The 144,179-nt window shown below is 41.4% G+C and overlaps 2 protein-coding genes and 1 long non-coding RNA gene across 6 annotated transcripts; 1 reads left to right on the forward strand and 2 right to left on the reverse strand.

Moving 5' to 3' along the window:
• Positions 1-13,309: 13,309 nt before the first annotated feature.
• On the reverse strand, positions 13,310-84,608 carry LOC311580253 (uncharacterized protein). Of its 4 annotated transcripts, none has more exons than XM_084751666.1 (4): positions 64,389-64,581; positions 54,347-54,441; positions 53,442-53,552; positions 13,310-13,523 (listed from the first exon to the last, which is right to left on the reverse strand). In XM_084751666.1, the coding sequence occupies exons 1-4, from the start codon at positions 64,444-64,446 to the stop codon at positions 13,437-13,439; spliced, it is 351 nt and encodes a 116-aa protein (XP_084607792.1). In that variant the 5' UTR covers positions 64,447-64,581; the 3' UTR covers positions 13,310-13,436. The 4 variants fall into 4 exon arrangements, 3 of the variants coding, with proteins under 3 accessions (XP_084607792.1, XP_084607791.1, XP_084607790.1); XR_014773406.1 differs by lacking the exons at positions 13,310-13,523; positions 64,389-64,581 and adding exons at positions 38,511-38,599; positions 84,062-84,608; XM_084751665.1 differs by lacking the exons at positions 13,310-13,523; positions 64,389-64,581 and adding exons at positions 50,014-52,366; positions 84,062-84,608.
• A 2,572-nt stretch (positions 84,609-87,180) lies between these two features.
• TPBG (trophoblast glycoprotein) lies at positions 87,181-89,220 on the reverse strand (the record flags this gene model as incomplete). The annotated part of the gene is made up of 1 exon (XM_084754419.1): positions 87,181-89,220. One exon carries the CDS (start codon positions 89,218-89,220, stop codon positions 87,940-87,942), a length of 1,281 nt encoding a protein of 426 aa, XP_084610545.1. The 3' UTR covers positions 87,181-87,939.
• Positions 89,221-89,515: 295 nt separating this feature from the next.
• LOC311581880 lies at positions 89,516-98,069 on the forward strand. The gene is made up of 3 exons (XR_014773914.1): positions 89,516-89,597; positions 93,962-94,156; positions 96,677-98,069. It is a non-coding gene; the product is annotated as an uncharacterized lncRNA (long non-coding RNA).
• The last annotated feature ends 46,110 nt before the right edge of the window (positions 98,070-144,179 follow it).

Raw genomic sequence — 144,179 nt, forward strand, 5'->3', positions numbered from 1 at the left:
ATCAAGGAGTCATTACTCACTACAAAGCAAGATACTATGCCTACATTCATACAGAGGATCTGCTACTGCTGTCTTTATTTGGAAAAGTAGAAAACACGCTCCAAATTTATAACAGACATCTCAAAATGACACAACAGCAGCTAATACATCCTGGAGATGGGGGAAGGTAGTAAAAAGAGGCCCCTTCCTCCTCATTGTCTCCAGAGAGGTGGACTTAACCTCAGATCGACTTGGAGAAGAGGCACAGGGCACAGGGTTCCATTTACCCTGGGAGAAAGTTAGGGTCTGTGGACTCTCCATTACCTCTCCTCATGGCAGCTTCTAATTTCCCCCCTGAATCTGCCTGCCTCAAATGGCTCCTCTGCTATTTATCTTCATCTGCATTTGCACCACATTTCTGAATTCATGAATTACAATGACTTTATTTGACTTCGAAGGGATTTTCTAGAATGCTAAATTTATAAAACACTAACCCAAGGCCTCTTTTCTCCTCCTCATTATTTTATATTCAGATTTTTTTCTATAGTTTAGCCAGGGTTGGAGGTACCCAAGGAGAGGCTATCTGCCAGTTATTCAATTATCTGTCCCCCATATGTCCTCCTGTAGCACATACTAAGCAGGTGCTAAAATTCAACAATGGTGGTTTAAAGGGTCCCATAACTGCAGGTGTCGAATTCATGAGATGTGAACATTTTTTTACACAAGAACATGGTAGATGTTCCAATATAGCTGGAAATTGTCATTATCTCATTTTCCTAAGCACGTATTAAATTTCCTGCTGTAGGCTAGGCACTCGAGACATGAAAACAGAGATGGCTTTTGGACCCTCAAAATTTGTACAGCCCAAGAGAGAAAAGTACATGTTTATAGAATAGCATCGTTTTGCTGTGGTAGTAAGATGGTAGCTATGGTGACGGATGCAGCACAGTAGTGAGGAGCAGGAGCTCAACGCAGTATTGATGTTACTGGGGAAGAAATAAGGAGGTGATGACTGCTGAGCATGGCATTTGTATTAATTTCTTGTGGCTACCATAGCAAAGTGCCACTTAATGTAATAGACACTTATTCTCTTACAGCTCTGGGTTAGAAATCGAGGGAATGTCCAACCAATGCCTGGTCCAACCAAAGACCCACCCCATGGAAGAAAGCCAAACCTTGACACTATTAAGGATACTCTGCTATGCTTGCAGACAGGAGCCTAGCAGAGTTGTCCTCTGAGAGGTTCCGCCCAGCAGCAATTCGAAACAGGTGCTGAGACTCACACCGAGATCTCTCAGTGAAATAATGAGATCACCCAGCTCTCGAGACCCCCAAAAAGACCACCAGGATTCGATACCGATGCAACATACACAGAGTCTTGTATTATGGGCTCAGAGCTTCGGGCCACAATCCTTCCTGATGCAGGAGGATAGGAGAGTGACCCCGAGCTTCAAGGGCAATGGGCTTATAAAGGGAAGCAGGTGTTGTGGGTCAGAGGAATGTTGACCCTTAGGCAGGTTGGGTGGAGGCTGGATCTTTAGCGAAGTTGTAGGTCACAGGAATGTCCACCTTCAGGCAGGTTGGGTGGAGGCTGAGTCTGGAGGGGAAGTCTTTTTTTTTTTTTTTTTTTTTTTTTTTTTTTTTTTTTTTATCTCAGAGGAACGTTGGGATCTAATTGTGTGTAATTGCTGCAGTTGAGTTTCTGGGGACTGCTGGCAGGTGTCATTCCCAGAACAATGCAGGGAGAAGGCTCACCTAGAAAACAAGTTCTCATACAAAGCATCATTAATTGCAGGATATGCAGTACATATAGAACATGGCATTAATTTTGCCCTTACAGGGTGAAGCATAGGGAGTCTAGCGGAAAAGTAGGGAGAAGCATAAAAGGACCTAGAGGTGACAAGAGATCCACAAGAAGACCAACAGAGCCAACTAACCAGGGCCCAAGAGGGAGGAGGCTATGACCAGGATGTAAAGTGAATAAATTTTTTTAAAAATCTAAATTTGAGATACAGGCATGGCCATTTCCCCATCGACAGCTCCCAGGAGGAATCCTTTGGGTTGCCTCATCTTTGGGGCCAAATGGTGTTGCTTGGCACCTTTTGGCTTATAATTCTATCAAGCTCATCTCTACTTTAATTGTCATTTTGTCATCTCTGTCTGTCCCCCAAATATGTGCATTCCTGCAAAGACTCCAGTCCCTGATTTAGAGCTTGTTTGAATAATCCAGTATGGCCTCATCTTAACTTGATCACATCTAGAAATATCTGGTTTCTACTGGTATATTTCTGTTGTTAAGACTATATCACAGCTTCTGTGGGGATGCAATTCAACCCCAAAAGGACTGTGGTGAGACTGGTCATTAACAAGGCAAAGATGAGGATGAACATGTCTGCGTATACAGGCTGGGAAGAGGGCAAATATGGGCTTACAGGGCATGTAACAGGGAGGGCTTCTGGGAATTTTCCCATATCAGATCCTCTGTCACTTTTTCTCCTTTGAAATCTGATCAGCTTTTGTCTTTGACATTTTCATTTCAGGGGCCTTATAGAACATAATCGGCTGAAGCCATCCTTTATTGATTAACTTCCTCTTTAAAAAAATGATAGCATCCAAAATTAGGTGCAAATAGACGAAAGTAGCTGCCCCTTGGATGCGATCTGTATCTTTTCACAGCACGTACTCGAATGTTTCACCAAACTAAATGTGTGATTGCAACTAAATAAGAGATGAGCAAGAATAATTTTGCTGAACAATTTCTACTGTTTCTTATATAATTTTCTCTGCCAATCATTTTTCCCATGCCAACACTACTTCTTGAGCCCATGAGAACTGGAGAACTATTAAAAAAAAAAAAAAAAGACGGTGCTTGTTTAGTGCATTTCCACACATGGAAAGCGAGTCTGTAGAGGGAAAAAAACGAAGGCAGAACCTCTAGATAAACAAAGATAAAAAGGACATCTGGTCTAGAGAGACAAAGATCTCTTTTTCTCAGAGGTGAACCACTTGCCTTTGAGTTTTTAGTTCCTCTCTGCTTGACTTATCTTAGTTGCACTAAGCACACTTCTGCCTCTGCTGGGGCGATCTGACTGACACTCTTCCTGCACTGCCTGGACTGTGTCCAAACCTGGATCTGGGTAGGTCTGAAGATGTGAATTTCCGTAGCTGGCCCTCTAGTGCTCCTCTTTCAGGTCTATGATTTTACCTTCTCCAAATGTTGCCTATCAATTGTCTCTCGCACAACACACCCATTTCCACCCCTGAGTGAAACAAGTAACCCACCCGAGGAGAACACTCTACCCGACATGAAACTGGGAACTCTCTGCAGAAAACTTGGACATGTTATATTGATATGGCAAGTATCATCTCTATATTTTTAATTTCTTTCAAAAAAGCAGTCCTGTTTATTGTTAAAACTGGGGGGGTGGGGGGGAAACAGCTTCCAAGGGCAAAAAGTCTTGATGCTAGAGTAAATCACCAGCCTAATTTACACTGTCCTCAAAGGAAGTTGCAAGATTAATTTATACCTTGAATTGAAATATATTCACTTAGCTTTTGGCCTTCTAGAAAAAGACATGAGTCATGTTCTACAAACTTAAATATAAAAGGATGACTATGAGGAAGTGACGAATATATAGTGTCTGAGAAAGAAGCAGTTTGTAAAAAAAAAAAGACACATAATTACTGAGGCTTCTCAACTAAGAAAAGAGCACTTTGCCAGTGTAAAGAACGAACCGAGTCGGAGTTGGCTGAGCTGGCTCACTTCTAGACCCTCAGCTGAGTACAGTGGTTAAAATAAATTACAGTTAAAGTTTATTTGGCAGAACCACCTTCTATGCTGAGACGTCTGTGTGATTAAACTGTCATCCTGTGGGGCTGAGTTCAAGTCCTAAATATCTCTTAACTGGCAACACGTTCTCTTCCTTCAGCGCCTTGCTCTTTCATCTTAAACGTCCTCCTCTGGTTTTGAAGATCTGAAGGGCTGCTTGAACTCATCACAGACTGGGTCTTTGAGAAAACCTGGCACAGATTAGACCATACCTCATTGGACCACACTCTTCTCATGCCTCATCTGCCATGTCACCTGTGTTCGGGTCTCATACAGTTTATGTGACGTTCCCCCATGGGGCTGAGAGGGGAGCTGGAGTCTGTCTCCTTCCTGAAATGGCCTGGACAGGGATTAATCTGACTATCTCCAGACTTCCCAGAGGGCTTTAGGAAGTATCTGCGTTGCCTCCAAGACCTGAAACTGGACGCTGTTCAAGATTCATTAAAATAGGAGAATTTCATGAAGTAACGATAGGTCTGATAATGCTCACTCTCTCTCTCTCTCTCTCTCTCTCTCTCTCTCTCTCTCTCTCTCTCTCTCTCTCTCTCTCTTTTTCTCTTTGCAAGAGCTAGCTTATAAGAGACTCTCAGTAGTGTTTACTAAATAAACTATAGACCTTCTTCTGACTGTACTAACACTGTACTTCTCTGAACTGTCTCCATTTCCTCCTTCCTTTCTTCCTTCTCTCCTTCCCTTCCTTCCTTCCCTCCCTCCCTCCTCCCTCCATCCTCCCTTTCTCTTTTCTTTCCTTCCCTTTCTTCTTCCTTTCTTTTTAAAAATATACTTTAATTAAAGTTTAATTACAACCCTTACATTCCCCACTTTCTTCCTTCCAGCCCCTCCCAGCTTCTCTTCCCCAAACTACTCCCATGGCCCTCTTCAGCTGACAGCTTCCTTTTCTTTGATTGTTATTGTTACATATTCACACACATATGTACGTGTGTGTGTGTGTGTGTGTGTGTGTGTGTGTGTGTGTGTGTGTGTCTGCCCTGCTTAGATACAGTCTTGCTATCACCTAGCTGGGCCTTGAATTCACTGAATGGATCCAGGTGGGCTTCAAACTCACCATCATCCTGCCCTCAGGATGCTGCATCCTGCATGCTGGTTCAATAGGAGTGCGCCCACATTCATGGCTACTCCCTGACTGTTCTTAGACACAGCCACCTTGCAGATTTTGCTCTCCGTGTGCTGAACTTGACCAGCCCCACTTGCCTTCTAGCCCTATGCATAGTCCTGATCCATCTTTTCAGCCATGCCCTCCCTGAATCTCTTGTGAGCTGAAGAGACTCCCCACAGCTGACTTTCCCAAAGTGTTTGAACTACGGCAGGCTTAATCCATCAGTAATTGGTAACTTTAGTTCAAGATAAAAAATTAGACCAGCTGCCAGGCTCAGGGGTGGGTAATCTAAGCATATGGGTATCCTACCCAGCCTATTTCACTCATCTCTGTGTTGCTCTTCCATTCTGAACTGATTAGATGGATATAGTAACCAAGAACAGAAACAAGCCATGTGATGGGGGAAACATGCAAACGAACTTCATTTTATAAGTCCTTGTTTTGAGCTGTATACATTTGGGAGAAATCATAATAGGAGCTAATGTGTAGCGTAGACTTACTATAGTAGAACTCCGTGCTAAATACATTGCTACAGCATTCTCTGTTGTAATCAACACAACACCCTCACGAGTTACATGTTATTACCGCTCTCGAGTTTTACAAAGTTGAAAGCTGAAGGATAGAGGTTAAATGACTGGCCCTTGGCTAGGGAAGCTGTTTTGTTCAGTGCCAGGAGGTAAGTGGTTCTCAGTCTATGGTAACTAATAGTAGGCTATAATCCAGGGGGTACCTTTTGCAAAGTTCCTAAAATGAATGTGTTCCTGGACTTAAACCAGGCAGCTGTCCTGTCCACCACGGCAAAGGGGGAAATCTGAAGCCAGGTTGAGTGTGCTTGACTTCAAGCACCAGGCTCATTACTGCTGAGCCTCGCTGATATAAACATTTGTGTCTTAGAAATAGGATCTGTCCTTTCACCAAGTGACTAGAAGGATAAATGGGGATATATAATATTACAGTTGCAGTTGTGTGCCTTTTTATGTATGCAACAGTTAATGCAAAGGATCCTGGGCCTTTTCACAAAGAGTCACTTCAAGGCTTCATGATGTTAAATGGAGGAAAAGTGTCCCCATTGTAAGATGGAGAGGATCAATGTCTGCCATCTATAAGTGGATCAGGCTTTTATACAGGATTTATAACAGTAATGCCTTGTTCCTCTGGGGAGGTAAATGACATCATGCATTTCAATAACTTGTGTTTATAGTAGAAATGGGAAATTTAGATGCAAAACAAGAAGCAATTTAAGCTATGATATATCTAACTAAATGGAATTGAATGTTACCACCAAATAAAGCATATGAAATACATGAGAGAAGACTAAGGAAATACATGAGTGCTTGCACACATGCGTGCACACACACAAACAATGATCGTAAGAGTTACTACATTAGAGTTTCTGATCTACTTTGCTGTCTATGCTTTTATCAATTCTGCATTGTTACTCTAGTGTTTATAGGTTTTAAAAGTAAAGGGAAAATTGTTAAAATAAATTTTGTGTAGGAGGGAAAAACAATTTAACTTTAGGCACGTGTTTAGTAGTCCAATTCCTCTCTACAAACAAGGAAAAACTCCAATTAGAGTTGTTCGTTTCATAGACTCACCCCACACTGAAGTTTTTAGCAATTGAGGCAGCATAATGGCCAACTTCTCTGAAGATCACCACATTCATGCGCACATTATAAGCCATAAATTATTGTAACTTCTAAAATGCAGAAGAGTAAGATTGTATTTCCCTTCCTAAGTATCCATTAGGAAAAATATTGGTGATTAGTTTGCATCCAATTTCTAATTTTATTTTTTAACTGCTGCTGCATTCAACATTCTTGGTTGTTTCATTAAATTGCCACTTTGAAAGTATTTTATTATAGAGTCACAACTCATACATAATATTCTAAGAAAAATTGATCCGCCAAAAAATATATCTGATATCTCAGTCCATTTGGGCTGTGATAACAAAGTACCATACAGTGCACAGCATAAAAATAACCGAGACTTTTTTTTTTCACAGTTGGAGAGGTTGTGGCGCTCAGAATCAGGGTTCTGACAGATTCCCCATCCACGGAAGGCCTGTTTCTCCTTCATAGGTGATGTGTCAGTGAGAGCTAGTTTTATGTCAACTTGACATAAGCTAAAGTCATCTGAGAAGATGAACTCTCAACTGAGAAAAATACCTCTATAAGACTGGCCTGTAAGCAAATTTGTAGTAAATTTTTTAAATTAGTGATTGATTCTGGAGGGCCCAGCCCATTGTGGGTGGTGCCACCCCATGAGCTGGTGGTCCTGGGTTCTATAAGAAAGCAGGCTGGGCTGGAGAGATGGCTCAGTCTATAAGAGCACTGTCTGCTCTTCTAGAGGTCCTGAGTTCAATTCCCAGCAACTACATGGTGGCTCACAATCATCTATAATATTATCTGATGTCCTCTTTTGGCATGTAGTTGTACATGCAGGTAGAGTACTCATACATAAAAATAAGTAAATATTTAAAAAAAAAAAAAGAAAGAAAGCAGGCTGAGCAAGCCATGGACAGCAAGCCAGTAAGCAGCACTCCTCCATGGCTTCTTCTTCGCTTCACTTTTAAAGTCTATAAACACTACAGTAACATCACAGAACTGATGAAAACAGAAGGCACGGGCCTCCTTCTGGATTCCTCCCCCTGGCTGGGTCCCCTCTCCTGCTTTTCCTTCCATGATGGAATGTGGTGTGGAAGTGGATGCAAACTAAACCTGTTCCTCCCAAAGCTGCTTATAATCATAATGCTTTGTCACAGCAACAGAAACCCTGATTCAGTCAGTCTCCTTGTATCTTTGCATGGTGAAAGGAGCAAGGCAGTTCTCTAGAGGCCCCCTTTGTAAGTGCATTAGTCCTATGAACAAGGGAAGCCCCCTCGTGACCTAATCACTTTGCACCTACCAACCTGCTAATACACTGAAAAGGGTGTGTTTGAGAAGTGCAACATTTGGATTTTGGAGAGACATGGACGTTTGGAGCAAAGCACCTCAAAAGAAAGTTCAGTATTTTTAGACTCACATCAAAAGACAGGAGAACATTTTGTCTCTTCTTTTGTGACAATTGGATTTGGCGCTGAACACTCTGAGTTTTGATCAGGAATAATTTTTTGTTGTTGTTGTTTATAAACCCAAGTCATAAAAGCACTGAGCCCAAGGCAGAATAAATTAGTCTTGTCTCTACAAGTAATAGGTCAGAATTTCTTTTCTAGTCCATTTTGGTTACTTTTCATGAAAAAAAAATATTGAGAAATGAAAGGGCTTTCTGAGGTAAAAACGGTTGTCTTCTCTTAGTATTAAAGATACAGGTTGTGGTGGGGGAAAGCAGAAAATGTTACCATCACCACAGGTTTTATTGGAGTGAATATTTCTCTGGCACGTTGGAGAGTAAACTCACCTTTATTTTGGAAGTTCAGGTACAGAATAGGACCAAAGTTAAAGGGCCTAAGTTGGGGGGGGGGGTCTCGTTGCCTGATATATTACTATGTGACAAAGAATATATTCTTAATTTTTTTTCATTCTTACAACATAGTTTTATTTCCCAAGAGAAGGTGGGGAAGTGTTTCATTAAGCACTGACTACCCTGCCCCACCCAAACATTTTTATAGTTCTCAGTAATCTGTCTCCATTCACTGATCTTGTCCAGTCACTTTTCCTAGACTTCTTATCTCAAATTCAGTCTCCACACACTCAGATTCTTGGCTGTGAATCTCCTTAGTTCTGGCATCTGGTCAAACATCCCCACTTCTGTTCCACAGCATTCATTTCACACTTGATTATTAGCCGTGCGCACACCCCCAAGATTGGTGTCGGTGTTGACCTCAACGTACTTGTCTTTCAGGTTTGGGCCTGACTTCGTGGGAACATTCTTTTCTGTTTGCAGCCACATCGGTCCTACCATGGGAGAAATGTGCGGACAATACCAAGCTAGGGAGTTTGAGAAGAGCAGGTCTGTAGAGATAGAAGATGAAAAACTATCCAGCTAAGAGCGAGCCATGTTGAGTTGGAAGTTCTTGCAAGGACACACATCGAATATAATTATGAGGCCTTTGAAGTTAGGATTATGGACTAAGACATCAGAAACCTCTTAATGAGGTCTGGAGCCGAGGATGTGGCTAATAACCCCTGGGAGAGCAATAAGAGGAGGAATAGGAGCATAAGGTAGGTGCCTCGTGGAGCAAGGAGCGTGCTTCCAGAACAGAACTTACATTTGGAAGAGCAACACTCAAGGAGAGGCAGGAGTCTATTCAGCCAGGCTGCAGGAAACAGAAGAGCTGTGCCTGTGCAGTCATTTGTCTGCTGTTATCTGTGTGTGTGTGTTTTTTTTTTTTTTTTTGTGCCATCCAGTCATAGTGGCAAGAGGGGGTGGGTGGGTGCTTCATAATTTTTACAGTAAAGAAAAGATAGTGGTGCCAGGATTCCTGGAAAGAGCCACCTGGAGACATGCAGAAAAAACGTTATTACTTGTAGTACTTGTTCCTCCTTGAGCAAACCTATTCCATACGTGGTGATTTTTCCCCTAATGTGTATTAAAAGCTTTTCTGTATTTACTTGTTTTGTTTAATACAAGGACTCAAGGCCCAGAGTGACCACTGTCTCGTCCTTCCAAAGTTGCCACTAGAATGACTGAAGTTTGTCACCATGGCTACTTCCTGGAATTCTTCATCTTGAGTTTGTTATTCATCAGAAATGGAGAAGATGCTAACTTTTTCATGGCTTTCGTAAGAACAAGGTGTGTGTGTGTGTAGGCAATGCAGGCATGGAGAGTAAATATAAATGCTGCCAGGTTGCGGCAACCTGCATGGTTTGGGTCCAGGAACCCTAACTAGGGGTAGTAAGAGAATGAATAAAGGACAGACGCACAGACATAGGGACGGGGGAGCTGTCAGGTGGGGTTAGCTACCGTTACCCACAGCAACCTGGAACCTCAGTGCGATTGATCAGGTGCAGTGCAGGAGGTTAGCTAGTTGCCACAGGCAGTCTCTGTAGGGAGGACATCTAGGCTGCAAGTATCTGGAAAGCAGTAACAGTTGCTAGTCTATGTACACACTAGTGAATCATCTCTAAACACCCATTCTGGGACTCCCGAGGAAAGCTTTGCCATTTCTCTTGGGCCTGAACCATATGGCTAACAGCTGTGCCGGTTTCCCACAGGTCTGAATTCTTGATGTCTTTGGCATGGCTGTGTCCATGTCAATACCGCACAGTCACTCGCAAGGGGGTTTTTCTCCCCCTCGCCCAGGTAGGTCTTCGTTCTCAGAGCTGAGTATTGGACCTGGGCCTTCATGTGCCATTTGGATGCACCAAGAATGCTAATGAAATGACGTTCTCAAAGAAGCAAGAAAAGCAAGGCGAAGGGAAGAGGATTGGCTCATGGACACATCTCGATGTCATGAGAGGAAGGCTAGTGCCACCGACAGTCCAATAGGAGCTGGTCTGAGGCAGCCTCTATAGGGCTGGGAGGGAAGCCGGCTGCACGTGAAACACACCCATGCAGCCAGGAGATCTGGCTTTCCTACATTCTTAAGGTGAGTCCCCCCAAGTTACCTTTCTTGGAATCCATCAAAACAGTCATGCTTATTCACAATCTTTAACAGTCCAGGTGAGCCTCCTCCGGTTGAGGCTTCGTGAAAGCTTGAAAGTAGGACTTTCTCAATGGGGTTATTGAAGAGTCCATCTTGCTTTCTATAACAAAAATATGTCTAAACACTAAAAGTGTGATGCCCCCTTTTAAAATGGAATAGTAAATGTTGCAACATTTAGGGGTTAAAAAGCATAATTACTGACATTTTTCCTTTGATATATAATGACATTCTCAGTTTGTGCAGAATGCTGCTCGGCCTATTTTGTTATACAATTTATAGTGATTTATAAGGGAACATAGAAGTTTCCAAAATAAGTTATTTGAGGGCGACATCATTAACTGGCATCCTAGCTCAAAGAACTTATATAGTTGCTCCTAGTTGTTTTTATATGTTGCTGAATGGATTTCCAGAGGTATATGAGGGAAAATGGCTCCTCAGAGAGTGTCCTGTGACATGTAGAATTCCAGACATGCAGCCATCTTGGCAGACAGATAGTGCCCAGCTCCCTCCTTGGTAGGCATCTGAGCAGTGTCCCCAGGTGTGGTCTGTGGCTTTGGGTACATCAGGCTTCCGAGGATGCCTAGATAGACTTGTGGTTTGAAGTCAGTCTCTTCTCCTATGGGCAGCACAGCTGTGTACCTCTCCCCCCCTTCTGACCCCAGCCCCAGGGAGAAACCTCCCTCTTTCCTGTCTGCTTTTAAAATAACATTTTTTTCTATAGATACAAATCTTTCTTCTTTTAAGTCCTCTCCCTTAAAAAAAATCTTTTTAGCATCAAAATCATTGCTTTAGTCAAAAGCCAGTTCTTTTATGGAGGGCAAAGACATCTTAAACTTCAACTGCTTCAAAAGAAGTTGGGAAAGAAAAAAAAACCCTAGCTCATTGTCATATGAAAGCAGCTTATTAACAGCATAAAAAAGTAGCAAAAATCTATTTTCTGTCTGTTTTCTCTGAGAGGTTAGGCTTCTGAAAGACCCAAACAAATATAATACTTCAGGGGAAAACCAGAAATTATCAAAAACATTGTTAACTTGGCTTTGTACAGCAAAGGCATTGCCTCCAGACTCGGCTCTTCTTTTTGTAGCTCCCACAAGGGCCCTGTGAAGCCTTTCTTACTTTCGTGGATTTCAGTCTCTATTTGAGTCAGTCCTGTGTTTTCCTACACCAGTATGTTAATGCAAATTTTGGATCAGTAACCCTTAGTGTATTTATTTCATTCACTGAAGAATATAATGATTTTCCATGAAGAATCAAATATTACTTAGATAAAACTATAAAGTACGAGTATTTGATAAGAGACACCCAATCTTGATATCCTCCTAGCTCTGATACTGATTCAAAAACAAATACTTGTTTTTCAAACGGCACCACATGATTTAGATAGTGGAACAGTGTGGGACCCAGTACACTCTTTGCTTGTAGCTGTCACACTTCCTGTTGGAAGTCAGTGCATACCTTCTGTTCTTAGCAGACACCAAAGGAGAAAGAAATAACACTTTTCATGGTCACTGTGTCAAGACTTCTCATCAAAAGCCTTTTCACGCTGTTGAAAAGAGGAGAAATACTCAAATAATCAAGTTTACTCCTTCTCAAGTCTCTGAGGGAATTGAAGACCAGGTAGCTTAGTTTTACAATGAGGCTTAATTGTTTAGGGGTTAAGATGTTTTTAGGTCTAGGTAGGTGTTCTAAGTTGATAATGATAATATGTGATGGAGATTGATTTAAGTTCAGAAATTCAGATGCACCAAGAACGGAAAGATGTCTTTTTCAAGGCTGTCAAATACAAATAGCCAAAACATTAAGAATGTAACATTTATATAATTTCTGATTGTGTCACAATTCTTCTTGCCATAGGTAATCTATTGTATATATGTGTAATAATATAAATATATATGTACAAAAGTAAAATAATTTTAAAATAAGAAAAGAAAAGAAAAAAGAGGAGAAATAACATTTTCCCCCAAATACAGAGAACTACATTTACTTCCTGAAAGCTTCTGATATTTGGTATTTTCTTTGCTTTGCTTTACTATCTTTTGTGGTATTAGTTATGTTTATGTTGCTCTGATAAAGAACCCTACAACAAGAAGCAACTCATTGAAGAGAGATTTTCTTTGAGGCTGATTGTTCCCAAGGGATAAGAGTCTGTTATGGTGGAGAGGCATCACAGCAATCCACAGGCATGGTAATAGGAGCAGGAAGTCTAAAGATCACATCTTAACCACAAACATGAAGCAGCGAGTGAACAGGAAGTGGTACAGGGTTCTGAGCTTTCAAAGCGTGCTCACAGTGGCATTACTTCCTCCAGCGACGTTGCAACTCCTCCTCAGATAGCATCGCCAACTGGGGACCAAGTGTTCCAATATCAGAGCCTATGGAGGACAGTCTCTTCATTCCATCCACCACCCTAACTGAGACGCTTCTTCTGTTGTGTGTGTGTGCACATCTAACTTGCATATCAAACTGTTAGTCAGGATTTCCTGGACTATTTCCAGAATTAAGTCAAGAAATAATTTAGGAAGCTTTTGAAATAGAACAGGGTGGTAGCAGCAGAGGTGGGAAGGGTAAGACTTAAGGTACTTAGGGTACATAAGTGAATGACTAGATTATAGATTCCACTTGGTGAGCGTTTGCTATGTGGTAGACTATGGTATATATCTAGTACCTCACTCGTCCTTAAGCCTAATAAGACAAATGTGTGGTATAAGTGAGAAGACAGATTTGCATAGAGATCTCATAAAATCCCATAAATCATTCTTTATCATTTGGGCAGGGATTTGGCATCTGGTGGGTTTGGTAAGGACAGGAGGAAAAAAGAGAGAGTACAAAGGTATGTTTATATGCTTTCATGTATGAGCAGATGTCTCTACATCTGTGATATTTAGTTTTATGGTCATCTTAGCAGTTGGTTGGGTGAGTTAGCACTAGGCAAACTTTTGGGGAGAGCCGATTGTCTTGCCAGATTCATCCAAAGAGCTGAAGACCTTGAACAGACCAAAAAGATCAGGCTCCTGGGGGAAAAAAAGAGAAAACTCTCAAAATAAAAACGAAAAACAAACAAACAAACAAAACTATGCTGTATTTCCTCTGCAATCTCAGTTCTTGATTCCCCAGCGTGTGCACACACTCCGTTTGGTTGTATTTCTCTGAAGAACCCAAATGCATTATCAAACAAAGCAATGTACATGAAGCTACAACTGAAAGATGATTCTGAGGCTGAGATTACAAGACACTAGCCAGGAATTATAATCACTGAAATGAATTATGGAAGAAAACAACCAATTAAAACTGTTTACCATTACTGTGAATGTTCTTTCCTCATTTCAGGTGACTGCCATTGTGGAACACAGTTCTCTATATGATAAATTAGGTACCTTATACATGTATTTTTAGGTAGCGTGCATGCATACACACACACACACACACACACACACACACACACACACACACACACACTCTTCTGACCAAGAATCACCAGATGAGTCTGTAGGGGAGAAGTAGACATGGAAACCATGCTGCCTTTTGTTCATCTAGAATGACATAAGATGAGCCTGACCGCTCAGCTGAGAGCTGGAAATTGTAAACATCCCTCTGTTGCAGGCCCCATGACTGAGAGAACATTTCCTTAATTTACGGCAAGCTTCATTTCTCTCGTAGAGGCATAGGCAGCAAGAGGGCCTCCCTCTAAGAGCCTGGGGTTTATACTGAAGGCCCAGTCTGTTAGGTACCAGAGAACATGGCCATCAGCAGCACTCGCTGCAGCTCTCCCAGCTCAAGGGGACCCAGCTCTGGGATGGTACCTCAGGGACTCAATAAAACGATATTAAAAGACTGAAAATGTCATGGTGACATTATCTTTTGGAAATACCAGACCATCAGTTAAAGTGCTGTTTCCCAATGGTACCGTTTGCAGGATTTGTAGCTGGAATTTGCGGGCTGTCGATGGCCGTTCTCAGAAGATACTTTGCTGGGAGCTGCACAGCTGAGGCTCTTCCTCCCACCCAACTCAGCGGAAATCATATGGAAGTGTGCCGCCTATGCACATCCTGGCACGGATTTTACTGTTGGTAAGTGGCCATCAGTCAGGGCCATGTGACAACTAATTGCATTTAGTTACAGAGAGATGTGTGAGAGTAAAAGCACATGTGCCTAAGGCGCCATGTTTCCTATGATGAGTGTCATTGGTTTTTTTATAGGACTACAGAGCACTTAAAGCAGAAGAGATTTTTATTTCTTCTGGTGGAGGTTTATAAGAACTCCTTCAATAGTGTAGATCCCCTAGCCACACTGAGAATGAGGAGACATGGGGATATTTTTGCTAAATGGTATAAATGCCTTCTAGCAAATGCAGCATTAAAGCTCATCCCATGTCTCTTTGGTGTCGTTTAAGAGTTGGGGGATGATTCCCCAAAGGGACAAACACTTTTAAGAATCCAAACTGCAAAGTTCAGTGAAACAATGGATAGATGTACCAATAGCATGGTGGATATATTAGGATATATTAAATATTTTGTTGGTAGATTATTGGCCCAGATTCAGACACTTAATTTTTTCTCCATTTTTAAAACTGTCTTACCTATTATTATTTATTTATTCCCTTTTTACATCTATTTGATGTGCATGTGCACATGCCACCATGTGCACATGGAGATAGGAGGACAGTTTGCTGGAGTTAGTTCTCTCCTACCATTGGGATTACAGGAATCAAATCCAGTTCTTCGGTCTTGGAAGCACACACCTTTACAAGCTAAGCCATCTTGCCAAGACCTCTTTCTTGGTTTTAGTACATTTATTACAAATCACAGATATTTCCCCAAATTACTACATTATTGTTATTATTCTCATGTTGTTTTATTAGATAAGGTTATTATTATACAAACATGGGCTAGATACTTCTAGATGGCGGAAGACTGCCTTTATGAACGTTCAGTTTGTAATAATAACACATAACTCCCAATTAATTTTGAAATCTATATAGCGCTTCTTAGATTTTAACATATTTATATATAATAAGTATAAGCTATTTCTTTGATGCTTTTGATAACAACTTTTATAGAGAGTCACTTAAATTAATATTTCCATGTCTATATATATGGTGACTGTTTACATGTATGTTTGCATGTGTGGACACACATATGTATGGAGGGCCAAGGTGGATACCTTTTTCTTTGAGGCAAAATCTCTCAATCAAAACAATAGGTGGCCTGTAAAGCTAATCTAACTGGCCATTTTGCTTTGGGATTCCTCTACCTCCCTTTTCTAAAACTTGAAGTATAGGAGGGCTATCATGACCCCTTGGCATTCACACAGGTCACGTGGGTCTGAGCTAGGGTCCTTTTGCTTGCCCAGAAAGTGCTTTCACCAGTTAGTCATGTCTCCAGGCCCAGGTTAAATGACCATTATTCTTCTAAACTTAAAGAGATTAAGTAAGTTGTACTTTCTCTTGTCTCTGCCATCCTGGATGAAGCACCTTGCTGCTTCACACCTTGTGCTCTCTTAGCTATGCTGTGCTTTATTGAACACATGCTCCTTTTTAAAAAGTAAGACCATTATCACTACCAAGAAGAGACTTGATACCCTATGAGCATATACAGGGGGAGGAGGTCCCCCTCAGTCACAGTCATAGGGGAGGGGAGTAAGGGGAAAATGGGAGGGAGGGAAGAATGGGAGGATAGAAGGGATGGGATAACCATTGAGATGTAATATGATGAACAGGACATTCTCCACTGGTGAGTGGAGAAGGAGATCTAACTTCCACACAAACTCTGGTGCCCCGTATTTGAACATGTCCCTTGGATGGAGATGCCTGGTGGCACTCAGAGGAAAGATAATAGGTCACCAAGGAGAGACTTGATACCGTATGAGCATATTCAGGGGGAGGAAGTCCCCCTCAGACACAGACATAGGGGAGGGGAGGGGAGTAGGGGGGAAGTGGGAGGAAGGGAGGAATGGGAGGATACATGGGATGGGCTAACAACTGAGATGTAATATGAATAAATTAATTAAAAAAATAAAAATTAAAAAGAGATGTAATATGAATAAATTAATAAAATATTTTTTTAAAGAGGAAGACCATGTTTTTCTTTTGGCCTATTCTGTCTGTCTAATGGAGCAAACATGTATGCGTACCATGCGTGGTGAAGACGGGCTGCGATACCTAAAATGTGGAAGTCAGAACTATCAGCTGACTGCCTGTGAGGAAAATAGTCTCGGTTTACCGGTGTTCCCTTCCAGACCACTCTGAACCCACAACTCGCCTGAGTGAGTGAGGAATCACAGGGGACACTGGTAGTGAGTATCACAACAAAGCCATGAAGGTGGCCCTCCTCAGAATGACGCCAACATGTAGCAGCACATGTTGAATAAACTAGAGAAATGAGGCCCAGAATCCTTGCTGGAAACATCTGAAATTCACTGCCCAGCTGGATATTTTTGTTTTCATGTCAGCAAATTACCCTCCTCCTTGCCACCTCCGTTCCCGGGTTTTCTCATTTGCAACTAACAGTAATGCCTGAGACAGCTCATTTGGGATATGCATAGTTAGAACTGAACGTCAGGGATTCATATCTTCTATAAAACTTAACTCAGGAAGAATAAGAGTAAAATTTTTCCTCTACATTCATTTTAAAGAAGACAGAAAAAGGCATAGAAATAAGCGTGGAACATAAAAAATGAAAGACTCAAGGCTACTTTAACAAGTGTTAGCTTCCTTAAAGGCTAGAAAGAAGATTAGATCTATAACAAGATTTTTACTCAATAGGAAGCTTTCTTGTTTTGAGCTAATATCAATCCCATAGAAAAATGAATACCGCGGTCCATTACAGCAGCCTAATCACTGTACAAATTGGTGTGCTCACAAAGTAATTGATTTCCTGCCACCTTTGGGACAATGTTCTCCACAAACTAATGAACTAATGTCCTTACACAGCATGTTTATTTTTCCAATGAAGATGGTCACTCTTATGTTAAATAAGAATTACTATTTTCCTAAAGACTATAATTACATAGAAACATTGATTGTGGATAGGAACTTGATTTAAAAAAATTCAAGAAAAAGTACGGATCACACAAATGATAAAACCCACTCTATTGCTAAGCGGGAATTTTTCTACGGAAGTAAAAAAAAATCAAAATTTAATCCCAATCTATCCGTTTTTGTCATGGTTCTCGAAAGTCACAAAACTTATCGAATGAATATACATAAAGGGAATTTATTGGAATGACTTAGAGGCTGCAGTCAACAATGGCTGGCTGTGAACGGAAAGTCCAAGAATATAGTAGTTGCTCAGCGCCACCAGGATAGTGTGTCAGCTGGTCTTCTGTATGAGCTGGGATCCTGAAGCGGTGGCCTCCGGTGGGCACGCTGGCAACGAAAGTGCAAGCCGGTGGAGAAGGAGCAAGCCCTTCCTTCTTCTATTGCCCTTTATAGGCCTCCAGCAGAAGATATGGCCCAGAAAAAAAGGTACGTCTCAAGATTTGGATTAAAGATGTGTATCAATCCCGATGAAGAGCATGAGTCACCCCACTTTGTGGGGGTTGACCTAGAGCCACCATGTATTCAGATGTTAATTGCTGCCCCAAATTCTTACTGTTCTACAAGCAAACCCTCCTTTTTCCAAAATGATACTGTGTGACCTTGCCTCCAAATTATCCCTGGCTGGCTGAATAAATGCCTACACCTGGGCAGGGCAGAAGACAGGTAGGCGGGGCCAAGGTTCTTGGTCTTGGAGGAGAGAAGGATCACGGGGAACGAGGCGGGGCTTGGGGGTAGGGATGGGACGGAGTGGGAGGGGTAGGGGTGGCATGGGGTGAGTGGGGAAAGGGGTGGGATGCGGTGGGTGGGGGTAGGGGTGGGATGCGGTGGGTGGGGGGAGGACGGGGTGGGCAGGGGTAGGGGTAGGATGGGGTGGGTGGGGGTGGGATGGGGTGGGTGGGGTGGATTGGGGTGGGCGGGGGGGGGGCGGGGAGAAGGTAGAGAGAGGATGGGAGCAGAGACCTGAGACCACCATGGGTTAGGTAAAGAAAAACCAAGTGGCCAGGAGGAGTTTACTCCGAGGTTCGGTGATAGAGAGAAAGAGCCTAGATGATAAACATGGGTTAATAAGTGGGAAGTAGCCCAGCTAGGAATTATTAAAGCAATTGACATGGGCTGTGGGGAAGGGAGGTAAAAGATAGCTTAGCGGGGTAATTTCTGCCCAGCTCCATATTAGAAGTCTAACAGGTGACTGTGTATGTCATTGATATGGTAGCGGATTAAATGTAACTACCGAAATAATCATATGTAATTAATAAATAGTTAATAATAGACCGTTTTTATATAACACCATATCAAGATCTGGATCAAAAGCTTGTGTCTACCAGATTGAATATCCCATCAAAGGCATGTTGTCTTCCTGCCTCAAGATCTGGGTCACAGGTGTGCTCTCCATTTCTGTACTGTAGTTCATTCCAGATATAGTCAAGTTGGCAAGCGAAAATAGCCATCGCACATTCCTAGTAGAGTGCAAAGCGTGGCCTGATGAGGAAATACAGCACAAACTGTTTTGAGATTGGCAGTCCTTGTCTTTGCATACTGCCTCTAAAGCAATAGTTCTCAACTTTCCTAATGCTATGACCCTTTGATATAGTTCCTCATGTGGTGGTGACCCTCAACCATAAAATTACTTTGTGGCTACTTCATAAAGGAAATGTTGCTATTGTTATGAATCGAAATGTAAATATATGATGTGCAAGATATCTTATATGTGACCCTGGGGTTGGAATCCACAGGTTGAGAATGACTGATCTCCAGGAACAATAACACATCCTTCACTCAGTACACAAAACTCTCTTTTGATCTGTCTGATCTTAAACCATAGATGTGAGAGTAAAGACAACCTCTGCAAAACAAACAAATAAATACATAGTTTCTCGACACAATATTCTTGGTGATCTCTCTGATTTTAAAAAAACACATCTTAGATTGCAAACATAAACAATAAAGAATCATTTCTGCACATTAGTGATTCTCCATCGAATATATAAGCCTACAAGGTAGACACGGGGGTGGGTGGTGGCTCACAGCTGCAATCCTAGTACTCAAGAGGCTGAAGCAGGAGGATTGCCAGGATTGCCATAAATCCTAGGCCAGCCTTGGCTCCATGTAAGGTTTCAGGCCAATTTGGGATACAGAATAAGATGCTTTTTTAAAAAACCAACAGAACAAACACCTCCCTCAAATTGGTAGTACAATTTAAACATAACATATGAAGTTATAAATTCTTAAATTACATATATCCAAAAAGAAATTGTCGAGTACAATGAAGTTCTTTTTGATTTTTAATTTAAATTGAATTGCATTACTTCCCTTCTCCCTTTCCTCAAGCCAGCCCCTTCCCTCAAAGCCCTCTCTTTCCCTACTCTCAAGTTCATAGCCTTGTTTTATTTGATTGTATTGTTACATAAATACATACATACACAAACATATGTGTGCATGCATAAATATACAAAAATACAGCATACTGAGTCCCCTTTTTATTGTAACATTTTTTTCCTAAAGATTTTAATTGTTTGGCACATACATTTATATCATTACACGTACATAAAAAATTACATACAGCAAGAAGAAACATGAAACAATCAGGGATTAGATGAATGCTACATTCATGGTGTTTTGGCTAATTGTATTTGGCAACCTTGTAGACAACATCTTTCCTATCTTGGTGATCCTGTTGTAGGCTGTTTAGGATAGTTACGTCATACAAGCTAATTGTTAGTGATCAAATCATCTCATGTCAACTACCAGCCAATTTTTATCACAAGAATATACATGCTAGGCTTAATAGATAGATGTGATCCTCTAGATAGATAATGTAAAATAGTTAGATGAGGTCTTCAAAGCCTCAGAGACCTGTAGAATAATCTAACATTTTTATTGTTTTGGCTCTCTGGAAGCTTCACAGCTTGCATTCAGATCACACTCAATTCCCAGACCTTCCATATCTGCTCCTCCCCCCAAAATAGTAAAAATAAAAATAAGAATTTTTAAAAGTCCAATCTGTCTTATCTATATACTCACTTGACCATGGGCAAACTATCAGTGGTTAAGTAAAGCTGAATTCTACCCCTCCCTCACCCCTGCCAGAGGCCATCAGCCATGGAGAACCACGCTTCAGCATCCCACAACACTTCTTAAGAGTTCTCTTTGCTGGCTTCCTGTCTAAGCTGGTAGTTTTTCTTGGAGCTGGGGGGGGGGGGAGGGAGAGGGAGTTCAGATGGGATTAGAGGTTCTTGCAGATGCCTTTCATGTCCCTCTCTCTCAACTATGGGTCTGCAGTCATCGGAATCACAGCAGAAGCAGCCTCGGTGCTCTTCACAGTCAGCAGGAACACAGACCTAGGCTGCAGCAGGGCCACAGCCCCAGACATGGCCCTCAGTGGCAGCACGGACCTGGACACCACCACAGCCTCAGTTGGTGGCGCAGGCCACTCAGATCAGTATGACCCATGGCAGCAGCATGGCCCAACATGGCTTCGGGCTACAGCACAGATCACAGACATCTGAATGGTCCTCCGTGGTAATACTGGCCACGATACAGCCCCCAGCAAGAGGCGAGCATGGCAGGTGCCTGGCCAGCCAGGTAGGGGTGAGCACAGCCCAGTTGAGTCCCAATTTTTTGTTTGGGTTAGTTTGTGTATATATGCTCTCAAGACTGACTACAGTGAATTAGACCATCAATAAAAGGGCTCATCCCAGGGAGAGGCTAGTTCTTCTTCCCTCAGTAATCAGTAGTTGGCTGTAGTTCTTTCTGTAAGGAAGGGATCCCTTGCAATTGCTCCCCTTTCATGTCAGAATAATGATATTGCTATTGTTCTAAGATTTTTAATGTGTGTGTGTGTGTGTGTGTGTGTGTGTGTGTGTGTGTGTGTGTGTAGCTGTATCTAGGAGATACTGTTTCACAGCAGACTTCCTGGCATTCTAGCTCTCATAATATTTCCACCTCCTCTTCTGCAACGTTCCTAGAGCTCTAGAAGGAATGGCTGTGATGTAATCTATTTCTTGGGGCTGGGTTCCCTAAGATGTGTTGAGCTGTGTATGGTGTCCAGTTGTAGTTTTATGTGATAATCTCTACTTTCTGTAGAGAGAGGCTTCTTTGATGGGAGCCAATAACCACCCTTAATTCTAGGTATAATGATAAGATTGAGAGTCTAGTGAGGAATTATGCTGACCTAGCAAAGCACTGGTAGTAGATTCTTTTCAAACGACCATTGCTTCACTACGCCCAGGAAGCTGGCTAGGTTTCCATCTGGCCTTAAGTCCAATTAGACAGCTATTGGTTGACACCAACATATTGTTGTTATAAGAAACAAAAATCCCTCAATAATTTGACTTTACCAATAAAGATTTAGGAGCCTGATACTGGGGTAAAAACTTGCTAGCTCAGAGAGGCAGAGAAAGCACCCAGCTGATCTTCCTACTCAGCTCACATCCCAGAAGGAAAAATCCAAAAGCCCCTCTTCTTCTCCACTCTGTTTTAAATCCACTTCTTTCAATGGCCCTCCTTTCTGTTTACTTCCTGTTAGCTGCTTTTTTGCTCAGCGCAAGCTGTTGTGCTTGCAGCGAGTCACACCATAACCACCTATTTACAATAAACAGAAAGTTCTTGGGTTAAAGGTGTGTGTTAGGAGATACTCCACAACGAGAAATAGGTTTTTACAGTTCATAGTCTTGGGGTTCACAATGGGATCAAATCTTCTGCAATATCCCCCCCTTTTGGTAGATAAAAGACTTTTTCTTCAACATCAGTAAACTATATACTATATGGTAAGAATTGCATTCACAATGTCCAGTTCTTTGGCTTTGTCAACCTTGGTTAAAATATTCTACCATCTATCCTATCTTGGTGAATCCAAAGTGCTATACCAAAATCACTTTCTATCATAACTTGCATTTATCAACCTAAAAAGACCTTTTTAGACCTTAAAATTCTTTTAAACTCTAAACAACTAAGTGAAGGAGAGATAAACCTGTTTTTTATGATCCCAAGTGTGGGATAGGAACGGTCTTGTGAGAGAACAGGTGAGGTTAATCTACTAAAAGACCAACCACCTCCTGAGGGAGTTTGATTGTTGCCAACTGAAAAGATCCTGTGAACAGACTCTGGGAGGAGATATATAAATGAGCCCAGAACTGGGGCGGGGCTTTTGGAGATAGTTTTGGCTGTTTTCTCAGAGGGGAGAGAGAGAGAGAGAGAGAGAGAGAGAGAGAGAGAGAGAGAGAGAGAGAGATAGAGAGAGAGAGAGAATATCACTCCAGAGAAGGCTTCGGGGCTCTGGGCTCCTGCTGAGGTCCTGGGTTCTGGTTACTCCAGGTTCCAGCAGAAGAAATCCTGCTGATTACACCAGGACAATCGTTCCTCAGAACTGATATCCTTACAGTTTTGTTATTGTGTTCATTAATCCTCTTTTCCTATTGTTTTGGTTAGTCAGGTTGTAAGTGACATATGCTCGGTTAATAAGTTTATAATAATAAAATATATTGGTTAAGAAAATTGAGCCTACAACTAAGTGTAATTGTAAGCCCATAACTATCTAATTTTTCAAGCTCATCAGAGACTTGAGAAGGAGAAATATTATCTCAATAAACAGGAAGTACATAGCAAGAAGCTTCCAAAACTATAGAAATGAGAGATACTTGGTTGTCCGGACAGTCACCCCAAATTTCTCTATAATGTTGGAGCATCATCTTCAGCCTTCTGGCTCAGAATATCTGACAGACTTTTCTGTGAAGCATGAATTATGAAGGACTTGCCTACTATGTCCTTGCAAGGCTCAACAGTTAATTATCCTGAGTCAAGTTTGTCACTTTGGACAGTATTCTGTCTGCAGTTGAAGCAAGGATATTTTCTTGCCAAAAATGAAGCAAATTCCAAAAGAATGTTCTTTAATGCTCATCATCTTCTTTGAAATTGTATGAGGGTTCTCCCAGGAGCTGACATGTCTCATTGTCAGAAAGGTCTTAAATTAATTAAACATGTTTAAATACCATATGCTTTAGAACTCTGAGGTTTTTGAAGACAGTCTGTCTATCTCAGTATATCTGAACAGGCAAATGCTGATCATCTTTAGCTATTTACTATCTGATTAACTTAGAAAACACCTGTGATTAACTAAACTAGCATCTAACCAAACCACAAGTTTGATTAACTGACTTAATATGCATTTCTTAACTATACTGACCAGTTTGTAATAGTAGCTTTCAAAAGGACAAGAACTTCATATTGCATAATTAAGAATTATATAGATACTATACCTTAGAAAGAATTCTACATAGCATGTTGTAACCAAAATATAACTTAATTTTATGTCAATATACAAAAATATATACCAGTATAATCAGATAAATATAATCTTAATATTGCATCAATATGCAAAGATCTGTAAGAGTAGATTCAATAATCTACCATTTTTTCCTTATTATTCCTATAACATATAAGCGCCACTTACTGCACCTCTTTGAGTACTTTGCCATAATGATATGCCAACTACCATGGCATGTAAATGTTGCATTGGGGTAGAACTGTTTAATTGCTTCCCTTCCTTGGTAGCTTGCATAGTATATTCTGGAACCATGGGAGCTAGACTGCTGGGAAGGGGGTTTCCAGTCAGATCTAGCTCTGCTCATTGTGTATCCTAAATGTGTAGTGTCTTCAGCAACAGAGTCCCACCTACGACCTTTGAAGTCAACCAAGGGCTACATCGATAATAATCTATGTTGTTTGACGAATCTCTTGGATTACCATGACCAGCCCTACAAAAGGCCTTTTGTGTCTGGTACCGGGGGTTTCATTAGTCTGTGATTCTTGTGGGGAACACTGTCAACCCAAGTGGCTTAACTTCCATTTAATATATATCTCCATAGACACACAGATATGTGTAATTTTAGGTAAATATAAAATAACTTAATTATTAAGACTTTATCAAACAACCAATTATTTGTCCCTCCTTCTCCTTCTGTATTGACCTGCCATCCTTCTCCCCAATTGGAGTTCCTTCCCCGTTATTCTGTTTCCTTTTTCATAGCAGCTGCATGGTGCCATTTGTTTCCTTAACCATCCCCACCATCTATGGTCCCTGTATGCATTACTCATTTCTGTGGTTACTCATATTATATACTTACACCTGAGGATTTGAAACTAGGAAGCACAGATAAGAATTATTTATGGCATTTCTGGGTCTGGTTTGCTCACTCAATATAAGCTTTTCTAGGGATACCAATTTATCTGCAACTTTCATTATTTCATTTTTTAACAGATGAATAATACTCCATGGTGTGTATGTACAACATTTCCTTTATTCATTCATCTTTTGAAGGACCTTTAGGTCCTTTCCATTTCCTGGCTATTGTAATAGGGCAGCAATTGTTGAGCAAGTATCTGTAAAATAGAATATTGAGTTATTTGGCCATATTTGGGCATATGGCAAAGAGTAGTGCAGCTGGGTCATGTAGTAGATTTGGGGTGGGGGGACTCCCCATTCCTGAAATTAGTATGAAAAATCCTAAAATGCAATTAAAATTTATCTATATTTAGGAAGTTGGGATTTCTTTTTGGTGAAAATGTTATGCCATTTTACATTTTTTATTGTGTGTGTGTGGGGGGTAGTGTTCATATATAGAAGCACATGCCACGGTACATGCATAAAGATTAGAGGAAAACTTGTGGAAGTTCTTATGCCCTTCTATTGTGTGCATCCTAGGGACCCAACACAAGCCACCAGCCTTAGTGGCAGCTACCTCTACCCTCTGAGCCATCTGTGGTAAAAAATTTTTGAAGATTGGTATTATTTCATGCATTTCAGGTTGACCTTTGATAATTTTTTAAATCATTGGGCCTGCTTTTTCACCTCTAAAAATGTCATTTATTAAGATTACTTTCAATGACAAGTTGCAATGTAATGGTAAAGGCATCAACAGTAAAACCCAAAATCTCAATGATTCTAGGGAATAGTGTGGTATAAAGTATAAATACTGGTCCTCATTGTAACTATAACCACACTTAGAAACTGGGTGATCACTGATGACTGTTAAGAATCAGTCCCATGATTTTCCATAGTTGGAGTTTTTGTTGAACTTGGCTCAGACCACAGAGGTAAACTACACCAAGGAGCACAATAATTTCTCCTTATTTTTCCTAAAACAGAAAGAAGAGTCCAGTACAATCCAATAGATAAATGGACAGGCAGGCTACACCCCAAATAGCTTACTTTTGGCAACACCACTGTTCTCTGGTTGACAATGAGTTTTACCCAAGTGGTGGGAGTTAAAGAAGAAAGCCCTCTAGAGAGAGAAATGCAAACATATTGGTTGGGTTCAAAGTGGTCTATTGATATCTTTGCACATTGCCATCAAATTGAAACAACACAGAGACTTCTTTCTGATAACTGGAGAATTATTTAGATTTCAGAGCAAGTAAGTGGGAACCTGACTTTGAAGAAGAAAAAAGATCAAAATCCACATCAATTTCTGCATAACTTGTTGTCCCTCTTTTAGATACAAACCCTCAATATACAACCACTCAGCAGAGGGGAAATAGTTGAATGTTTTAAAAAGCATTGTTAGTGCATTTTATATGAGTGTTTCCCTTCCAGCAATGTATTTTGTTTAAACAAAGGAAAATTGAAACTCAGGATAACTTTTCCTAGCTAAGAAAACAAACGAGAGACACCTGTCTTTGACACCAATATTATATTCTAGTTTTGGTGAAGTTAGGATAAAATGGAAAATTATTATTTGATGTGACTTAAAGTGATAATTATTATTTTATTTTCCCCTGTTACTATCTCTAAGATGTGAAGGACACCTGTGACACACAGATGCAGCCTTTTGGTTCTGCCTTGAGGAGCATTTTCACTGGTGATTAAAAAAAAAAACATGTTTCAGTCAGTCTTTCTAGGCATGCAATCATTTTTCCCCAAGAAAATTCTGTTCAGACAACACAATTTGACAGTTGAGAACTAGGATTCTGGAGCCCAGGAAAACACCAGCGTGTGGCTTTCAACACTCATTTGCCTCCTCTATATTACATTTTCTTCTCTTCAAAATGGAGCCAGCTGTAGCACTGACCTGAATCCTTGTTAAAAAGATCGAGACGATAGTACAATGTAATTGTGTTTACTTACTTCAGTATTAGTAAAGCAACCAGAGCACAGGAAGTGTGCGACAGACGATAATGATCATTGCTGAAAAAAATGTTTCTGTAGCATTAACTATCAGAAATATATACTGTAGTCTTAATATAGTTATCATCTCTGTGTGGGTTCTCATTTTTCATCTTTAATATAATAGTTTGTCCTAGACTGTTGCTAAGGAACCTTCCAGATGAGGCAGTCCATAGAGCGATTCAGTTTTAACGCCCATGATTTGCAAGCCTGTTGCACATATTTGAGCAACACACAATATAAGCTAGTAATGAGTTACTGTGAATATTGACATATGACCGAACACTAGATCAAGAAGAAAGGTGTGCGGGGACAGAAGACTTTAAGAATCATGACAACTGTTTATTCCTGAGGCAAAGTGATATAGGGCTTAAAGTGATAAAAAAGGGAGCAAGACACCACACTGTTAGTTTGACAACATCTTTACTTTAGAAATTCTAAGCCTGTCACAAAGATGCCTCCTTTACATTTTAGAAACCTAGATGGAAATGCTGCACATTTCATTCAGCTCATCAAATATCATGTGAGGGCTTATTTTTATCCACAGAAACATATGGACTGGGCCCAGAGATGAAGACCAATTTCTAGGTGAGAAGCTTTCGTAAACTCTTAAATCTCCACTCTAACTCAGTGGGAACTGTGAGTGCCTGTCTACAGTGTATCAGAGTGTTAAGAAGTTGGGCTTGAAGGTAAGCAGAGTGTTGCTGGCACCAAAGTCATTCTTCATTAGCTCCTTATTAGTATTAGAATACCATCATTGACTCCATTACACTTAAAATGGCTTCACTCTCCGTTCCAAAGTGCTCGTGCTGAACAGATTTGCCAACCTAATCTCATGGCAGACGCTGAAATGTGTTTGGCATAATGTGTTCAAGTTTTGGGTAATGGTCCATGTTTCCTCAGTTTGGCAAAGCTATGAGTTTGTACCAACTACCTTTTCTGAATCTTTGAGTATGATCAGTGTGTGTGTGTGTGTATGTGTGTGTGTGTATGTATGATTGTGAAAAGATGGAATGTTCTGGACCATGAAGTCAAAGTTATCTTTGCTTATTTTTAGCCTTGTTTAATGATCCTGTACTATCAACTCTTGCATCAGACCTAGCACTTTTCCTTTTATGACTATTGTTTAAATATCCACTAGTCTTGGTAGACTTATAGCCTGAGCCAACCCTACAGCTAAGATCATGTTAACATCTAAGTCCTGTGAAATAGTTCATCCAGTGAATGACAATTCTTGGATCCCTATGCATGTGTCTGCCTTTGCCTCAGTTTCTAAGGGACTGGAAATAAGTCCCGAGTATGCACGATGAAGTGGTGTTACATAGCCCTTACAACTGAGTATTAACTAGTACGCTTGGGGGTGACAACTAGCTAAATATCACAAGCTCAAAATGATCAATTACCACATTTATCTCATTTCTCTCGTAAGTTTTTGAGCCTATAATATAATTAAATTATTTCTTTCTTCTCTTTTCTCTGTTCAAACTCTTCCATGTACCTCACTTACCTTGCCCTTTGTCAAATTCATGTCCTCTTTTTCTTTAATTAGGTTAAGTCCCGGGTAGACATGATGAGGTGTTACTAGGTCCTTATAAATGAGTATGAAGCATTATACTTGAGGGGTGGCAACAGTAACAAATATCACAAGCCAAGGAAATCTCTTTCTGTCCCTTCCTTCTACTTGCAGTGAAAATTCCCCCAATACTGTACCTTGAGTACTGTGTTTCCCTGTTGAATCCCATCAAACTGACCACTAAATATGCGATGCAAGATTATAATGCCAATCTTCATTTCTAAGGCATGGTGGTATCTGCCTTTAATCCCACTTTAATCCTAGCACTGGGGAGGCAAAGGCAGGATAATCTCTGTGAGTTTAAAGCCAGCTTAGTCTCCATAGCAAACTCCAGGACAGACAAATCTACATAGAGATACTATTTGAGACAACAACAAAATGAACAAAACATAAGGAGATAAACCTTCCTAGTACACTGCTGTCAATTGGAAATTTCTGTGGCAATAGTCACAGCCTATACCTATGGTAATCACTAGCCACAGCTGCATACTGAGCATCTTAAATATAGATAGTGTAACACAAACATTGAAGTTACACTTTAAGAACTTTCAAAGCTATGGAAATTCATTGAGCATGTGCAGAATTATATAATAAATATTATTGTAATGGATATTTGGTCTAAGGGAAAGAAATGTGGACTACCAATATTCTGTACTTTAGGATATTTTCATAACCTTATAGTTGTACATGAGGAATCCAATGATAACCATCAGATAGTTCATAAACTTGAGGCATTTCCTATAGACAAATAAAAATATTGGTATTAAGAAGATAAGTGTTTTGATTACTATTGCTCTATAGTACAGCTTGAGATCAGGAATGGAGATTCCTTCTGAGGATCTTTTATTGTATAAGATTGTTTTAGCTATTCTGGGTTTTTTGTTATCCCATATGAAGTTGAAAATTGATCTTTCCATGTCTTTAAAAAACATTGTGTAGGTATTTTGGTAGGGATTGCATTGAATCTGTAAATTGCTTTTGGTAAGATGGCCATTTTTACTCTGTTAATTCTCCCGATCCATGAACAACAGAGATTCTTCCATCTTCTGATGCCCTCTTCAATCTCTTTCTTCAGAGATTTAAAGTTTTTCTCAAACAAGTACTTCACTTGCTTGGTTAGAGTTATTCCTAGATATTTTATATTGCTTGTGGCTATTGTGAAGAGTGTAGTTTTCTTAATTTCTTCCTCTGTTTGATTGTCATTGTATATAGGAAGGCGACTGACATTTTTAGTTAATTTTTTCTCTAGCCAATTTGCTGAAGGTGTTTATCAGCTGAAGGAGTTCTCTGGTGGAATTTTGGGGGTCACTTATGTACACTATCATATCATCTGTAAATAGGGATAATTTGGTCAAAGGCACTGGCACAGCAATACTCTGGTTCATCAATAGAATAGAATCAAACACCCAGAAATGAATCCACACACATAGAGTCACTTTATTTTTGACAAAGAAACCAAATCTATTCAATGGAAAAAGGATAACATCTTCAACAAATGGTGCTGGTCCAACTGGATGTCTACATGTAGAAAAATGCAATTAGACTCATCTTTGTCACATGCACAAAACTCAAGTCCAAGTGGATTAAAGATCTCAACATAAAACCAGAGACACTAAATTGGTTAGAAGAAAAAGTAGGGAAGAGCCTGGAACACATTGGCAGAGGAGACAACTTCCTGAACAGAACTCTAACAGCCCAGGCCTTAAGGTCAACAATTAATAAATGGCACCTCTTGAGGCTGAGAAGCTTCTGTAAGGCAGGAGACACTGTCAATAGAACAAAGTGACAGCCTACAGACTGGGAAATGATTTTCACCAACCCTTCATCTGACAAACGTCTAATATCCAAAAAATATAAAGAACTCAAGAAATTAAACACCACAAAACCAAACAAACCAATTGAGAAATGGGGCTCAGAATTAAACAGAGAATTCTTAATAGACTGCTATCAAATGGCTGAGAAACAAAGAAATGCTCAGTATCTTTAGTCATCAGAGAAATGCAAATCAAAACGACTCTGAGATTCTATCTTATACCCATCAGAATGGCTAAGACCAAAAATTCAAGCGACACCACATGCTGGTGAGGATGTGGAGAAAGAGGAACACTCCTTCATTGTTGGTGAGAATGCAAACTAGTATAGCCACTTTGGAAATCTATCTGGTGCTATCTCAGAAAACTGGGAATAAGGCTTCCTCAAGACCCAGCTATTCCACTCCTTGGAATATACCCAGAAGATACCCCTGCGCACAACAAGGACATATGCTCAACCATATTCATAGCGGCCTTATTCATAATAGCCAGAACCTGGAAACAGCCTAAATGTCCCTCAGTAGAAGAATGGAATACTACTCAGCTATTAAAAGCAAGGAATTCCTGAAATTTGTGGACAAATGGAATGAGCTAGAAATGATCATAATGAGTGAGTTAACCCAGAACCAGAAAGACTCAAATGGTGTATACTCACTTATATCTGGACACTGACCCAAGGGGCACATCCCATGAAAGTCTTCACTTATCATGAAAGTGGGATAGAGGGGAGGACATCCTACTGGGACTCTCAGTGAGAGAAGTATGGGAGAATGGGGAAATACAAGGATCCAGGATGTCCTAGAAACCTCCAAGAAGAACATTATGATGGTGGATTTGGGCCCAGGGGTTCTGCTCAATCTATGGCACCAGCATATGTGCAGTACATTTTGAACCCTGAACCAGATCTAACCAAAGGACAGGACAGTCTCCACAACTGAGTGGAGAGGGAAGAGTGGGGACTAACTTTCGTATGAACTCAGGTGTACCATATTTGACCATGTCCCCTTGATGGGGAGACCTGGTGGCCCTCAGAGGAAGGATAGCAGGCTACCAAGAAGAGACTTGATACCCTATGAGCATATACAGGGGGAGGAGGTCCCCCTCAGTCACAGCCATAGGGGAGGGGAGTAAGGAGTAAGCGGGAAGGAGGGAGGAATGCGAGGATACAAGGGATGGGCTAACAATTGAGATGTAATATGAATTAATTAATTGAAAAAAAGAAGATAAGTGTTGCTCATTTTACATATACATACAAGTAACATTATACAAACTGTACTTCTCTCTCTCTCTCTCTCTCTGTGTGTGTGTGTGTGTGTGTGTGTGTGTGTGTGCAAGCGTGCATGTGCTCATACCCAGTGCTGAGATTGAAGTGGGATTAAAGGCAGATACCACCACGCCTTGCTTTGCTCATCTTTAGAAATGAAGATTGACATTATAATCTTGCATCACATATTTAATGGTCACTTTCATGGGATTTAACAGGGAAACACAATACTCAGGGTACAGTATTGGGGGAATTTTCACTGCAAGTAGAAGGAAGGGACAGAAAGAGATTTCCTTGGCTTGTGATATTTGTTACTGTTGCCACCCCTCAAGTGTAATGCTTCATGCTCAGTTGTGAGGACCTAGTAACACATCATGTCTACCCGGGACTTAACCTAATTAAAGAAAAAGAGGACATGAATTTGACAAAGGGCAAGGTAAGTGAGGTACATGGAAGAGTTTGAACAGAGAAAAGGGAAGAAGGAAAAAAATGTAATTATAGTCTCAAAAACGTAAAAGGGAACTGAGTTAAATGTGAGAATTGGTCACTTTGAGGTAAGATGTAATTTCATGCAAAAGTTATGATTTACTGTAGACTTTGGGAGATTAGGGGTAGCTATTGTACCACCTACCTCTAATAATGACACAACCAGTAGGATCTGGAAATCCTGTTCTGAAGCTTGCTTTCCTGTAGTTCACTTTCCTATTAAACCCATATACTGAGAATATTATGATCTACTCAATAAAATAAATTATTTTGTCTGTGGCTGCCACGGGACCTAATGAGAAATGCTGCTTGATCAAAGACTCTCTGAGCTGGAAACATGGGTGATATGAAAAAAATATGACAGATGTTTAAATTTTTGTTTGTCTATCTAGCAGGTTTGACAGCTCAACAGCTGCAAACACCAGTGACACTTATTGGTCCCTTACCTGCACACTCATCCTCATATATTTAGAGGCCATTTTTGTTTTTTTCTCATTTTTTACAATACCATTTGACCACTGTGTTTAGAGTAACATCTCTGAACTAAGAAAATACTTTATTCTATAATAACTGTGAGTGGTCATGCCCCAGAAAAACAAATCCATGCTCCTCAGAGCATTTTTGTTTCTCCTGAAAGAGGTCACATGATCTCATTATAGTTATACAAAAAAGAGGCGAGCCACCAACAGATGGAGTTCAAAGCAGCAGGGAAATGTCTAAGGTAGGGTTTAGTTGTCATTTACAAGGTGAAATCTTTCTCAATATTTAGATGCTAATATAGTCTTATGTTTAGGAATGATAGAGACTGAAGATCTGTCGAAACTATGTATTCATTTTAAATTTTTAGCAAGTAGTAACAAAAGAAAAAGTGCTAGTTCAGCCAGATACAAAGGTTGATATACATGGTTATGAAAAGAGACCAAAGATAACTCAAGATAATTTTGAGTCTGTGGTGTGCAACATTCTCTCTCTCTCTCTCTACAATTACAAGGCGCCAATATCAAAGGTCAGGTCTACAGGCTTTGAGCTATGGTTGTGACGTCGTAGAAGTATCCCAGTTCACATTTCAGCAAGAGACCACTGCACACTCTTTAAGATGACTACTCTCAAGGTAAATGACTAAATATAAATAAGTGATGGTGACCGTGTGGAGAAACTGGAACATTTATGCACTGATGCTTGAAATGGTACAGCCACTGTTTTGGATCACTGTGCTGGATCTCTTCCTAAAAATCAAAAATGCTATCTCTGTATATGATGCAGGAATGCCAATTCTGAGTATTTACAAAGTGGACTGAAAATCAGGCTCCAAGACATATTTGTGTGAATGTTTTCATAAAAGCATTATTAAAAAATATGTAAGGTTTCCCAGTGTCTATGTGTGCCCAGGCAGAAACGAAAAGCACAGTGCTTTCATAGTGTATACATACAATACAATACTACTCTCTCACATGCAGACGGGTGAACCTTGAGAAACATTACGGTGAGTGAGGTAAGCCAGTCACACAAAGACAAACACAAATTCTGCCTCTATGACATTACACTTGTCAAAATCATATAGACAAATGCTAGACTCATGGTGCCAGGCAGTGCGGAGAGGGGTAAACAAGGAATTTGCTGTTTCATGAGTAGAGCATCAAGTTTCCAAGATGAAGCGTTATGTATCAGGGTGCTGGTGACAACCACAGACATTACAGACGTGTTTAGTACCCCTGAAGTGAACTCAAAGATGGGCAAGGCGGCAAGTATTATCTTAAGTACATTTTAACGCAAAGCAAAGTTGAGTAAAAATGTCAGTGGGGCATATTTAAGGTTTCTTTCATTTGGCATCATAGTTTGGGAGGTGAGGTCTCCGTTAGAATTTGAAGACTGTGTTGCTCAGCTTACACTCCGTCTTGTATTAATGCATCTTTAACCTGCTATTTATGTTGTATTATGAATCACAAAACATTTCACACAGGATGAGAGCAATTGCCTTTTTAGCTGTTGGTTTTTTTTTTTTTTCACTGACTTGTCCCCTCCACGCCTAGAACACGGTCAGACACATGGTAGGCATCCCATAAGTATTTGTTGAATAAATGAACAAATCAAAGACAGTGCCTTCTTTTAAGGCAGAGCTGGCCTCTGGTATCTTGTTGTTTCTTTGATGTTTCTGTGTTGGCAGGGAGCAAGCAAACAACCAGGCAAATGTGGGTTTGGCTGGACAACTGAAAACAGATTACTTTTCCCCATGACTCAGTTCAAACCAGGCTGTTTCTCAGGCATCTGTAGCCTGGTTGTAGTTTGCTTTAAAAAAAAAAAAAGTGTGTGTTCATTGTGTACAGAAGGATTTTTATCTGCAGCCATAAAACCTCAAATTGCATCTCCTATTTTTGTTTTAGGATTTGGAGCCAGACTATGTTAGAGGCCAGAAGAAATTAGGAGCCATTTTAACATCTGAAGGTAAAAACTTCATAATTACAGGAAATTAAAAAACAAAATAAGTCCAGAGTCACCTTTTCTCCTTACCTTCCCTACTCATTGCTGGGTGCTCTTGTCTGTTAAGAAGTAGGATTTGATCAGGATGTAGAGTGAACAAATTAAAAATAGAAATAAAAAAAAGGATTTCTCCAAGCACAACTGACAGCAATATGATTCCCACTGTGTACAGCTCACAGCAATAGGGTTATGACTGATAATTTTTCCTTCTCATTTACAAGAAGTTTTCTTAGCAGTTCTTATGATGGCATTCGTCTTCTGAGTCTGTTCACAGATGGGGTAGTAAGACGCACGACAGGCTTGGGGAGAGCTGCCAACAAGAGTTACCCACACCACATCCTCTGGGGCTGAGCATAAGCTTCTTCTGCCAGTGAAAGACCAAATCCCTGGGTGAGGGAGCCCACCAAAGAGTGCCAGGAACCACATGAGGGAAAGAAGGGAAGAAACGGTGTGAAAATGCTTCCATTCTGCCAAAGCTAAGTTTGACTCTCTTGGTCAGACTGGAGGTGCGAGCAGGTCCCCGTTTACAGCAGGATTTTAGAAGGGGTAAAAAGAAAAACAAGCCTAAAGGGCCAGCTTCCGCAGCACAGTCACTGTGCAGTTTTGAGAATTATCATTCACCTCCATCTGCGAAGACAAACATCCAAGGCTCACTAGCATGGATGCTGAAAAGAGGGAACAGCCATCAGTGGAGCCCATCCTTGCTGTAAAAATAGTCAAGAGTTCCATCAGGAACAAAAGCAGAATCTGTCCGCTATTTCTTTACTTGTGCTTCATATTTGAGATGAGGCCATTTCAGCCAACAAGCCCCAACCTTATGACATCAGGGCCAGACATTTTATTATTTATTTATTTATTTATTTATTTATTTATTTATTTATTTATAGATTGGTTGGCTTATGGCAAGCATAGCCTACAAGTTGACAAAATAATTTTTGTTTAAAATTACAGGTGTGGAATAGCAGCCAGTTAGTAAGACACACAACTCCGAAATGTAACAAAAACATATTTTATAGATGCATTATATTTGGCTCATTCTAAGTTCCATGACACTGTTCCTAGTCACTATCCCTAAAAGAAGGGATTGTTCTAATGCCTTCATGAGAGATTGATTAGCTTTGCTTATTCTTGAATTTTGTATTTAAGCACACGAACACATGGGATGTGCATTTAAGTTGGAGAACTACTGATTAGAAAGTTTTGAACAGAAAGCAAAATGAAACCTTTGATCCAAGCCCTCTAAATAAGCACATAATATGCCTATACACACACACACACACACACACACACACGTGTGTGTGTGTGCTCCTCTTTGGTGTGATGATCACAAATCAGTATTTTCAAGTTCATCATGAAACCTCTATAAGAAAATGAAATGCAGCTTCTTGTCTAAACAAATCTGGATGCTGAATGTCAGAGAGCTCAGCTGAAGCGAGGCACTCAGGAATCCCTGTTATAAACAGACTGTGAAACTTCTTGGACCACGGTATACCTTCATTTGCATGGACAAGAAAAAAAATCACACTCAAGTCATTTTTCCCTGTCAGCTGTGGTATATATTTCCCTTGCAAATGTAAAATCTGTTCTATTTACCCTCGGGCGTAAACTCTATGGTTCACTGCCCTATTTCAATAATGAATGCACGTTTATGCTCTATTAGCAGGTCGTAGGGGGTTCACTTTCTAATGATTCCAAATAAGGCTTCAGATATTAAAACGTGGTGCTCTGTATCCATTTATTATGGTTGGTTTTAGTGCCAGCGTGCCACAAGTTAGAATCACCTGAATAGGGAGCTGAACCTGAGGAGTGGTGGGACTGCCTCGACTGACGTGGGAAAGCTCGTGGACTGGACCGCGGGTGGCACCTTCAGGTTAAGCACAGCTAAGAAAGGTGTTTAAAAAAGAAAGATGACCTTCCCTTTGACTCGGCCTCTTTCTGGCCTCTGAGTTGGTTTGTCCTGTTGCTTCTGCTGCCAGTTCCTTTGCTGATAGCAGAACCAAGTATTTCCAACCCTTCAGTGTACCTAGACAGCAGGGCCTCCCCGGGGACCGTCTTGGCCTCCTGCATCAGACTGAGACTATGGAGGCGCCACACCTTATAGGATGAGTGACTCCAGGTTGTGCAGCCCAAAGGAGAGACTGCTGTTGTGGGACTGCTATAACTGCTGAGGTATCGAGGCCCAAGGCCCAAGCAGCTACTGAGTCCTCAGTGTCTTGGCTGTGACTATTGTTTTAATCTCTCTCTGTCTGTCTCTCTCTCTGTCTCTGTCTCTGTCTGTCTGTCTCTCTCTCTCTCCCTCTCCCTCTCTCTCTCTCTCTCATACACACACACACACACACACACACACACACACACACACACCTACACACATTTATTAATATATAAATATATGTATAAAATATATTTATGTAAATTTGTATTACATATATATATATATATATATATATATATATATATATATATATATATATATATATTTGTTCTCTTGGTTCTGTTCCACCCTGACCAAATCACCATTTTATGTTTTAAATTTTTAAATCTTGGCTGAATAAGAGAATGATACTTTGTTCTACTTTGTTCATCTTTCTCTATCGCTTTAGCAACATCTTGCAACGCCATATTATTCTTTTACCGTTAGTCCTTCTTTCTTTCTGGACCAACAGTAAAGATTTCTTCCCTGAATAATGTACGTATCTCTTTTCAACTACCAATGCATTGATGTCTTCCCTTCAACTACTGAGAACATTTGCACAAGTCAATATTTCTCTAGTTAAATGGAATTTTGAACAGGACTATTTCAGTCTCTTCCATCTCCCACTGTGAATTGTGATGGAGTCAAGAACACCCAGTAATAATGCTGTTTGTGATATTTGTCAGCTATAAATAAATAGGCAAGTATTTAACTATCCAGAGTCCCCATCACCAAAAAGTTTTCACAGGTATCAGTGGCCAATGTTAAGAATCCCTAAATCATTGCAAAGAAGAGTTTGCTTCCACCCCAACTGAGTCTCTCAGAGTCTTTGAGATCCACAAAACCATCATAAGTCAGGCCAGAGGACCTGTGCTGTCGCAGTGGTACAAATGCTGTCACAGTTTGCTCCAACAATGTATATGACACTCTTCCCCATCAACTCTTGTAGACTATGACTTACAAGCGATACCGGTAACTCTAAAACACATATGACGTGTGTTGGGAGCACCTACAGATCCACAAAAGTCTTGCCATCCCCTTTTGCAAAGCATAATTTACATTGTAATGTGCAAAGGTATTGTTTTGCTATCTGTATCAGAGTTGTGTGTGGTAGCATAAAACTAAGAGAGGATCACGTTAATATAAATAACTCTCCCTAAAAACTAAAGCTGACTTTGTATTGCCAAATATGAAAAGACATGTGAAGGAAAACATAGAAAAATCATAAAATGTCACCTGAGTCATTCATACCCAGCAATTAGTACCCAGTGCTACTGTGAGATGTTTCTTTTTAGGTTTTTCTTCCCTGTTTAGCTTTGACAAAGTTTTTTATCACTTGGAAAATGGATGCTCAATCATAATAAGCTCCACTTTACTAAAACACTTCATAATTTTTAATAATTATATTGTATTTTGTTAAACTTTGAGCAGTAAATCTATCTTTAAAGTTTTTAGTACTATAAATAAAACTTGGATAAATATCTTTATTCCTAAGATATTTTTATGACTATTTCCTTGAAGAGGTAGTATGAAAATTAAATGCAAGCTAAAGGTAATTACCATCCTAGGAGTATGTACTTGCACAGTTTTAGCCAAAATTTTACAACAAAGGACTCAATCTGGGCAATATATACTATGTATGCCTGGTGTTGGGTCAACCATATCATGGCTACCTTTCTAACTACTGTTAGAAAATACCTCACAGATGCATGCAGTGGTGCACACCTGTAATCCCAACATTCGTGGAGGAAGAGGCATGCGGATCTCTGTGAATTTCAGGCCAGGCTGGTCTACAAAGTGTGTTCAGGACAGCCAAGACTATACAGAGAAATCCTCTCTCAGAGAGAGAGAAAGAGGAAGAGAGAGAGAGAGAGAGAGAGAGAGAGAGAGAGAGAGAGAGAGAGAGAGAGATGGAGGGAGGGAGGGAGGGAGAGGGAGAGAGGGAGGGAGGCAAAGGAAGGAAGGAAGGAAATATCTCACAAAACTAAAGGAAGGAAGAGGGCTCCTTTGGTCACAATCCAATGGTACAATCCTTTGTGATGTGCAGGTCTTTGTGACAGGAACCTGAGGCCACATTGAGTCCATAATCTGAAAACAGAGATGTGAAGGCCAGTGGTCAGATCACAGTCTCCCTTCTATGCAGTCCAGAACCTCAGCCCCTGGAACGGCGCCATGTGCATTTAGGGTGAATTCTCCTGCCTCACTGAAGCACTCTAGACTCCTTCACAGATGTGCCCAGAGGCTTGTCTTCCTAGACCATTCCAGCTTCTGCCGTGTGGACTATACTAACCATCACAGCAGCTGGTCCTCCCCATGTAGAATTCTTATACAGGAAATCGTACCTTCCTCACATCTTGGAACTTTAATATAGACAATAGTTGGAAAAAATGTAAATGGGAGAAATTTTAAGGAGACAGGGAAGGGAGAAAAGGAAGGAGGCAGGGAACAGAGGGAAGAAGGCAGGGAAGAAAGAACAGACAACAAGAAAGGATAGAGGTTGCAAGGCAGGAAGGGTGGACTCTTTTTTTATTAATTAATTTATTCTGATTACAATTAAAATATTTTCCCATCACTTGTATCAACTCATTCCTCCCTCCCTCCCACCCCTACCCTATTCCCCTCCCCTAGGTCCATGATCAAGGGGGGTTTCCTCCCCCACTTTATGGTCACAGGCTATCAAGTCTCATCTTGGTAGCCTGCCTATTCTTTCTTTGTGTGCCACCAGGGCTCCCCACCAAGGGAAGATTGTCAAATATGGGGCACTGGAGTTCATGTCAGTGTTAGTCCCTGCTCTCCACATAACTGTGGAGAATGTCCTGTCAGTTGGCTAGATTAGAGTACAGGTTCAGTGTTTACTACTTGTATTGTCCTTCGTTAGTGCAATAATTTGAGCAGACAACCCTGGGCACTGATCCAAAGGCTGGACTCTTGTAAGGTACAGGGAACATTCAAAGTTCTCCCTGTCCAAAGTATAAAATTTATATAAAGTAGATCTTGCCAACATCCCTTTTTTTTTTCTGGCTCAGGATTGAGAATACTTTCTGTCATGAAATAGATTAGAAACCCTCTCCTTCCTCACAGCAGCCCTCCTTTCTTAATCTAAGCTTGAAAAAAAAAGACAGAAATGGATGTAAAATTAGTCTCTTTCTCATTCTGTCAGTCTCCTAGTCTTCAACACATCACTTGATTCTCTGGTCAATTATTGGGAAGTAGATATTGACGTTGAAAAATGAAACAGTGAACTCAGGATCCGGACAGTCTCTCTGCTAATAAGCAGATATGAATGTCAACCGGTTCTCCTACCTGCCAGCTTGTTCTTATATCAGCTTTCATGGCTGGTTTTCCTTGGCTTCAAGGTCTCAATGGCTTCTTCATTTCAATCCACTTATCTGATTTCTCATGTGGGTATTTCTTGGGCATTCTTGGAGCTGTGCCTTCTAGTCTGGGCATCTTGCCTAGCTCCTTCCCACCGTTACTGCCCACATTTCAACTTGTCAATTTGCCAGATTTGTATTACTGAATAGTGTGTTTCTTTTAGTACAGTTTAGAAAGTTAAGAGGCTTTGCTAGAAATTCTAGTGTAGATATTTCCCCTGGTATGTAACCCTCTGACTTCCTGGTTCAGCTGTAGGTCTGAGCTACTCTTTCTCTTCCATTTCTCTTGTATACTTACATCACTATGCTAGGTAGAAGAGTTGTCCATTGATGCTCTGTGCTTCTGCACAATGGTCCACTGGCTATCCTACTGCGAACATACAATAAGATCTGTACTTCCCTTAAAAACATTGTAACGGAAGTGACAGCTGTCATTTCCAGGCCTGCCTGAAAATTTCTTGAGTGCTCCATCAATCCTTTATACTCACTTTCATTTCACTGGCTTGAAGCAGTCCTTTGAAGCCACATGTTCAAGATGACAGTGTAACGTACAGAAAGAGCCTGGATGAGTTGCTGCAGGAAAGTTAGAGCCAACTAGCCACCCAAAAATTCACCTTGGATTGTGAGCAAGAAAGAAACTTTTGTCTTAGGGCTTTGTGCCGTGTTTGGGGGTATACACGTTTCACCAGTTGTCATGTGCTAATTACATAGCTATAAATAGATCCTTGCTCGTGTTTAACTGTATAACATAATTAAAGGCACTCATTTTATCTTCTGCAGTGTCCAGAATTAAACCCAAGACTGAGTGTATGTATGCACTAGAGCACTGTGTGTGTGTGTGTGTGTGTGTGTGTGTGTGTGTGTCTGTGTGTGTGTGTGTGTGTGTGTGTGTGAGGTTTTTGCCTGCATGTACGTAAGTGTATCACCACATGCATGCATGTGCCCTCAGAGGCCAGAAGAGGATGTTATGTCCCCTGGGACTGGTGTTACTGATAGTTGTATGGCACCATGTAGATGTGAGAAGTCAAGCCCAGGTCCTCTGGAAGATCAGCTAATACTCTTTAACCATGAATCCACCATTCTACTCCAAACTCAAGACCTTTTATTTACAATACAAATACCCTACCACAGAGCAATATTAAGCCCTTAATCTTTTTGAGGCAATATCTCACTATGAAACTCAAGTTGGCCTTTTACTCACTAGTTCTGACTGGTTTCGTACTTAATAATCCTTCTTCTGCCAGCCCAAGATGTGGTACTACAAAATCGTACGGCCACACTGAGCCAAAACACTGGTGTGTTGTAAATAGGTGTGTGTGTGTGTGTGTGTGTGTGTGTGTGTGTGTGTGTGTGTGTGTGTGTAATAATTTGGGGGCCCTAGAATCATTACAGTTCCTGCTTCTAATCTATTAAATGAACCAGAGAATCTCCTGTTTAGAATGACATGTGCATCTTCTGTATTTCACACGATCTTGTTCTAGGGTTGTCAGGGAGCAGAGTCTAATGAGCAGAGGCTCCTGACACAATCTGCAATCTGCAAAGACACTCGCAGAGCAACCACAATTCTCAAGGAATCCCCGCCATTCATCAGGCAAGGCACTTAAGGTAGAATGGCTCTGTAACCCCTTTCCTTTGTAACCGTCAGCAGCAGGGTACCATGGGCCTAATATACCATTCTTTGCGAGTATGAACGCTAAGCCAATCAGAAAAAATTATTAACAGATCTTAGTGACTTTTGAGATGCATATAGAACCTATGAGGATGTTAAAAACACAAAAGCAAAGCACTTTTAACATCTAAATCCAGTGGACAAAAAGATCAAGCATCCAGAAGAAATGCTTTGTCCTGAGGAAGACAGACAGTGTACCTCACTATGGTGTTACTGATAGTAAGACCAACAGCCTGCTCATCCAGTAAGTATCCCCTTCTTTTCCCCTGTTAGGCTCATCCATCTGTTGTTATCTATCCATAGCCAAAAATCCCTTCATCTCTGCTTTTGACATGTGTTTAGCACATCACTGAGCAATCCTGCATAAGTTTCTAAGTATGAACATCTTTTAGAGATGCCTTGACAGAAACTAGAATTGTCATAAAGGAAGGGGGAAGCAGACAAATACAATTTACTCACTTTTTATTAGCTTTTTTTTTTCTAGAAAACATTCAAATCAAACACCTGCCTTGTCCTGCGGCTGGACAGTAGTTGACACCATTTATTTATCACATTCGGACTGGGATGCATACTTAGGTTTGTGGGGTTTTCCAGTTATACTGCCGAACTCAGAACAATATGACAATGCTGCTATCAAAAAGTACCAAACAGGTCCAACTACCAAGAGACATGGTAACCCAAGTAATCTCCCAGCTGTGTGTAGGAAAACACACCCTCATGACTCTGAATAAATAAAAATCCATGTTAAAAGTAGTTTGGGTTTATTTGACTATAGATCTAAGCATTCCATAGGCACCCCTACCCTGAGCTGCTTTTCTCCAGCACCTTTCCCTGCCGTTCTCTTCAGACACTCCATCCCCAGGGTCATCCTGAGCCACAGTCACCTTTAGCATCCCAGTGTCGCATCACTTTAGTATCCCACTCCAACTATAGCCTTGTTATTTTGAAAAAGTCTCACTCCATTGTTCTTGACTCACTTGAACTTTGCTCTGCATTTCCCAAACTGTGGCCACATCTGTCTGTAAGTCACCATCTATATCCCCAGTCTCCACCTAGACCTTGGGTGTCTCTTTGGCCATGAACTTTGTAATGAAGCAGAAAGCTATTTCAAAATATGTCCTGTTAAAATCAATTCCCTTGCCTCTACTCCAGCTCTGCTGATTGGAGACTATACTGGTTGGTTTTATGTCAACTTGACACAAGATAGAGTCATCCGAGAGGAAGGAACCTTAGTTGAAGAAATGTCTCCATAAGAGCTAACCAAAATGCATTTTCTCAGTTAGTGATTAACGTGGAAGGGTCCAAGCAGCTGTGACTGGTTCCATTCCTTGGCTAGTAGTCCCATGCTCTATAAGAAATAGGCTGAACAATCCATGTGGAAACAAGGCAGAAAACAGAACTCCTCCATGGTCTCCGCATCAGCTCCTCCCTCCAGATTCCAGCCTTGCTTGAATGCCTGTGCTGACTTTCTCCCATGATGAGCTATGATCTGGAAGTGTAAGTTGAAGAAACTCGTTCCTCCCCAACTTGCTCTTTGATCATAGTGTTTTTTCTGCAGCAATAGAAACCCTAACTCAGACAGAGACCGTTCTTATATTTATCGTGTACGTCTTGTCTACTTCTATGCTAACTTCTGAGGGCTTTATTTTTTTTAGTGGAAAACATAAGTATAAAGGAATTTATTGGGAAATTTCTAGTAGATGTAGGGGGGAATAGAAATTAGTAAGTTACGTATATGATCAAAGTATGTTATATACTCTATGAAATTGTCAAAAAAGAAATAAAAAATGTTTAAATGTTGTTTTCCTTTTAAAAAATTTTTTCATTAATTTATTCTTGTTACATCTCAATGGTTATCCATCCTTTGTATCCTCCCATTCCTCCCTCCCTCCCATTTTCCCCTTACTCCCCTCCCCTATGACTGTTCCTGAGGGGGATTTCCTCCCCCTGTATATGCTCATAGGGTATCAAGTCTCTTCTGAGGACTTGTGTAGAAACTTGCATGGGATATCCACTGCCCCTGGCCCAGCTGAGCACCTCCCATTCCAGACACCAAACGGTTATTAGTTTGCAGTAGCTGAGCCTAACCTTTTCTTGCTCAGGGGATTACACTTCCTCCTACTTCACAGAAAGATTAGAAAGTGCCTTTGGTGGAAGAGCTTTCTCACATTTTGTTCTCCATACAGACAAACTTATCTATAACTGTGCCATCCATCCAGCAGAAAGAAACATCTACTCGAGACTGGTCTCTCCAGTTCTGCAGATCCTATCTGCTCTCTATTTCTCAGGGCCTTTACCTTACGGATGAGCTCTTCTCTTTTCCCGCAGCTGTCAGCTTCCTCTTAAATATATCCTTCTGTTCCAATCACCCTTTCAATCTCCTTCCATTTTTAACAACACTACTCTTGTCCTCTCTTTAGTCTTTTGCTTCTCAGTCACAAACCCTGGAAAGTTGTGTATGTTTTTCGTTCTTATGCCCTCCTATTTATTCCTTAATGGTTTGTCCATTGTTTCAACATCAATGTCACTACTGATACGTTAACATAATGCCAGTGATCTCCCCAGGCTTCTATGTGAGAAGCCTAGTTTTACACTCTCTTGTTTGGCTGTCCTGGATATTTGGCACTCTTAGTTACTACTACCACCTTCACGTGCCTTGCCCTGGATTCTAGAACAACATCCTGCCTGTTTGCACTCTTACTTCTTTGATCAATCTCAGGCTGACTGCTAGAGTCTTCTTCTTCAATGCACAAAGATGCATTTTGATGGTGTAAGTAGATGGACCATGCATAGAAAGATAGGCAGCACATGATGTCATTCTTTTGTGGAATCTAAAGAAGCTGATGGCGTGGAAACAGAATGTACAAGGCTGGTTACCAGAGGCTATGGAGGTAAAGGAGAGAAGGCTAGTAGGCGAGTGTAATGTCATTGCTAGATAGGACGGGTAGGTTCTGATGTTCACATAGGGTGATGTGATCAGCACAAGTAGATTGATATTTCAAAACAGAGGAAGAGATTTGGGGTGACATTCTTGACACAAAGAAATGGTAAGTGGTATACCAATAACTTAAATGTATACAATTAATGAAAGTGAACTAAAAGCAAAGAATAATGGAAAAACCACAGGACAATGGAAAGAACGTTTTGCTCTTTTCCTTCTTCATACAACGTGTAATCCCAGACACAGATCTGACTTCCATGGTCACTGCTCCCATGAAACCCTGATATGATGGTAGATTCAACAACCACTCACTGGACTCCTTTACAGTCAGGCCTCTGAGAGCTCTCAGCATCCTCTGACTCTTCCCCTCTTTATTCTCTAAGATCTAGGAGAAGAAAAGGGGTGGAATGATGGTCCAGTGCTTAAGAGTACTGCTCTCCCATGGTTCACTTTCCTGCAACCATCACCCATACCAAAGAGCTCACAATTGACCATAACTCTATCTCCAAAGGATTTAGCACTTTCTTCTGGCTTCCACAGGAACACACATGTGGCACATACTCATAAAGATACACATATATGCACATGAATAAAAATAAATAATTTTTAATTGACTAGTAGTAACTCAAGATTTCTTATATACAAAATTAGGAAGGGTCAACCCCTGATTTGGAATCCAGGAAACTCAAGTTCAAAATCCTGGTCTTGGCTCTGAATAGCTAAGTACTATGAGCTGTTTTCAAGTATGTCTTTGCACTCCACTTCCTCATTTGCAAAGTATAAATGACAACAGCAGTCACCTCACAGAGCATTACATATATCTGCAAAAAGATGAGCCTTATATACTTGTGTAGTATTTGATAAATGTTAATGGCTACGTAATCATTATTAGATAGTTTGCAAACAATGGGTCATTGCCAGAATTGAGTGGCATCACTGACAACCACTTCCCTATAGGAGGAGTCAGAACCTTGCATTTCATGATCTCCCTTGAAGACAGCATATGATCAAGTGCAACCAGACTTCAATCCTACAGGAAGCAACAACGGCACAGCATTTGTTCCATGTAGTCTGTTTTGATAAGGACAGTAATGCAAGGCACCGAGATTCAGTCACTGAAGCAGAACCTACTGTGCAACAGCACAGAACGCGGTCTATGCCCACAGGTAGCAATGAGGCTTTGGCTGTGCTAACCCCACAGAGAAACTTAGTATTTTACTTTTACTAGGGAATCATGAGCCCTGCCCCCCATCCGTCTCAGAGATTCTGAGAGTAACCCAGAATACACTCTAATTTCCTGATTAAATATGGTTGAGAGCTACAGTTGACAATTACTAGTGCTGGCTGTTAGCTATCATTCGGTCATGGCTACAACAATGCTGGTTCCTTTCCAAATGAGTGCTACAGCAGAAAGTTGTTGATGGCTTGACATTGCTGGGGGCAAGCACTCTGCCAATGATTATTTCTTCAGGCGCACTCTCCACATGTCTGTGTCAGTCTGGTTGGTGAGACATTGAGCAGCATGAAGGTATATGCTAGTTTTCTTTTTTCTACAGTATTCTAGGCAATACCAGCAGCAAGAGATTTGTGTGAGCCAGCTTCAGAAATAGTAGGAGCAGTATTGATTCTGACCACCTTGGAGCTGGCTCTACAGGAAGGCCATTAGGCTTCTGCCTTCCTTCAAGGTGGCTGCCATGTCTCTATGGCCTTGCAGTAGTGGCTCATCCCTATCTACAATCAAGTGGACTCTCCTGCCATGAGTTCCCAGCTCAGAAGTCAGTGATTTCACTGCACTACCCTCTTTTCTCCAGCTGTTCAGGAATTTTTCTTCTGATCCCTGGATTAGGTATCTCTGTGTAAGACATCCGAGAGCTTTCTGTTTTCATGACTGACACAAGAACCGAAGTATGTAAAATTCCTTCATGAATTCTTGGCAACATTATTTGTGGTTACACCTCCTCAAGGGAGAACTTTCTGAATGATTTTTGAATAATCATTAATTAAAGTGATAATCCTATACCATGTATATAACACATACATAATTCATGATCTAAATTGAATTTAAAGGCTGACAGCAGCTTGCATAGGCTTGTGACATAGCTTTGACACTTGCATGAACTCCACAAGTCATCTCGGCCCATCTACAGAACAGAGAAAGCTTTCACACTTGGTTTCTAGTCACTCTGATCATGGAGGATGTCAGTATCTGCGAGGCCTAGGACAAAGTCTGCCCTCCTGGAATCACACAGATGGCACCAAGTGTGTAGAAATGCTTGGTCTTGTTATCATGCTGAGTTCTTTCCTAACATTAACAGAAGCCAAAAATCAAAGGACAATCTGAATTATGAGTTACCATAATTGCCATCTTAAATCTGAGGTGAGATAGTCTTAGAAAGTTCAGTGGTTTTCTAGAATTAGGGAAAGAAGAGACACTGGCAGTAGACTTTGGGAACAGGGTGAGCAAGACAGCCTGTGATCCTAAGGCCTAGAGTCCTACTGCAGTTATTTTTTTTTAACATTTATTTTAGGATGAATGGCTATATCTTACAGACTCTGCAAAGCTTAGCCACAGGGAAGGGAGGGAATGTAGATTTGTGATAAACTACAAATGTATATACATACATATATATACACATATATGTATGTATGTATGAATGTATATGTATATGGTGGAGGTTGGTCTGATTTTTTTGATGCTAATTGCTTCTTACTGTCTCTGTGACCCACCTTACCTAAGAGCCTAACCTGTTTGACCAGTAGAAGGTCATCACACCTGGGCAGGGCAAATGGGATTGGCGTGCTTAAGGTTCCCGGGCTTGGGGAGACAGAGAGAATCATGGGAAGAAGAGATCCTGGAGGAGAGGAGAGGAAGAAGAAAGGCCACAATAGGTTATGTGGAGGAGAAGCACATGGCCAGAGTGGATGGAGGATTTGGCCCAGATGAAGAATATTAGTAAGTATTTGGGATTATAGATGGGAGGTAGCTTGACAGAAATTGTTAGAAGCAGATGGCATGGGATTGGAGCATGGATTCCATACCTGCCCCGCTATGGGAAGTAGTTTAGGGGATTAATATCTGCCCTGTCCCATGTTAACTAAGGCTATTTTAAAATATAACTGGTGTCTGTGTCTTGATTGATTGCTAGCGGGTTAGAAAATACTGCCGTAATAGTAATTATAGGCCTAACAATAAACATTCTTTGGCCAAACTAGTAAATTAACAGCAACACACACACATATGTGAGTGTGTGTGTGTGTGTGTGTGTGTGTGTGTGTGTGTGTGTGTGTGGTGTATGTATGCACACATATATAGACAAAATAAAATAAAAGACACAAGGAGGAATTTAAACCTACTGCAGTTACAAAATGGACCCAATACTATTTTATGTTGTTGACATCATCTATACTCATTAGTAACATTTCATATTAAATTTAAATTGGTATTTGAAAGGACAAATTTATGTACCATGTAAGTTAAATTTTGCAATAAGGACTGACTAAAATTAATATTTTCATTTATTTTTTTAAAAATTGTATCAAATACCAGGATAACATGTTGGTTCAGCAGACAAAGGTGCTGGCACCAAGGCTGATGGCCTGTGCTCAGTCCCAAGGACACACACACAACTGACTCTGGGAAGTCCTCTGTTGTATGACTTCTACCTGTGTACCATGTCACATTGTGACCCCTTAATATACATACAAATAAATAAGGAAACATAATAAAATATAACAAACAGTTTGCTGGAAAATGTGAAGCATGACTTCAGATAGCTAAGTTTCTTTTCAAAACTAGAAAACAAAATATTGCCACTATCTTGCTGAACAGTGAGTCGTAAGAAGTGGCCTTTTGTTTTGATTGGAACTGAAACAAAGAGCTCCCCATAGAGAATAAAAAAAAAAGTATTCTAAGTAAAGTCTTTCCATTTTTTTTCAGGAGGAAATTTTATTTTACATGAGTCAATATATGTGCTTGTGTGTTTTTATACTGAACTTTAACAAGTGATATTTTGGCACTCATAAAAGTAACAAAAGTCTGAAACTTGCCACATGTCTACCACTGCATACCATGTAGCGCCTGAAGAACCACAGGCAGTATTGATCATAGCCACTCAATGTCACAGCTGCTCATCAAACTATCAAATATCTGCTCATGATGGTCAACTATGAGCGCGTTATCATTTTACTCTGTACAGCTATCCAAGGAGAATCTTCAGCACAGCATTTGTGTGATGATAAATAGTATTGAACATTCAATAAGTTGGCACTTTACTTGTACCAACTCCATTTTGTCTGAGAAGGCTGACTGTCACGGCCACCTTATAGATGAGGAAACAGGCACATAGAGTGAGCAGCCCCCACAGGATGGCACAGACTTACAAGAAAGAGATGAGAAGAGTAAGGACTTGAACCCAGTGTGGTCAGGTTCCAGGTCGGGCTATAGGCTCTCATACAAGGGCTCCTCAACAAGGTTTACTGCAGACGGTTATTTTCTTAAACAAGTGTGTGTGTGTGTGTGTGTGTGTGTGTGTGTGTGTGTGTGTGTGTAAGTGGGTACACGTGTGCCATGCTGCATGTGTGGAGGTCAGAGGATGGCAACCTTAGGCGCTGATCTTCCATCTTGTTCGAAACAAGTTGTTTCCTCTTTTGTTGCTCACACCAGTGGGCATCAGACTATCTGGTCCACAAGTTTCCAGGTAGTGCCCTGTCTCTTCCTCCAAGCATGCCGTGGTTCTGGAGATTTGAACTCAGTTCCTCAGGCTTGTACGGCAAGCACTTTACCACTAAACCATTTCTCCAGTCGCTTTTCTCCCATTTTTTAAATCCAAACACTAGTATTCAAAACTAGAACTTCCCGTCCTCATTCTAAGTGATGATAACACTGGGCTGTTGGACATTGATATGAAGTCCTCCTATTATCCCTCCTTTGGAAATGTATATTAATACAATGCCTAAATGCCCAGACAAATATGTATGAGGCATGCTAAATAAGAGTGAGTACATTTTACCCTGGTCTCTATTACATTTTAATAGCGAAGAGAATAATGGCGAGTTCAGACAAAGGCAAGGAACTGTGGGCAGAAGCTTTTGGAGTGTTTTAGGGCAGAAACAGCAGATTCTAATGCAGACTCTGACCATCCTGGCCGAGGTTACTGTATCACTAAAGGCCCGGGATGCAAGAACACAAGCCAGGCAATTGCTATTCCGTACGTCTAGTCCATAGCACAGACAGATAGAGGCAACTTTCTGGAATTGTTAGTGATTTAATTAGCTTTGCTTTATCTGCAGCGATAACTGTCCTTGGGTAAGATGAGTCTGCCTTGTAATAAATTCCACTGTATAGAATAATTGGAGCACTTATTGCTTAGAGCAATGAGCTAAGTTGTTTACATATTAAATGTTATTAGAATAAATTATCAGTAAAACAAAAACGCCACGCATAAAGATACTAGAGTCACATTAAGACAAATGAAAAGGGTAAAGTCTAACTTCCCGCTCTCGTGTTTTTAATGCCTTTATTTTTTAGTTTATGCGCTCACAGATAATTTAATGAGACAACTTTAGTTTTGCTAGATTCTGTTTCCTTCAAATGGAGGGTGGAATGTCCTGTTTCTGTTCTTTGTTTGGAGTTTACCTGATGCAAGATCTCAAGGTAATAGTCGCCACTGTATTAGTTTCTTTTCTGTGGCCATGATAAAGAATTATGACCAATAGCAACGTAAGGAAGAAACACTTTATTTTGGCTTATGACAGCAGAGGGAAAGAGTCCTTTAGGATGGAGAATGTACAGCGTGGCTGTAGGGGCAGGAAGCTGCATGGTCGCATTTTCATGCACATAAAGGAAGGAAAGAGAGAGAACAGGAAGTGGAGTAAGTCTATCTACCCTCAATACCTGCCCCACTGACATATTTCCTCCATTGAGTCTCTGCCTCCTAAACATTCTATTACACCCTCAAATAGCTCTACCACCAGGAAACCAAGTGTTCAAATACTGGCGCCTATGGGGGACATTTCTCCTTTCAGTCCCCAAAGTCATCGGGCTGACGGGTGGTGGGACAAGTGGCAGGTGTTCATAGTAGTACCGTGTATGGAAGAGGTGCTGGAATTCTGGAAAGAGCAGTAAGCTTCCTTTGTCTCGTTCAGAGACAACTCTATGGGTCACCCTAAAGCCACCCTTCTCTCTGAGGCTTCCATAGCACGTGTGGACAGGAAAGAAAGAAATGACTGTTTCAACTCCATCTTTGCTCCGAATGTCAGTTCTGCCACAACAACTATGAAAGCAAGACATTTCGTTTTTCTGGGAGTTCAGTAAGTCAGTGAGAAGACAGTAAGGAAGTGCGGTCATGACATTTGTAAACCACCTCCAACAGCCACTATGGCAACCAGTTCGTAATCTTTTTGCTTGTTTGTTTTTGTTTTTGTTTTTGTTTTTCAAGACAGGGTTTTCCTGTCTGGCCCTCGCTGTCCTGGACTTCTTTATACACAAGGCTGGCCTTGAACTCACAGAGATCCACCTGCCTCTGCTTCCTGCGCGCTGGGATTACAGGTGTGCAGCATGTCCAGCAACAGTTTTTAAATCTTGAGATGAGTACAGATTTTTTGATAGAATAGGAAGAGATTTTTTTTTTTTGTTGGTTCTGGACTAATTGATCTGAAGCACACTAACTGAAATGCACAGCACTTGACTCTAAAACTGCATATCAGTGTAGATCTATTAATCTTTAAAGGTGACAGCAAAAGATGACAGAGGTTATGCTTGGTTTTTTTGGCTTCTATTTGATAGCAGTGTCCAGTGAAGCAACATGGAACTGTTAGGTTAGCAAGCTGTTGGTCTCAATCCCCCTTAGACACTGTTTTACTGAGAATGCATCTCTTCTGGCCTATTGTCTAAGAATTTCTGGTTATTTGTATATATCTTACCTATGTGGAAGATACACCAAGAAAGAAAAGAAAAAAATGAAGACTGAATCCATGAAGATGCTTGAAATTTGCCATGCTGGGATATTCACACCAAAGAAATGTAAACTATTGGCATTACTTTCATCAATACTCCATATATATCACTGATTTTTTTTTAAATGAAGAAATGTATCCATACTCATATGAGTAATTTTGGATGTGCCTTCTAAGCTTGAAATTCTAATATTCCTATAATTTCAGATTGAAATATTGTGCAATAAGAGCACTTTGTGTCTTCAGCACTACAAAATCACCAATACTCAGTACTCTGCTGATTGTGTCTTGGGGCCCATTGGGCCTGATGACTAGGCCCAATATGAAAGGTATTGAATAGATGGGAAATTTTTTCTTACAAGCATTAAATAAGGATGTGTTTCAGGAAGTAAACACTGAAGTGGCCCTAAAAGAAGACTTACCCTCACACTCTAGCTGTAACATATGATATATATACTATCCATAGCTGTAGATCAGAGATGATAATATGTTGTGTCCCTGCCCCTGTGTCACCGGGTGTGCATTTCTTGATAAACCACGTGGTTGGCAGTGACATCAGTGCACTGTTCCTGTGCGGCCGTAGGCTGAAACTGAATTCCACGGAGCACAAATGTCAAAATGAAGTCAGGGCTGTTTACTCTTAGAAGCATCTCTTTGGAATGTTGTGTTCATCACAAAGCATGAGTTTCATACCCCCAAGGTTCCAATCAAAGAAAACCCGGGCTGTAAATGTCACACTGGTGACAGGAGCACTCGCATGCCTTTCAGTGGTTAGCTGGATGGCTTCTTTTTCTCCTGGTGCTGTTTGAGAAACTCTTGAAGACCCCTGAACCTCCATAGCTGAGCAAGTGCTTACAACTGACCCTTTCCACACTGAGCCCTGACAGGGCGAATTTCCTGGGAAGGAATCGCTTCATCTTGAAAAGGAACAGAAAATGTAAATTACAATGTCTTGGAGACAAACAATAAATTAGACAGCTAACAGTAGAACCTGGAAATGTAAAGAATAAAGAACAATTTAGGATTCAGCAGTAGCTTCTAGAAATGACTATTTCATCTCTCAGGCAATTTGTTTTACTCATTCTAGAAACTGCCCTCTCACAAGGTACTTTATTACAAGGAAATTATACTAACTTGGTTATGTAATTTAAGAGGAAACTGTAAGAAAATCCTATTTTTTTGATAAATTTTACTCCTGGATTTTATATTTGGCTTTTAAATTATTAATCATTTTTCTCTCCCCACATATTTCTTGTGTTAGTGCATAAACTACTTTTAACACTGTAATTATGAGTCTCAGTTTGGTCTCTTTTGCTTACTGCTTATGAATAAATTAATGTAATCCTGTCTATTTCCTATACTCATGAAAATTAGGAATAAAAAAGCCCAGGAAGCAGCTGTAAAAGTGTATCAAGTGGCTTTCTTCACATGCTCCCATGGAGAGGCTAAGGTGCTTCTTTCTCACCATTAAGTGCAGTAAAGACCCCAACCAGAGTGGCTCAGGGCTGCACAATGACACCTGGAGAACATTCCATGTAGACTTTTCCATCAAAGAGCAAACAAATGAACAGTCACAGCACAAACAACTGAGCACACATGCGTGACATATGTTAGACAGTGGAGAACAGCTATCCAAACTGTAAGAGACACTGACTTCGGTTGAGAAAATGTAGGCTGGGCTCAGCTTTCACATGAACCGAAGACCAGCTAGGGCAGTGGTTCTCAACCTGTGGGTTGCAATCCCTTTGAGGGGAAGGAGTCAGACAGCCTTTTCATGGGGCTTTCCTAAGGCCATTGGAAAACAGATATTTACCTTGCTATTCAGAACTAGAAAAATTACAGTTACTAAGCAGCTACAAAGATAATTTTATGCTTGGGGGTCACCACAACATGAGGAACTGTATTAAAGGGTTGCAGAGTTAGGAAATGTGAGAACCACTGATATAGGGAATGCTGCAAGACATCCATCCAGCATCCCAACCCCAACCCTACCTCACAGTCATAGGCTCTGAGATAAGGGTGTGCATCCGCTGAAAACAGCAACAGCAACAAAAACAACCCAGGCGGTTCATCTTCCGTGTCCTCCACAACACAGCTTTCTCCCTGAGACAGACACATGCATAGTCATGAGGAAGGGGATCTGTGCATCCATGACACCCTGTACTCTTGGGGCAGACATGTTAAGGCTCCTTTTATGGATCCCTCCGCCTGGAATTGTCCACAGCTGATGCAAGTTCACAGACACAATTCTACTGGTTTTCCTTTCTCCACTTTACTCTTTCATTCCCACTTCTCATCTGTGCCTTGATCACAGTCTCTGCTTCCAGGGACACCCAAAGTAAAATAAGTCCCTCACTCCCCCCCTCCCCCCCCCCTGCTTTAGGCTTTTACTCTTTGAAACTTAGTTCAGAGGCCACATCCTCAGAAGAGCCGTACATACCTGAGGGGCATGGCTGATTTTGGTTCTGTCTTAACTAAGGCATTGGAATGAAGCCTGCCCATCATCATCCTAAAGTATGCATTTCAACCTAGTTCTTGTTACATGATAAGCTCCACTAAATGGATGTAATATGTAAAATATATGATTAGCATGAGCGAAGAAGAGAATAAATGGAGAGAAAGGGGCGAATAAAAGCAGTGTCTCCCATTAACATGAGTCAGAAGTTTCTGACCATCCCAATGTAGCTCCCCATTACCAACCCTACTTCCCATTTTCTTAAATTTTATTATTATTATTAATTGTGATGATGATGATGATGGTGATAATGGCATGTGTGTGTGTGTGTGTGTGTGTGCATATGCCAAGTACTCATGTGGAAGTCAGAGGTCAACTCCCAGAAATTTATTCTTTCCTCCTTCTGTGGGTCAGGGACTCAGGCTGTAGCCAGCACTTTTACCTGTTGAGCCATCCCAAAGGTCTTCTGCTTCCCTTCTTTGATTTGCCTCTTCATCCCATAAAAGCAACCCTGAAGTGAGCTTCTTGTCTTAACTCCTGGATAAAAGCAGAAAGTCTTGGTTAAACAAAAGTAGATGAAATTGTTTCAGGAATAGCAAAAATTGAAACTCTCAACCAAATCTCTCTCTCTCTCTCTCTCTCTCTCTCTCTCTCTCTCTCTCTCTCTCTCCTTGATAGACAATCTCAAGGGAAAAGGAGTCATATGCTTGTGTATGGCCCAGAAGTGGAGCAAAGTCAAACAGTGGTGCTGTATGGTGTTGGGAGAGATCTGAGCCAAAGCGATGCTTACCTGCCATGGTTAATGTCTGATGGATGTAATGGTAAGATTGGGAGACATTACTAGCTGTCAAAAATCCTTAAAGTGAAGTTAAAGATGGAGCTCAGTGGTAGAGCATTTGCCTAGTATATTCACAGCTCACAGCTCAATTCCCTAGCATTTTAAATAAACAACTTCCAAATTCCTTTACTTTAGGACAAAAGAGACCTTGAGAAAATTTATTCTTGCCTGAACAGATCCAAGAGTTAACTGAAGTGTGCAAGCATGGTAGGTGGATGTTTGTCTCACTGATAGGAAAGTTTTAAATCAGGAAGAAAAATATAAGTGGTAGAAGTATAAATACACTAAAATCAATTTTTATATGCGGTGGATTGTGACCCATCAATGAGGCCTAAAAATCAATGCAAGGATCCTAACCAGTGTTTTTCTTTTTCTTCTTCTTCTCCTTCTTTTTTTTTTTTTTTTTTTGGTTTTTTTTTTTTTTTTGGTTTTTCAAGATAGGGTCTCTCTGTGTTAGTCTTTGCTGTCCTAGATTCACTTTGTAGACCAGGCTGGCCTCGAACTCACAGCGATCCACCCGCCTCTGCCTCCCGAGTGCTGGGATTAAAGGCATGCACTACCATGCCCGGCTTTTCTAACCAGTGTTTTTCAAAGATATAACAGAGCATTACATTAGAGAAGGAAAATAGCCAGACCATTCACATTTGAGGATCTGTGTAAGTAACCATTGAGTCGCAATATGATTTCTTCATAAAATGTTTAAATGCAGGGCTAGAAATGGCTCAGTGGCTGAGTATGTTCTGCTCTTTTAGAGGACCAGAGTTCAGTTCCTAGCACCCACTGGGTGGCTTACAATCATTTGTAATTCTCCAAGAGGAGATCTGACAACCTTTCCACTTTGGACACCTAGGCACAAGTGCTGATAGATAGATAGATAGATAGATAGATAGATAGATAGATGATAGAAAAAAGAAAGAAAGAAAGATGACAGTGAAGAAAGATAGATGTACAGATAGATAGATAGATAGATAGATAGATCAATAACAAAAATAAGCCTTGAAAATAAAGTTTGAAAACCCTGATCTGCTTTGCTTTTCTTCAACAGTGCTCCAGATATCATAAAACAAAACAAACCAAACAACAACAAAAAAACAACTGGGACTTCCAAGATGTTGGCAGCCAGGGTGTACCATTTCTGAGTGGCAAAATATCAGAGACTGTGGTAATTGCCTAGGTATCAGGGTCAGCATCCCAACCACAAACACACAGTTCTACTTTTCCTCCTGTGGAGAGTGGCTGGATAATAAGAGCATACAGGGCTCTGGGTTCAAGATGGCGGAGCTCAGCCAAATCTGAGAGCTGAGAGCACAGTGTCTGTTCCATAGCAAGGTGCTGTGTGGATGACTCCATAACGCCAGTGCCCATTAGTGTTCTTCCCCTGCCATCCTGAAGACGACTTTAGACTCCAGAACTCTACAGATCCAGGCTTCAGTTCAGCCCAACAGCAGTCTTGAGGAGACTGGAGGGACCTCGTTGGATCACAAAAGCCTAAGAAAATCAGCAGATTCTGGAAACAACCAACTCTGAGGACAACCAGATGGCTAAAGGCCAGCATAAGAACACAATTAACAAAAACCTGGGCAATATGGCTCCGTCAGAACCCTCCAAAAACACTGGCTAGTCTAATGCAGCTGAAACACAGGAAAATGACCTTAAATCTCTGCTTATGAAGTTGGTAGAGGCATTTAAAGAGAAAATGGATAAACCCCTCAAAGAAATACAGGAAAATACAGCCAAACAGGCAAAGGAGATGAATAAAATGGTTCGAGACCTGATAATAGAAATAGAATCAATAAAGAAAGTCCTAGAGATGAAACTGAGAAAATCCTGGACACTGAAAACTTAGAGAAGATAACAGGAACTACAGAGGTAAGCATCTGAATACAAGAGGTGAAAGAGAGAATCTAAGGCATAGAAGATACAATTGAAGAAATCAATACATCTGTCAAAGAAAGTATTAAACTGAAAAAAATTTCTGACACAAAGCATCCAAGAAATCAAGGACACTGTGAAAAGATGAAACCTAAAAATAATAAGAAACAAAGAAATAGAAGATTCCAGGCTTCAAAGACCAGAAAATATTTTCAAGAAAATCATAGAAGAAAATTTCCCCAACCTAAAGAAAGAGATGGCTTTAAGCACAGAAGAGGCTTACAAAATACCAAATAGACTAGACCAGAAAATAAATTACTTCTACTACATAATAATCAAAACACTAAATGTACAGAACAAAGAAAAAATACTAAAAAGCTACAAGGTGGAAAGGCCAAGTAACACAATGGCAAACCTATCAGAATCACACCTGACTTCTCAACAGAGACCATAAAAGCCAGAGGCCTGGGAAAATGTCCTATAGATCCTAAAAGACCACAGACATGAAGCCAGACTTCTATACCCAGCAAAACTTTCAATCACCATAAATGAAGAAAACAAGATATTCCACTACAAAACCAAATTTAAACAATATCTATGCATAAATACAGTCCTACAGACAATAATTAGAAAGAAAGCTCCCACCTGAGGAGGTTAACTACACCCTCTCCCAAAAAAACACAGAATATAAATAACCTCACTACAGCAAAACCAAAATACATAGCATACAAACACAGTATCACAACCAACATAAAAATAAAAGGAAAAAATTACTGGTTATTAATATCTCTCAACATCAGTGGGCTCAACTCTATGATAAAAAGCACAGACTAAACCACTGAATGTGTAAAAAGGACCCATAATTCTGTTGCATACAAGAAACACACTTCAGCCACCAAGATAGACATTGCCTGAGAGTAAGGCCTGGAAAAAAGTTTTCCAAGCAAACCGACCCAAGAAATAAGATGGAGCAGACATTCTAACATCTAATAAAATAGACTTTCAACCAAAATTAATCAGAAAAGATGGGGAAGGACATTTTTATACTCACAAAGGAAAAGACACCAAGATAACCTGACACTTATGAATATTATGTCCCAGATGAGAAGGTACCCACATTTGTAAAAGAAACATTACTAAAGTTTAAATCACACATTGATCCCTACACATTAATAGTAGGAGACTTTAACACCCTGCTCTCACCAAAGGACAGAAACTAAACAAAGAAATAATAAAACTAACAAAAGTCATGAATCAAATGGACCTAAAGATGTCTACAAGACTTTTTACACAAATGCAAAAGAGTATACTTTCTTCACAGCACCCAATGATACCTTCTCCAAAATTGAACATATAGTCAGTCACAAAGCAAACCTTAAGTGATATCAAAAAATATTGAATTAACTCATTGTTCCTTGTCAGATCACCATGGAATCAAGATAGAGCTCAACAACAAGAGAAATAACTAAAAGCCTGCACACTCATGGAAACTGAACAACTCCCTGCTCAATGACCAGGGCCAGATGGTTTAAGCACAGAATTCTACCAGACATTCAAAGAAGAGTTAATACCAATACTCCTCAAACTATTCCACAAAACAGAAACAAAAGGAACATTGCCAAACTCATTCTGTGAGGCCACAGTCACCTTAACACCTAAACCACACAAAGATTCAACAAAGAAAGAGAATTTCATACTGATGAAAAAATACTCAATACAATAATCACAAGTCGAATCCTAGAATACATCATATACACCATGATCAAGTAGGCTTCATCTCAGGGATACAAGGGTGCTTTGACATCCAAAAATCCATCAATGTAATCTACCATATAAAAAAACTAAAAGAAAAAAATCACATAATCATCTCATTAGATGCAGAAAAAGGTTTTGTCAAAATCCAACAGCCCTTCATGATAAAAGTCTTGGAGAGATCAGGAATATAAGGCCTATGCCTAAATATAGTAAAGGCTATATACAGCAAACTAATAGCCAACATCAAATTGAAGGGAGAGAAACTCAAAGCAACCCCACTAAAATCATGAACAAGACAAGGCTGCCCACTCTCTCCACATCTCTTCAACATAGTACTAGAAGTTCTAGCTAGAGCAATAAGACAACTAAAGGAGATCAAGAAGATACAAATTGGAAAGAAAGAAGTCAAAGTATCGCTATTTGCAGGGAACAAGGTAGGAGACAGATCACAGAGACAAATAAGGGTGGAGATCATATCTGTGGAGATTGGGGGACAGGGAGGATGGAAGGCCTGCAGAGAAAAGCGAAACTGTCAGTAGGGACATCTCTGTAACAAGCTGGAGACCTAAGTCTTAATAAGCCTCTGGGAGATATGAGAGGGACTATAACTGAGACGTCTAGTAGCAGGGGCCATGGAGGATGAAGAGGACACGCTCTAACTAGACAAGACTCCTATTGGAGGGAGGAGAATGCCAGCCCATTCATAAAGCTTTTATCTAAAATTTACTCTGTCCACAAAACATGCAGGGATAACAATAGAGCAGAGATTGAGGGGGTGCCCAAGCAATGCCTGGCTCAACCCAAGAGGCACCCCATGAAAGAGAGTCAACTGGACACTGTTAAGGATATACTCTGCCCATTGAGTAGATCAGAGTAGGGGTTCGATGTTTACTATTGTCCTTTGTTAGTGCAACAGTTTGAGCAGACCCCCCTGGGCCCCAATCCACCCTTCACGATGTTCTTCTTGTAGATTTCTAGGACTCTCTGGGTTCTTCTATTTCCCCATCTCCTATATTTCTCTTACCTAGAGTCTCAGTAGGATGTCCTCACATCTATCCCAATCTCCTGGACAGGGCACTCTTACAGTTATGTGGAGAGCAGGGACTGACTTTGACATGACCACCTCCCCTTGGTGGGGAGGGCTGGTGGCACTCAAAGAAAGAATAAGCAGGCTACCAAGATGAGACTTGATAGCCTATGACCATATAGTGGGGGTTCCCCCTCGGTCATAGACCTAGAGGAGGGGAGTAGGGTGAAACCGGGAGGGAGGGAGGTATGGGAGGATACAAGTGATGGGATAACAATTGAGTTGTAATCTGAATAAATTAATAAAATTTAAAAAAAGAAAAAAGGATATACTCTGCTATGCTTGTAGACAGGAGCCTAGCTGAGTTGTCCTCTTAGAAGCTCCACTCAGCAGTGGTTCAAAACAGATGCTGATACTCACAGGTAAACATTGGGTAAAACACGAGGAGTCTGTTGGGAAAGTAGGGAAAGGATAAAAGAACCTAAAGGTGACAGGAGCTCCACAAGAAAGCCAATAGAGCCAACTAACCAGAGCCCAGCGGGTTTTGCTGAGACTGAATCACCAACAAGGCCCATGCATGGACTGGACCTAGGTCCTCGACATAGATGTAGCCAATGGACAGCTCAGGCTTCATGTGTGCCACTAGTCAGGGGATCAGAGGCTGTCTCTGACATGGACTCTGTTGTCTGCTTTTTTGATCACTTCCCCCTGGTGGGACTGCTTTGCCAGGCTACAGGATAAAAGGACACGCTCAGTCCTGATGTGACTTGATGGGCTGGGGTGGGTAAGTAGGGGGGATCCCCTTTTCAGAGGAATAGGAGAATGGTGCTGGGAGGAGAGGAGGGAGGAGGCTACATCTGGAATGTAAAGTGAATAAATTAATTAATTAATTAAAAAATAACAGTTCAGATAGGTGCGACACGCTGGCCCCATCATCAGGAATTTTGAATAGGTATGGGCTGAGATGCCTAAATTAGCATTTTAGATGAAATACAAATGACCCTATCACTGAAGTCTTGAGATATATTAGCTTAATATGACATTATGGGGCTTCCAATTATAATAAAATATCAGAGGCAATTAATAAAGAGCAAGTGTTCAATGGTCTCAGAATATGAAAGATTCTAATCTGAGGTCCAGTGGTTCCATTTGCTTTTAGAGATTGGCAGGGGCAGTACATCGTGGCAAGAATTCACATCAGCAAACCACTTGTCCCACGATCAGGAAGCAAAGACAGAGAAGACAGACTGTGGCCTAGTAACTCGCTTCAAAAGCAGTAGTGCAGTGACCTACGGACCTCCCATCAGGGTCTGCCTCTACCACCTCCCTCCAGAGTCATTATGGCGACAAACATCAAACACAAGAATCTTTGAAGTATTTTTAGCATCAAAACTGTAACAGATGTTGCCAGTTCCTGGGTGGTGATGAGTAAGTGGTAAAGAACTGCTCGGTGTTTCCCTTTGTAGCACGGCAGAGGACTTCTTCATATTCAGCACTTGGGGGAAGACCTTCATGTGGAGGGGGGAGGGGAGGAAGGCAAGCGTGCACATGTGTGTAGAGCCTAGGGTTCAACCTCGGGTGTTCGTCAGGCATGCTCTCTTGCTTTGTCTTCTTTTCTCTTTATAAACAAGGCCTGTCACCAATTAGGCCAATCTGGCTACGCATCCCCAGCCTGTCTCTCCCTCTCCTGCGGTGAGATTACATGTATGCACTGCCATGCCCCATGTTTTCATGTGGGTTCTTAGGGCCACACCTGCATCCTCACATTTGCTGAGCAAGTGTCTCCCACCTGAGACTGCCTGTCATTCTTGATAAGAAGCAGGGTGACATAGTCACAGGGGTCCTGTGACATGAAACAAACTCGAATTCTAATCTGCGTGCAACTGGCTAGGTATGACAGCCCTAAGACCTGCTTTCATTTGATTGTAATAAGGATGTAAGAACTATTCCTTACTGCATAAGTTTAAAAGAATTAAATGTGACACAGCAACCAGTTCAGAGTAATACAGAAACTCTTAGTCACTCCCCTCTTTAGAGTTCCGTCGTGAGGAAAACACCATCCAATTTATTGTGATAGACATTAGCTGAGCGTAGGAAGACCTATTCTAAGGGTTTCTGATAACACAATGATGAAAAGAAGTCCTTACTCTTCTGAAACCCTCAATCTGATATGGCTGTGAACTTGCATTGCAGAAAATGAAAATAAACTTACAGGTTACTAGGTTGGGCCACCTCTCCCTTAACATGTGAGGAAAGTAAGACAAGCAGGTCTAAACAGGTTACCCAGGGTTGTCTAAGTAGGAGAAGCATCAGAAACAGAACTCAGGCCCTACGTGTAAACCAATCCTTTCCAAGAGTGGATTTCACTTGGAGAACTAAGTCCTGACAGCCAGGCCTCTGTATGGGGATTTGTATGAATACATCTTTGTGAATATGTTGATTCCCTATTGATAGAAAGGATATATAGCACAGATTTTACAGGTGATGACAACATTCAAGATTCTTATTTTAGAATCTACATGGCCAACTAATTCTCACAGAAAACTCAAGTTGATTTTTTGCTCAATGAATATAGCCATAGCCAACATATGGTTTCACTTAGGCTATAACGTGCCAAATGAGATTTGGATCTTGATCCATTGACCCATTTTTGGTTGTGAACATACATATACTATAGTATGCGGTGTTAGGGTTCTACTTCAGCCTGCCTACCTGTGATGTCACTCTCTACCTGCCATCGGGGCGTGGCCCTGCTCAGTATATAAAAAAACAGACCTACCTTGCCCCTCCCTTTCTTACTTCTTTTCTCTCTCTCTCTCTCTCTCTCTCTCTCTCTCTCTCTCTCTCTCTCTCTCTCTCTCTCCTCTCTCTCCTCTCTCTCCTCTCTCTCTCTCGGGTACCCCTTTCCTTCTCTTCCCATGCTCATATAATAAACTCCTCATCTAATACCATATTTTTTGCCTGGCATCTTATTATCTTATTTCTTATGTTCTAACCATTAAATGCAGCACCTTGACCAGTTTAAGCATCCAGTTTAGTTGAGTAAGTTTATCTACACTGTTGTGTAACCAATGCCCAGAAGTTTCCCATCTACCCATGAAACAATAATTCTTTCTGTCCTCCTCCTCTCATCTCCTGGGAACCACTATTCTGGTTCTATTTCTGTGAGTTTGATGCCTTAGTATACCTCATCTGAGCAAAATCACAAGTGTTTCTCCTTTTGCTGCTGGCTTAGTTTCTTCGTATAACATACTTAAGACTCATTCCTGTGGTGGCATGTCTTAGGGCTTCTTTCCTTTTTTATGAAGAGACCATTGTACATTATATACCACACCCATTGCACAGTACCATAGCCATTGTATGTATACCATTGCATATTTATCACATATGTGGACCCTCTCATATGTTGATGGAGACAGGCTACTTCTATCCCCTGGCTATGTAAATAAAGATGCTACGAACACAATTCTTCAAATATCTCAAGAATTGACTTACGATTCTTTTGAATAGTCACCTAGGAGTAGACCTGATAGATGATATAGCAGTGCAATTTTAACCCCATAATAATAGTTTTATGCTCTTTTAAATCCTATTTTCCATGGTTGTGGCACCATTTTCATATGCTCACCAACACCACACAGGTATTTCAATGCCTCCACATTCTCACACCTTTGACAGCCTGTTAATGATTGGAGGGAGAAGGCGAGGCATTTTCCTCCCAGGGTGTTGCCACTGCTAAAGTGCGCATGCTCCTGTCAACAACCCAGGGGATATTCAGTGGGTCACCAAAGAAAAAGATAGCAAAATGTGGGAGACAGACAAGGGAGGATAGTGTGTTTCTGTAAATAATATCAAAATAGATTATGCACAATTGTGAAAACATAAAACTCATCATTGTGTATAATTAAAGTGTGCTAATAAAATCATTAAGCATTTTTTAAAAGAATATATGCTAAATCTGTACATGGTGGCTTACATCTGTAATCACAGATCCCACAAGGCCATGACAGAATTTTAGACTCTAAGCCAGCCCAGTTCTTAGAATCTATTCTACTTCCTTACAAATTAATTTCTACAAAAGCATTTGCACCCAACCTATATCGTTTGGGCAGCCTGACCCCTAAGGCAGTTATGCTTCTCACAAGACCTGCACTGGCTCCGAACTCAGAGGTAAAAAGCTAAAATTCTTGTGGCTGCATTATGACTCACCTTTAGTCTAAGTGAATGTGTGTGTACCGTAGACGTTTCCAAGATTATCCCACGTTTTTCCAATGTGGGACCAGAGAACTTGCTGGAAAGTATGGTGCATCTAAGACAGTACCAGTGAGCAGAATGATGGGGGTGCATTGTAAGTTGGACCAGTGCAAACTGAGGGTGGCGGTGGCATTCAGTACTCCATATCTGTGAAGGTAAATATTGCCACAGCGGTGTGGAAACGCTAGCTAACCTGGCGGCATCAGAATTTGAACATGAGGCATTAAAGACTATATTCTTTAGCTTCTTCCATGAACCTGATGTAAACACTTGAAGCCATGCAAAACATACTGAGGTTGTTAAGGTAAAGTCAATCTACCAAGCCGTATTGACTTTGCAATATTTTTACCTTAGCATTCCCCTTAGCCATGCTCTCTCTTTCTCTCCTGCCATAAGCAACTGGGAAGCAAGCCCTCATTTACTCCAACCTGGATTTCATTGGGTCTCCCCTCAGTTGCCACCATTTCTGAGTTTCTCCTTTCTAGACCTTTCCATTTCTACTCTAGGTTTACCGTTCCCTTCTTTTCCTCACTAACATATCTCTCTGGCTTGCCATAGCAGATGTTTGTTTACTGACTATAATAGCACACTGCGGCCCTTGAATCAATTCAAGGTATTGAGTTACATTAAAATGTATGTGGCTCTTCTCAAAAGAGGCAACTTCAACTCTACGATCCTGGCATCCATATTTATCAGTCCATTAACTTCTGTAACCCTCTTGATGTTTTCATGTTTTACCTCTGGCCTTACTGTAGGTGCACACTATCAAAACAGCACAATGTAGCTCTTTGATCATTAAACATGAGCCATGAATAAGACAGGTCTTCTGTGGGGCAGATCTTGTTCTCTGTACTCTGTCGAGGCTCCACTTCCTTCTGCTTTAGTCTCGTGTGCATGCCAACTCCGCCAATGGACCATGGAGGACCTGACCTGATCTCTGTTGTGAGATCTGCATGAACAACATAGGAGACCTAATTATTCATTCTAAACATATGAAAAAGCAAATACAGACATCTTTACTAAATTGAGAGACACATTTTGCATTATTAGTAGAATACTATATTTATACTAGGAAGCCTTTGTTGATGCAACTTTTAGGAGTAGTTAAGGCTTATCTAAGCCAAGGCTTTATTTGCCCTTTATATTTCTAATTATAAGAAAGAGAAAAATCCTTGTTTTTATATGTAAGTTTTTCACTAGTAATTGTCATTTGCTTTGCTGAAACACCTAAGAATGCAAATGAAAGGCACAAAGTATCGAGCTCTGGGTTCCAGAGGTGACTCAGGACGTCCAGCAATCCATCTCGGATGTCTTAGCAGGCCTATTTTGGTGCTGTTCTCCGCAAACAGCAAGGCTACAGAATCCCAGGTGTTCTCACTGAGTGCAAAGCCAGAGTGCAAGGATTGACTCCCAAGAAGCAAGAACATGCCCATTAAAGCATGGAGAAAAGCCCCATTTGCTTGTTTGAAAGAGGGCCTCATGTGCCAGTGTATCAGTTTAATGAGTTGTAGTTCACTGGGGAGCCAGAGAGGGCAATAAGTGCTTGGCTGGTGAAAGAAAACAGTGCATTGTTTATTTCATGGCTAGGACACCATTTACATAATGTAAACCTTTTTTTTTTTTTCTGAGACTCTACGCCTTGAATATCTGAAGAGACATAAATCAGTATACGAGTCTGGCCAAATGGGCTAATCAAGTTGGGCGGATTAATGATTGGCTTGTGATAAAATTCCTAGACTGTTAAAAATGATTTGAGAAGAGCAACAGACCTTTCTCCATGTGGCGTGAACATGGATAGAATTCAATTTGAGAGGGATTCTTCATCACTCGGAAGTTGTCTGATGGTTAATCAGGTAGAAAGATCTTTGACTTGACCAGGGAATTAGGTCATCATATTGATTTTTTTTTAATCTGTCAGACATAGATGAACACTTTGTGGCACAGGAAAATAACACATTCTGGTGAAAACAAGAGTGAGCAACCCTATATAACAAAATCATGAGGAACAAAGTAGAAATACAAATACAGCTAGTGAATAGGATTTTATATAGCAAATCAAGGTAATCGTAAACATGAGGAAATGCGTAGCTACTCGTGCAGTGTCAGCATCCTCATGCAAGGCCGAACACACACTGGAACCTAATCATCAGACTGCATGTACTAGGGAAGATATTTTATTTCTTCCCTTTGACATGATATTGTGAAAATGTTTCTATCACTTGAAAATAGATTTTCTTCATTTTTTTTCCTGTCCAGAAATAAGTTCAAATATTATAAAACTGTTTTAGAGCACTGAGGGTTTACTGTTGTTTTGAGGGGTTTGTTTGTTTGTTTTTCCCATTGCTGTAATAAACATCAACTGTGAAGAGAAGCTGTGCTTTCCAGATCAATGTTTGTTTATTTGGTTTTGGTTTTTCGAGATAGGGTTTCTCTGTGTAGCCCTGGCAGTTCTGGAACTCTCCCTCTGTAGACCAGGCTGGCATAGACCTCAGAAATCCACCTGCATGTGGGATCAAAGGTGTGAGCCACCACTGCTAGGCCCATATGGATGTTTTAAGCGTTGTCTCGTAGAATCAATTCCATCAGTTGCTTCATAATATCACTTAATTTTTTTTCCTTCTAAAATGAAAATTGTGAATTCTTGGAACTTTCATTTCAGGGCTAAAATTCAGCGCTCTCATGATATGTATTTCATAACACTCATCCAGTCCATCGGTTGCATTTCTGGGCTGAAAAGTCAGACTCCTGCTGGAGTCAGACCTCATTCTCAGGCTTCTTGCCGTTGCTTTATACTGTGGTTAAGTAAAGTCTTGTCTGATGTGAACTGGGTTGCATGAAGCGAAGGTTTAGTTATGACAAAAAGTAGCATGCTTTATGAACTAATGCAAAAGAAGTATATAACCTAAGCCATAGGTAAGCTCATAAGGCAGACAGGGGAAGAAACAGAACAACAGGGTTATCTATTGGACGTTTTCTATCTGCCAAGAACACCACATGCACTGCTGCCGAATTGCTGTGCACTTCCGTAAATACTGTTGGGTGCATTTTATAAATGGGAGAGTTGCAACTCATAGAAGCTATATCCCTTTCCTAAGTCCACGCCCGCGGGAGGTGAGAAAGGCCATGACATTTACCTACTATAGTTATTTCCAGTCAAACCACCCCGGAAGTCCCTTTAGAAACAGTCAAACCACCCCGGAAGTCCCTTTAGAAACAGTCAAACCACCCCGGAAGTCCCCAGCCTCCTTGTTAACACAACTAAGACTTTGAAATGCTACATAAAGTCCTATAAATGGGATAAATAGTAGTTGAAATCAATGCCAGTTTCGAAGCTCTTAGTCCATTTATATGATTTTATTGAAATGCATGCCCTTTGTCATCCAAATAATAATAAATGTAGTGGAACCTCTCTCATGTGAGAAGAGGAGCTAAGAGGAAATAAGAAAACTATGTTTCCTGCTTTTGGAACTGTGTGAGTCTGATACAAAAATGCATTTTCTTTGGAGATGAACAGTTTTCCAAAAAAAATGCCCAACCTATGTTTATGCAAATATTCATTTTCCAGCTAAAATCAAAGAAAAAACAGAACCAGAAATTATTTGTATTTTCATCTACCAATTATAGTAGACATAGTCCTGTCTTCTAGGAGAAAAAAAAAATGGCCCAGGAAAATTATTAGATGCACCAAAGTTAGAAATAATCTATGTAGGCAAAGTAAGACAATAAAGCTCCTCACTGGTCTCCCTGCTACGATTTAAAGGATTTTTAAAATGTTATGTGTATTGATGTTTTGCCTTCTGTATGCATGTGTATATGCAGGTATGATGTTCTTGGTGTGAATGCTTGGTATTCAAACACAGGACCTCCGAAAGAGCAGTAAGTGCTCTTAGCGCCTATGCCATTCCTCCTGTCCCAATATTTAACTTCTTTAAAAAAAAAAAAAAACCTGCAAACTGTGGTTATTGAGCATGATTAGAAAATCATTATTTTAAAGTTCTTAATACTATAAATTACTGTGATTTTCAACTAAAATGGAAAATTATTTTCCAAAAATAAACAGTACAGTTTGCTTTTCTGAGATGTGCATATTTTCTTAATGACATATGTTGTAAATAGCAAATGTCCTAGTGAGTTCAACTTGTTTTTGAAGCTGCTGAAAGAGTACAAAGTGGAGAGAGAGCAATTTAAACTTGAGTGAAGGCACCAAATTAATTAGAGGCAGCCAGCTTCTATGACAGAGTTGTCTAAAAGGGATTTTTTTTTAAAATTTAGGGTAAATAAACCTTTACTAAAAGGCACTTATCGCTGCTGTTGTGAGAGCTGTGTCTCCAGGAGGCACCATTTCCGTAGGACCATGCAGAAACACTGAAATGCACAACTATTCTTTCTAGTGGGGGGAAGGGGGAGTTACACTTAATTTTCATTTGCTCCATCATTTTACACAAACAAAAAACATCCATGCAAAGCTAATTATGTTTAAACTAAGCTTCAGACACATTTATCTTCCAGCCTGCCAATTCTTTCCTCCTTAATTTTAAGTTGAAAGTCATACTACATCAGGCAATTCAGATTAATCGAGTCTTCCTGTCTTATTTATATGAATATCATCCCCTTGCAAAAACAATATGTTGACATTTGCACTAGACGTCTTCTAACTAAAAAGACCCTTTAAGTGGTACAGAAGTTGTTTTTCAATAATCAAATTTCTTATTATTTTCTGTTACTCTTTCCTGTAATTGACAGCCAGAAAAAGAAAAAAGAAATCACCTTAAGTGACTCTGTTAATGGTAAATTTATTCCTACAATCCACCAGTTCTTTCTAAGTGACTCCTAAAAGAACTGATGATTGATACACCCAGCCTGGTGGGTGAGGAGGGAGCCCAGAGTTCTCCCCATTTCAGGGCTCCTCACAGCTCAGGACTAGGAAAGTTAAAGGAGAAAGATGGAGAGCTTCTTCCATACAAGAAGCAGAGCCTAGCTTCTGCATGCAAGTGTCGGCGCCCCACCGTCCAGCGGAAATAAGACGCCACAACCAGACTTCTTCTCGAGATCTTTACTCAGGATTAAGCTCAGTGGGAATGGCCCCGAAGAAGGGAAGGGCCAAGCTTAAGTACAACTCAAGGGCCAATCAGCTCGTGCCAGGTGTCACCTCCTCATAGGTCTGCATCAGAGCAGGACTGCTCGTCATCAGATCACGTGTTACCCTTGCACAGCCTTTTGCCATATAAGGACTTGTTTATCTTAGAAAGCGCTCGCCATCGGGATGGCAGAAGGTGGAAGCCTGCGCCATATTAAGGCGCGGCACCTCGCAGCTCTCCACATGCAAGCACACACCCATGTCATTTGCACATGAGTGTGTGTACTCATATACATGTGTACTCATGTGCAAAGAGGCACTTTCGTACTTACACACACATGCACAGAACTCGTGATGAAACAGAATGCCTGGCAGACCCCAAGTACAGGTTTGAAGCCAGCTGCAATCTTGTGGTATGACCAATGGCTGGCTGTACTGAGCTCTGTGGTCCACGTCCAGCACCTTGGAATGTTCCTAGACCTTCGGAGTCTATGATTTACTTCCTCCTTTTAAAAATGGGGCTCATAATGAGGTGTCTGTGTATGTGTGTGTGTGTGTGTGTGTGTGTGAGAGAGAGAGAGAGAGAGAGAGAGAGGGAGGGAGGGATGGAGGGAGGGGGAGAGGGAGAGGGAGAGAGAGAGAGAGGCACGCACATGAGTGAGTGTGTAAGCAGCTTGGGGAGTCAGAGGAGGATATCAGGTGTCTTTCTTTATTGCTTTATACCTACCTTATTTCAGACAGGGTATCTCACTGAACCAGAAACACTATTTCTGCCAGGCTAGCTGAGCAAGCTTCTAGAACGTCCTGTGTCACCTCTTAATGCAGGGTTACAGGTACACGCAGCTATGCCCAGCTTTTTACAGAAGTGCAGGCCTTTGAACTCAGGTCCTGGAGCTTTCACAGAAAGTGCTCTTACCCCTTGAGCCATCTCCCCAGTTGCTAATTGTGTTTTAAGTTCTGTGCTTTTTTTCTGGAGGCAATTTTATAAACAGTTTATAACAAATGAAAAATGTTACTGTAGCAGTTACTACCTCTCTGGCTTAGCTAGCTGCACAGGTACTATTGGGTACTTGGCATGGGTCCACTGGCTCTGGACACTCTGAAGATACTTCTTAGGAAGCAGAGTCAGGACAAACATCTTCAAAAACGAATTTGACTGGAGTCCTCTGGTTGGGGAACCTCCCTTCACACCTAGGAAGTCCAGTCACTAAAAGCTTGTCTAAGACTTTCTATGGCATCAAGCCACAGCAGGGGGAAGGCAGAGGGCACGGGAGCTCTGAGAAAAAAACACACTGGAAGGGAGGGTTTCTGGGGAAAGCCTGTCTAACAGCAGGAAGGGAGAGATGCAAAAATGTAGCTGGGCTAGAGGCCTAGTGCTCAGTCCTCCAAGCTGCTTGGTTATTGCAGAATGAACAGTCAATTGGGAATCTGATCCGTAAGTGAAGTGCATCCTCGGGTGAGTAAGGACGGTAGCACACCGTGTGAGTGTACTTCATTCTGATTTCCAAGATTGTTTTTCATTGCTTTTGCCTTGCAGTTAGGGATTTCTTTTTTCCTAACAAGGAAACTGAGGATCTGAGTTAAAAACACACACACACACAAACAAACAAACATAAACTCCAAATCTCTTTAGGTCTGTGGTGGAGTGGTCAGGACTGGGCACCCTTGTTGTTTACAATAAAGGAATCTTTTCCAGTTAAAATGTGTAACCTCAGTCCTGATCTTTGAGAATTTAGACAAAGGAAAGTTGCCGGAAGCACCCCCTACAGGCTGGTTTACTGACATCCTCGGGATGGAAAGACTGAACATGGCTCTCTCCTCCAGAACTGCCTGTTGGAGTGGGCTCTCGCTGTTACCTGGAGGCCCATGGGGCAGGCCTGGCAAGAGTAGGAAGGCAGGCTGGGTGGGTAAGAGGGTTGCGTGTGCTCTGTGGCTCTGTGGCGTAAGGCCTGTGTCTGCATGCATGCCTGCAGACAGGACCAGGCATCTAGCTGGAGCCACACAATGGGTGCTGGAGTCTGCTGCTAACTTGTTAAAATGCACTGTTTGTAACCACTGAGATAAATATTTACTTCCCTTAACCTTTACTTTGTTAGATAACTTTACTCAAGAGAGAGGCCGGGGAAATTCCACTTTGCAGAAGTATCGTGAAGTTCTCTGTTACAGGCCCAGTGTTCAACACTTCCCAAAGAAAAGACAACAGGAAAAGAAACACAACAAGACCCCTTACAGCCTCTTCCTCTCTCTGTCTCTGTCTTTCTGTGTGTGTGTGTGTGTGTGTGTGTGTGTGTGTGTGTGTGTGTCTGTCTGTCTGTCTGTCTGTCTGTCTCACTTTCTCTTTCTCTGTCTCTCTGTGTCTATGTGTACACGTGTGTGTGTGTGTGTCTGTCTATCTGTTTGTCTTTCTCTTTCTCTCTCTCTCTCTCTCTCTCTCTCTCTCTCTCTCTCTCTCTCTCTCTCTGTCTGTCTGTCTCTGTGTGTGTGTGAGTGTACATGTGTGCATGTGTTTGTATCTGCTTCTCTCCTCTCTGTCTGTCTGTCTGTCTGTCTGTCTGTTTCTCTCTCTGTCTCTCTGTCTCTGTCTCTGTCTTTCTCTGTCTCTCTCTCTCTGTCTCTCTCTGTCTCTCTCTCTCTCTCTCTCTCTCTCTCTCTCTCTCTCTCTCTCTCTCTCTCACGTGCTCACGTGTTCTGAGCACAGGGTTACTTCTGCTAAATCTCCTCTGCTCTTACTTCAAAGCTTCTGTGAAAGGCAAACAATCAAGCGGCCTGGAAGCCGCACAATGGTCTGTAGCCTGAGTCCAGCATGAGAGAGACATGTGTTCCTGTGAAACCCCGAAGCAGTATTAATTACTTGTTAGGAGCAATTAACGAAAATGACTACATTTAAATACCTTCAAAGACTTGGAAACAATCCATTCCAGTTCCCTTCCAAACATGAATCCCAAATATGAGCTTGTGTCCTATACTTGAATGTCTGAAGTCTAGACTCCAGTTTGAACTTGTGTCAGAAAAGGCAGGACTGAGGAGTTGAGTGCACAGATTAAAGAGTACCTTGGAAAACGTGGGTCAATGCATTGCATATTTTTCCAGTTGCCAACAGTTAAACATTTTCCCTATCAATTTACACGTGATTTAAATTGATATATCTGACATTTCAGGAGTTAAAAAAAAAAAACTCTTGCAATAGTGTGGGTAGGTGGGTGTGCATGCATGTGCAGGATGCTCATGCGCATGTGTGTTCACCTGGGTGTGGGTGCCTACGGTGGACATACGGTGTCTTCCTTGTTTGAACTCCACTGCCTCTCAAGCCTGCTGACTTGGAGCTAGCCAGTGTGTATTATGGACCCACAGCCTCCACGTCTTCGGTGCTTAGACTATAGGCAGGCCACATCCATCGTGGGGATCTCAGTTCAAGCCCTCACATCCACCCAGCAAGTGTTAGACCTTTCTGTACCTTCATGTTGGCTTAGTTGTGTGGTGGACAGCAATTACTATTTTTCCTCCTTCTTACTCTAAAAGCTTGTCACTGAAAGCACCAGCCTTTCCTGGGCCGTGGCTTTGACACAGACTTTATTAGAAACCTGCAGAATCTCAGCATCCAGACCCTTTCAACCAGATACACCATTTTAACAAGGACCCTGGGGACTTCACGGGCAAAGTGATCCTTTGGGAGCACCACTCTAAGACATGGCTATGCATGTTGCTTACAAGGGGACAGACAATTGTTAGAGATAAGCAGTGTTTTTAAAAAAAATTCTAAAAGTTAGGGTTGGAAAGCCATCTCAGTTGACAAGTACTTGCCATGCCCAAGCATACCTCAACACATACACACACACACACACACACACAAACACACACACACACACACACACACACACACACACACACACACACACACACACACCACAAGCCTGGCAATCATAACTCCTCTGGGGATATTACAGAGATAGGAAGATCCCTGGCACTACTGGCCAGACAGTCCAGCAGCTGACCAGTGAGTTCAGGGAGAGACTCTGTTTCAAAAAACAACGTGGAAGACCAGCCAGATACCAGAGTTCCGATGTTGAGAACTCAGGTACTCTACGTTGTAAAAGTTGTAAATGCAAGGCAGGCGTGGCGGCCGTCTGTAATCTCAGCACTAGTGAGACAGGAACTGGGATTCTCAGGGAGAACTGGTTAGTTAGACTAGGTGTACTCAGAAAGCTCCAGGATCCACAAGTACAGTGGACAGTGATGGAGGAAGACATTGATGCCAGTTGTGGTGGCGCACACCAGTAGGATTTGCTGAAGGAGATGGAGGCAGGAGGATCAGGAGTTCGAGGCCCGCCTGGGCTACACATTTTGCCGGACGGTGGTGGCATACACTTTAATCCTGTCACTGCGGAGGCAGAGGCAGGAGGATCTCTATAAGTTCGAGGCCAGCATGGTCTACAAAGTGAATCCAGGACAGCCAAGGATGCACAGAGAAACCCTGTCTCAAACAAACAAACAAACAAACAAACAAAACAAACCAAACAAAACAAAAGATAAAAAACAAAAAAGGCTTTGAGCATCAACTTCTGGCCTCTACACGCATGCACATTTATTTACATGCACAGCCACGTGGAATGTCTAACATCTTTTCATGGTTCAATCAATATATTAAGTGTAGCAATTTTTCAACATGGCCAGACTAAAATATTTTCTAAACATCCACACACACAGCTGGAAGCTCATGATAATAGCTTCCACTAATGAGTAATAGACAAATCGTAAGTTGCAAGAACAGAATTCTTGATGGTAAATAGAACAGCCTCTAATCTTGCCAATATGACATTTTGAAACGGATCGGGCCAATTGTTGCATCCTTATTTCTCAAACTGTTAGTGAATCTAGTGCGGTCTTTTCTCAAGAGTTTTTGATAACAGGATTATACTCTGAGTCCTCTGAAAGAATGATTTTTAAATGCAGTGTTCAGAGCAAGAGTAACCTCTGCTGGGTTGTGACTGTCTTTCTGGAAATCTAAAGCCCGAGTTTCTTCTGTTGTTAAGAGGAAGGGCATCTCTTGGCACATACCAGGACCACCCAGCCACCTTCAAAGTGGGAGGTAAACACGACAGCCCAGGGAATTACATGGCTGAATGCTGTAGGTCATACCGCCCAAGCGTGAGTGTGATACCGTGTTTTCCCACTGTATCCCAAAAGCTGAATTGCGGGTGCTACTGACTTTTTCTACTTAAACTTAAATATTTAATGTATCATCTTCAGTCCTTTAAAGCTAATTAGTTGGGGGGCTGGGGGATGTAAGGACAATATTGGTCTGAGAATAAAGGAACTTAGTTGATTACTTCTTGTTTTCTCTCAGTTGAATTTCTCAAATATTTCACAATGAATAAATTATTGTCTTGGAACAAAAACCTTTAAGGACAAAATAATTTTATCACTGTTTGATCAAAATACAGAATAACTGCACCTCAGACTAGAAGGAGCATCTCTGGTGTTCGGGTTCCTGGTCTGCATACTGCTGTATGAGCAAAGCACTTGATGCTAGAGATGCCTAACTGGGGAGTTAATCGGAGGAAAACTACCTTGAGCAATCAAAATCGTTAAGCAGTTACCTAATGCTTAACCAATGGCAGCTGTAAAGCTCGGCATACTCTTTCCCTATGACTGCCAATTGTATACTCTTGTTGACTAAGTCAAGAGAATTCAAGGAAGCTAAGTATATCCATGGGGGCAAGCAAAGTGCTTGTCAAAGAAGTGCTGATCTTGTTGTGGGGGGGCAGGGGGCAACTGGGGTCCAGTGCACCCACGCTGGTATAAACAGCCAGTAACTCTACTTTCAAGAGACCCGGTACCTTCTTCTGGAATCAAAAGGCACTTTCTAGCTCTCCCTGTCCCTGCTTCCCGGCCCCCCACCCTGTCTCTCTGTCTCTGTCTCTCTGTCTCTGTCTCTCTGTCTCTGTCTCTCTGTCTCTGTCTCTCTGTCTGTCTGTCTCTCTCTCTCTCTGTCTCTCTGTCTATCTTTCTCTCTCTCACACACACACACATACACACACACACACAGAGAGAGAGAGAGAGAGAGAGAGAGAGAGAGAGAGAGAGAAGAGAAGAGAAGAGAAGAGAAGAAAAGAAAATTGGCTTAGTGCTTTGATTATATTTTTGTCTTCTGTCCAGAAAAGAAAAAGAAAACTTCTCTTGAAAGTATACTCATCAGTTTTAATTGTCAACTTGACAATTAAAGAAAGGAAAGAGTGACTACTGAGAAGTTATCTAGATAGGATCAGGTTGCCTGTGATGTTTGTGGGAGATGGTCTCGATTGTTAACTGATGTAGGAGGACCCAGCCCGTTGTGTGGGGCTCCTGACATTAGAAGAGAAGAGAAAGGTACCAAGTGATAAGCTAAGGATGCATCTATTCTCTATTTGTTCTTGACTGTGGATGCCATTCGACTAGATGCTAGAGTTCCTGCCTTGACCTCTCTGAAGTAATGAGCTTTAACTTGGAATTAAAGCCTTTCAGCCCTACATTACTTTTGCCAGAGTACTTATCATTGCAATATAAATTAAATTAGGATGACAGGATGTTGGGGGATCTGATAGCCTTCTACAACAGTACGCTCTCAAACAACATTCTGAGATAGAAGGAGCTGTATCATCACTCTGGTTTGTTATCGTTATCATTGTTTTCAGGTTTGGTTCATTTATAGTCACATATGTCACTGCATCAGCACCGCATCCTGACAAATCTACACCCAAGGGCTGAAGTGCCTCTCACGCACCTTTTCTATAGGGAAAGGAAATCTTTCCCAGCAGGCTATCAGTAGATCCCTGCTAAGCTGCCATTTGGAAGGAACTACCCACATCCACCTCTAGTTTCAGAGAAGACACAGAATATGAGCATTCAGCACCATTCATGGCCTTCAAAATGGATACCAGAAGGCTGCCTGCGATAAGGCGGCATGGCTGCTGTGGAGGCAGCCAGCAGTTGCTTTTAGTCTGCTATTGCTCAGGTCTAATGACTGATTCCTCATCTTCTCTGACTCACCCAGGTGAAGCAGCATCTCCTTCAGGTTTATACAGTGCTGGTGCCTTTTCCATCCCTGCTATACCTCCTACATCTGACCAGAGGTTCCTGGTTACCTAATTTCTTCTGTGGACTTGTATCTTTCTCTCTCCTTCATCTTCTGTACTTCCTGTGTCCCAGCATGTTCACTGACCCTTGGAAAGTCTTGAATAAATGTTTCCTGAACTGGAAACCTCACTAATTAAATGACAGTTAGATGATTCATTTTTGCTATGTGGAAGAAAAAAAAGATGCCTTGCCCTGAGGTAAACTAAAATCTCCTACATGCTGGCTATTAATACACACTCTTCAGGAGTTGAACCAGGAGTTCAAGACCAGTCGGGACTTAGCCCCTCAAATAAGTAAATAAATAAATAAATAAATAAATAAATAAATCTGCTTTTTAATATGAAAAGTACAGTGGTAAGAAAAAGAGATGGAATGAAAAAATATAAGGAAACTGAGTTCCATCCCCTACACACACACACACACACACACACACACACACACACACACACACAGGAGTGGCCAGACAAGATGATACCACCTCCTGCTGGAGGAAGAAGCCTGTTTTCAGGGGGCTCCTTCTAGAGCGCTTGCAGACTCAAGCCAATTTAGGTCAAAAGCATCGAGGTGACACAGAGACTCCGTCATCTGGAAGCAGCCTCAGTTCCTAGGAAGCTTCTGATGCAGAGCTGCTGTCCTGTCTCTCTGGACTTCAGCTCCCCTCTCTTTACAAGACATTGATCCACCTCTAGTCTGGGGTTTGTGCCATCACTGAGCCAGTCAACAAAAGCATCCTGCTCCCTGAGGTTATGGTACTATCAGGGCATCCCTAAACTATGGCTACAATAACAATCTTGAGTCAACTACAGCGCAGCTTAGAACTCAGCCTGTCTCCATATACTGACTAAATGCACTTCTATCTGGTTAAACACCAGCAGCTCTCTGTTGGCACCATGCTAAGTGCACACTAAGTTTCTCCAGCAAAACAAAGAACTTGTCAAATACCCTGGACATCACCCTTGCAGACTGTGTTCGGTTAAGTGCTATTTTTTTCCTACCACAGTCATAGAATTGAGTCAGTTTTCCCCAAAGTCCAAGCAACTTACCTCCAACCAAGAGGCAGCTGACTCAATGGTTGTTCATTCTATTTGTACTGCTACATTTTTACCAAAGATCCTCAGACTGACACTAGGGCTACCCACGCAAGCAAAGCAATCCAATCAGTACAGAACAATAAGGCAACTCAATCGAAAATGCAATTCTGTGTCTTAGTCTAAAGGTCAGATTAATCAAAAAACACTTGTTTCTTTGGACCAAGCAGGTATCTACTTGCTTAGAGGACCAATGATGTCAGTTAAAGTAGTAAAGAAGCCAGTGAAAGTTATTTGAAGAGTATCCTGATTTCACTTCGCACAGGAAAGTTTACAGAAGAGCCAGGATTTGGTGAGGATGCAGGGCTACTGCTCCAGCGAACATGGCAGAGGGTCAGGGAGTATCCTCCCAATGCACTCAGAGGCATCTGTGCAGTGAAAGATGCTAAAGACCTGGCGAAGCTTACTAAACTTGGAAGGCCTGCACACCCCCTGCCTCCCGTGGTAGATGTGACTCATGGCTGCTCACGAAGGCCAAGCACCCAGGAGAAGCTGAGGACCGTCTGCCGTAATTACCTCCATCACTCTTACATCAAACATCCCCCGAAGGATGCAGCTCAGACTCGCAAGCAAAAACTGACCATTCAAGTTTACAAAGAAAATCTCTGCACCACTCTAGATTCCCTTTGGTCAAACAGTGCTATTACTTCCTCATGGGGAGTGCTTCTTCAAGGTGACCATAGATGCTTTTGTTTTCAACTTTACACTTCTAACTGATATTCTCTTTGGGTGTTGGATATACATGTTCATGTGTGTGCACGTGCGCATGTATGTGCATTTGATGCATGTCTAATACCACATTCCCAGTGCTAGGATTACAGACATGAGCCACCATGTCCCTCTTTTTGTGTAAGTGCTGGGATCTGGCCTCCAGGCCTAATGCTCGGCCTTGGGTCCTTATGCTTGCACCGCAAAGATTTTCACAAAGTGAGCCATCGCTCCACTCTTTAAACGAGAGATCTCCGTACTCTTCAAGGTGCGATGTCCTATTCAGGGTCTTATAATATGGTCTTTGTTCCTCTGTGTTGAAAATACAAACAAAAAAGTCAGGGCTGAAGAGATAGCTCAGTGGTTAAGAGGGCTTGTTGCTTTTGCAGGTGGATCTGAGTTCAGTTCTTAGTACCCACATCAGTCAGCTCACAGCTGCCTGTAACTCCAGCTCCAGAACATACCACACCTTCTGGCCTCTGAGTGTGCCTACACACACACACACACACACACACACACACACACAGAGAGAGAGAGAGAGAGAGAGAGAGAGAGAGAGAGAGAGAGAGAGAGAGAGAAACACTAATAATAAAGTAAATCTTTTAAAATCTTTTAATATAGAGATGTTTGTGTCTGTGATTTAATATAAAATTCAGAACAAAAACAGGAGCTGGCAGGATGGGAAATGGTGTGTGACATCAAGCCTGATGACCTGAGTTGCACATGGCGGCCAGAGAGAGCACAATCCTGCACGTGGTCCTCTGACCTCCACCCTCCCACACGTTTACCATGGCACACGTTCACACACATATGAACACAAATAAATAAACACACTTAATATTACAAACAAAGACTCCAAGTTGAACTAAGTGACAAGGTATTTGGTTCTCAAAATCCTCTGTGCTGCTGTCACTGGGCAGAAATCTGCGAGTTCATTTCTCTCAGCTTACACAACACTGCAATTGGTACTGCAGAAACCAAGCTAGGGGTGACACAGTGCAGTGGCTAGGAACATGTACTGGAACAGAACTTGACTTTTCATGTTCACATTTTAGCTCTACCACTTATCTAGTTATGCAGATCTGGGCAGGCTACTTATCTTCCAGGGTGCCTCACTTTTCCCCGCCCATGAAATGGTCCCTATTTTCCCATTAAGAAGACAAAAATGAGTTACTCCTTTTAGTCAGTTTGTGAATATTATAAAGCTATGTGTGTGACATAAAGCTAGACACATCCACATACATGGGTAGTGTAGAGTCAACTTAAAACTGTGGCTGGCATCTCCAGTGTCTCATGCCCTGTCTGCCAGGCTTGACTTCCTACAACAATGGAAGTTAGAGTCTGACTCCACTTTTTTTACGTCTACTCTCTGATACTTTTAAGCCTCCCACCCCTACTCCCCTCTCTTTCAATAGCTGGGAAACCCATACAAATTAGCTGACTTATCCTTCTCTTCATATGGCAAGGATGTCCGTGGGAGAATTCAAGCCCTACAGACCTGGGAACTCTCATTTGGTCCAAACACATAACCACAATCAGAACCAGACCCATTTTCCTCCCTTGCTGAAGCCAGTCTAGACCAGTATGAATGTCTTCCCTGCTGACTTCACAAAGTACAGTACGGACCAGATCTTTTCATACCCACTTTGGGGTGTGTGTAGGAGGGAGGCACGGAGGGAGTGGGGGAGAGATGTTAAAAGCCACTCCAAGTTTGAGTGGGGAAAATTGACCCTCAAGCACTGGGAAAAAAAATCACAGTGGTGGTTAAGTACTATCCCTCACTTGCTGACTGCCAGTCCACTGGAGTCTCCTTTCTCTTCCTCTTGGCCTGCTGATCAAAGGTATGCTGGACCTTAGCACCAGAACTAAGGCCTTAAGTAAGTTTCCAAGGCCTTATTGACCTAAAATGTCCCATAACAGGAAAGGAGGCTTTGACCCAACAAGTCATCAGAAAACTTGGCACTTAAAATTAGCAGAAAAAAAAAAAATGAGACCTCATGAACCTCACCCCACAGGTGAAACTGCACATTCCAGGATAAAGAAAAGAGCTACAGGAATTTGACGCCATCATTTAAATGGTAGAAACAATAATTTCTACTATTTTGCCTTTAATACACACGGCGCAAATACCTCAATTAAATCTCTAGTAATTATTTTTGCAGTTAATTGTTGCATACTTCCGTGCTACTGCAGCAAAACAATCATTGATCTTACAGCACACACATGATGTCCAAACAAGTCCAACATCTTTAGTTCAGAGGGCCACATACAATTAATTTGTTTTGCCTGAGCTCATCTACTTTGCTCCTTGGAAATTGGACCCATTAAGGTAGACTCTCCAAAATAAAAGGCGTTGTGTGTAAACTGCCCTGCACCTAGCATTCCCTTTAATGCCTTCTCCCAGGCTCCTTCCCAGCAACAGAAAGTTTAGCAACTTCCCCACGTGGTAGCACAAATTGCCTGTTCGCCTCCTATGCAACAGAAGTGTCTTTCTCTGGCCCTTAGTACACACTACTGAAACATCAACTGCTTGCTGCATTCTGGAGATAAAGTTGCCCACTGGCTCAGCCTGTGGTCCTCCACACCTAGCTTGCCCCTTAGGCTGCAGGCCCTCAAAACAAAACTCTTCAGACTCAGTCATTACGGAGACCTCCCTGTTATCACTGAAATGCTGTACAGAATACAAGCAAGCCTGAGTTTCCTGGCATATGTGACCTACGGGAGGAAAGTGACGTGTCCAATTCGCTGTCTTTTGCTAGGTGCAGTATTGTTGTAGGGTGTCAGCCCTCCCCCACCTCCCCTAGAGACCCAGAGTCCTATAAGATGAGCTGAGTGTTTTTCAGTAGGCAGTCTGTAAGCTTTGCTGATCCCAATGTCACCATCACGTGATGATGCTTCTCTAATGAGCTGTTGCCATCCAACCTCAGTCAAAACGCCTATGATGAGGAATTGTCCTCAACCCTGCTAAGCTCTCTGCACCCATCTTGGCCTAGGAGATGCCTGTGCAGCAGTTAGTTCAACGTTTATATTCTAGCAAGCTCTTGGGGTAGTACCAATGATCTAGCCAGTTAATCACCAACAGCAACTATTCTTTATTCTGGCTGACCCTTTTGGGGGAGAAAATTAGGAATTTCTTAAGGGTGTACAGGTCCCTCTCATGCGCGCTTGCTAATGCTGAGAGAGGCCGACAGACATCACTTTCCAAGTGCCTAACTTTTCAGACTGTGGCGAAGACCTGCATTTCTCTCAACATTCACACCTTCTTTTACCACTGGCCCGGTACTTCAGGCCTCAAAGATTGCAACAGGGCTTATTTAAACAAGTTCTAAATCAACTGCATGAGAAATGGTATGTCCCATTCATCAGGGAAGCGTCAACGGTAATTCATTTGTGATGTCGAGGCACTGACACTTGGGCAAGCCTCAGCCAAGTATCAGCGCAGCAAACATTAATGCTTCGAAACATCTCCGCTCAGTCTCCTTGCTGAGAATGCTGCCGTGGCCTCTTTCTTCCATCACTGATCTGAGGTTGCCTCTTCTCCAAAGTAACCTTAAGAGATAACTTGCCCTGGGACCCTTGCCAGACTCTCCAAGCGAAACCAAGTTTCTCCCTCCTTGGAACTCATATCACAGTGAGTCTCCGGTAAGGCTTCTCTTCCATGCTGTGGAAAAACTGCTCACAGTATGTTGTCCCAAAAGCTCGAAGTGTTGAGCTCGCGTCCTAGAGACAGACCTCCAACCCCCTACCAAAACACCCTCGCACTTTAAATCCCATGCCTGCCTTTTACTACCTAGACGTAGGGCAGTGATTCACCACCCTCTCTCTGCCTCAGGCTGCTCTTCAGGAAACACTCAGTAAAATGTTAGTCTCATTACTGAGCCTCACTAGCAGGGCAGAAACAACTGGACGTCAAAAACTCGTCTTAAAACTCTATCTCAACAGTGGTGCCTGATACGCAGAAAGCATTTAATAAATATTTGCTGAACAGCCTGAATAAATGACTCACGGAGCCTCGTTGCGATTTTTAAAGCAAACAAATTTGAAGATCAATACACAGTTCAAACACTTGCTTGGAATGTAAATGATGAGATACACACGTATCGTCTAAAATAAAAGCAGACAGCAGGCAAGGACACGGCTTGTCTTGAAAACTGCTTCCTAATGTAGAAAAGGCCAACAAATTTTGCGCATGGTCCTTCATACCTGCCTCCTTCCTGCCTCCCTTTCCTCATCCCTCCTTTTCTTTCTCTGTCTTATTCTCAGCTAATTTACCTTCTAAATGTATTCCTTTCATGAAGAAAACAGATATTCACAGGTTGAAAACTTCAACCAGTTACTTTTCTTCTTCAAAATCCTGCCCACAAGTACTTTATTACTCTGTAAAATTTGATATAAAGCCCTTAGGACAGAAAGTGAACTCTGCACTTTTTAAATAGGCTTCCATGTTACGTTCAGAGTTGAGATAAAGGGAGTCATTCTCCATCAAGCATCTGCATTAAGGGAGAATAATGTCAAAAGCAGAAACACGGGCAGGTACAACCATGGTCCTTAGAGGACTGCCTAAGTCACAGTTACATCCTCTGGGTGAAACGAAGTAGTCTAAAACCAGCTACCAAATCAGAATTTAGGGACAGTGGCAATGATTACATGTAAATTACATACATAAAATACATGTGATGTGAAAAAAAGTGGCTTATCTCATATTAAAACTTTTCCCCCTTGATGACAGGATCAAACCCTGTGTATCCCTGACCTCTGGAGTTTTAAATATTTACAAATTATATGTTAATATTAAAGTATAATTTATAATATTACAAATTTATATTGTATTATATTACACTATTATACTTTAAAGTATCTGGTAACTTCAGTATGCATTTTAAATGCTTTAGAGCCACAATCTGTATCTATATGAATGATCATATAACATGTCTGATTTGAAAAGCCAAGTGTCTTTCGAAGCTCACGGATACCACACTCTAACATGGAGGAGGCTGTCCATGAAGGACGTGTTTGTAGTGATCTGCCTAAAGTCACAGCTAGTCCACGTTCCCCCATGTATAAGTCATGACCTTGAAATATCATATATCATAGCTGTCTTTGGAGAAATCAACCAAAAAGCCATAAAGCCAGTACTATGTGGGAAAAGCTTTCAAGCTTCCAAAAAAAAAATGTGTCTTGATTATATCCTTAAATTAAAACATTTTTATTAAATATGTACTTTTTGCAGAAAGGTCTTATTGTTTGTCATATTTTAAGTTCTTGCTTCCTTGATAACAAATGCTTTCTGACATTAATCAAATTAAACAGAATCATAAATAGGCCTTATTATCATAAAACAGCTAAATATGAAAGCATATTTAATAAAAATTTACATGTAAGTTTGTAATATAGCAGTCATAACTTAAGACATAATATAAAACTTTTTTATTTTAGATAACAAAGCAAACCTAATTCCTACAGGAGACAGGGTGCAAAAGGACCAATTGAAGTCTTCTCAATATCCACCTAAGTGACAGACCTTCTACAATCTGTGGCACGTGTACAACAAGGAAAGAAAACCGGGGTTCCCGTCCATGGGGCTGCATGCACAGACAGCAAACCCATGCAGGAGCAGGGCTGACCAGAGCCCGTCAGTACCCAGACTTTAATAAAGTGAGACCCCTTTGCATTGCTGGAGCATCGCTGTTTGGTTCCAAACCCTGGAAGGATGGTAACATGCACATTAATTTCTGATTAATGTCATGGACACACTTGTACACAGGCACAGACAAGAGAGCAGTCCACAGAAACGCAAAGCTGACTGTTTCACCTGGTGACGAACTTCGTGGCCATGAACTCAGTCTAGTTTATTTTGTTTCTCACCAGCTAAGCTAATTCCCCTTTAAGATAGCCTTATACACATTATTCCGGAGCTCCTACCCTTCCAATCCAAGTAGCACCAGGCAGTTTCCAAAATATTTCCTATCATGAAGATGAATAGGCATATATGAAAATGCTGTGATAAAATCCATTATATCCTTTATATACGTATATAAAGTATACATTATATACTTTAATTATAAAATTATTTCCTACTATGCTCTAGATAGATACGTTTTTATAGTAACAGCCATCAGGAAAATATTATTTCTAAGACACCAACGTGTGCCGAAAGGCCTGAAGCATGACACCTGTTAGTAATCTGGAAGTGAGATTGGAAGGAGACGGAAACACTCACTCAAAAAAACAGGACAAGAGCACCAAGGAAACTGTCTTTTTCAAAGTTAGACAGGGGAATTTCCAAGGTAGGCAACTGGCAATCCTGCTGTCTGTCAATCAGGATGGGAGCTGGGCAGCTTAGAACCCTAGCATCCAGGATGGCTGGCACTATGCTATGGTGAAGTCACGGGCATTATTTTTCATTTGTAGAACAGAATACTTGCCTGACATGTCGAAGAGCCCTTCTGAGTCTGAGGCACTAAGACTCCATGCACCTGTAAATATAGAAACCGTGTCTTAAAATGACAGAACTGCTAAAAATGTTCTAAGGTAAAACACAACATCTGAAGCACTTGCCTTTTTAAAAATCCAGTCTCCGAGGAGAAGAATGAGCAGGTGGGAACCCCTCGAGGAACTGTTTTCCCCGTCTGAGAGGAGATGGGAGCCCAGGGCCGTGCAGGGCTTCTTAAGCTGCCCATTTCAACCACAGCTCTGCCCTGCTGCTGAAACCTTCTAAAAGGAATCATTAAAAAGTTTTCCTATGTTGTCCACAAATGTAATTTCGTACCTTTTCTCCCCAACCCGATCTAATGAAAGGCTGTCTTCCTGATGGTGGTGTTCTGAAGGCTGAGCAGGTGAGGGGGATCTCGGAGCAGGATTTAAAAAAAAAAAAGTATGTGCTTAGCTCTTAGATATTATGGGATCTGTTATCGAAGTCTTTGGAGAAAAGTCAAGATGGCAAGTGGGGATGGCGTGAAGGACGGATGCCAGCAAACTTGAGAGGCAATGCTTCTAACACCTTCAACGAAGCAAGCTCAGCGTTAGAACCTCAGGCCCAAGGGAGCAGAGTGTAACAATGCCCGAGGAGAAAGGCTTAGATCAGGTGCCCCGTGTCACCGCCACTTTTAAAACATGGAATAGGTGTACGTGACTTTTTAATTAAGGGCTGCAGTGAGCACTAATTCACATGCGTTTGTCAACCATGATGTTGCACGGAAAAGTTGCTCCTTGTGAGTCACTCACGTATTTCAACCCGGCCCCTTCCCATTCATCTTCTAGTGTCGAACTTTTCTTCCTTAAAAATGAACAAACAGAATCAACCCATCGAATGTGCTTCAGAGTCTCCTTGTTTTCTAAGAGAAACCTTATAGGTCACCAACGAATTGCGCTCAAAGCAGCCAAACTGACAACAAGAAATAATGCTGAAGAGTGTCGCTGGGGAGCACTAATACAGGGGCAAACAGCTGCACTGTCCTGAAACCTTTCCTACGCAGGAATGTGTTAGATATTCCAATAGCCTTTCAAATTAGAACAGTAAAAGATGTATTTCTCTAACTTTCTCCAAATGAATTTGTTACGGCTAGAAGATGCCTGCTGAACACTTAACCTCTGCAGTAAAGTATTAATAGCAAGCAAAATGTAGTTTTAAAATGGAATTTTGTGGGGGGGGTTTAAGGAACAACGTATGGTGGTAAAGAACAGTATTTGTAACGAGTATAATTATTTATTTTTAAATAAAGTCACTGCTGTTTATCTTTCACACTCTCTACCACTCTCACTTTTGTACTGTGTTACCATAACACCTGTCTTCCCAGGACCTTAGTAGACTTGTATTGAGCTATACGTCACGTATTATGACAGGACAAATACAGTTCGAGTACATCAGCAGGATCATGCAGAGGAGCGAGACAGCGGGGGCGGGGGCGGGAGGTGGGAAAGGACAACCTGAAAACAGCCACTTCTTACAGTCAAGAGGTCATCTTCATTTAGTCACATTCATCACTGCTTTGGGAGTTGATAGAAGAAAACAAATGAAATAAAAACCAATGAACCTACAGAGTTCCTGGATCTTCAATAATGCTCAAATTTTAACTGTTCGATTACTGGGTGGCAAAGAAATAACCCTTCTAATACAGGCTCTATCAATATTGTGTAATATACACACAACACCAACCTGTCATCAACAGTTCATTCCTATTATTTATTAGGCATTCTCACCATTTTTGGCAGACTGGCATCTTCGTCATCCTTTGAAACTAACGGCAGTCAGCCAGTTTATGAACTAACTGCACATAAGCACTCAACATGTTTAATGAAACATTAAGTATCGCATTATTTAGCCTTTACACAGGCAATTGTAAGATCAGAAATGTTACCCATAAATAACAAATACTGTTTCACAAAGTAAGCCACACCAGACCTTAACATCTTAAAGTCCCACATTCACACTATACTATATCACCAATTCTAAACAATGAATAAAATTCACATGCTTTTGGAAAGTCCTGGATTCGGCTGCAAGAAGTAACCTGCAAAGAGCTTTATAACATAAAGCCAGAGCCTACTTTATTACTTTATAAAAGTAGCAAATCACAGGTTTAATTTCAAATGCAAAACATTGTACACAAGACTCACTTCAGATGAAAACAAACCCTGAAGTTTCCTGGTTCAAGTGTCGTCCTATAATAGCTAAACTTAATTTTCTTGAATCCATGGCCTGGAGACAGATTAATGAAATCTGCTGTTCACCCAAAGTGGCAGAGGATGACAGGGGCAGGTGAATAGAGGGAGGCAGGAGGACTAACGAAGAATTGCTTTAATGTCTACCTAAATGCGATTTATTCCTTATGGAGGCATATATACTTACATAGTACTCAGAGCTTAGCCTTTAAAAAGAGCCCTTGAACTCTTAAATACTAAATGTAAGAACCTAATAGCTACTTATAACACATTTATAGATACAAATACTTATCTCTGGTTATTCCTTTAAGCGTTAATGCAATCATGATAACTTGAGAGAACATATAGTCCCACTTTGAGATTTAAAAAAAATGAGTCAAAGCTCTCTAAATTACAATTTATGATCACTAAAAATATTGTTTTTAGTCTGTGCTTTAAAATACTTTATTCCAGAATATTTCAAGGTACTTTATTTTCACACATCTGTTGCCACCAACACATAACTCACACTTGGCTCTGAAATTCCATGGGGCAACTTCATTCAGTTTAACCCAATATTTCTGACAACTTCACTAGTCTAGACAGCATGGCAGCTGCGGCATGTTTATTATAAAGAACTGTTCACTATTACCAACCCCACCCACAATGCTCTTTTAAGCAACACACAATGAGCACCATTAATTTGGGGACCTCTGATACTCTGGCCCTATAAATATTTTGATTCTATTTAAGCTCTAGAAGAATCCACCATTCCAGAACTCTCTCTAGTCTATTTATATCAAGACACTGCTCCAGTTTGCTTCTCGGCTCTGCTAATAAGCAAGACCATTCAATATCACCGCCTTTAATCCACTTTCAAAATACCAAACTTGACACACCATGCTTCTTTTAAGACTCTTTATTGATTTCTTTTAAACAATCCAGTCTGTTGGATCTCAATGCAGTTTATAAAAAAAAAACAAAACACAAAACCCCTCAGGACAGTTTCCTATAAACTGCAGTCAAAAAGTAATTTAGTGTGTCAAAGAAGTTATCTGAAGTTGCAACTTTTTTTTAAATATGCAGAACAGTAAAATGTAAGCATGCTCTTGGATGCAGGTGCTCCTGTGCACTACAAAGTCCTATGTAAGAGCTTGCTATGATCTGCAGGCATTTGGGGATGCAATTATTTTTTCTCCATAATTTAGGTAACTGAGGATGAAACTCATATGGATGAGTAAAGGACTTTTCTCAAAAAAAAAAAAAAAAAAAGAAGAAGAAGAAGAAGAAGAAAGCCAGCTTCAGTTGAATGCTGCACCTTGAGCTGAACTGAGAAAGAAAGCATGTCCATGCTGCAACTTTAGAGGAAAATAAAACATCCCTCCGCAGGCATCGAGGAGTGCCAAAAGGAAAGGATAAGTAAACGTTGTATGCACACGTGTCCATGTTCCCACATTAACAGAACACATCAAGAACTTTACATAACAAGGAAGCAAAGTCCCTTCACTGCTTGCAAAGTCCATGATTGGCTATGGCGGAGGTCGGAAGTGGAGCAAGCCTAGTAAAGGAAAAAAAAAAAAAAACAAGAAACAAAAACAAACAAACAAACAAAAAACTTAAAGTCTACACCTCATGCAGAGTTGTTCTTGACCAGTCCTGTTTCTCAGACATCCGAGTTGGAACTCAGATTTGTTAATCTGGGGTCCGCATTGATTTCATATCTGTAATGATACCCTTCCATGTGATCCCTGCAGGCATCTCTGATGTTATGCATCCACTTTTTTATGCCTTTACGGTTCAAATACAAAACGAGGAGGAAAATAGCGCCTATCAGAGCTAAGACAATGCCTAGGAAGACATAGGAAGTCTGCAGGGATGCGGGAAGGATAGCATCACAGTCCAGGTCTGAGCTATTGAGGTCCAAGAGGCCACGATTCCTCATTTTGTCCGGAAATGCACAAGTGAGCCTGGCTTTATCAGGCACCACCTCTGTCTCCTTAAGCCAAGCCACCATGTCAGCCATGTAGCAGTCGCAAACCCAGGGATTGTTGTCTAGGTACACCCTGACATGAGCCAGGCCTTGCCACTCAGCTAAGGTGTTGTTGTGAAGGACTTTGAGGGCATTGTCCTCCAAGTGGAGGCTTTCGAGGTGTGTCAGGTTTCGGAAGGACGCGTAGGTCAGGCTCACAAGGGAGTTATTCCGAAGGTCCAAGTGCCTTAGATTGGGCAGTTGGGCCAGTAAGTCCCGAGGCAGATAGAGGAAGTGATTGCTGGCCAGCTCCAGGCGACTCAGCCCTTGCAGCGCAAGACCTGAGCGCAGGGCAGCTGCCACCATGCCCTCAAAGGCCACCATGCCCTCGAAGCTCCCGTTCTGCCGCTGATCTTCCGGGGGCACAATGTGGTTGAGGATCAGCTCCACCAGGGGGCTGGGGGACGAGATGCTGGCATTGCTGCCCACAAAGGCGAAGGCGCTGAGGTTGGTGAGAGGGTTGTGGCTGAGGTCGAGCTGGCGCAGGCCCGGCAGATGCTCAAAGGCACCTGCACACACCTCCTTCAGGTGGTTGCCGCTGAGGTTGAGAGTCGCCAATTCGGCGAGCGGAGGCTGGCGGGCGAAGGCGCCAGCCGGGAGCACGGTCATTTGGTTGCCGGTGAGGAAAAGGTTGCGCACATAGGGCGGCAGGTCCGCAGGCACCTCCAGCAGGTTGCGGTTCACGCATTTAACAGTGCGCGCCGCCTCGGAGCACTCACACGCCGCTGGGCATCGCTCGGCCGGGGGAGGCTGCGCAGACCCCGAGGCCAGGAAGGCTGCAGAGGAGGTGGAAGACGAGGGTACCGAAGAGCTGGGCGCCGACGCGGAGATCCACCCCAGAAACACCAGCGCCAGCCTTGCCAACCGCAGCCGCCCGTCCCCGGCGGCGGGGCCCCGGGAGCCCGCCCCAGGCATCGCAGCTCACGGTTCCCCGGAGCTGGGACGGCGCCCGCTCCAAAGACTCGTCCGGCTGGGCCCGGAGGGCGCGAGCCAGCCGCAAGAAGTCGGCTGCAAACTTTCCTCGCGTGGGAGCCAAAGAGGGGACGCCAAAGCTGGAACTTGGCTAACCCTGGGCCACCGGCGTCCCCCTCCCGGAGAGGCTCCCCGCCCTTCCCTCCAGCGAGTACGCACAGCGGGTCGGGACACCGGCCTTGGCGCTCCTCCTCCCGCCGCCGCTGGGGTGGCACCTCCTCGACTCTTTTGTTGGCGCCTCTTGCAGGGCAGGATCAAATGAGCGACCTAGGACAAGCGGGAGAGAAGCGTGAGGAGTAGCGACGGCCGCGGCGCCCCAAGTATGAGCCAAATTACCCCTACACTACCCACCGGGTCCAAGCCTCCGCGTGCGTCCTTTCTTCCCACCCCCTCAAAAAAAGGGACGCGGTCCCCACTCCCGAGCGTTAAGCCTGCCTCTTCCGGGCCCACTCCGTCTGTCCCTGCTGCTTTGCTCCTACCCAGATCGCACTTCTCTCTTGCCTTGAACTTCAGCAGAGCCCGCTGTGTGCTGAGAGCAAACTTCTCTGGTCTCCAGTTCTCGGCTCCCACCGCCCCCGCCGCCCACCTGCCTTCCGGGGTCCCCGCCCCCGCCGCTCCTCCCCGCCCAGGTTGGGATGAAAGCGAAGTTTCGGGTTACCCGACTCTTTCGAGCTCTTTTTTTTTTTCTTTAACACCTTCTTAGCTTAGTGGGGGAAAGGGGCAGCAGATTCATACAGCTGTCGCCCACTCCAGACTCCCTAGTTCGTGACCCTCCATCATTCGGATCCTAAAAGGGTTCAAGCATCTCCAGAAAAAGGAAAGGAACCCGCTAACAATGCGGCCGGGGGACGGTGGGCGGGGTGGTAACTAGAATCCTAGCTCCACTTACGACCGTGTACTGGCAGAAACCCTGGTCTCGCCTTCAGATTCCGGACCTAGCCGCTAGGTCCCCACCGCTCACCTCCGAGGCCCGCGCCTCCAAAGTCAACTCCGAGGGCCACCCGAGTCCCCGCGCCTTCCTGACTCCCGCAGCGGGAGCCCACTCTCCTCGCACCCCAGCCCCTGGCCCAACCTCCACGGCTGGGAAAAACCAAGCCCGGGGGCGGGGGAGGGCCGGGGCCGCCGGAGAGATTGCGGCCCCGCAGCCCACCTCAGCTGCCCCAGGTGGGGGATTTAAGGAGGGAGGCAAGGGGGACCTGGGCTGCGCGCTTTCTCCAGACAGAGATACAGGAGCTGCGCGCCCCGGAAAGGTGAGGGATTCCCTTTCTGTTCCCCCTCCCCGGCATCCTTTGGTGGTTCCGTATTTTGCATAGCGTATTTACCTCGGACAGAAACAAAACCGCTGGTCGATCTCTTGGAATTCACGCTGCTTCGGGCATAGCTGGCAGTGTTGAGATGGATTTAAGCGTGACCCACATCAACCCAGAGCAGCAGTAGAAAGGACCGAGCTATACACGTTACATCCGCCGCCGCAAACGCCGGGGTAGTGAGGGAGGGAGATTCAGAAAGTCTCTCTGAACCAAGAGTGGCTCGCGTACGCTGGCAACTTCAGACTGAAGGGTAGTTAGTTAATGTCTTCTACCTGCGCCACCCCCGCACGTCTTGGGTAGTTATGAAACTTGTAAAGAGAGTGTAACTTGAAAGTGGGGGAGGGTTAGTGGAAAGGAAAGTCATTCTTGATTCAATATGGGTGGGGTTTTTTTATTCTCCTCCTTGTAAAATTAAAACCAGAGGGAAGAAGAGGGCTTCTAAAACACCCCAGAAACAAAGGGAAATAGCAACGACGTGAGTCACCCGGAAAGCTCCCTCCACCAGATGCAGTGCGTTGTGTCAGCACAAGTCACTTATGCAGAGAGCGCTTGGGGCGGGAGGTGGGCGGGTTGACCTGGGAAAGAAGTTTGTCCCAAAGTCTGTCTCCCAGGGAGCGCTGGCGGGCCTTGGGTGATGGATTAGGGAAAACACTGGAATGCTTGCTTATAGGACCAGTGTCATCAAATCTGGGAGATTTGGAATTCCGAACGCCCCGTCATTGCTCTCTCAAAAACTCTTTATCTTATTTTCCCCAAATAATTTCTCCCAACGTGAAAGGTGTGGGTTATTTCAGGCTTGTTCATTTTAGACAGAAAATGACAGGAGAAGCAAGGCTGGAGAAACAAAGACCCAGTATAATAAAAGGGATCAAATTAACGATGCTGGTGATTGTTTCTGAAACATGCATCATACTGTGGCAGGCTAATTCTGAGTCTACCGCTGACTCCTGTGGAAAGATAGTCCACACACACCACAAGCCAAAATGGCCCAGGGGAGGGGGCGGGGGTGAAAGCTGCAGAGCCTGGAGGCTGCAGAGATTTGTGCAAAAAGACAGTTTCATTAATTTGCATCTTCAGCACATTTATCTAAATCCCTTTCGCTTATTTTTAAAAGTGTTTTTGCAATATAAATGTGAAAAGCTTTGGAGGGAGAGAACGGACTCAGAAGCTGAAGTCATATGCATGGCAATGGTGGAGGTGGTTATATAAACCCATACTTGTGCTAAAGCTAGAGACTGTACACCGAATAAGGCAAATTTGTATTGCCTAGTTTTTGTAGTAAAGTAAATGACATGGGAGGATTGGCTCTGATCCTCTGGCATGGTCTTAAATCTGATTCTGTCAAAAGAGCAAGTGCTCTGGGCCTCTGGGTCTTTAGAATTTAGAAAGCAACACATATTCTCACCTGATCCTCAAAGCACCTCAGAGGCAAGATGCAGCAACATCAGGACCATTGTCCTGTGTCCTTTCTGTTCGGTTTTCCAAACAAACAAACAAACAAACAAACAAACCCAAAACTATGGCTTTGATTTAATATGACCGAGCATCAACTGTCTACGTCTACTTGCCTAGTCATGCCACTTTCAATCGCCTGGTTTACTCTGAGCATCACAACTAAGACAAATCTTCCCACTCTGGTTTTACAGAGGAGAAAGCTGGTGCTAACATACGGAGCGTTGTCAAGTGGAAGGTGGAGATAGAAACAGGATGGGACTGCGTGCTTCTCGCCTCTTTGCATTTCACCTCTGGCCCAGATGAAGACACCTGTGTGCAAAGTCCCAATCTTAGAATATATTCAACCTGCAGCCAAGGGTGGCTGTGAATGCATCCAACACCCTCCCCAACCAAAAAAAAAATTGTTTTTTTACAAACATACTTAAAAACATGAGATTTTTGTTTTGTAATCCATTCCCATGGTTCTCCCATGTGAAGAGTTCATAGGTGACCATGTTAAAGGGTCTGGCAAACTTGAATGAAGCTGGTACACCTGCTTGACCTTCGACCTTTCTGCTGCACTTAGCACCTAGTTAGGACCAGAGACAGTCACGTACAGCTGCAACATGTGCATGCTGTGCAGCCTCTGTATATTTCCTGTAATCCGTCTGTAAAACAGAGCCACACGTCCAACTCAAAGGATTTCCGTGAGAACTGAGATGCACTTGGCCAGGTCGGCTGCAGTTCTTTTTCTCTTCCTAATGATCCTCTTTCTTGTTATTATGAAGCACCTTAGCGATAGCAGTGCAGGATGAGAGAAGAAAGAAAGAAAGAAAGAAAGAAAGAAAGAAAGAAAGAAAGAAAGAAAGAAAGAAAGGAAAAACAAAGGTCACCATAAACCAGACCATTTAAGAAATGAAAGTACAGGACACAGAGTGAACTTTAATTTGAATTTATCAATTGACATTGTGGTGTTGCTCATCGCCCATTGGGTCTTCCCGCTCTAGTCAGCCTAATCTGGGTAACCCCACACTGGCATGTACAGAGGAGGCTCTTTTCCTAAGTGCATCTGGATCCTGTACAGTTGGTAATATTAACCATCACACCTCCACCCTTTACCAATTGACGCCCAACCACATTCCTTGTAAGCCAGAACCATCTTCTGCTCAGCTCCGAGGCCTCTTGGATATCCCGTGACACAAAATGGTTAGCTTCAAAAGTCTGTATAGTCTTTTTTTTTTTTTTTTTTAATCCCAGCTATGTTTGAAGTTCTAAAGCCCGAGTTTCATCTGAGAGTCAATCTTCTGGCTTACTCGCTCTTGCTGTAGATGTGAATAAAATAATTGAAAAACAACTATACCACAGCCTGAGGATGTGCTGTCTTGACATTTTCTCTCTCAAAGAGATTGGTTCATGACTGTTTAGTTTGTCACCAAACAAGTTCCTAGGGCACATGCAGAATTTCACCACAGCCTTTGACGAAATGTAGCAAGAAACGCCTTGACAGCCCGTTCCCTTCGGAAGGCCCCAGAACTAAACCTCTACTGTCTCTGCTCCTTTAAGCGTGCTGTCTCCTATGTTTCTACCAGAATGGACCAGTAAGCTGTGCTTTCAGTATGTGAGGGCCTGTCTACCGCCCAAGTTTCAAACTCTTGCACATTCCTCTTGCAGATCAGTCCCTAAGTCCTGAGGACCAAGGGAGCCAGTTTATCACAGCAGTGACCTCATACCCAATGCCTTTTACTTACTTTTCCTGTTGCTGTGATAAAATGCTCTAACAGTCCAAGGGTGCAGGCAGGTGTGGGGGGCAGGGGCGGGAGGGACAAGGATCTTGGCAGCAGGAGCATAAGGCAGGTGATCGAATTGTGCTCCCAATCAGGATGCAGAGAGCCATAAGTGTTCTATTCCGTTCACTTTCCCACTTTTTTTTTTTCCTCCAGGACCTCAACACATGGAATGGTGCCATGCACAGTTAAGGCGTGTCTGAACACCTGACTTAACCAAATCCAGAGCAAACTTTGCAGCTGTGCCCCAAGGCTTACCTCATGGGTGACTCTGGGTCCTGGTAACTTGGCAGTATTACCCATCATGCACTGCAAGGACTTCACTGAGCCATCTCTCCAGCTCCCCACTTTGTGAATATTTTGATTCTATTTCTTCTAGGAATAGGATCATTTGTGTGTATACTATATGCATAATTTAGAATATTTCTTCTTTTAAAATATATTTTATGTACACACATATTTTTTGTAGGGGTGCATGTGTGTGCAGATAGCTATTCACATGGGTGTGAGGATACATGTGAAGGTTAGAGAACAGACTTGAGTGTTGCTCATCCCATAGTTTCTCCATGGCCTGGAGATGACCAAATAGGCTGGTCTGGCAGGCCAGCAAAGTACCGTAATCTCTGTACCTCCAGTGTGTGAGGATTACAAGCCCTTTATTCTCACAGGCAAAGTTATCTGTGTGCGTGAAAGCCAGTCACTTTACCAAGTGGGCCATCTGCCTATCTTGCCTGTAAGATACTTTCCTTAAGCCTGTATAATATTGCACATTGTGGACTACTATGACACATCTTTGGTTTGGGCTTTTAGAGACAGAGTCTTACTGTGAAGCCCTGGTTGGCCAGAAACCCCGTGTAAACCAGGCTGGCCTTATCCTCCTGCCTCTGCCTCCCAAGTGCCTGGTTGAAGGCATGTCCCACCATACATGGCTTACACTACAGATTTTTCAATGGTATGGTTGCAACATGGATAACTACTTTAAAAGAAGTTTCCTGCAAGGGAGAAAAACTTACCAGGATCAGTTCTATTTTGATTGTCTTAGGCATTTAATTATACTAAATTATCATACTTACTTTATTCTTGACAGCTTGAAAAAATTTTGTGCATAATGCTATTTACATGCTTTGAAGCAGGACAGAGGGTTTCTGAGCACATCTTCAAAAGGGGGTGGGGTGCAAGAAAAACATCTCAATGCCCTTACAAAGTCAATTTAATATATTTCCGAAGGTCAAGCTGTAGCCTCCAGTGAAATAGCCTTACACTAACATTTCTGTAGCAGAGTATTTCCACAGTAATCATTTTTCTCTTCTAATGACCTAAAGGAAAGTCACTAAAAAAGATATTGCAGAAATATTGATACTAAATCTTGGGACTACAGGGAATTTAAGAAAGAAAGAAAGAAAGAAAGAAAGAAAGAAAGAAAGAAAGAAAGAAAGAAAGAAAGGAAATGATACTGACAATTTAAGAAATAAAGAAAAAAGAGATGAAGAAAGAGACAGACATGATACTGACAACCTTAAGTGGTAATTAGTAGAGAGAAGCCGGTAGGCTCAACATGGACAAACACCAAGATTCTTTACAACTAGTTACTTTCGGTCTTTGCCGAAAACTAGCAAAGAAATTGGGGGAAGAGAATGCTCCCTAGTTTGAGAACTGTCTAACAAAGTCAAGGGTTGAATACCAAGCAAGTCTGTTCCAGAACCATTGACTAAAATGTAAACCAGTAAAGACAACTTGCATTACGAGAAGCAAAGAAAGAAGAGCACGAGAGGGTGGAAGCATGATTTTTTTTAATTGCTGTTGTTGCTCATGGAGGATTGAGGGGTGTCTCAGTGATTAAGAGCACTGGCTGCACTTCCAGAGGACTCAGGTTCAGTCCCTAGCACCCACCTGGCAGCTCACAACCAACTTTAACTCTAGTCCCAAGGGAATCCAATACCCTCTTCTGGTCTCCGAGGGCACGGCACACATGTAATTCACAGGAATACTTGCAGGCAAAACATACTTACGTGAAGTCTTTAATTAAAAAAAAATATTCACAATTAAAACGAGCATTCTTGTGAGATGATTTCAAATCATTTTAGGAAAAATTAATGTAGTCTCCTTTTTTGAGACAACCTGATTTAAGTAAAATATAAGCTAGAGAATGGGTCAAAAAAAGAGAGATTTTATCTCATAAGAAAGTAAAAAGTAGAGGTGAGGCTATTAAAAAATATAATAAAGATGTTTTCAAGTTCATTGAAATGTTAATACGTATTAAAGAACAGGCTTAAAAGATGTGACAGACTCGAATGAATTAATAAGTTGGTAATTGGTGCTTCTTCATGGATGAGAAAATAGTGGAAAGAGGATGAAAACAGTTATATCATATGCACAGATCATCTAAAAAAGCCATCACAATCACTCAGAACTAGTTCAATGCTTTCTTTAAGACCTTACCTTTTGCCTGCCTCTCCTGTGGTCCATAGGAATTTTTTTTTAATCCTTGTTAACTCAGTCATGCAGGAGTGCAGACTAAAAGTCAGAATGGCTGGTGCAAAGCTCAGGACAGAGTATGTCTGATAGCAGGATTCACTAGGTCTTGATGCCTGAGTGGCACTTTAAAGTATTAGTGAGAGCTTGCTCAAAAGAGTTGGAGGACTCAGTTCAGGATGCTGCGTGAGGAAGAGTGCAGCAAACACAGGAGGGAGATGTACAGACCCAGTTTGAACTGCCAATCAAGCCAGCTGTGGGGGACCTGCCTGTAATTTCATCCCTGAGAAGTAGAAATGGGGATGGTAAGATTTCAGGGCCAACCCGAGCTACATAGCAAGTTTGAGGCCAGCCTAAGCTACATCAGACCCTGTCTCAAACCCTGCTCCTTTCCAACAGGAAATTAAATACGGCTGATCCCCAAAGGGTTGGTTTATCCTATCGTGCTTGGGAGCTACAGAGGATTTCAGCAGGCAATGAGATGGTCACATGAACAGAGAAGGCTGAGAGGAGAGAGAGAAATCTATCCGGAGCGAGAGAGGATTAACAGCAAACAAACAAAATCTAAACTGAAGCTGAGGTAAAAGACTGGGTGGTGTGAGGCGGAGGAGATGATACAAGCGCTTGGCTTTCAACAGTGTGGCACTGCCCCCACTGGGCATTTCTGGAGCATTTTCTGGCTGACAACAGTAACTGAGAGCTCCTGGCATTTAGTGGGCAGAGGCCCAGGATGTTAGAAATCCTGGAATTAGATAGGAACTCCCGACAAAGGGGAGTTGTGCTGTCTTGAATGACTTTCAAGTATGCATTCTTGTAGATTAAGCTCTGAAGCTTCAGCCTGGATCAGAGCCATTTCACACTCAGACTACACGTATGTATAGCACCGTTTTAGTGCGCACCGGACTCTCAAGGAATGAAGCTTTATTGTCGGCCAAGAAACGAATAGGTGCTATTCTGTCTGGAACTTTACCAAAACTACCTCTGACAGGACAGCCAGGCCACTTGCTCTGTTTGCAGAGCCAGCATAGCATAGCTCACCTGCATCCATCTCTCTGAGTCCAGAGCTCCTGAGAGCGTCGTGGTCCTTAGTGGGAAGTGGAGACGATGTTAAGGAGTTGGTTTCTAGGCAGCCTGCAGCCAACTCAACACCTGACAGAGGGCTGATATCCAAAATATATAAAGAACTCAAGGAATTAAACACCAACAAACGAAAGAACCTAATTTTTAAAAATGGAGTAAAGAGCTAAACAGAGACCTCTCAAGAGAGGAAACTCTAATGACGAAGAATCATTAAAAGACGTATTCAATGACCTTAGTCATCAGGGAAATGCAAATCACAACAAACTGTGAGATTGGCTTATACCTGTCAGAATGGCTAAGATCGAAAATGTGGGACTCTGCTGGATAACGTCTCTGGAAAACCATTTTTGTGGCTGGCCTAAGGCTGTGGACTCCCTTTTCTCAGTGGGCTCCTCACTCCTCCTGACCTGGTTGTGTCACACAGCCTTCCAGGAAGATTACAGGGCTGGACCCTTTGCAGATAAGGAACTTGTTCAGCAAGCACAAGGAATTTCTGGAAGTAGCCGCCCTATGCTGAGGAGATCCTAGCCTCCAGCAAATGACCTCTAACCATACCTAGAAGTTATCCCCTTACCCGTAGGATAATTAAGTTTTCTCTTAATAGGGCCCCATGATACTGCATGTAGATGAGGTATTGTACCACTGTGTGTAGATTACGTAACCTGGCATCCTTAGCCCTAGCAAATCCAACACATTCACCCTCAAAACCCCTCTCCACTGCCCAAGGTTCATAAATAAAGGCTGGCTGGTGTGCTCAGGCTTGCTTGTTTGTCATTCGTCCACCATGATGATCTGAGACCCCATTTATTCTAGGGGAAACCTGCCTCTTGGCACCAGGGGGTCAGGAAAAAATGGCGGAACTGCCTTGGCTTCCGCTGGAGCCTGCTCTATGGCCACCACTGGCTCTGTGCTGATGTCTGGTGATGTACCCGCCCGGGGCCGGCATCTCAACAGACCTGTCTGCCAGCTGTTTTGGACATCTGCTCGCTTCCTCTGCTGTGCTTAGCACAGCTGCTCAAACAAGGAGCTGTAACACTTTGGTATCATCACAGGCTCCTGGAGCTCCAAAGTCTCTCCACTGCCTTCTGGTACCAGCCAGCTCATTAAGAGAGCTAAACTGTAACCTCTGTGGAAAATTCATTTTCCACCTCCCTTGAGAGACCAGGAACCTGGCCTAGTTGCCAAGACAAGAGCTTCACCCGGACTGAGTGCTCTAAGCTGTTCCTGAGCAAGAAACAGGATCTTGGGACCTTTGATCTCAAGGTCCTTCTGTTCTTATCTGGAAGCAAGCAGCATCTGAACTAACCCATGGGCATTGGGACCCAGGCTGCCCTGCCAGACGTTGAATGACACAAAAACTCAAGTGACAGCTCATGCTGGTGTACCAAGGGGGAACACTCCTCCATTGCTGGTGGGAGTGCAAACTTGTACAACCACTATGAAAATCAATCTGGAGGTTTCTCAGAAAGTTGGGAATAGCTCAACCTCAAAACCCAGCTATATAATTCCTGGGCATATACCTGAAAGATGCTCCACCATACCACAAGGAAATTACTGTCTCTTAAAAGCAAGTCATGGCAAATGTTTACATCAGTAATGTTGCCTCGTGTCTATTTATGTAAAAATAATTGTTGTGTCTTTGTTTACTAAGTGAATGCATACCACCACAGCATACAGGTCATAGGACAACTTTTAGGAGTTGCTTGTTTCCTTCTGCCATGTAGACTAGAGGCATTGAACTCAGCTCATGAGGCTTGGCATCAATCTCCTTTACCTGCTGAACCATCTAGCCAGCCCTCATATCCATATCCAAAATATATCCAAAATATATTTTATTAATTTATTCATATTACATCTCAATTGTCATCCTATCCCTTGTATCCTCCCATTCCTCCCTCCCTCCCATTTTCCCCTTACTCCCCTCCCCTATGACTGTGACTGAGGGGGACTTCCTCCCCCTGTATATGCTCATAGGGTATCAAGTCTCTTCTTGGTAGCCTGCTATCCTTCCTCTGAGTGCCACCAGGCCTCCCCATCCAGGGGACATGGTCTAATATGGGGCACCAGAGTTCATGTGAAAGTCAGACCCCACTCTCCACTCAGTTGTGGAGAATGCCCTGTCCATTGGCTAGATCTGGGTAGGGGTTCGAAGTTTATTGCATGTATTGTCCTTGGCTGGTGTAAATTGACTCTACTTTGAAGACAGTGCTGAGGAGCATCCATTTCTTTAGCTCTTGACCAAGATGGGGTCAAAGCCAAAACACAATGCAGCCCACAATGAAGAAGGAGCATTTGCAAGTGGACTGACCATACAAGTTCAGTTCCTTCCAAATAGATATAATACAGTTGTTGTTGTTGATAATTTACCAGTAAGGCCTAATAATGTTTATTATTGGGCCTGTAATTATTATTACAGCAGTATTTTCAAACCCATTAGCAATCAGTCAAGACACAGACTCCTGTTATGTTTTAAAATAGGCTTGGTTAACCTGGGGCAGGGCAGATATTAATCCCCTAAACTACTTCCCATAGTGGGGCAGGTACGAGATACCTGTCCCAATCTCATGCCATCTGCTTCTAATAGTTTCTATCAAGCTACCTCCCATCCATAATCCCAAATGCTTGCTAATTATCATCATCTGGGCCAAGTCTCCATCCACGCCGGCCATGTGCTTCTCCTCCACCTAACCCATGATGGTGCAACTTCCTTTTCTCCTCTCCTCTGCTCTCTCCTCTTCCCAACATTCTTCTCCCTGTCTCCCCACACCCCGGAATTAGAACCAGATGGCATGGGATTGGGACAGGTAGCCCAAACCTGCCCCACTATGAGAAGTAGTTTAAGTTATTAATATCTGCCCTGCCCAAATTATCTAAGGCTATTTTAAAATACAGCACATGTCTGTGTCTTGATTGATTGCTAGCGGGTTAGAAAATACTGCTCTAATAGTTATTATAGGCCTAATGATATACATTATTACACCATACTGGTAAATTAACAACAAGTGGTGCTCACCGTGGGGCAATTATTAGGCAATACTGATGATTTAAAAACAACATACAGTCAATAAAAACTCACCAGCGTGCTTCCTTTTTTGTAGTACCCCACTTTGCCTTCCAAAAGCAACTACCTCAAAGCCAGCAATTTTCTTATTCTGGAACACTGGCAGATATCTGGTATGTGCCCGTGAGAGTTTTCAGTGGGTAGGCTTAGGCCAAAGTTTGAGTACACAAATCCTGCTTCACTCAGGTATTCTGCAAATCTGATTCCACAAGCTAAAGTGCATCAATTGCTATCATGGCCATAGTGTTGCCTGAAGTGTTCAAATCTGATACATTGGATGGTTTATCTGATTTAGTTTAGGTCTCCCATATAACAGCCAAAGGACCAAAGTGAGTTGTGTATTTTTGGAATATAAATTTATCACATTTCCTTGGCAGTGAAAGAAAAAAAGCTCAGGAGTATTAGCTAGGGAGAGTGAGGTCAAGCCAGTGTCAAACCATGTTTGGGTTATGGCAGAGGAAAGTCAGGTGCAGTGTACATGGCATAGGTCACCTGTACTGAACTTGAATAATAGTCCTGGAAGGAGATATGGATGCAGTGAAGTTTACTAAAAAGCAACTATCAAAATGGCTTGAAAGCAATGAGACACAGGCACTGAGGAGCCCTTGCTCATTAGGGGGCAGCATTCCAGCTGTAGACAAGGACCAGTGTGCTGCTAATGCAGTCTGCCTGAGTGTAAGCATTGCATGCCCACGGAATTCTGCAGACACTGAGAGGCATCTCATCATGTCTGCAACCATCTTTATGGGATGCAAAGTCATCCATGATGCCCGAGCTTTGTGTTAAGGAATTCTAAACTTCCTAGAAGAAGAGTGCTGGGCTGTATCTCAGGAGAAAGAAGTGCCTAGAATGTTAAAGACCCTGATCTGATTTGAACACATGAAAAGCACCGAAGTGTGTACATGCTCTTTTATTGTTTCTTATCTGAGGTTTACTCCTGTTGTTATAAGAACCAGTGCTTTTTCTTTTTTTCTTGCTGAATAGTACTCCACAGTATGGAAACAGGACCTTATCTTTGCCTCTTGGTGGCTACATCTGACCTAGAGCTATCACACATTGGGCAGGGGTAAACATTTATACTTGAATCCTCTCTGTACGAGCAAACATTTTTATTTGTCATGGACAAATGCCAAGAGATTGAAAGAAGGGACTTCTGAAGCCACACCCCAAACTTTGGAGCTACTGGTAGCTCATGGCTGCTGAGGGAGAGTCACCTTTCTCAGTGGGAGTGGCTGCTGGTAGGTTGCCCATGCCCCAGTGGGTAGGTAACCCCTCATCCAAGCACATATGGGCAACACTGATTCAATGTATGGGAGTTTTTTAAAAAAGACATAAAATCATGAGGGAAATGCATTTGGGGGAGGCTCTATGGCAAGTTGGAGGAAGTGGGGAGTGGATATGATATGTCCAAAATACATTGTATATCTGCGTGATAGTTTCTAAGAATAAATGGGAAATACTTTCAAAATAAAGACAGGAACTTTTGAGAGCTCATACAGACTTTATTATTAGTAAGAGTGCTAAGCCAGTTCATTTCATTCCACAGCCGATAGATTTTTGTTTTGTTTCTGAAGGGTGTTTTTTTTTTTCCTTAAAAAAAAGAGAGAAAATACTGGAACAAAACAGAAAAAAAAAAAAAACAACAGGAGAACATGAGTTCAAATAAGAAAATATAAATTGCCTTTCAACATATTAAAAGATGGTGAGTCTTACTTATAGCAAGAATTGTAGAAATCAGAGTCATGCAAAGATAATATAGTCATAAGAAAAGTAGCAAAAACTTTTTTTAAATGATAAGAGTTCCAACTTTGGTAGTGGGGACATAAATTGTCACAATCAATCATCTCTGAGCGGTGTTTTGGCAGGCGCTATCAAAATTAGAAGAGCTCATATCATATCCTTTAATCAAGAGTTTCGCTAGCGAGGATTTATACTTTGGGTATGTGACATGCGTGGGCGATGACATATGTACTCAGTCACTGCTCCAACACTTATGATAGTAGAAGGCTGAATATAGCCTGAGAGTGGGGGGCTTGAGTAGAGCGTGGGGCATCTGTTTGTGGTGGGTGGTGTTGGGAGCCCTACTCATTCAGACCTTCCTTAGCTGCAGCCTTTTTCCATGTCAACAGACAGTGCCCTCCTACCTGTGGCCAGGTATGGTCCTCTATGCCTTCAGTGTGTGATTTGCTTAGATGTGCACATGTGACTCAGGCAGCTTCTTTTAAAGATTTGCTTAGATTAGGCTGGCTCACTCTCGCAGTTATCTGCTGCCAGGCGAATGACACATTCAACTAACTATTCCACTAGTCATGGGAGGAAGTAAAAAGAAATCTGTCTTCCAGTAAGTTGGTCTGGTTCAACTCAGTCTAAAGACGAGTCCAGCGATCACTCTGCAGAAGCACCAGATTGTTCATGTCCAGCTTTGCTGGGCTAGATCAACTGATATCATCCAGCCCTCAGCTCAACCATGGACAGGCAGCTCTGCTGAGACAAAGCTGCTGTCCTACACCACTGAGTTCTGAGGTAGACTGGTGCACAGCAGAGATCGTTAGCCCACTCTCCAATAGATACCACCTACCCCAAAGAGTTATCGGAGTAATAAGAAATAATCTCTGAGAATCATTGCTAAACTAAATATGTGCAATATTCAACTATTGTTGAAAAGTAGTCTGCATATACATATAAAAGAAGCACATGCGCATATGCACACACACACACACACACACACACACACACACACACACACACACACCTCTCTAATATAAGTTGGTTGCCTATAGTTGAGAGAATAGGGTGGAAATAGGCTTTTTACTGTATCCTTTCCATCACTTTCATTACTTTCTTTTTTAAAGAGACATCAGTGTTATCCAAGTTAGCCTTGGACTCCTAGACCCAAATGACACCCCTGCCTCCACCTTTTGAGTAGCTGAGACTAGGTCACCACCATCCCTTATGTTACTTTAAGATTTTCAACTATTTACGTGTACCAGGTAACTTTTTTAAGTAATTATTTTTCAAAATGTAGGATATGAAGAGTATTTGTTGGAATCTAATAGGATGGGGGAAAGAGCACACAACATTTGGATATTTTCTTCTCTAGTGAGAGCTACCTAGCACTCCAGAAGACCCAGGAAGGTTCTTCATTTTTCTCTGAAGTCAGGAGTCTTCAGGCTTCATCTACCTAGAGCTTTAAATTTAGTCCTATCCTGGTAGCTAGAAAATGTATGTAAATAACTCTTAAAAGTAATCATAACTACCCAACTTAAATGACAGGCGAGTAAATTGATGAGACATCTCAAGAAAGAAGGCTGATAAATAAAAGAGGGAGGGAGGGATTGGGAAGATATGAGTGAGGGGATAGCAATCTGGTTGTATTGTGAATAAACTATTTAAAATATTAAAAATAGAAAGAGAAGCATCATAAATTAGTATATTAGACACTACTCAGCATCACAGACAACAAGGAGCAAAGTGACGTGCCACATGCAGGCTACAGCCTCCAGAGGCCAACCTTTCTCAGCATACCTCCTCAACCCCTGACCCTTGCATTCTTTGTGTTTCCTATTCTGTGGTGCTGCCTGAGTTTGGGGAGTTGAGTTGAGGTAAGCGTTGATACAGTTTTCCCATTTAGAGCTGAGCACTTCTTTTCATCACTTTGAAGAGTTGGGTCTCTGCATTAACTACTTTCTGTTTCAATAAGAAGCTCCTCTGAAGAAAGTCGGAAGCACAACGCTATGTAAATAAACATAAATATCTAAAAGGCAATTTGACAGAGTGACCTTTTAGAAAAACAATATCAATATGACTGTGACATCCCTACCCATGGGTTTTTGATAAGTGTTTATAACTATAGGCACGGATTCCTTCCTGTGGAGCAGGTCTCATTTCCAATCAAGAGAGCAATTGGTTACTCCCATAAACAGTCTTGCCAGATTGCACCAGTGGGTGCATCTTGCCTGATAGTTTCGTATTGTAACGTGCAGGTTCTAGCTCAGGATAAAAACCACTGATGCCGTTCCTCCCAAAGTGGTCTACATAAACACCATGAAATGCACTCAGTAGGAAGAGCTCACGTCTAACTTTGTACCAAGGACAGTCTGTACATTGGGAAGCTGCTATGCTGTTTCTTGTGACATAAGATGTGGGAGAAGGAGAAATGAGAAAATATGTATTCTGCTTTTCTTGTTACTATCCTCCCAACATTCCCACTCTATACTTGTACTACACAACACCAGCGATGCAGTCTGGTTCCATCTTTTTCTTCTTCTTCTTCTTTTCCTTTTGGTGATAAAAGCCAGAATCGTGCACATGCTAGCCAAGAGTTCTACCACTGAGCTAAAATTCAAGCTCCTACCCCTGCCTGTTTTTTGTTTGTTTGCTGGGGGAAAAAAAATCTTACTATGTAGCTCAGGATGGCCTTGAATTCTCTATGTACTTCAGGCCAACCTTAAACTAATAATTACCCTCCCTACATCTCTTAAGAATTTCCAAAGACTTTTTTTTTTTACAACACTCTACTAACATTTGACAATGTTGGCACCAATGATAGCTAATCAACATTAATAAATTTATATTTAAAAAATGCTACTGACTGAAATTCAGGATCATAGGAGAAAATTTATCCCGTGAACAACTTGCACAATTTTTGTAAGTTCAGATATTAATCAACCTCTTTAAAAGCATGAAGATAGCCTTCTCTACCCAAACCGATCTCCGTGTTGTGGATGGTTCCCCAACTCCCAAACTTTGGGAGACACTCCCAACAGTTGCAGCATTGGCCGCCACGCAGATACAGTTGAGGAGGCTCGAGAGGATGGGAGAACCTACTCAGATGCAAAGAAGGGAGTCTACTAAGTGAGGGCAGTTCTGGTGGACATTGGACAGCTACGAGACACAAGTTCAACATGAGGACAAGTCATAAGAATAGGAAGACGCCACAAGTTGAACCGAACAGCTGCCCCATGCATATAATTGGGAGTTTCTGACTTTTTTTTGAGCATCCAGAAAGTACCCCAGGGTCTCGTCTTTGGTTTTGTTTTATTTTATTTTGGTTTTTGGCCTCATGCATTTGTTTTTACATTCACTACACTTTTAGTAGTGTTTTATTATATTTTGAAAGTCTGTTTATTTTTTATTCCCCTTTATATACTGATCTAATTTTGTTTCTTTCCTCTTGCCCTCTGCCCGCTTTTGTTTTCTACTATGTTTTTGGTAATATGTTGACTCTACCTTAGTTTTTTTTTTTTTTCATTTTTTTTATTATTTATTCTTTTTTTCTTTTTTTTTTTCCTCCTTTATTAATTTATTCTTGTTACAGCCGGTAAACCTTAAACCCCTACCCAGATCTAGCCAATGGACAGAGCACTCTCCACAGTAGAGTGGAGAGTGGGATATTACTTTCTACCTTAGTTTTTAAAGCACTTATATACTTATATATTTGTGGGTTTGTTCTTACATTTGTCTAGTTTTGTCTGGAAACTTTCCTGTTGGTGAGGACTTTTCATTCCTTTTATTCTTTGGTTTTTTATGTATTGTCTTGATCTTTTATCTCCTTTTCTGTATATATTCTTCTACATTCCTTTTCTTTACTGTTTCTTTAGTTCAACCTTTCATCTCCTCTATTTTGCTCTTCTTTGGTGCCTTCCTTTATGTAACTTACTTAGCATCCCCACATTTATCCTGAGTAATTTTTAACTTCATATCACACTCTACGTTGGTTTTGTCATTTTCTGTTTCTGGCCATTAGTGATCTGTGAAAAGACTTAAACTGACTTACAATGTACTTCCATATTGTTGAATGGTTTGTTACTATTGTGAACGTTTGTTTTCTCTTCATGGTACTGTGTATTGAGCCCGCAAGTATAAGCTGTTCAATAAAAAAAAAATTAAAAAAATAAAACCACTGCATCCAAACCAATAGGTACACAAACCACAACAGAGACAGCAGATATATATAAGAGCAAGATGACTTTACCAGAGGACCATAAGTGTTCAACTATTGCGTTTAAGGATGGTGAACTGTGGGATCATGATTTCAAAAGTTAACTAATGTTACAATTCACTGTTGAGCAAGAACCAGTAAGAATGTGAGCTACTTAACAAAATAGTGTAAAGACTGAAGATGGGAGCAAGGATACACTGAGCTTAGGAAATGATGCAGATGCTGACTTAATTCCATACCACATGTATAGAGTTCTCAGAATGCTACAAAATAAGGTCAACGTAACAAACTTCAAATGCATAATTGTTCTTCTAATTTTGTTTGGTAGGCATAAAAGTAAAATATAATAGTTATCATGGCATATCATTGTATTAGTAGCATGTCTACGTGCTGTATGTCTAAGTCTGGTATATAAAAGCAACACCTCTATCTCTTATCAATTAAGTTCGTACAAATTTGAAGGAGATTCCAGGAAGATATATGTGACATGTCTCTGACAAGCCACTAAGAAAATACATTTTAAAAAGAAAAAAATATAAAAATGAAAAATTTTTTAAATTAAAAGAAAATAATAAAAAAAACTCACATTCTAAATAGCAAAGAAGATACTTGTAGCTATTGAAATGTTATAGAACATATTTATTTGATTATAAAGCTAGCCATAGGGGAATAGGGTAACAAAAATGATTTTTGATAAATAGACAAAAATTAAAATGTCAGAAATAATCTATATGTGTGCTACTACTAAACTGGAATATATTGAATAATTCAATCAGATGCAGACATTACATACTTGAGAAGAAAACATGATGCAAATATTTTCTGTTTATATAGAAACTTTTATATTCACTGATATAACTCACTTAAATGTAAAAGGAACTAGGAACAATATATCATCCAAATAGCAGTGATAAGCAAGCTGTGGTGTCAGTAATTATATCAATCACAATGGATTTGAAAATTTAAATAAATGTTTGTAGAGACAGTGCATTTTACAACAATTTATAGCAATATCGGGTTGCTATAACAATAATAAATAATCCCAAAAAAAACTGAAGTAAAAATGAACACAATTTCATATTCATTTGACAATTCACCAACATTAATTGAATGTTTCAATACTTTCGCTCCACTAATCCAAGCAAGATTTTTTAAAAAGAAACAGAAAATTTGCATAGGTGCACACACAAATTAAACCTAGGAGACAGCTGTAGAATTCTCCACCCCACAGCAGTGGGATGGGCATTCACTTCAGCACACAGGGAACATTTTCTTTTAAAAATATACTTATTTTTATTAACTGTAATTACGTGTAAGTGTGTGTGTATCTGCCTGTTGGTGTGTGCAGGTGAGTACAGATCTTAGGGAAGCCAGGGATGTCTAACTCCCATGGAACTGGAGTTGTAAATGATTGTGACTCACCCAGTGTGGATGCTGCGAACTGAACTTGGGCCCTCTGAAAGAACAGCAAGTGCCTTAGCCACTGAGCCATCTCTCCAGCCCCTCGGACATTTTCTGAGATTGACTATATTCTAGTCCACAAGGCAAGCCTCAAAAAATGTAAAGGGATAATAATTGTAAAAAATATTTCTCTAATCACAAGGAATAGAAATTAATAACAAAAATGGAATATTCACAAGTGTATGAAAATTAAACAATATCACATAATCAGTGAGTCAGTGAAGAAATAATTTAAAAAGCACAAAATACTTTAGGACAAATGAAAAATGAAGGTACAATATATCAAAATTTATTATTTTATCTAGCTAAGACAGCAGTTGGAGGGAAATTTATACCTAGAAATGTTTATATTTTTAAAAAATAAAAACCTTCTCCAACAATGACATAACAGTGCTTTTAAGAGATTGTGAAAGAAGAACAAATTAAGCTAAAAGCAAACATAAAGAGGAAATAAATATTTTGGCAGAGAGTAATGAAATTAGAAAGACAAATACTGTCAGGATGGCCAAGCAGTCTAGACTCCCGTGTTCAGAATAAAAAATGATAAGAAAAGAATAAACAAAACAGAAAGTATGTTATGAAAAAAGATCAAAAACCAGCAAAATAAACTGAAAAAGCACAAATTACTAACATAAGGCAGGAGAGGAAAAAGACATTGCTGTCAGCCATATAGATGCAAAGGGGGTTAATAATGGATGCTGTGGATCGCAGGGTTCCAACAAACCACAGTAGTTGGGTGAAAAGTCAAATTTCTGAAGGCATAAGCTGCTGCAGCTGGCTCTGAAGTAGAAAATCTGAATAGATTTGAGAGTGGAGAGTGAGCTGTTAATATTTAAGAAGCCTCCTAAGGAAGAAAAATCCAACTGCTGATGATTTCACCAGCGAGCTTCTCCCTTACAGAATGATTCGTTCCAGGTCCCAAACTTTTACAAAAACCAAAGAGAAAGAGAACATATTGTGATTCATTCACTGATCACAGTGTTTCTTTAATAACAAAACCTGACAAAGACACTACAAAAAAAAAAAGAAAGAAAGAAAGAAAGAAAGAAAAAAGAAAAAGAAAAAGAAAGGAAGAAAGAAAGAAAAAGAAAGGAGGCACCACAGAGCAGGATCACTTGTGATTATAGAGATAAAATCCTTCCTCTGAAATAAACCTAATCAAACTCAGAGGCAAATGAAAGTGAGTCTACTCTGTGACTATGTAGGATTCACATCCAGGAATGCAAAGCTGTTTAAAATAAAATAAAATAAAAACTGTTGCAATACAAACTATCAATGGAAAAACAAAACAAAACAACAATAGAAACAAAATATGGCCATGCCATCTGATGTGGTAAGAGTACTTCACAAAGCCGGGCATGGTGGCACATGACTTTAATCGCAGCCCTCCGGAGGCAGAGGCAGGTGGATCACTGTGAGTTCGAGGCCAGCCTGGTCCACAAAGTGACTCCAGGACAGCCAAGGCTATACAGAGAAACCCTGTCTTGAAAAACGAAAAACAAAACAAAACAAACAAAAAAGAAAAACCAAAAGAGTACTTAACAAAATTCACCATGCACCCTGATAAAGGAAAACACCTTACCTACTGTAAACAAATGGAGAATGTCCTCATACTGACAAAGACCACCAGGAACAAAGCCAAAAATTAATACCACAAATGCCACACATAAAATGACAATTAATGCCAAAAGATAGTATTTCTTTTTAAGACATTACATTGATGATGGATAGAAAAAATTTTTTATATTGTAGCCTTAAATACTCTTAGCAAATGAAAAGTTGTATTTTGTATTTCTTATGTTTTTTTTTTTACATAAGAAAAAAATCATATCATCAGAGAATGGGGCTAGTTCTGTCTCTTCCTTCACAGTCTGAATGCCTAATTTTCTTGACTAATTGCCTTGGGTAGCACACCCAGTGCAATGTTGAACAGAGCTGGGTGAGAGCAGACATCCCTGTCTTGGTCTTTTCTATAGTATGAAAACATTCTGTCTTTAAGCATTAACTGTCATGTCAGCTGTGGAGTTTCACTACTTGCTGCTATTTTGTTTTTGTATGAATCAATTTAATAGAATTTCATTAATGGCCCCACTTTATATCTAATTTGTTATAGATAATTTGTTGAGATCATTCAGTGGGGGAGAGAAGAGCGGTTTCATTGATAATGGTGTTTCATATGATAAATATACATACACAATCAAAGGGTGGAAAGAGGGAAGGGAAGGAGAAAAGGGAAAGAAAAAGAAAGGAAAAAGATAATTGCATACCCTTATTGCTTGCATTCAAAAATACTGTTAACTCCAATAGATCCTAGACTTAGGTCTACTACTAGTCTTATGAAAAAAAACAGAGCTAAGTCTTTATGATCTTGGGTTATAGCCAACCTTTGTGGACACAGCACTGAAAACATAAGCAACGGTAAAAATGCATCTGTTGTTTTGTGCTTCTCAGATTGCTGTAGAAGTGATAAGAAAACCCACAGCATTGAGCAAACATGTTGAAATCATCTATATGTAGAATATGCGCGCATGACTCATGACTCAACAAGGAGACGATGATTATTTTAATGAGAAAGGATACAAATCAGCATTTCCGCAGAGAGGATGTACTCAGGGTTTATAGCCAAAGGTAAAACTCTGTATAAAGAGCTATATATTCTACAGAAACCACCTGAGAACACCGTACCCCATCTAAGCAGGCAATGGTAAAAATATCAGGTAACAAATACTGGTGAGGAGGTGGGAGACTTGACTTAATCCACTGCTGGTGGGGGCACTAAATGATGTTGCTACCTGGAAGATATATTATTAGCCTCTCAAAATGTTAAATATGATATAAAGCAATTGCATTCGAAGGTAAGAGAGATGAAAAAAAAACAAAACAAAATAAAGAGCTAGGCTTGGTGGTGCACGCCTTTAATCCCAGTACTTGGGAGACAGATGCAGGCATCTGTGAGTTCAAGGCCAGCCTGGTCTACAAAGCGAGTCCAGAATAGCCAAGGCTACATAGAGAAACCCTGTCAAAAAACCAAAAACAAACAAACAACAACAACAACAAAAACCCCAAACTGCGTCCACAGAAAATTTGTAAGTCAATGTTGAAAATAGCATTACCAATATTAATCAAAAAGTAGAAACAACCCAAATGTCCATCAAGTCCAGAATAGATGTACAAATATAGTCTGTGTATACTGGTATTGCATTGATCAGCTCTTTGTTCCTGTAATGAGAAAATGATAAGCAACGTATAAAGAGAAAAGGTCTGTTTGTCTCACGGTTGGGAGTTTCCATCCACGCCTGCCCGTTGGCCTCCCTGCATCTGGTCTGTGTTGAGACAGCATGGCGTGGTGGGCTGCATGTAGTACAGTAAAGCGGGTCACCTCATGGTGACTGGGAAGTAAAGAGAAAGGAAGGGCAAGGGGCTTTCTCTGGGGACTCGGAGGACTTACAGCACCTCTATCTCCTGAAGGGGTCTACTGCTCCCAATAGTTCCGTGCTGATCACCCAACCTTTGATACATGGTCAGTGAGAAGCATCCCAGATCCTGGTTATCACACTTAGATCACTTGACCAAAAGAAACTATGGAAAAGTACTAATGGGTACAGTAACCTGTACTAATCTGGAAAACATCACTTTACATGAAGTATGCCAATCAGAAAGGCAAGTATTGCACAATTTTGCATATAAGAATTCTCATGAAGAGGCAATTCTAGGACTACAGTGCCAGGCTCCATGATAGAGTGCTTGTAGGGCAAGCACAAACCTTGGATCTTATTCCCAGTGCAGATTGGTGGTTCCCAGGCATATAACTAGCATAGGGAGGAAGTGAAGTGTGTGCTCTACGGGTGTAGATTTATTTGGGGGCTGAATATTCCAAAAATCCATCGAAGCTCACACTGGAAATGAGTGGGTGATATGGCGTGTGAGGACCTTAGGAAAACTGTTAAAATGATAACAGCATAACAAGAAATTAATCTGGATAAGTGAGCTGAAAGGACTAATTATATAGCAAGTGATCAAACATTCAGAGCATCATGGTTCTGCAGTCCAGAGCTGCTAGACTTTAAAACCCCGAGGTTGAAAAGCTCATCGTGAGAAAATTCCACAGGTGTGTTTGAATGTCCGCAGGTTACAGGTGGTGCCGGGTAGGAAGGAGAGCCGTGATGCTCACAGCCCATTCGCAGAGATGTAGAAGCCATCGGAAACCAGGAAGTGTGAGAGTTGTTTTTCTCCTTATTTGCTTTTAGTCTTTGACACAAGGTCCCACTATGTAACTCTGGTTGGTTTCACACTCATAATCCTCCTGCCTCAGCCTCCCAAGTCCTGAGAGTCCAGGTATGAGCCATCGGGAAGGTGTTACAAATAAGAAATGGTAAAAGGCACAATGTGATATCTGCAAAAGAAAATTGAAATAGCAATGATAATATGTATTTCATGATATAATTTAAGACTGATACTGACTGCATCTAACAATGAGATTTGGATTGCTTTGTCAGCAGTTCTGAGCAATAATGAAATTAAACAAAAACATCCCAAAGTCCACAGAGGAGAAAAAAAAAACACTAATTCAAAGACATTGTTTAGAATACACTTTTAATTATGCTTTGACTCTATTATTATTGTAATCGTACACGCCTTTGATCCCAGCACTTGGGAGGCAGAGAGGCAGGTAGATCTCTGAGATCAGAGGCCAGCCTGGTCTACCGTGAGGGTTCCAGGATAGCCAGGGTTTTTTGATGTTTTACTGTCCTCTAGAAGCCTTGACAATGTTCAGACACTGTCCTTGGAGAATATGCGGGTACACACTTGGCAGAAACACACAGCTCTGCATGGAAGGCATAAAGACTACCAGGGCTGTGACACACAGTGCATGCTCCCAGGAGATCAAACAGCTTTGTCGGAACTGAAATCTCTGCCATCTCAGGGATCCGGTCACTGAGTCCCGGCTCAGGAAAGATGATCATAAGTGAGAGAAAGGGAAAGACATCCAAGAGCAAGATGGCACTCAGAATGGAAGGAAAAGATTGCAGTTCTCATTGACATATTGGTTTGAAAATATGAAATAAGGGATCATTTATTACTGTTGAATACATAGATTGCCAAAACATGATCCTCAGTTTGCCTCGGGGAGAGGGTGGGAAAGGCTGGTGGTGTTGTATGCCTTGTTTCGTCTCATCTCATCATACCTCCTAATCCAGACGCTAGTCTTTTTGTTTGTTTGTTTGTTTTGTTTTGTTGTTTTTTTGAGACAGGTATTCCCTGTGTAGCCTTGGCTGTCCTGGACTCACTTTGTAGACCAGGGTGGCCACAAACACACAGCGATCCACCAGCCTCTGCCTCCCGAGTGCTGGGATTAAAGACATGTGCTACCACGCCTCAGCTAACGACAGCACATCTGTTCTCTTCCTCATCCTGCATGACCAAGAAAGTTTTCTCTATGGTAACAAGGACCACTCTGAAGTGAAGGAGAGTTAGTGCCAGCAAAGACAACCAGAAAGCACTAGAAGATGAAACATGGTGGAGGAAAGCCATAGCGTCCTCGTCTTCTAGGACTGGAGGACTAGAGGTGCTGATCAGCTTCTCAGATGGTCCCTGCGGGTCTGAGCCCATAGCAACAGTGAGTGCATTAATGTACTTTTACTTCACTTTACCTACTCCGCCCCCATTGCTACCCACTCCAGTTGAGAACAACTCCAAGCAAACAACTCCAGTTGAGAACAACTCCAGTCTGTTATTGGGAAAACCCAAGAAGTAAGTGTGTTTATCTACTGGGTTATCTCCCTAGTCATGCCTGCGATGACATATATATGCTTAAGAAAGACTCAGGTAGAGAAACTGTATATTGACGATTGTAGCCATGAGTAAGACTGAGCAAATACAAAAACAAGACTGAAGAAGCTACTCTAAATTCAAGTAAGCTTCAGTATAAAAATAATGACAGTCTAGCTGGGTGTGGTGGCACATGCATTTAATCGTAGCACTTGGGAGGCCGAGGCAGGCAGATCTCTATGAGTTCAAGGCCAGTCTGGTCTACATAGAGTTCCAGGCTAGCCAGGGTTATTACACAGAGAAACTCTGTCTCAAAAAGCCAAGATACTACTAATAATAATAATAATAATAATAATAATAATAATAATAATAATAATAATAAATAATGACAGTCTAATAATATTTTATTAGAAATGAACAAAAACCCTCAAAACTGTTAAAGACTATTCAAAATAAGCTTTTATTTCCACTATAATGACCAATCTCATCCTATCTGAACGTTGTACCTTCAGAAACTATAAACAATATCTTGATGCTATCATGATTAACAAAACAGTTACATATTTTCGTAGTATTTTACTAGCACACTTAATATTTTAGTATTCAGGTACATTTTAATACACTCATTTGTGAATGACTTATGAATTTGCCATGCAACTCTTTACTAACTAGCAGTATTTGTAATGATTTTCTTACTAGTGAGACTTTGATTTAAAATCTTTAGGACAGTCTGGGAAGATACTTCAGTGAGTAAAATGCCTGATGCATAAACATGAGGACTTGAGCTTAACTGGAAGAACTATCTGTATAGAGTAGAGACTGAGGCAACGCCCAACTAATGCCTGGCCACACCATGGAAGAGAGCCAACCTCTGACTCTCTTAATGACACTCTACTGTGCTTGCAGATGGGAGCCTAGTAAAGCTGTACTCTGGGAGGGCTCACCCAGCAGTGGATCAAAACAGATGCTGAGACTCACAACCAAACATTAGGCATAGGGTAAGGAGCCTTGTGGAAGAGTAGGGGTGGAGGGAGATGGTAGAAAGATCCAGGGAGGAGAGGAGCTCTACAAATAGGCCAACAGAGCCAACTAGCCTGGGCCCAGGGGGCTTGCAGAGACTGAAGCACCAACCAAGGACCAGGCATGGACTGGACCTAGGCCCCCTGCACATATGGGCTGCTTGATTTCATGTGGGTCCTATAGTAAGGGGATCAGGAGCTGTCTCTGACAAGGACTCTGTTGCCTGCTTTTCCATCAGTCCTTGTGAGACTTGATGTGCTGGGATGGGCTGGGGGAGAGCTTCCTTTTTCTGAGGAGTAGGGAAACGGGGATGGGGGAAGAGAGAGGGAAAGGCCTGGGGGAAGAGGAAGGAGAGGGTATGATCAGGATGTAAAGGGAATGAATAAATATTTTTTTTTTTAAAAAAAGAACTAACTGTAGCAGCGCCCATTCGAAACCCTAGCGCTGAGATGGGAGTGGAGACAGCATCTCTCAGGGCTTGCTGGTCAGCCAGGCTACCTAAAACGATGAGCTCCAGGTTCAGAAAGGGACCCTATCTCAAAAAATAAGATGAAGGAGTACTCTAAACAAGAGAGCCCAGCATCAACCTCTGGCTTCCACGTGCACCCACATGGACAAGGATACCCTGAACACACATATGTGTACACAGGCTTATAAGGTGTGTCCACATGTTTACACACACACACACACACACACACACACACACACACACACACACACACACACACATCTTTAGGATACTCTGGAAAGACAGTAGGCTTTGTAAGTAGATGGCTATATAGCTTGAACTCTCTAATCTTACACATGAGAAAAATGGATTCCAGACAGCTTGAATTACTTCTCCAGGATCACACTTCTGACTGATGTCAGAACCAACTTATAACACAGGTGTTTTTGACACCCATTTCAAAGCCTTTCCACTCTACCACGGAGTGGAAGAAACTTGTTTGACTTTTCAGGGACTTGAAACAGTTTGCCTCTGCCGTAACTCCTCCCATTCCGTCCTCTCTCATGACACACATTGACCCTCTACTTCTTTACGTTTTTAAAAATCTCTTTATATTTCACCACATCAATGCATTCCTCAGTGTGGATCTATCCTTTGACCTTCACTTCCTGGCCCAGACAATCTACTCACCCTTACTCTGTATGGCTGCTCAAGGTTGTATCTGATTTTTACCTTTTAGTCTTTCCTCCTCCATTTCAAAGGCTGCTGATGGCCCCAAGTGACTGGGCTGACACTCCCCAGGGTTGCAGACCTTGACCCGAGGTCTGATTTAGCCCTGAGCTACCAGATCCTGGCTGTTTATATCTCATGTGTCATTGCCCAGTGGACCATATCTTTACCTACAATTTCCCCTCAAATTCTTTTCCAGCCTTGCTTCTAAAACTTCGTAGATTTAGACAAGAGTTGGATAAAGCTGAGAATGTGAGTTCAGTCTCAGATGCACATCTCTGACTTCATAAACTTAGTTACTATTATATCGGTGCTACAGTTGGCAAAATAATTAAGCTGGGTATAGTTCATAAAGGCAGGGAAAACAATGGCTTCTAAATAGGAAAGAAAAGACATGTTACTACTCTGTGTATTGGATTTATTTCGCTTAACACAAGATCATCCAGTTCATCCATTTTATTTATTTATTCTTTTAATGGATGAATCATGATCATTGTGGTCCTTGTGTATGTTTCCACATTTTCCTTATTCTTTCTCTGATGGCCCATTTTTTTGTGTTTTGTTTTGTTTTTGTTTGGTTTGGGTTTGGTTTTTTTCATTTTTACAAAAATTTTAATTTTAATTTTATTAATTTATTCAGATTACATCTCAATTGTTATCCCATCACTTGTATCCTCCCATTCCTCCCTCATTCCCACTTTCACCCTATTCCCTTCCCTAGGTCTATGATTGTGGGGGACCTCCTTCCAGACTATATAGTCATGGGTTATCAAATCTCATCTTGGTAGCCTGATTATCCTTCCTTTGAGTCCCCTCAGGCCCCTCCACCAAGGGGAAGTGGTCAAATATGGAGCACCAGAGTTCGTGTCAAAGTCAGTCCCCACTATCCACATCACTGTGCAGAATGTCCTCTCCATTGGGTAGAACAGAGTAGGGGTTCGATGTTTACTATTGTATTGTCCTTGGTTAGTGCAATAGTTTGAGCAGACCCCCTGGGTCCTGATTCACTCATCATGATGTTCTTCTTGTAGGTTTCTAGGACCTTCTGGGTCCTTCTAATTCCCCATCTTCTATATTTCTCTTACCTAGGGTCTCAGTAGGATGTCCTCACATCTGTCCCAATCTCCTGGTAAGTGAAGACTTTCATGGGACGTGATGGTCCATTTTTGAATACACAATTGTGCCTGTTGTCACAGAGATTACCATAAAGCACAATATATAATACTAAACTTCAAAAGGAAGAGATGGGACTCAGGACTGGGATAAAGCAATGAAAAAAATAATTATCAGAAGTGAACTGAGTAAGTCTATAAATTCAGAAACTGGAATGCACAGTCTACAGTAAAATTCTATACTCGAAAAGACAGAAAAAATAGCTACCTTCTTTGGACCTTTCTGCTTACCTAACAAAATATGTTTTAAAACGAGGAAGGAAACATGGGTAGAAGAAGAGCTTTTGAATAAAAGAGCATAATACAAATTTGGAAATGTCTAGTTTGTGGTGTCTGCATGGGGAGAAGAACCTGGGCCGCAGGAGAAGGAAATGCTGCCATTACCAAGATGAGTTGCCTGGGAGTCACTGAAATCACCCAGAGAAAGCACTGAGAAGAAGAGAAATCTCATATCACACAAAAACTTTTGACAGAATTGTTACATAACGTTAATGTGGACTATTTGCAGTTTACCCTTGTTCATTCAAATACTGATTTCTTTACCCCCACTATCTGGTTTCAATCTGGACATTACATTGTGATGTTTATTTTAAGTATCTCCTGTCTCAAGTTTGTGTAAACATGTCACCATTTGTTCTCTGGGTTGCCAATAAAAGCCATTGCTGAACAATAACAAAGAATAGGGTGAGACATCCTGGGCCAGTGAGGGGAGGATAAAGAACAGTAAGGACAGGAGGGATACAGGTGGAGAGGACAGGGAAACACCAGGAGTAGTGAGCTGGACCTAGGATATGAGTAAAAAGCAAGTATGATGTGGGAAATCTGAATGGGAGGAAACTACACTAGCATGGAGGTTTAGGATGAAGTAATTATTGCTCAGCGTTGTGCTTTAAGCTACTTAAATAGATCCTAGTCTCTCTGTGTGGTTACTTGGGTATATAACTGGTTAAGGAATAACTGTTGACTTATACTAAAGTTATAAATCAATATTAAATATTAATAATCATTCAATACAGATTTTTTTTAAAAAAATCAGTAAACCCAGAGATAATATTTTAAAATGTTAAAACACCAGTAGAGTATTAATGGAAATAAAGCCTGGAAAATGTACCTGTAGTGGAAGTTTTAGTTTCTTTAGAAACTGTTATGTTATGTAAACAGATTTTTGCTTTAATCCCAAGTGTGGGGTGTGGAGTTTCTTTTAGTTTGTCCACAGCTGATAATTACCTTGTGCAGCTCAGAGTGGGGCATGGTCTTTGCCAGCTGGAGTTAGTGGAATTCTGAGGACTCTGGGAGAGTATAAACATGAGAACCCAGAGAAAGACAGGCAGGGCTTCAAGGAGATGGATGGAGGAGGAGGAGGAGGAGGAGGAGGAGGAAGGCTGCCTGTTTGTCCTGCTGTGTTTGCTATTTGCTGTTGCTGGACCGCAACATCTTGAAGACTGAGATTGGTATTTTCCCAAAGAACAGGACAACTCCAACTAAATGGAACTAAGTCTAAAGAGGTCAACATTCCCCTTTCCCTTCTAACCTTCTTTCTCTTCTACCTAGAAGGTGGAGGCTTAAGGAACCCCGAATTTTAAATAAAAAAGCACTTCAAAGCGGCAACTGATGTTGGGAGGGTAAATAGAATAAAGACAAACAAACCTCATATATTATGGTTATGTAACAATTGCTTATTGTGAATTGGCCGAGGGAGAACACAGTAGGGGTGAGTGATAGTGATGACTTGGATGCTACCTATAGGATAAGTGCTAAGCCTTTCCCGACTCGCCACCCACATATTGATATTCTCTACACCTCAGTGTTTAGTGCCATCTTTTTACAAAGGGCTGCTAATTCAACCTGCTTCATTAGACTCCTGGAATATTGATTGATAAGAAATACTGACCTGGCCATCTTTTGTACATAGGCAAGGCTTCCAGCGGTGGAACTGGGTTGCATTTGGTTGAGTCGTTGGCTTAGGTGGTGGTGGTGGGCGGGGGGTCCCTGAACAACTCAAGCTGATGCTAAGACAGAGAGAGTTGCTCTCTGAAAACTGACGGCAGACCCCACTGCTGAGGACAACATCCATACAGCTCACTGAATGCAGAGAGGTAGAGCTGGTGCCTGTATGGAGCCTTCGCTCCTATGTTCTAGTCTCTTTGGTGCAGGAAGGCACTCTGCGGGCTACGGAGAGAGAACCCTGAACCAACCCAGCCACAAAACCTTGTACCTACCATCTGTCCTGCCTGCAAGATGTGCTGACACAGTGGTGGCACAGAACTTGTGGAACTGGTCAACAAATGTCTGGTTTAACTTGAGGCCGTGTCTGGAGAAAATGCCCATGCCCTACACTGACTGGGTGGCCTGCAACAGACACTGGGTAGCCCAGAGGTCTAGGGTAGAAACAAACAGGACTGGCCAAAAAAAAAAAATCAATGAAATGATTTTTAATGATATTCTGCTATGCTCATAGATTGGTGCCTTCTTCAATCATCATCAGAGAGGCTTCCTCTGGTGGCAGATGGGAGCAGATGAAGAGAGACCCATAGCCAAACATTATGCAGAGAGAGAGAGAAAGAGAGAGAGAGAGAGACTGAATTGGAGGTCTCCATCAGATCCTTTCTCTTAGAAATGCGGAACCCTGTGGAAAGGGGAGAGGAAAGATTGTAAGAGTCAGGAGAGAGGAAGAACACAAGAAGAACATGGCCCAGTGAATCAACTAAGCAGAGCTCATAAATATGGAAGTGGCCAGCACAGGGCCTGCAAGAGTCTACACGAGGGCCTCTGTGTATACATTATGGCTGTTAGCTTGGTGTTTTGTGGGACTCCTAACAGTTAGATTCTTTTGCATGCTCTTGGGACTCTTTTCCTCCTCTTTGGGTTGCCTTGTCCAGCCTCTATATGAGGGCTTTTCGTTTGTCTTATTTATTGCATTTTGTTTTTGTCTCATTTGGTGGTTGTCTCTCAAAGTCCTGCTTTATTCTAAAGGAAAATGGAGCCGGGGGAATGGATCTGGGGAAGGAAGGAGGTAGAGGGAACTAGGAGAAGTGGAGGGAGGGGGAAAGGTCAAGATGTATCATATGAAAGAAGAATCTATTTTCAATATTAAAAAACAAGTAATACGTGGAAGATGCAGGGTTCCCTACACAAATTATACTAGACAAGTATGTTGCTATGAAAAGAAGAATTGTTACAGGAAGTTGAGGATAAAGTGGTAAGTTAGGAGAGATGAGCATCTTAAATAGGAAGGCTGGGAAGGTGACTCAGTAAGTGAAATATGAGAATATGAAGTCAAGCCACTGCCTGTGCTTAAAATCCATATGTAGTGGCATGTGGCTACATCTGAATGCTGGGAGGATCTCTGAGCTTATCCTGTCCTACTCCATAAACCCCACATCCCAGTGAGAAACCATGTCTCAACAACAAGATGAATGTGCCCAATATGGTGACACACTCCTTTAAACCCAGCACACATGAAGCAGAGGTGGACACATCTCTGTGAGTTTAAGGCCAGCCTAGTCTACATTGCAAGTTCTAGGTCAGACAAGGCTATAAAGTGATATCCTGCCTAAAAGGAAAACAGTGAACAAGCAATACACACACACACACATACACACACACACACACACACACACACACACACACACACACACACACTACAATCTTTAAGATATGGAAGGACAGACATAAGCATTTACTTTGTAGGAAATAACATTCAAAAAGAATTTCTTCTTTTTCCCCTCTAGGATAGAGAAAGACTTCCATATGTTTTTAGGTAGAAGCAAAGGACCTAGCAATTGAATAAAGATAATACTATTATCAGAAGTGGAAACTTCTTTATTTAGAGAAGATTTTCTCATAAAAAATAAATTTCACAGAGAGATAATATGACAAGTTCAATAAATCACTAACAGAAAGTAATATGTGGATTGAAACATCTCTAGGTGAATCTAATTTACAAAACCACCTACAATTTGTTGAAAAGTGAGTGTTTCCTCCATGGGGAACTTTCAATTCACAGTTCTTTGCTCCTTCTAAAATGAATGAAAATTCTTGAAAGAAGTGAGCAGGAGCCTAGGCAGATTCACCTGGATTAGATATAGCCTCTTTCCAACAGTTTTTTTTCTGATTCTACGAGAATTCTAAAGAGGAGGTGTGAGGGAGAGATAGAAATAGAAAAGGGACAAAGAAAGAGAGAGAGAGAGAGAGAGAGAGAGAGAGAGAGAGAGAGAGAGAGACAGACAGACAGACAGACAGACAGACAGACAGATAGACACAGAGAAAGACACACACATACACACACACAGAGAGAGGGGGGGCTATAAGTCAGATAGTTCAAGTTCTAGAAGTTCTCAGGCAACATTGAGGTACACTGGAGAAGCCAGATTACCTGTAACCATAACATTAAAAAAAAAAACTAAGAATAAATATAAACATAAAAAACCCTCTTCTAAAACGGGTGGAGATAAGTGGCCATACAAAGGACAAAGAAATGAGAAGGGGTTCGGGGGAATAGAAGATCTCTTCATCCTCATATCTTGGCTCAAGGTCCAGCCACTCCCAGTCCTAACACAGTGGTTTAAAGTAGTTGAGAGATTCTGACGACAGATATAAGCTTTGCCATTCCTTCTCTACAGGGTAAGCTGGAAGCTTAGAAAAAATTTAAAGCCACCTTTTTGTGATTTTGATAACAATTCATTACTCAGACAGGTAAAGGGTGACTGTGTAGCTGGTCCCCTTCCTTTCTCAGAGGAGCTCTGGACCTGACTCAGGTCTTGCAAATAAAGAGAAAGCTGAGAAAAATGTGGCCAAGGTGGAGGCAGAGAGCCACACACCACAGTGAAAACTTTTCTGCTGAATTCTCACTTTCTTCTTGACCAACTATTATACCCAGGAAAGGATCCAATAGGCCAGTTCCCACTGTGGTTTCTTATGCTATTCCTTCAGGCTATTTACATTTGGGGCAGAGAATTCACTAAAGCATTGACTCTGGAACTATGAATGTTAAGCACCTAGTAGAGATGTGCAAAAACTCAGAACTCCTTCTAACACTTCACCGGTTATATCATATAAAGAGCAGCCTACACTTAGCTTTGACAATCCTTGACAGGCTCCAAAGCTGAGGATACTAAGAGTAATAATCGTGTGGCCAAAGCCCTAATCATAAACTCTACCTTGTGGGAAAGTCTTCATGACCCTGGGAAAGCAGATGATATTGCCTCCTTCCTTTGGGTGGCCCCTGTCATGGATTAATTTTGACAACTGAAAGTATCATTTGCTGGTGTCTTTAGCTGCCCATTAGCTAAACTATGTCTCCCCAACGAATTTGTACTCTATGAAGGTAAATCCTCAGGCTGCTTTCAGGAAATAAAAGAATTCCATTGATGAAGAATTTAGCCCACAAGAGCACTAAACAAATATGGGCTCATCAAGTGGTATTAGTTGTAGAAAACACTACTCTCACTATTGTGTGGTAATACAAAAGAGACAATAGCAATTACCAATGAAAGCTTCACTGTGTGTTTCAGGAGTAAAATGTGGATAGAGGTCTTGACACTCATACCTTGCTTTAAAGAAAAGGCAATGCCAAGCTTTTGCAACTGCCTTCAACAACAAGGCAAGGATTTTGTGTTTTGTTTTTCATTTGCTTTGTGCAATCACTGTATGGTGTTAAGAATTTCAGAGTAGTGGAGCTTCAGAGAAAATGGACTAAAAGATTATGCAGCAGATGGAAAGTTAGGATGAGAGAGAGAGAGAAGAGCCAGGATACACTAGCCCAGTCAGCAGCATAATTTACTTGAGTGCAATTCCGTGACACCCTCTGTTTATGGAGACTCAGGTCAACTTCTTACTTTCTTTGTGTGAAAAACATCTCCAACTAAACTGCCAACCATTACCAATGATCTTACATGTGGGTGTTATTAATTTATACATTATTCTTAATGATAAAAGATTGAGAACTAATGTCTGTAAGAGAGGACAGAGTAAATAATTTGCGTCCCAGCTATATAGAAAAATACTGTGCAGAGGATCGATGAAGCTACAGTCTGCTGATGTGGACATATCTGTACATATATGTCCTAAGACTCCTGAAACAAAGAATCACATACTGTGTGCCTGAAAAATATCATAAATTCAGCATCAATCCTAAAGACTAGCAGTCAAAAATCAAGATATTGGCAGGGCCATGCTCCCATAGAAACCTGGAGCAGGGCTTGTCCTTGCTTCTGGCAGTTTGCCAGCAAGCCTCAAAATTTGTTTGTCATCAGTCCCCATGTGCCATTCTCTCTGTGTGTATCTCTGTACCTGCTGTTTACAATGACACCAGTGACATCGGACAGAGAACCCACTCCTCCAGTATAAATTAATGTTAATTAATTATATTTACAGCCAACAGCTCTCCACATGTTGTCACTTTCTGAAGCTCTGGTGGTCAGGATAGCAATGAGCCTTTTAGGAGATGCAGTTCAGCCTGTAAGGATCACTAAGCTAAAGCAGATGAAGGTGGGAGCCTGCAGGACAGAAAACACAATACCCTTGGGTGAGGAAGAAGAAGAAGAAGAAGAAGAAGAAGAAGAAGAAGAAGAGGAGGAGGAGGAGGAGGAGGAGGAGGAGGAGGAGGAGGAGGACGACGACGACGACGACGACGACGACGACAACATGACGACGACAACGATGAGGAAGAGGAGGAGGAGGACGAGGATAAATACATGCAGGTAAACAACACACATGTAGAAGCCCATCTTAATGTATTTACTAAAGGATTATTGAAGTGTTATTGGCTTCCAAGCAAGGAAACCGCACAGCTGTCAGAGACCACACAGAAGAATCGTGATTTTTTCAGTTGCTGCTTTCCTGTGCTATTTGAATTCTGTGTGTAAATTTATTTTTTTAAATGCTCTCTGTACAGCAAATCTTTACTTAAATCTATCAGGCATGCAGTTCTATCAAATATTATGAGAAGATTTTCAGACCTTCTCCCCCCTCCCCCTCCCTGAGCTATTCTGGCAAGATGAACCAGGGAATTTATACAGTTAAATGATATTCCGGAGGGCTGAGTGGAGAGAGAAACTAGAATAAGGATGAGGCTGGTCCTGGCTACTGTATGCTCACCATCTGAAAGAAAGCAGAGACCGGAGACGGTACAGAGTTAGGGTTTTCCTACAGATCTAGCACAAGGTCCAGTGGAGGTCAGGGTAGAGAGTGGGCAGCAAGCCTGCAGCTGTGGCTCCTACACAGCATTTCCTACATCTGCCAGTTCCGGGAGTCAATCATCTTTCCAGCAACAAATGCCTAGCCTTGGGGATTGAGGCTCAGGAAGCATTATGTAGAAAGAAATCCTGGCAAACATCGAAGAATAGAAGAAGAAGAAGAAGAAGAAGAAGAAGAAGAAGAAGAAGAAGAAGAAGAAGAAGAAGAAGAAGAAGAAGAAGAAGAAGAAGAAGAGAAAGAAGAAGAGAAAGAAGAAGAAGAAGAAGAGAAAGAAGAAGAAGAAGAAGAAGAAGAAGAAGAAGAGAGAAAAAGAAGAAGAGAAAAAGAAAAAACTAGAGAGTATGCTTAATGCTTGCCTTTGGGATTATTACTTTCACTATTGGAGTCTGTTCTTAAAACTGACCCTGATCCTAACGTCTCCCAATGCTGGGATGGCCTCAAGGCCAAGCTGTCCCATAAGTACTCTGTCTGTGTTCTGCCTTCTCTCCAGTAGTTTGATACAGAAACTTTTCTGATACAGGCTTTTACTTTTTTGCCCTGCATCATTCATATCATGTTGGAAGATGGCCAATTTGATATTCTAGGGGCTTAAAAAAATAATTCTCACATACTAGGTCTATAATGAAATTTGCAATGAAAAAAAAAGCTAGGTCTTTCAGAGATACAAAATTAGGAAGTGTGCTTCTGATAAGGAAAAAAAAATCCCAAGCAGTATTTTAATGTAATTTGCTTTATAACTCGCTGCTAATATGCTATCTAAATAGAAATGGTAATGAAAATTAATGTATAAAATACTAATAGTTATTTTCTTCTTAAGTCTCTGAAATTTGTCACAGTTAAGGCTCTAAGAACTCTTTTTTCATTTTAAAATAGAATTTATTTTTTCCACCATATGTTTATTGATTCTTTGGGAATTTCCCATCATACACCCTGATTACACTCATTTCCCAGTCCTTCTATGTCTGCCCTTCACCCAAGGTCTCTTGACATAAAGAAATTTACTTACTGCATTGAGCCCACAGTTCACAAAATGCACCTCACCTCGTGCACATTGTTTATATTTTAATTATTGAAGCATTCCTACATAGCTGGGGTTCCAGGGAACTTCGGTCTCTCTTCCTCATGAGACACAGCTATTTCCCTATTCCTTTGTTTACTTAACAAGCATTTACTGAGCACTCAGAGGAAGAACCCATTAGCCAAACTTTTCCATAACATATAAAACTAAGAAAATTTATTTGATCATAAAGATTTCATAAAAACAGTATCAAAGGGAGAAAAGGAAGACATTATTAAGGAAATAGTACAGGCAGGTTCTTCAGCTGTGGAAATCCAAGTTTCTAAACAGAAATAAATACCCACTACAATAAGTAATTAGTAACTTGTAATGGTGCTATTATATGCAATATAGTAATTAGCATATTTATAGCAATAATAGTGTATATTAATGGAAGGTTTGCGTTGTCAGGCTTGGCTACCGTACCTGATGACCTGGGTTTGATAAGAAGAGAACTGACTCCCACAATTTTTTCTCTCACCTCTATGTCTGTGCCATAGCACAAACGTGCCCATACACATACATACGCAGTCACATATAAATAAACGTAATAAAGTATTTAACAGTTGATTGGGTCTTTCCATACGTATTGATGCTCAATAACATTTGTTAGGTTGAGTTGAGTTTTCACGGTTGTACATGTGTCTAGTAATTCAATTACTTAATTTTTGAGAGAAAAGTTTCTTTTCCCAGAATAAGACATAAAATTCCATCAATTGTTCTCAACTGTGGCAGCACATTAGGAAGATGGTTTTTTTTTTTAATTCTGATGTCAGATACAATAAAGTATTTAAGAGCACAGCCTGAAATATTAAAAAAAAAAAAAACCTTCGTGATGCCAATATGTACAAAAGAATAAGAATTACTAAGATTGTGTATAACTTTAGATCCTAAAGCTCCTTAGAGACCAGAATCTGCTTGGGAGCTCCCTAAAACGGCATCCGTTCCAATCTCACACTCCACGATGTCTGCACGGTACTCTTTCTGCCGCGGCTGCTAGTTTAATAGATTAAACTAACGGGTTACGGCGGCTCATATCTTGTAGTGGGTGATCCGGCTGGACGGAGTCTTTTTTCTTTTCCTAGCTGACAGGGTTTCTTTGTGTAGCCTTGGCTGTCCTGGACTCACTTTATAGATCAGGCTGGCGTCAAACTCACAGAGATCCAACAGCCTCTGCCTCCCGAGTGCTGCGATTACAGGTGCACACCACCAAGCTTGGATTATAATCTTATATTTCAGTCTAATTGATGAGCCACCCTTCAACTCTGGTCATTTTCCTTTTCCCGCGACATCTCTTGCCTCCTGCCACGAGCCTTAATTCCTTCCTGCAATGAAGATTTGGCAATTTTAACACGATGCTACCTACGACCTGAGCCCTGGGGATTCGAACTGGGTGACACTGCTAAAATGTCCTAGAGACTGCTATACTTGGAAAAGCTTGTGTTGCTCATTCACCAGGAATAGTTAATACTAAAAGGTAGTTTGACCCAGTACTTAATACTATTTTCACCACAAATAAACATACCACTTACTAAATATGATTATAAGCTCACAGAAGCTTTGCTGACAGTGTTTCAGATTGGGGTATAATTCCGATTTCACAGGTGAGCAAATGGAAGTTAAACCTTGTTCAGAGCAGTCGAAGAAAAACCTCTGTTCTCTAGTTTCTACACATATGTTTCTTCAACTCGAATGTGCTCAAATCTTTATGGAAACTTTTTTTCATGTAAGTAAAAATTAATCTTTATTCAGATATAATCACCGTAATTAATTTTAACTTTTCCAAACTTTTTTATTAATTTATTCAGATTACAACTCAATGGTTATCGCATCACTTATATCCTCCCATTCCTCCTCCCTCCCTCCCACTTTTTCCCTATTCCCTCTCCTAGGTCTTTTTTGGAAGCAAAATTTAGACCTATGAAAGAAGTTGGCATCTGTGTCCGTAGCATTTTACGGCGTAACTTCCGCAAAGGGAAAATTAAGTAAATAAATAAAAGAATATGTTCCTAATTCTAATGGGCCTATTTCTTTTGGAAAAAAAAAAGATGCCAGACTTCACATTCTAAGTGTGCAATTTATTTTCCAATGAATATTTCTTTTGCTGAACAAGAACATCTGGGGTAGCAGTTATTCTAAGAAACCAGGCTAGTGTAATTCGTGTAATTATTCTATGTGTTACTCCTGTTCATAATTTTTCCACATGGAAATAAACAGCCATGTTTTAAAAGCTATAAATTCCCCCCCCCCCACAAAACTGCCAGCAGTTCAAGTGTGAGAGAGATGCTTCCTGTCTTATAAAATTGCAGAAGAGCTAGGCAGAGACAGAGGAAGCAGCAGGCCCAGGCCAGGCTACGGGTGTAGGTACTTATGATGTGCATCTGAAAACAGTGAATTTGGTGCTGGTCTTCATGGTACACAGCCCTTGCTCAACATGATGTCACAATAACACCCAATAGAACCTTGCTGGGCAAAGGTTTTATGAAGAATATCCAAAAAGCTAAAAGAAAAAAACCCAGAGTGGTTCTATTAAGGTGTGATTGCAGATATGTAAAGGCATTTTTTAAAAAATCACTCTTGAGACAAGTGGTTGTCAAGCAGTTCATGACTCCTTGGGGCTCTAAATGACCCTTTCACAAGGGTTGTATGTCAGATATGGTTGGGAGTCACCATAACACGAGGAACTACAAATATATATATATAATATGTTATATATATATTTGTTTTTTGAGACAGGTTTTCTCTGTGTAGTCTTGGCTGTCCTGGACTCTGTTTATAGACCAGGGTGGCCTCAAACTCAGAGATCTGCTTGCCTCTGTCTCCCGAGTACTGTCACCACACCCTATATTAAAGGATTGTATCCTTAGGAAGTTGAGAGCCATTCATCTTAGATTCTCTGCAGAAAAAAAAAAACCCTTACCTTTCTCCAGGTCATGTAGAATGCAGGTTCTACACTCTCTCCTGACTTTTGTGACTACCAACCCCTTTGTTGTGTTTAGACAGATGGGAGCTACATCATGAGAAACAGTTAGAAACGCCAAGGCCCTACAAAAAGTAAAAACAAAACAAAACAAAAAATCTCCTAAGAACTTGTCTAATCAATCCTTAAGACCTTATTTCTAGCCCTTTCTCCACCCTAAACTTTACATAACCTCGGGGGCACTTCTCAGACCCTGTATTTCCTCATTTGTGAAATGAAGGCATTTAACTAGAATGAGCTTTCCCTCCCAGTCTGAACTCTCCACAACACTGTCTTTTATGCTTCTCAAATGTAATATTCATTCAACATGGAATATATCAGAAATCTAAAATTTTATGTATATCTTTGGAGAAATTATTTTGCTACTGGGAAAAGAAGATTTTTTTTCAGTTTGCAGTTCTCAAAATTCTTCATAATGCATGCATCTAGGATGCATACTTAAAAGACAGAAATTAGGACCCTGCTTATTCTAAATCAATACACTGGATAGAAGTAAGGATTCCAGAATGTTTGTGGCCTAGGGCATGTCTAAAATAACAACCTAGTGGCCAAAACATACTTGAAAGAATGCTCAGACTCTAGTCTCAAGAGAAATGGACATTAAGACTGCAATGCATCCTCACATTTATTAGGTTGACTATTATTAAAGAGAAGAGGAGACTCAAGAGGTGGGTGGGGTTAAAACATTTACCATGCAAGCCTGAGGGCCTGAGTTCAAATCTCCAGCACCCATGTAAAAAGCCATGGTAGGGTGTCTGTGTCACTCCAGCATCATAAAAAGCATAGACAAGTGTAGTGTTGAAGCTTGTTGACTGCTAGCCCTAACTCCAAGTTCAGGGAGAGATCCTCTCTGAAGAGAGTTAAACAGAAAGCAATAGAGTTAGATATCTGACATCTTCCTCTGGCCTCTACGTACACATGACTATGTGTGTTCTCACCAACACATAAACACATACACATAATCTCCCCCCCCATGTGTGTGTGTGTGTGTGTGTGTGTGTGTGTGTGTCTGTCTGTCTGTCTGTCTGTCTGTCTCTATCTCTCTGTCTCACTCTCAAAAACACACACAGTGAAGGGTTAAGTGTTGGCAAGAAGTGGGAAACAAAAAAGTCTTATGCACTGATGATGGTATAAGTTAGCCATTTTTAAAAACAGTATTGAGGTTCACACACACACACACACACACACACACACACATTAAAATAGAACTACCATGTCTTTGAGTAATTTTGCTTCTCAGTGTGTATTAAAAGGATCTGAAATCAACATATCAAAGAGAGGATGTCTCATGGTGCAGCCCTATTCATGATAGCCAAGATATGGAAACCCCTGGAGGGTGCTTCATCAACTGTATTGGTTTTTTAAATGGAGTATGCACTGTGGATTATATTCACGCTTTAAAAGATGCTTCCATTTGTGATAACACAGATTTAGAGAACATTGTGTTAGCAGGAATAAGTCAGATATAGAGAAACAAACACTGCATAAACTCACCTAGAGATGAAATAAAGTCCATAGCTCTCTCAAGAGGCTGGAAGGGAGGGGTGGATCAGGGAAGGGGAGATGTCAGTCAAAGGGCACAAATTTTCAGTGAGGAAAGAGGGATTTATTACGGTGTTTTATTGCAGAGCAGTGTGATTACAGTTACAATAGCTAAATAATAGATTCTAATTCATCTTACAAAGAAATGACAACAATATGAGGTGTGGCTATGTTAAGTGACTTGGTTTGTTCATTCTAGAGTGTGCACACACATCAAAATGTCACAACATACCCCCTAAGATTTTCAGTTTTAAAGATGTGTGTGTGTGTGAGCCAGGCGTGGTGGCGCACGCCTTTAATTCCAGCATTCAACAGGCAGAGGTAGGCAGATTGCTGTGAGTTTGAGGCCAGCCTTGTCTACAAAGCAAGTCCAGGACAGCCAAAACTATACAGAGAAACCTTGTCTCGAACCCCCCCCAAAAGTGTGTGTGTGTGTGTGTGTGTGATGAATTCCTTAGTGATACCTGTTTCCTCTGAGGCTTGAAAATAACTGAAAATCTAAAAATAAGTCTTTGAAGAAGGAAAGAGATGGAGACAGAGGAATGGTAGAGTAACTCTAGTTTCTTCTCTGTTGCCGTGATAAAATTCTCTGACCAAAAGCAACTAAGGGAAGGGAAGAAGTTATTTCAGCTTGCGGGTATCAGTTCATCATTGAGGGGAAAGTGGGGCCAAGAACTCACAAAGGGACCAGCACACAGACCTGTCTTCCATTCCACACAACATGACCTCTGACTGAGGAATATTTCTTGCACAACGTAGGACCACCTACGGAATAATGGTGCTGACCACACTAGAGTGGGCATCCTGCATCTGTCAACAATCAAGACAATTTTTTACAGGTGTGCCCATGACCCAGTCAGATCTACGCAATTCTTCAATTGAGTCTCTTTTCTTGGGGACTCTATGCTATGTCATTGACAGGAAAAGCTTACTAGAACTCCGCCCCCTTAGACTGAATGAGAAAGAAGCAAGTGATAGGGAACTGAGGTCACATAGGGTCCTGGAAAATGTCCTTCCTCCTTAGCATCTCTATGATGCTGCACTATGTTTACAGACCCCAGTCTCTGTTGCAATGAAGACTGTTTATGCAAACATCCCTTATAGTCACTGCATTGCCAGATATGCTGGCTGTCTAGCTTTGGTTTTCTGTGATGTTCAATACCAGAAAAGATTTGAAGTTATGTATCATGAATGAGAAAATAGTATTCCTAGAGAGGCAGAGAGAAAACTGAAGAACAAGAGGTAAGTTTAAGATTTCTGAAGATATCTGGAAGCCTAGAAATAAATGCATTGGTGACTTCAAATATGTTCATTCTATGGTTGGTGTTTTGCTCAAATTTGTTTTGTTTGGCTTTGCATATGTCCACTTTCCTGGAATATTTAGGCTAGATCACTTCCTGAAAAAACACAATCTTGGTCACCATGACTGTATTGGAATTTGATGATCTTGGAAACGTAACATTAAGTTACTTAACTTACACTAAGTATTTACAAAGTAGAAAGGGAAAACATTTATCATCATTTGGTATCTTAACTTGTAACACCTTCATGATCTACCACTGGGTCTGCATTTTTTTTCCCAAAAGAATTTTGAAACAACAACAAAAAGTGTGGGCATTTACACAATCAAATTCTGTGTAAGTTTTTAGAATGAGGCCAGGCACAAAATAATTACTTACACATAGCGTTTTACTGTACAAACAGAAACATCCGTTAATAACCCATTTCTTGGAATGAGGAGATGGCTCAATGAACACACCTCTTTTCTGCAAGCATGAGGACCTGAGTTAAGAATCTCAGCATCTATGTAAGAAGTCACATGGTGGCCCATGACTAATCTCAGCACTGGAGAGGCAGAGACAGGCAGATCCCAAGGGCTTGCAAGACTACATGCCTACTACTTGCTGATGTCTCACAGCCATCGATCTGATCTACACAAACTTGTGAGCTCTGGGTTCAGTGAGAACTTCCTTCTCAAATCATGGAGAATGGTAGTGGAGAATATTGAGTGTTTATTCTGTCCCCCTTCTATATGCACATGGGTGAGTGAGTGCCCATAATTGCACATACATGTGTACAATGTGTATACATACACACACTACACACACATACACAAGTACCACACACACACAACTATGTGCACACTAACTTCTTAATAGATAAAGTCATGTGATTTTGGTAGCATGGCTGGATAGTTTGATCTTTTGGGATTGTTTGAGGCTGTCTTGGCGGTAGGTCATGGCAATGCTTAAGCCAAGATTTTAATATAAACCATAACTCTAATGTTTAAAACCATACTTTATTTTGTGGCCCAGTGCAGTTTACATTCTAAATAATGCTATAACAGAATGATTTTATTTGAGGTTTTTGTTTTGTTTTTTGAAAAAAAGAGAAAATTCTCAGGTAAAAAATAGAAAATTCTTCTCTCCCAGGAAGAATCAGTCTCATCTAGGGACAAAGCCCTGATAGGTTAGGAATTTTAATCCAGCAACATGGCTACTCTGGCATCTAAAGACTTAAATCTGTGTACTTCTTCTTCTGGAATACGGGCATGCCTTTAGTACACATCTTTAATCCCAAACAATGACGATAAATGAGAGGCAGGAAAAATGAGGAATCAGAGAAAGACTTGACAGAAGAGGTCAGAGATAGGATATGCCCGACTGTAATGAGAACAAACAGGAAAGAGAAGCTACTTAAGAGCAGTGCAGGGAGCAAGTGGCATTGGGTTCAGTGCAGTTCAGTTGATTGTAGTTGAGTTTGTTCAGTTCGTGCAGTCAGTGCAGTCATGGTAGTTCAGTTTGCAGAGTTCTGAGGCAGTTGTTCCAAGCAGAGCAATTCAGTAAGAAGCTGAGAAAAGCCAGTTTGAATCAGTTAGATTGAAGAGGAGTTTTGAGCTAAAATATTGGAGTCGAATCAGCAAGTCAGAGTTCAGAAAGAACTAGAAAGGATGAACTTACTCAGCAGTAAGTCTCAGAGGCTGAAAACCTTGTAGGCCTATGTTCACAGATGGAGGCTGGCCGCTGAAGACTTCAAGGTCTGGGCTCATAGATGATTAGCTTATACAGAGGCTGGAAGCTTCCAGGCCTGGGCCTAGGGACAGTTAGAACGGAGATAGAAATGCTCTGATCTCAGCCCAAGCCATGTATTCATAAAGCTTGGGTACTGCTCACATATCATCCCCTCCTCTGAGGTCATAAAAATATTTACAGTTATCCAATACCAAGCATTCAGCCCTAAACACATGTGCACACAAGCAACCACATAACTCTATTGTACCATCTCCCCCAGCCTTGTAGCCCTTATAATTAGATTTAGGTTAGTAGACTCTTTTCCTTTTATCACATCTATCTATCCTACCAATCAGAATTAACATAACATAAAGGAGTACAGTTTTTGTCCTATAAGACAGCTCAATGAGCAAAGGCTTTTGCCGCCTGCTAATAAGCCTGATGTCAGTCCTCATAGTTGGGCAGAATTGTCCCTTAGAAGTTGTTAGCTGTTCTCCTCATATGCACAATAACATGTGGCCACCTCCCTCAGAATAAATAATGAATGAATGTAATAAAGATACATATATAGATAGATAGATAGATAGATATAGATATATATCAGTATTGAATATACCTGTTTTCCAAATCTTTGCTTTACATTCTTGGTATCCAATAATGCTTGTAGAAGAAATACTTAAATATTTATTTTAAATTTATTTAAATATTTAAATTTATTTATTCTTTATTTAAGTAATTTATTCAGATTACATCTCAGTTGTTATCCCCTTACTTGTATCCTCTGTTCCTCCCTCCCTCCCTCTTTCATCCTATTCCCCTCCCTTAGGTCTGTGACAGAAGGGGACCTCCTCCTTCACCATATGGTTACAGTCTATCAAGTCTCATCTTGGTAGCCTGCTTATCCATTCCCTGAGTGTCTTTAAATAACCCTTTTCAGTAGACCACACTACTTGGAAAAATAAATAATTAGCTTATTCTTTTTTAACTTTTTATTTAGATAATGTATTTAGATTACATCTCAATTGTTATCCCTTCACTTGTATCCTCCCATTCCCCCCCCTCCCTCTTTCACCCCATCCCCCTCCTCTAGGCCTGTGACAGTAGGGGACCTCCTCCTCCACCACATGATCACAGCCTCTCAGGTCTCATCCTGGTTGCCTGCTTCCCCTTCCTCCCAGCGCCACCAGGCCTCCCCACCAAGGAGAAGTGGTTAAATAGGGGGCACCAGAGTTCATGTCAGTCCCCGCTCTTGACACAGCTGTGGAGAATATGCTGTCCATTGGCTACATCTGGATAGGGGGATTTAGCTTATTCTTAAACTGCTGATCAATAGTACTGGCATAGTCACCCCATTCCCTAAAGCCTTTTTTCTTTCTTTTAAGTGAGGAATTCATGAATCTACAGAACCATTACTTCACTGTGGGAAAAAAAAAATTTTTTTTTTTATCTTAAGTAGAAGAGCCATTTTTAGAGGGAAAAAAATGAAAATGAACTCTTTTTTATCTGAAATATGTCTGATAGATTGAAAACAATCTTTAACTTGGAAATTTTCAAGACAAATTATCTGCTGGTGTGCCTACCAGGGGACCACCTTCGTTCTCCTCCTCCAGATTCTTCTCCTCTTCTCTCCAGCCTCCTCCCTCTGACTGGTGGAGCAGGCATCTTGTATTAGGAACTTGAAGCCGGAGCTATAGGCAGACTAAGCCAGGGAGCCCTTGCCCTTTTCTCTGCCTCTTCGCTTCTTCCTCCAATTGCCTAGAAAACCAAGCTTTTGATTCTCCCCAGAAGAATTCTCTGCACTTCCTTCTATTCGAAAACTTATCTTATGCATTTAAGGGTGTGTCTCCTCATTTTCTTCCTATCCTCTCTCAGTAGCAATATGCTTAAGTTTCCATTGACTAGTTTTTCAGTCTTAATGAGAGCTATTAACTGTTTAATACATAGCGGTGGTCAGTAAATATTGGCTGAGTGAGTGAAAACAGAAAGTGATAGCTCTCTGGTTTGGTAAGAGACGTGAGAAGAGAATCCAGAAAAGCCATTTTGTACAACTCAAAGTACCACAGGCATGCTAAACTTAATATCACAATATATAACCATATACTTCCATGTATATCACATTAGGTTTTGCTATCAAGCCACAGCATGAAATGTTTAAAGAGACAGGCAATGCAGACATTAATATGAGCCTTGGAGTCCAACAGAACCAGGCTGTTCTGAGTGTTGTTGCTTCACAAGAATGGATGCCGATAGCCCTGAGTGGGAATGACACAGCAACCAGGTGTTACTCATCAAACTCTTTCATGCACTTCTTATACACAGGGAAGTCAGGCTGGAGCTGGACTAAAAGATCCCTCCCTGATTGTTAGCTTTCGTGGTGCTGGAGAGTCTGTGGAGATCAGTGAAGGAGAAAACCCACCTGCAACAGTAACAGCAACCTAGCAGGCAAGACTTGCCCACTAAGGCAACAGTGGCACAGCTCAGGTGGAAGTAACCAACCACTTTCTGATTAGATTTGAGGCCCACTACACAGAAAAAAAAATGCATACCTGGTACTGTATATAGTGCTCTGTCTACACATAGTCCTGTAGGCCAGAAGAGGGCATCAGATCACATTATAGATGATTGTGAGCCACCATGTGGTTGCTGGGAAATGAACTCAGGACCTCTGGAAGGGCAGACAGTGCCCTTAACCTCTGAGCCATCTCTCCAGCCCCAAACTCTTATTCTTAACATAGCTTGGGATTTGCATCCATGAGCTAGCAGCAGCAGTGTCTGCCTGCGCGAGACTGGTCTTATCAACATTTCATCTTGGATGGGGAAGTGGTTCCTAAGGGCACATCCCTCCCTGAGAAGCCATAGGCAGCTAATGATTGGTGGAGGAGGAAAAGTCATATTGCTCAGTTGTGTAGCCACTCGTACATTGCCCTTACTCATGTAGATAGTCCCCTAGTCATGCTCATCCAGACAATCCTTATTAAATACTGTGGGTCACACACACACACACACGCACACGCACGCACGCACGCACGCACGCATGCACGCACACACACACATACACAAGAGACATGAAAGCAAGACATGGATTGTGAAAGAGGAAGGAACTTGATAGGAGGGAGAAAGAAATGAGAACATTGATTAAAGAACTGTGTGTGTGTGTGTGTGTGTGTGTGTGTGTGTGTGTGTGCACTCGCGCGCACACGTGCGTGATCATGAAAGAACAATTTTTTTCCTACAAAAGGAAAACATATCCAAAACAAAAGAAAAAATTCTCTCATGATGCAATTAGACACAGGGCCACAGTAAGTGATGGCTCCATAGGGTTAGACATTTGACTGCCTCGCTCCTGTGACTGATAATTGACGCTGAACTCTTGACCAGAGTGCCTACCTGAAGCTTCCCTCGGGTGAAGGTCTAAAGAAGCCAAGTGCTCTCATACACCCACTGGTTTCTACTAGGAAAAAAAAAAGAAATAAAGAAAAGAAACAGCACAAAAGAGCAAGGTGGAAGCTGCCTGGCCTTTTCTCACCAGGTTTCAGGAGCCGCTCCCAGTGGGTTCTGTCAGCAAGAAGTGAGTCACTCAGGTCAGCTCAGTTTCAAGGGAAAGGAACATGTTTGAAATTCACCACAGAAGCTCTACCACCCAGCATTTAATAGGCAGAGGGAAAAAATTATTCTTTTGAATTTTTCTATCTATAAAATGTGACCCTTTGAGGATTGAAAGAGATGATGAATGCACTTATTTCAGAAATATTTCAAATATCTTTCTATTATTGAGAAAAAAAATCCATGAGGGAAATCCTTACAACCAAGAAAATGGATCCTTTGAATTCTACCACACTGATGATTCAATAAGAGTGTCACTGGCTTGCATTTTCCCTAATAATTCTTTGTAAACCTCCTTGTTCTGTAGAAGTATATTCATAAAACAGCAAGTTCTAAAATACTTTTAGGTATAATCAACCCAATTCCAGTCAATTAGCTCAAATGTGAGTTTGTTGAACCCAGTTCACATGTTTATAACCATCACGTTCTCTCGCATATTTATACATATAGCTGTACTTCTTATTAGCTGTAATTATTGCAACTTTGTGATTCTGTCAGAAATAAAAGAAAATATTTTATCAGAAAAAAATAGCTGTTACTTATAAAATGGAAAGATTTTCTTATTGGGCTAAAATAGACCATGAGAGACTGAGAGTTGATCTTCATTTAATATAAAAGCAAAAACCTTAGAGATTATCAGATCTTGGGCTAAAATGTCACATTGAATCAATGACTAGGCACACAATTAGTGGAGAACAGAAAAAAATCAGTAACATGGGCTGGGAAAAATCATCTTTATTGCCAATCTTTGATCAATTCCTTGCAGGCAATTAATTTCATCTAGCAGCATTCAGTGTTGCTCCCTTCTTGTTTTTCTGCTTTCACAGACCAAAAAAATTTTTTTTTTAATCTTAGCACAAGAGCTTTTCTCACAGAAATATAGCTCTGCATCGCATAGCTGTCTGATACAAAGGTGATTCTCTGAGAAGCCTCAGCCCTGGAGAGCCCATCACTGCAACCATTCTTGAATGCATCCTCTCCCTTCCTGGGAATCTGGGACATGCCTGGGTTTGCCATGACTTTTATATTCAGCACCCAGGATTTTCTAGAGCTTTCCTTTGTACATGTATTTTGAAATTGGCCAAGAAGTTCCTTTTAATATTATAGTTTTCCCACCTCTGGAGGCTTTTGCTCTGTTTCTCAGGTGTTCCCTCACCTTCCAGGAAGCTTCTGCATTAAAGAAACAGTTTCCTGTGGAAGGCCAGCATCAGGAGCTCCCTCCCCTGTCCCCTTCTGTCTCTCTGTCTCTCTGTCTCTCTCTGTCTCTGTCTCTCTCTCTCTCTTTCCTTTTCTCCCTTTTTCTTCCCCCCCCCCAACTGTTGCTAAAAAAGGAAAGTTGGACACTTTAGCAGTGATCACCATTGTTTCTATGACAGTATTTTTATCTTAGGCCCAGTGTGGTCCCTCCCCTCTGAGTGTTCCAGTGGCCTTTTCCACTTTTCATTTCCCCACCATTTTGTTACCACTGTCAGTTGGGGAAACTATCCTAACCCCTAAAGCTTCTTCCTTGTTGCCTTCTATTCACCACCCCTCTCTCCCCGACCCCCTGAATGTAGGTGATGAATAAATATCAATGTTCACAAGAGTAGGGAAGGAGGTAAAAGCTCTTCATCTTTTCAAAAATTTGCTGTTCCCCCATGTTACTCCACAAGCCCCAAACAGGCTGATTGAAAGCATGGGAGACTCTGTGCCTTGTTTGTGGTCTACTGTAGAGTGACTGAGGTCAGGAGGAGACTGGAGCGGGTCCTCAGAAACTGGAGCTCTTTGCTACAGTTTAGTTTGAAGGTGACAGGCAGGTCCCACAAACATCTCTGTGGTAGCTTAGCCAATCTCTTCTTGGATGCTGCCACTACTTGAAAAAAGGCAGAATATATGTATGATGAAAAAAAACCAATGTATTAGTCATAGCAACAGCAGAGAACTGAGCATGAGGAAAGGGTTGAGTTAGACTATTCCATGCACTGTGGTTCAGTATCTGTGGTGTTAGCCACATCTCTGTGCATCTAGTCTTTTTACAACTAATGACTTTTATAAACTTTTGAATTATTTTACTTTTTAATATTAAACATCTTCTGAAGAATCACAAGTAAAAATATTTTTGCATTTTCTTCTGATATTAATGAAAATTAAACATATATCCCCAAAATATTGATGCCCAAGTAATCTATTTTTTAATCTGCCATATTACAGTTTAATTAAATTTATCACTATCTTCAATTCATAATAATTCATTCCAAAACAGACAAAAATATAAAAGCAGATATTAAGCACTGAAGAATCATTTACTACACTTATTAAATACATATCAGTATGCAAACATCAAATGCACAATACTAGGGTTTTTTTTAAATCATTAAAGTGGTGATTTCACTATCAGAGAAGCTTTTGTGAAAGTGCTACAGGCAATAACTCTATATGTAATGCAGCATTGTTTTTTTGGAAACAAGTAAAACTTTCAAAATTATCCTAAGGGCTATTGAAGTAAGATGTTTCTTTCATCTTTCAAAGTTTTTCTACAGAAATAAAGACTAGGCAGTCTATGGCGGTGAACCAAAGGCTATTGAGTAATTGCAGGCCCCCATTGTTTCTCTGTTTTAAAAAATCATAACTAGATAAAATACATGTTATTTCTAATCGAATTGTGAGTACACGTGTTGTGTGCATGTGTGCACGTTATGTGTATGCTAATGCATATGGTATTATAACTCTGGCGTTTTCCTCTACTTTCTAAATACAATTCCCAGGTAGATAGTGAGCAAGAATTACATAGCAAGCACATGGAAACATGGACTCTTTAAATATCTAAATAAATGAATTATTGTGGGGTTCTGGTGTGATCTGGGATGAGAGGTTTCTCTCCTGAGTCCCTACAGACCATATGATCATGTCCATTCATACGTAACTAGTTAAGATAAATAGAAAATTGAGCTTGTGTATTAGTGTGTCCTGTCAATGCATTTTATACCTGGTATGTCTGAAAAAGCGAGGGTTTGGGGAACTCACTCTGCTGACAGTTCAGTAATAAGTGGTCCTTTTTGTTCCCTACCTCACCATCTTGAGGCATACTTAGAAATAGTTCCATAAGCCTCTGTTTTCTCCTCTTGAAGGGTTATAACTATCCAAGTTATAAAATCTGGAGACTCAACTGAACCCAGTGAGAGATGGTGTGCAAAAGAACTGGTCTATACCATGTGTATAAAAAGTGTCCTTAAGCAATATTTTATCGTTCTGAGCATTAATTTTCTGCTTCAGAAAACAGAGATGATCAAAACTTGAAGAAGTTTTCTGACTCCAGTATAATTAAACAAAATAATAATTGCAGCATGGTGGCTCGGTGCCTTAGAGTTGGTATAAGTTCCTCCTTAGATCTGACCTTCTCAGGTCTGCGTCTGATCTGTGAAACACACTGGTGAGTAAGTACCCCCCTGTGCTTCCAGCATGTTCCCTTATCCCCTTGTTCCTCACCCTGTAGGTGACCAGACAAGAACTGCAGCTTCTGGTCATCTAGCAATGAATGAAATAAAGAGTGTTCGAACTGCCATCAGAGTAACTGAGAAGGCAGAGGCTACGGAAGCCCAGAAGCCATTTATTCTGCCCCAAAATAAGAGTAATTAAAAGAAACCTTCTAAAAAGAAATAAAGGAAACAAGCAAAGAAGGAAGGAAGGAAGAAGAAAAAAGAAAGATAGATAGATAAATAGATAGAAAAAAAAACAAACTTAGGAAGACTTGTATTGTAGAAAAGAGTACTGGTCACCAGATACACAGACACACAAGATACTCTATTTCAGTGGTTCTCAACCTTCCTAATTATGGCTACACTTTAAAATGCAGTTTCTTATGTTGTGGTGACCACCAGCCATAAAATTACTCTGTTGCTAAATTCATAATTGTAATTTTGCCACTGTTATAAATCATAATGTAAACATCTGATATGTAGGATGTCTAATATAGGACCCCCTGAGAGGTCATGACCCACAGGTTGTGAATTGCTGCTCTATTGATAAAGATAAATAAGAAAATTGAAGATCACACTCCCCCTAGGAGAGCTCTGACACCAGGGTGTTCATGGAGAGTGGGAGAACTGTTGGGTTGACCAATGATCTTAGTTTACATGGTGTATGGTCCCCCCCCCCCAAAAAAACCTTTTGTTGGAAATTTGTCAGTTCTACAAAAACAGAGCAATTGATCTTCCTAGCTCTGGGACACAGAGCAGGCTAGCTAATGCAACCGGGGGTGGGGGGGGGGAATAGCATAAACTTAATGAGATCCTGGATGAAGCAAGACCTTGGCAACACTTGTTATGCGGGGGTTTGGTTACACAGAAAGATTAAGAAGCACCACGGTGCTTGTAAAACATAGCTCCCAGGGCTGTTTGAAGTTGGAGCGCTGCAAATATATCTGGGAGTTTGGCATATGGAGAGAGAAGGCTGACAAGGTTACTGCCTACGAGGACCTTCACACATCACTGTAGGGGAAGCCATAGACACAACGGTGAGAGCAGCTCAAATGAAGGTCATGAGATTTGGAGGAAGATGTTACAGGGCTGGCCTGAAGAAAGGTGTTCTTGAGGGCCTTGAGCTGATTTTATGGGGTAAATAACCTGGGAATGAAAATGAAGTAGAACCACAGGAGAATGCAGAGAGGGAGCTGAGCGGAAAGCCAGGCCTGCTCTGCAGGGGAGAAACAGAAATTACACCTGGCACCTCACGCTCTGGCAGGACAGCTGAAGTTATGATGGAGAGTGAGTCATTGCTCCAGTTTGACTCTTTCTCCCTCAAAATTTCACTTCCATCAAATATTTCCCCGAGGTTCTGTATATATATATATATGTGTGTGTGTGTGTGTGTGTGTGTGTATGTATGTATGTATGTATGTATGTATGTATGTATGTATGTATGTATGTATATACTCTGTTCGAGTTAATTCAAGTGGCCTATACTTCTCTTTCTTTGTAACTAGAGTCACTAGCTCTTTTTTGTTGTTGTTGTTGCCTTTAGTCTTCACAGTGCTAGCACTAGCTGAGCCGGCCACAAGCACGTTAGTAACCATCTTCAGGGCATTTATTCTCCACAACATTTGTTTTTCAGGCAAAAGTGTGGTGGCTTGGATGAGAATGGCGCCATCAGCTCATAGGTTTGACAGTTGGCCTCTAGGCAGTGGAGCTGTCTGGGGAGGATTAGGAGATGTGGCCTCGTTGGAGAAGGATGCACTGCGGGAGGAGGGTGTTGACACTTTGGAAGGTTCTCACCATTCTCAGCAGTTCCCTCTCTGCCTCCGGCTCCCTGTCAAAGGTGAGTCCTGCCTGTTACTGCAGCCATGCCTTCACTTTAATGATCGTGGACTCGAACTCTTTGAAACCATAAGCCCTATTAAGTGCTTTCTTTTGTAAGTTGCATTGGTTGCGGTGTTTTGTCACAGGAATAGAAAAGTAACTGAGATACAAGCTGAGTGGGAATCCATAGCAAAGTTGAAATTGTGTGTTTTTCCAGTGGTCGCCCCCCCACCCAGTGTCACTCACAACGCCCATCAACTGAGTCACACTGCTCAGCCATGCTCCTCATCCCCCCACCCTCCCACCCTCCCTACAATAAAACACAGCATTCACGTCTCATTTCTCAACAAAATTATGAGATATGTTGAGTATATTTTCACATTAATAATATTTTAGCTAACAGCACTTTGAAGAGTCTACAGACCATTTACCAAGGAAACTAAATTATTTTAAATACTTCTGTCACAATTAATGAGCCAAAGCTTTTCTAAAGTAGTAGCCTAACATTTTATTGTGGGTATAAACACAATTCCCCAATCTCTGAAATTCACCATTCCTTATTAGATTCTTTCGTAATTAGTGGGAGGTAAAAAAAAAAAGTTATGCTCTGTATTTTTCCATAGTGTTAGTGGCAGCCATGTTTTCTCTAAAGTAATTCAAATGATTATGAAGCCCTTTTCTAATGTAAATGCATTTTCAGAACACCACAGAATTATTGCAGATGGGAAGTGAAATTTAAGTTCTTGTCATCAAAAATAAATGTGGAGGTTAATCTATCTTTTGTTTTGGTTTTCTTTTTGCCTCTCCTAATAGATGCTCTTGGTACCAAAGTATTCCCAGCTGCTGAGAGGCACACATCCTGTCTGAATAGCAGGATGACCTTTTCAGAAAGGAACCAGTGTTGTCTGCTAAAATACAAAAGCAGAGGAAGGAGTTTATTGAGTGACTGTGTGCAGGAAGAAAGCTCATTAAACCAGCAGCCCCAGGCATCCTTCGCATTTCTCCATTCCTCCCTGGCTTTGCTAGACTGGTCATACTGGCTCCTGTACGAACTGGGATGGTCTTCTCAAGCTCTTAGACATCTTCAAATTGTGTGTGTGTGTGTGTGTGTGTGTGTGTGTGTGTGTGTGTGTGTGTGTTGGCTCCTGCAGGAATTGGGATGGTCTTCTCAAGCTCTTAGACATCTTCAAATTGTGTGTGTGTGTGTGTGTGTGTGTGTGTGTGTGTGTGTGTGTGTGTTGGCTCCTGTAGGAACTGGGATGGTCTTCTCAAGCTCTTAGACATCTTCAAATTGTGTGTGCGTGTGTGTGTGTGTGTGTGTGTGTGTGTGTGTGTGTGTGTTGGCTCCTGCAGGAATTGGGATGGTCTTCTCAAGCTCTTAGACATCCTAAAATTTCCCCCCCCTCTGTGTGTGTGTGTGTGTGTGTGTGTGTGTGTGTGTGTGTGTGTGTGTGTTGGCTCCTGCAGGAATTGGGATGGTCTTCTCAAGCTCTTAGACATCCTAAAATTCCCCCTCCTCTGTGTGTGTGTGTGTCTGTGTGTTGGCTCCTGCAGGAATTGGGATGGTCTTCTCAAGCTCTTAGACATCCTAAAATTCCCCCTCCTCTGTGTGTGTGTGTGTGTGTGTGTGTGTGTGTGCGCTCATCTCCTGGAGAAGAGGTGCAGATAGCAAGCAGTAGGTGGCACACCAGCTATATGGGATACAGCCCCACTGCTTTTGGGAAACTGGCTTGCATGGAGTCAGCCTTCTTCAGGAAGGTAGGTGATCTGGGTTACCCCTATGCACCACCAAGTCACAACCATACTATTTTGTGTGAATATAACCAGATGCTCTCCATTCCTCGGTTCCAAATACACTTAACCTTTCTTTCTTCCACTGTTATAAATTCCTTACCCATCCCTTAACTTAAGAAATAGAAATTACACAGACTCTCTGAAGTTATCCATATTCTTGCTTTTCATCACAGCTTTGAGTGCCCCTTTCAAGCATCCTCTTCCTTTCTCTGTCCTTTTTAATCTTACAATTTTGCTTTTCAGTGGTCCACTGAATATTACAAGACAAATCTTGTCCTGGTCCAGGAGCTATGGGATTATTTGCATATGTAATCTCTTTCTGAGTCTTTGCTATCGTGTGCCTTTTCATCTCTAACCCTCATGATGTAACAAAGAATGAATTATGGTATTACTGATGGAACACTAAGCCCGCGGTCTCCTGAGGCTCCAGAAGTTTTAACGGGAACCAAAGAAAATTCAAATTATACATTCTCTCATGAATGTATTTCTTTCCTGTCTCCTGTCTTCTGTCTCCTGTATTATCAACTTTTTTTTTTTTTTTTACCTTTTTGCTATTCAGAGTCTTATGTCATATAATACCCCTAAAGCTGCCTTTGAACCATTCTCAAAGCCAGGCAGTATTCATTGATAGAGACATAAAGTATTGATGTATTGCTTTGTAAGGTAAATAGATTTATTATTAAAGATTTATTTAAATTAACAAACCACCAATTTCAGAAAGATGACACGGAGTGCCTTCTAGTGATTTGTGTTTGTACAGCGCC

Source organism: Acomys minous (assembly GCF_964271855.1).
Source record: "Acomys minous genome assembly, chromosome: 13".
NCBI lineage: Eukaryota > Metazoa > Chordata > Mammalia > Rodentia > Muridae > Acomys > Acomys minous.

Bases quoted from the DNA above. Each gene is read 5' to 3' on its own strand.
- LOC311580253 (XM_084751664.1), bottom strand. From the start codon at position 64,446: ATGATCAAAGAGCTACATTGTGCTGTTTTGATAGTGTGCACCTACAGT. The intron at 53,553-54,346 runs GTAAAAGTGCTG...TGTCTGTCTCAG, and splicing joins CCTTTGGGATGGCTCAACAG to GGAGAAAGCTGTGTTGTGGA. The intron at 52,367-53,441 runs GTAGGGTTGGGG...TTCCTTTTCAAG, and splicing joins TCAGAGCCTATGACTGTGAG to ATGAAGCGATTCCTTCCCAG.